Here is a 144,179-nt window from a genome sequence, read left to right on the forward strand (position 1 = left end):
GGAACATTAAGGAGCATTAAGGAGTTGAAGTTGGTTTTCAGTGCTGTTTTGCTGCCTATTGCAATGTTCTGTCTGAACTTGAACTCCTCTGAACAATGAGTCTGCTTTTGAGGGAGCCACTCATAGCACATAAAGTTTTTGACTCACAGTGACACCAAGGCTATAATTCCATGGTATCCTCTTTTCATTAGCAGAGGCAGAAAAGGAAATGCCTTTCTGTTCTTTTATTCTTTCCATCTATGGCTTGTGCAAAAATTCAGGAGGCTGTAGTGTGAACCAGGTTAGTGAAATTATTTTAGCTTAAAAATAATGTTTGCTGTAAGAAAGAAGGGAAAGGATTTGAGAGGAAGCCTGGATTATTATAAACTGGATTACAAAATGAATAATTTCAATGGCCTCATGACTGCCAGTATAAGAGAGATGTAAAATATTATCAGGTGGAATATCCTTAAACCAGCTCTGCTACTAGAGACTGGATCTTGTGAAACTAGCACTATCTAAGATGCATGTATTATCAAACCTGCTTGGACAGAATACAAAATAAATTAATTGTCTAGTGTACATATAAAAATCAGTCACCCAGCTACTACCAAAACTCAGTTAAGGTAGTAAAATATTGATTTTTTTCAGTGGTGGGCTCTGTTAGAGGGAAGAAATAGCAGCTGCTATCAAAGCCAAAGGATACAGTATTTACCACTGTTGTCTGAAAAGGGAGGTGACGTTTCCTTATTCCTACTCTTACCATTCTTGTACTACATACTTCTCTTTCAGAATAGGGTATCACCACCAGAGTATGTTAAGGCTTGGCTGGAAGTCACTAAATTGCAGACTCCTGTGCTCCTTAAATTTTTTAAACTTTTCTAGACTTCACATGAGAACTGAAAAGACATCTCCAAAAAGGTGTTGAAAAAAAAAACCCCAACCCCAACAAACCTTAAACCAATTTAATACTTTTTCAGTATACCTTAAAAAATGCAAGAACTTGATAATATTTGTGAAATAATATTTCTGGTATGTCTCATTTTAAAGTATTCAAACCCTAGAATGATGAGATATGTTTTCCTCTGAAAGTAATCCCTAACATTTCCAACCAATAAAGTCAACAAAGCTTCTTAATTTAATGGCAAAGTTTATTCATTTTTTAACAATTAAATGACAAAACATTTAAAATTTGCAGTTCAAAACATGCACATTCACCAAATGCCAAATGACATTTAACACTGCATAGAACTGAATGTGTTACTAAAAGAACTATTTAAAAAACACAGTGCATTTAACATCCAGTTAAAACTAAACCTGAGAAACTACCATAAACACCAAGTCAAAAAATCTTCATTCATGCAGCTTCATAATTTCCACAAAGTTTCAGCAGTAATGGCTTAGTGGAGCTGTAAAACCTTACTTCATCTTGAATGCAAATTTTGCTGTTTCAGACTGACCGCTTTCTGCAGCGGTTAATACATATCAAACACTGAAAATTGTTATGAAAAATTATGTTGAAGTAGAAAAACAATATTAACGCATTTATGGCTTCTATGCTACATTAAAAAAACACCATAAAATATGACTTTAAAAAAACCCCAACAAAACAAACTTGTTCTGGTCACAGCTTTGCAATTACAAATCACACTCTACATGGAAATACTTTTATTTCAGTATCAACCCTCAAAAGTGCCCAACTTTGCACATCATTGCTCAGATGAGTAGTCCTTATACTCACAAGCAGTCCGGTTGAACCCTATAACAGTAGTGGTTTGCATAAGCAGGAACCAGGTTTGGAATGCTAAAATATTCCTTTGTTTAATAAAGATCTCTTGGTTAACAGCGAGGAAACTGGGGGAGCGAGGGCAGAGAGGGGGAAGGAGAAACTCATTTATGGAGTTTTGTAACCTGTGAAAACAGCCAGTACCAAGGAAGCTGAACTGACAAACTCATTTGCTTACACAGCACTAGCTTCTCAATATATTATGAGCAGACTTTTAACGAAGGCATTAAAAAACAGGGATCAACAACCACCATGCATCGCCTCAGAACACTTAGAAATAGTGCCTCATGCAGACAGAATGATAAATTTATCAGAACTACAACTGCTTTTACACAATACACAAGAAAAAAAGGGAAAAACTTTTCTCCTTAAATTTAACACATATTCCAAATTACTCATCATTCAAGATGGGTTCAAATGTCATGATACACATCTTAAGACACTTAATGCTCATCTTTGTAACAAGGTGAATTTTATGGATGCATGTGGACATATAAGAATCTTCAGCTATCTCTTAGCGTTTCAAAATATTTTATTTATCATTTTATACAAATAGAATGATGACTAAGTATAAATCTGTTGAAACTGCTTTGCAAAAATATGTGTAAAATTAGGAAATGGCAAGAAAAAATTCCAGATACAAATTGTCAATAGGTTTGTTAAAATTTTTTTCCAGTTACTCTTTTGAATAATTTCTATATATATGTATGTATATATTTAAAAATAATCAAGCAAAAGTATTTATATAAGATACCCGATTTTTTAGTGGCACAGGTTCATCTTTTAGATGGAAATTTTTAATACTAACTTGCAGTGCCCACGAAAGAGATGGGAAAGTCCACGTGAACTCTCTATTTAATACACTTCTGAATTTTGGAACAGTAAGAACAGAGGCATTATTACGAGCATTTCCGCCTCAACTGTTCTTTTTTCCTTTAAACAAACATCAGCAGAATCCCCTTATTTTAACAAAGGTATGACATACTAACAGGATGGAACTAGATTATATCACTGTGTACTTAAAGTGAAAATAAAGTGCATATTGTGTACTTGGCCTGATTTAAAAATGGGTACACACAGATAAGATAATCTTGTATTTTAAAATAGAATTGTATGAGCAATAAAACCTACTGTTTTTGCCAGATTGGTCTTTTTTGCTATTTTTAAGAAGTGGTATCTTTCAACCACTAATTATCAGAAAAAGTACAAGATGGGAAAAATACATCAGAAGTAGTAAAAAACTGCACTTTGTTAAATACTCCTTCAAATTCTGAAAAAATGTAAGCATGAAATGCTGTGATAAGATTATCTTAAAAACCTTTAAATCAGTCTGCATTTAGGATCTTAGAGTTGTTTCAGTCATTTTCTTCCTTTTTAAGGTAGTTAATTTGGGATCTACTGTGTGTTCTTTTCTTCAAACTGTATTACAATGGTAAAACAATTTTATTTCATAAGAAGAATAAGAGATCATGTAAATATCTCACTGCATGTATTTCACAGTCTATTCTAATCCGTATTTGCATAATTAGCAATTCAACCAATTAGAACAGAAAAAAAATTGCCCATTAAGAGACTATGTATAGATTAATTTTATATGAATTAACTACACAGAAAGTTTAAAAAGGAGCAACAGTGTCATGGTTAATTTCAGAAATGTTTTGAAGGTGGTCATTGTCCCTGGGATGACAGCAAATAGGGATCCCTGTTTTAGGAAAGGGGCATGCCCCCAAATTTTTTCTTGCCTTAGGTCAAGTGATTTGGCCCTCCCATATTGATCCATCTATTTATCTATGCCTGCAAAGGCTTTTCTGAAGGCAGTTCTTGTCTGCATGACTGACTGGCAGTACTGTTTCTAGCTCCCTTTCTCCTTGTGCCTGCTGTTTAGAGATCACTCCGGGCTAGGGAGAGGAAGACACTGCATAGCAGGCACAAGAAATGCAGACTGTCTTACCACTGATACACCTTCCTAAAGATGTACTTTCATATAGTGCCTTCTGTTGGGCTTTCTCTGTGTATTTTTAAGTTTCTCTCAGAATGGAGGATAAGAAACTTGGATAGTGAGATTAATTACAAGTTAAGCATTTAGCTAGATGAAAAGCAAGGAGATAAAGTCACCTTTCATAATGACAAATGAAGGAGGGCAGAGAAAAGATGGGACTGGATGACTTGGAGAGTTATGATTTGGAGAGCAAAGAGTAAAATACTTAATTTAACAGATCACTGGGGATATTGTTGTTCTGCTTTTCCATCTGGTTGATCTCCATTGAAAGGAAAAAAGAGATAATTCCTATGCAATTCACAAAAATTTACTTAACAGCATAACCAACTGCTACTATAGAAAATTGTATTTTTAATGCAATTGTGGTGGCCTTTAAACCCAGAATTAATGGACTAAAGAGAGGCAAGAATTAGCTAAATTTTAAAGTTCAAGTAGCCTTTCTTAGTTTGAAACCTGACGGTTGTTGGATGGTAAGTTGAGAAATACCAAGTATAACCAGTTAAAGCATGTATCACAATGTTCTCATTTAATACTGCCCTCTTTTTTTTCCCCTCATACCAGGTGTGTATCTTTTCCTGCAGTCACTTCCTCTCCATTTTAATTAAAGGTGAGAGTATATAAGTATTCTGCATGACCAATAAGTTGTAAAGAGACTGCTGCAATGTATTTCACACCTTTATAGGAAGTGACTTTAGTGCAAATAAACCAGTACATACCACAGACTAGCGAAGGGCATGCTTTGCTCTGTATTTCAATGTATGCATTTCAAATAATTCTAGTATAAAAATGTTGAAAATTTGATTAATTTTAAAAAATAAGTTTAAACAAACTTTCTTTTGAACCTACAGTATAAGCAGATACAACTAAGCATCACAAAAATAATTAAGTTTGCTAAAGGGAAGTAAGGCAGAGCAATTCTTAAAAATTGAATAAAGTATTACGTGTACTCCATTATACAAGTTGGCAGCCATATTCAACATACACAATACTAAATGAAAATAAGGGGAAAGCTTGTATAAGGCCAAAGGTGCAAAGACTTGCAGTTTTGAAAGCAAATGCCAAAAAGGCCACTCAAATTAGACTCACTATACCTTCTCCTCAAGTGTGGAGACTCAAGCATGCAGTTCTGAGATCAGGACTGGAGATAGTTTCCTTTCAAATTGTTTCTAACAGAAAACATTTATGGAACTTCTTTGGCAAATGTTTTTAGATTAGTTTGACACAAACATCTATGAGCATCTTGACTCAAAATCTTTCTTAAAGAAGGTGAATTAACACCATTAAGATACTGGGTTTTTTTCAGCACTTGTTGAAATCAAAGGCTTGTTATCAAATATATTTAAATATATTAACACTTAAAAACCTTCACAGATGCTAGTTGATCTGTCAATGTAAAGTACATTTAGCAATCTGACCACTGCCTTTCTAGTGTATGACCAGTATTGATCCAAATTCATTGTAAAATAAGCAAGCTGGCAAGATACAAGGTAAATTCCAATCTGTTTACAAAGGCTAAGCAAATACTCGTTAAAAATTTAGAGATGGTGTGTTACAGTATAGTTGCACAGTGCTTATGTCTACTGAATACACAAATCCAAACTTTATGGAACAAGGCCATCATAGATCTTTCAGTGTCTGATAACTGGACCATGGTCACAGCTCCCAGCAAAGATCTAGTAGCCTGTCTCACAAAAGTAACAACTAAGGCCTAGATGTCCAGCTGTGTTCCTTCACCACTCCTCAGGCCTTTGCTTTGTGGTATCGTAAGCTCTTATGACTTCAGACTGGGAAACAATCCCATTTTCATCTTGAGAGAAGGCGTAGCCATCTGCAGATACAAAGTGAAATAGAAACAAATTAAGTTTGATAATTTTAATTTTTTTAAAACTTTAATAAAAGCAACTTAACAAAGATGAACAGAAGGGAATAAACCTCTTTTCAACAGTAAGTAGAATACTGTGCCATTTCTTACAGAATTTTGCAGTTATAAAACAGCAGAAAGAGCTCTGCACAGTACCTTAGGTATGAAGGGCAACTTAACCACAAAGAATATGGTCTAATGGGTTTAGGATACTGCACTTTTGCTATAAATAAATGCAGTGAAAGGCAGAATTTTACTGCTGTTATTAATGTACATTAATTTCTGTCAGTGAACACTTACGAAGCAAGTTTTGTTGCAAAGAGTCAGAGCGATACAAGTTCACGTGGTTCTTCTTAAAAACATTCTTCAGTAGTTGGGCTCTTTCAGTTAAGCTAGAGAGAAAGTAGATACATGAAGAATATTTACTTACTAATTACCCTATCCCTTTATGTTTGAGTCTGCTCAATGGGAATTAATTGTTAAATGAGAAATGTCCACCCTCCTTTTTCTTTCTATATTGTGCCTAATGAATTATTAAGACGATGATTAAAAGCTTGCACGAGGACAGATTATTAAGTTCTGATCCCTGGTAATAATTTTACATGTTACAGTGCAGGCAAAATATATTTTTGAAACACTGCTGTGTGCTGACAACACAAATAAATGAATAATACTGTTAACCTTTGTGTGTGACTCCTTTAGAAACACACAATGTAAAGGGAAGGCACTGTCTTCCTTAATGTAGCACAGCTTGAATAGTGCCAGGCTGAATTAGTCCTTTTTATCTTACACAGAAAGTGTTCCCAGCCTCTATTGACACAGTACCCCAAAGGGGTGGGAAATGAGTGGAGGGAAAGCCAGGTTCATGGTTATCAGCTGTGTGTACAGAAACATTATTTCCATGAAAAGTGTTCTAGAAAGGAGCTTTCCCCAGGAAACTCTAGAATGTGTTTTTCTGGAGATCATACCCAAAAAACAGACTACTATCGCTGCTAAGGTTGGCAACCTCAGCCCATCTCCTTCCTTCCCAGCACAACTGAGTTTGTGTTGTTGTGTGCACACACTTGGGTACCTTTAGTGAGACTCAAGGTACTCCCTATTTCAGCCCAAGTGGAAAACAGGAGCATTAAACATTTTTTAAATTGAGACTCAGGAGTCAGCCAAATGCTGCTAACTGTAGTGAAACAAGTAGCAAAGCTATTGGGTTTCCTTTCTGTCTTTCTTGCACTAAAGTTCTCTCTAATAGGAACATACATTACTAAATAAATACCAGGCACATGAGCCATAGCTAAGAAAAATTTCAAAATCTGACAGTTTTACTAACATATTAAGTATGTGCAAGGGACTATATTTAAAAAAAATCCAAAAAAACCTCTTCAGTGTCCTCTTGATTTGATATTCACTGTAAATTACAGCCTGTGTTTCAAGAAATACCAACCTATCACTTAAACACTTCAAATGCTGAAAAATCCAGCCCACTCTCAATGTAAACTGGTCTAAAATTAGTTCAGTTAAAAAAGAGATGTATCTTATGTATAATGTTAGTACACAGTGATTTGATATTGCTACAGTTTTGCTAGATTAGCCAAGTTGTCTCTCATGCAATGATGTAGTAAGAAAAGCAGATTTCACACACCTTATGTTACCAAGTTTTGATTACCCAAATTACTTTTTAATATTATTGTCAATTAGCTCAACAGACTTAAGTTCTCAGGCTATTAACCAGACTACGTGGTGCAAGGAAGGGAACTAGACTGCTTTCCTTACTAGATCACCATTCAAGCCACTAAATTAGAAATGTTTATTCTTCCTTAAGTGACTCTACATTTATATATGAAGCTGAACCACTGTTTAGAGCTGGAGAGACTAATGGTTTATCTCATCTTTCTGTTCCCCTCTAGTCTGGTGGTTAAAGCATATGGTGAAAGCTTGGCTTTTCTAAGTTGGAAAAGGAAAATAAACCTACTATTTCCACACCCACAGAGGAATGCTAACTGGAAAATCTGCAGGGTAAGGTGATAGGCAGGGGAAACTGCTTCTGTGGCCATATTTTGAATGAAAAGATGGAATGAGATTCCCTTGTAAGAAAAAAAAATTAGGTACCAATTCCAGAAAGGTAGTTGGCATCTGCTGACTGAATCAAGAATGGAGAGGCTGAAGTACTGAAACACATCTTACTCTCAGCGCTTTCCTAAGCTAACTCTCTGGGGATTTTTTTCATCCTGCTTGCTCCTCTATGCTGTGTAGGAGCTTTCTTTTTCAGTTCAGAGCTGTAAACTGTTTAAGTGACAACATTAATAAAAAATTAGGGACTGAAATCTAAACTGTAAGAATACTGAGACTGAATAAATAAATCAGTATTTTCATGTAAAACTGGAAGCCAAGGAGGTGGAAGACTATGGATACACTTAGTTACAGTTATCAGCCACATCTCCTCTGCAATACATCTGTGAAATCCTTATTACTTTGAGTTGAAATCAGAAAATTTCTATGAAATGTCTGACATGAATAAAAATAATAATAAAAAACTTAAATAAAAATATTTTATTTAAAACATTAGCATGTCTATTGTACCATTCCTGGTACCATCATTCCTTGCTTGTATTCCTGAATGGAATGTTCAGATTGAATCACAGAATCACTGGGCTGGAAGAGACCTTCAAGATCATTGAGTCCATCCCATGCCTGAACACCTCAACTAAACCATGGCACCACATGGAGTGTCACATCCAGTCTTTGTTCAAACACATCCAGGGATGGTGACTCCACCACCACCCCAGGCAGACCATTCCAGTACTTGGTCACTCTTTCTGTAAAAATCTTTTTCCTAACATCCAACCTATATTTCCCTTGGTGCAGCTTGAGACTGTGTCTTCTGGTTCTGTCAGTTGTTGCCTGGAGAAAGAGACCAACCTCACCTGACCACAGCCACCTTTCAGGGAGTTGTAGAGAGTGATAAAGCCACTCCCGAGTCTCCTTTTCTCCAGGCTAAACATCTCCAGCTCCCTCAGGGGTTCCTCACAGGGTTTGTGTTCCAAGCCCCTCACCAGCCTCGTTGCCTCCTCTGGATGTGCTCAAGTGTCTCAAGGTCCTTCCCAAACTGAGGGGCCAGAACAGGACACAGCACTCAAGGTGTGGCCTCACCACTGCCAGTACAGGGGAAGGATGACCTCCCTGCTCCTGCTGGCCACACTGTTCCTGATCCAGGCCAGGATGCCCTTGGCCTTCTTGGCCCCCCAGGGCACACTGCTGGCTCATGTCAGCCAGCTGCTGTCAGTAGCCCCAGGTCCCTTTCTGCCTGGGCACTGTCCAGCCACTGTCCAGTCTGTAACGCTGCAGGGGGTTATTGTGGCCTAAATGCAGGACTGGGCACTTGGACTTATTAAACGTCATCTTACTGGACTCTGCCCACCCATCCAACCATTCCAGGTCTCTCTGCAGAGCCCTCCTACCTTCCAACAGATCAACACACACTCCCAGCTTAGTGTCATCTGCAGGCTTAGTGTCATCTGCAGATTTACTAATGAAAGACTCAACACCCTCATCCATGTCATCAATAAAGATATTGAACAGAGCTGGCCCCAGCACAGACCCCTGAGGACACCACTGGTGACTGGCCCCAGCTGGATGCAGCACCATTCACCACCACCCTCTGGGCCCAGCCATGCAGCCAGTTCCTAACCCAGCAAAGAGTGCTCCTGTCCAAGCCATGGGCTGCAGCTTCTCCAGGAGGGTGCTGTGGGAGACAGTGTCAAAGGCCTTGCTGAAGTCCAGGCACACAACATCCACAGCCTTTCCCGCATCCACCAGCTGGGTCACCTGGTCATAAAAGGAGACCAGGCAGGTCAAACATGACCTACTCCTCCTAAACCCATGCTGGCTGGGTCTGATACCCTGGCCACCATTGAGTGATGACACTCAATATAAACTGTTCCATAACCTTACCAGGTACTGAGGTCAGGCTGTAATTGGCCTATAATTACCAGGATCCTCCTTCCCACCCTTTTTGTGAATGGGTGTCACATTGGCCAGCTTCCAGCCCCTTGGAACCTCACCAGTGAGCCAGGACAGCTGGTAAATCTGGAGAGTGCTTCACAAGCTCATCTGCCAGCTTCCTCATTACCCTGGGATGGATCCCATTCGGTCCCATGGATTTATGAACATCCAAGTTGTTCAGCAGCTCTCTGACTGCCTCCTCCTGGATAACATGGGAACCATTCTGCTCCCTGATACCAACTACCAGCCCAGGACAGCTGTCCTGAGAACAAGCTGTCTTTCCACTAAAGACTGAGGAAAAGAAGGCATTAAGCACTTCTGTCTTCTCCTCATCTGCGGAGTTCCCTCCCTCATCCAATAGAGAAAAAAGGTTGTGAAAACATTTTTTATTCTCCTTTACAAAAGTTACCAAATTAAGTTAGAACTGAACTTTGGCCTGCCTAATTTTTTTCCTACATGCTCTAGCAATCCCCTGAAATACTTCCTGAGGGACCTGACTGACCCTCCTTCCGAAGATGATACATCCTCTTTTTATTCTTAAGTTCCTTCACAACCTTGTTGCCCATCCAGGCTGGATGTTTGCCTTGTCAACTCATTTTTTGGCACACAGGGACAGTCTGTTCCTGTGCCCTCAGGGTCTCTGTTTTGAAGCACACCCACCTTTCCTGGACTCCTTTGTTTCTAAGGGCTGCTTCCCAAGGAACTCTCTGAATAAGTCTCCTAAATAGGCCAAAGTCTGCCCTCTGGAAGTCCAGTGCAAAAGTCTTATTGATGTTCCTCCTCATTTCAACAAATTTAATTGCTTAACTGCTAAGCAGTGAAATGATTACCTTAAAATTTTACAATAACATGAAGTAGGCACATGTCTTAGTTAATGTATAATGAAGTTTCCACTGCACAGATCTGATTGCTGGTAAAGAAAATACAAAATACATAGGAAGTACACTTGAGATAAGTGCTTTCAGCTATTCAAGTACTAAATTCTGTTCTTTTTCTATACTTGAAATATTGTGGGCTCTCTATTATAAATCACCCTGGTGCCATTCAAAAGCATATTTAAATATCTACATGTGAAGCCAAGAAAACATAGTTTTATAATTAACCAATGTTAGATCACGGTAACTAAATGCTTGTGGTCATTATGTGTACCTATATGGACAAGCAGAATATTAACTATTTTTGAACATGAAATGTATACCTTTACAGGCAGTTGAACACAATTATACAAAAATTCATTATAATTTTATGAATTCCTGCAACCCTCACAGGAAAGAATTTCTTCCTAGTATCTAAACTAAACCTACCCTCTTTCAGTCCTATCACTACATGCCCTTATAAAATCTCCTGGCTTTCTTGTAGGTCCCATTCTCAGTAATGGGACTCAGTAAAACACACTGATTACAATAGCTATCCAATACAAGAATCCTGATCTGTTAACTGTGGAAGCTGAGACTTCTATTTTGTGTTGTAGTATTTCTAAGATGGGGGTGGACAGAGAGGAAAGGTTTCTGAATTATCTGTCTCACTATTTCTCAGTTATCTTTTAATCATGCATTGATTTATATATTCTTAGGGTTTTTTGGCATTTAATGAGATCAAATCCCTTTTTCTGCTGTAACAGATAAAGGTACTCTCACAGATATGCACACACTAGAATAAGATAGTATCATGTACATATCTTAAACGGATGTGGAGGATATTCCTCACCCATTTAACTACTTACTCTGTACTGGTAACTAATTAATCTGAGCTTTTGCAATTTAGGAGACTCAAGAGTGTTTAAAAAAGTTGAATCAAATTTTTGTAGATGCAAGTAAGTCAGTTCATCAGACCATTTCCTTAACAATGAATACTTTCTCCATAAAAGGTAAGGTTCTGGCTCTATTACCTGAATTTCAATAAATTTAAAAAAATAGAGGGAATAAAATCTTGAGAGATATTGACTTGTGTAACATCCAGTGATTTGCACACAAGGTTGCTTGTATCCTTCAGAAACACTGGTTTAAAAGTAACTTTGTGGAGAAGAATTAGATCTAAAAAAGATAATTACAAAAGCAGTGGTGAAAACAACAAATTCATTTTACCTATATAAGAAGGGCTTTGGAACACATGTTGTGTGTAGAATGAGGGAAAAGCATCCTGCCTAGACAAATGACGTTAAAGCAGCTGAATTGAGAGTACAAGGGAAGTTTTGCGAATGCAAGTACAAAATACTAAAAAGGTATGTTACCTTACTTTTTTCTATACCCACAAGATATTCCCCTTTTAGCACCATCCTAATACTAATACTTGCTTTCTTTCCTGAAACTCATACTTCTACAGTTTTTGCTCTTTGCAAAAGAGGACAGAGCACACATTGCTTCAAAGCTCAGCACACTGATAGTTGAGTGGGTTAATCTGGAGGAAGATATTTCCCTCAGTCTGCTTGAATGACCACTGCCACTGGAGAAAAGCATCTGAGGCAATCAATTTACATCACCTTTAAAAGCAAGAGAACTTACTCTTGCAAGCAGTGGTTAGGTCTTGCAGTGATGAAGGAAAAGGAAGCTTGAAGGAGGAATTGCCACCAGCTAGGGGATTCTACAGTACTTCCAGTGTAAAGCTGCTGCTACAAAGAGAAATATAGAGCCCGAGAGGAGACTGCATGCAGGTGTGTCCTCTTCTGTAACCCACCACACCAGACTAGGTGTTCCATGGCTGGCAGGAGGAGCTTCCATAACCCCACTTCCTTGTTACCAGGAAAGAAGAACCCAGCTAGAGACAAAACATTCTTGTGAAAGCGCTCGTACAAGCTGGATACTGCCCCATTAAAAATGACGGTTATCATCTTGGTATGTGATGTAACTTGATCTCAACCTGGTAAATCCTAGTAAACTGATTCCCGCTGAACTGGAACAGGGATACAGTAAGATTCCTAAAGTATCTTTATGAACAAAAGGTACCTTCTGAAAACTGAACCTACAGTAAAAGAAGTGGCTGTGTTTTTTCTAGTCTTTTTCTGTGCATAGTTTGGTAGGAAAAAAGCCTTCTTGGCTATGCTTTTTGCCATGAAGATACTAAAAGAACAGCAGTCCAAATAAAAGAAAGAACAGGAAAATCAAGTATCAGCAGTTTTGGCTTTTTTTTAGACTTCACAAAACTCATGAAAATGAAGACAAGAAAAGAAGGGTCTAGCTCAGCCAGATGGCACTAATGAATTGGAAGGGGGGGGGAGGGGGATTTTGTCATCTCATACATTCAGCGAGTGTTTGCCACAAGTTCAGCTTGGGGTTAAAAAGTCTGAAATATTTTAGTGAGTGCACACCTTTATGCTGAGTTTACATGCAGAAAATGTCCAATTGTTCAGTTTTACCTTCTCCTTTTCAAATTATCTGCCTGGTCCATGAAAGAGGACGTAACAAGGGAATTCTTGTGGAGTCGTAAGTTAAAAATTTTACTTACATCATATAGGTTAATTAAATTAGTTTGCTCTGGACTGGAATTAAATACAAAAACAGCTTGTTATATTCAATTTCAGAAAATACTAGATACATTTTTTGTTTTTTCCTATGCTACTGAGCAGCTTTTATAGAATTTAATTTTTGTTTTAGTGCTTAGGCCCTGTTTATGGCTATACTAGAAAATGATGCAGATTTAAACTCATTTGTTCTAACTCATTTTCTTCTTATTTTGTTTTTGAGTTATTTGTTAACTCAGGCAAAAGTCACAGAATTAAAATTGCACCTCAGGCTTGTTCTATACATAAGAACCAGAAACCAGTCAGCTACAAAGAAACATATCAGTTAAAGCTTTTGGTAAAACCTCTGTGTAAGCCTATGAAAAAACACATAGGCTCAGTAGACCTGAAGGTCCTTCACAGATGCTTTTCATTTGTACAGCTTTTGAAAAATAACCTTTTGTCTTTGATACATGTATACAGCTAAAAATATTTAGCTTTGTTTTTTAAGATAATGTTCTACATATTTTTACTGTACCTCTTGCCATGCACAACTGCCCCAGGATCCTCAGACTTCGCTTCCAACTCCTGAACTTCATCTACCAGTGTCTTGTAAGTAGCTCTCTTTACTCTGTAAGTACACACAAAATACTGCCAGACTTACTCTTCTTGAAAGTATAACAACAGATACTTTAAATGCTTTTATAAATATTCAATTTATAAATCCATTTTCCCTGACTTAAAACTAAGGAGAAATATCAAAAAACAAATTTAAAGAACATATTTTATCATCTGTTATTGCAAATTAGAAACAGAAAATATTTATTAATAAAACACTACAATTATTTGAACATTTAAAATAGTAATAACTCTTGTAATAAAGTTTTTAACAAACAAAGACGGTAAAAAAGAATTTTATAAAATCACCAGAATTGCTCTTAATTTGTTTTTTATTATATTAGTAATTAAAACACACATTTGAATGTCAGAACTCTCTTCTGTAAACACTGGTATTTCTGTACTCACACTTTGTATACTATATCAAGAAGTAAAGCTGTCATAGGAATACACAGAAGTCCCATCCAGAACACTCCAGAGCTGAACATCATAGCTGCCTGAAGAGAAAATGCATAAAACAGGATGTCATGACAAGAACTAGCAAAAAAAAAAATCTTAGAAATATCAAGTAGTTTGTGGAGGCTATCAAAAGCAAATTTAAATGAATCATTCTAGTCCGACTAATGTGAAATAGAACTTGAACTCCTTTCTAAAATCCCCTGAGTTGCAACATAAATCCAGTAAATAGTAAGCACTATTTCAGGTCAAGAAGCTGGTAGAAAGATACAGTGCTTAGCTCTTTGCATGGGGGAATCACCCTCCACAATGCTGCTCTATACCACTGTGATGATTACAGGCTTTTTCGTTAAAATCAGATTTATCAAAAATCCACCCTTTCCCAACTTTCTCAATACATTACGAGCATAGTTTTTCAACTTGCAATCTACTCTAACAGGATATAACAGTTTCTGACTCTCATTTGGATACTGGACACTGTTACAATTACCCTGCAATATAACTTTGATCAAAGTTTTCTCCCACAGAACTCGCTGTACCACAGTTCCCACACTGCCACAGACTCCTGTTAAACAGATTGATTAAAAATGAGAAATAAGGAAACAACTATTTATGTAATTATGCAACATATTGTTAAATGAAGATTTCACCATTAATACATGGTGAAATATTTGAAAACCATGTAATTGTTTTTATCTGTGTATTTGTTTTTTCTGTACACCACTATTTGTAATATATAGGAATTTCTTCTGTTCACAACTTCGTCTGTAGAAATACTAAAAACTAAAAACATATTGAATGGCCAAAACAAACATCACAATATATGGACATCAAAGAAAAAATGTCTTTACCCTTCTAATTCACACTGAAATGATTATATTGATAATATTATGGATGCAAAGAGTATGATAAATACTTACTGAAGCATGTTACTGCAGGTTTGAATCGCAGTCAGTATTAGAAATACTTTTATAATGTAATTCAATTGTAGAGAGGCTGAAAGTAACACCACTACACAACAGTAGTGTAGTGTAGTTTCAAATACTTTATTTAATTACTTGGAGACTAATTTCTTTCACAGGTTAAGCCTTGGTATATAAAATAAATAAGCCAAAATTTTACTAGTTTTAATTAACAGACAAATAGTAGGTAGTTTGCAGCAGCTGAATTCTAATTTCTCAACATGCATACATGAACATTTAGGAATTATACTCAAACATGTTAATATATGAAAATAGAAGTTAATTATTTTCAGGAAAAAACCTAATTCTCATATAAGCAAAAAGTTCAATTTACCTTGTTTTTGTATCCAAATTCCTAATGAAATTGATTCTTTGGAAAGCATTAGAATGTACTTACAAAATGTGGTAACCTTCCCATGACTATGTTAAAAGGACATAGATATTGCCCTGAGTTTCTACTATTTCTGTCAACAGCTGCCAGCAAAGGTGTAAACACTGAGCAGCGACAGGTTCAGAATAAAACAATTCATATTTTCAAAAGGGAAAAAAAAGGAGAAAATTTTGTATCAGGAGGAAATGTATTAGAGTAAAAAATCTATTAGCAGTCACTTTATATGCAAAACCTGACTTTTGACATATTTGATGAAATACTCATTTTCTAGAACAGGAGCTAATAGGAAATGTCTATCATAAATGCATTTTGCAAGAAATTTTATAATTAACTAGTAATAGATAGTTCCCTTAAAAACAAGAAAAAAGCATAATAATACAATTTGAACTAATTATGATTATTACTTCCTATTATTAACAACATTTTTTTATTTATAAGAACATAGCAAAGAGCTGTCCTTGTGTTAGCCACCCGGTATTAAATGTTTGCTGGTGAAACAGCAAAAGTGATAATGTAGGTCTTAGGATGTTAATTCTGACCATTGTAATGCTAACTATGAATGAAGGAACAACTGGCGCCTACTATTCACTCCATCCAGCCTTTGGCTTTACAAATGAACAACATGAATTGAGGTAAAAAAAAAAGTTTTTCTGCGTCATATTTGAAAGCCTGTCAGATTTTTTTTCTTTTACAGAGTTAATCCAAACCTAAAAGATTTAAAGCCGACATTCGCATTAAAGACAGAGGCCCTCTTTGTATTTTTTGGATGAAGAGGGGAAAAAATAAAATCCCACAGAGGTATTTCCTTCCTTTCTGTACAAGAAAGCTCCCCCCTCACTCTGTAGAAAACATTTTTGTCTCTAACTTTTCACATCTCTCTACACATAGGCAGGTCATCTGGGAAATGGCAAACCAATCCCTTTCAGACAATGGCACTAACAGGAGCAGCCTGTTCTGGGGACGGACTCTGGCTGCCTCTGTTTGTGGTTTACAAATTGTTCCTAATGTGAGAGATTTGTGCTCTATGCCAAGTCTTCCCCCTTTAGGCCTTGTGAAACCAAATGGAATCTGCCACAAAAGTGGCTCCCAGGGGAATTCAGAAGTAATCCAAAATGAGAGCTGGGAAGCCCAGTTTATTGAAGGACTTACAAATCCTGCAGGGTAGATAAATAATTTGTTGTGTGTGTAGCTCATGCTCAATATTAAGACTTTCTAAATTAAATTAACATTTTTTTTAGTTTAGATTTTTATATAGGTTCTCATTTTTCAAAAAAGAAAAAATTGCTGAGGAATGCTACTTTTCATGATTTAGTGGCAGACAAGAAATCCTGGCCGCAAAACATTTTTAAAGCACTGCTGAAGATGTAGTGTTAGGAAATTACATGTCAGAATGAACAGAGAATATTCGCTTTTTCCTCATTATGAAATGATCTGCCAAAACAGCTGGCTCAGATTTTAAAAAGCCTTTAAAAATAAGAAGAGAAAGATGAAAACAGTGGTAAACTTCTTGCTGCAGAAAAGTTCACCCTTTTCAGTTTATCTATTTCAAATATCATCGAGGGTACACATCTCCTTCCTTTAAACTAAAAAGCTATAAAATACCTCAACATCATCAAACCAGCAAAAGTTTCTCTTTTCAACCTACTGAAAAACTTCATTAGTAGTAGTTATGTGCATGTGTTTGTCTTCATATATGCCAAAGTACTTACTGTTATAGTACTAAAACAGATCTGCACTAACTTCCAGTGCAATGAAGTTCCTACAAGTAAGTTTGTGTATTGCCTCTAGTCTTTGCTAAGTACAGTTTAAAAAACATCTTTTAGCTCCTTCTAATTAGGAACTGTGTTACTTAGAATTGCAAAGAATTAAGTTCCTCTCTGTTAGGATCTCTGGTTATTAGGTACATTAACCAAGACAGACCACTGGAAGCAGAGAAGATAAATTGGGCAGTTCAAAGATCAGCTCTGCTGTTCCTGTTTGAGTGAATGAGAATGTAACTACTGAATATGGAGAAGGATCTTTGAAGTATATCTGGGAATAGCAAATTCTGGCTCACGAATAAATGTCTGCTACTAGACCAAGTACAATTAACGTGAAGGTCTGAGGAGTAAAAATGGAAGCTACCTATTGGGAATTAAATGGAAAAATAAAAACCCCTTAGACAACTCCTGAAGTGAAAGACAAAAAGAACCCTTTAAATATAAATTATTAAATAGTTAAAATATGTTAGTATCAGAATGGTAACATAATTTTAGGCTCCCAGGTGAAGACAGATGACTAAAATGGATATGTTTTATGTGATGAACTCTGATTAACTTAAAAAAAATCATCAATAAATCACTTTTTTTTAAAGTAATAATATTCTCCACAAATGTACACTGAAACTTTTTTTTCCCTAAACAAGATGCTCACATAGATATAGAAAGGAAGACATACAGATTACTGATTTTTGTTTTGTAAAGACTCACAGGTCTTAAAAAACAAGCTGGAAAAACTTGGAAGGGGGATGAAAATGTGCTAAAACTGTAGCATAATGCCTCTAAGGGCCTTCTGCTGAGGATGGGAAATATTTTAGACTATGAAGGAAAAGCCTAGCTTTTATTGTTGAATTATTTCAATGTTCTTGCAAATTTAGTACACCAGCTATTCCCTCTGAAATGAAGACAAAGAATTTGGATAATATTTTAATCCAGAACCACAACAAAACACCAACTACCCTAGATATTAGTGACTGAAGAACGACTATATTCCACAAGTTTTGTGACAATGAAGTGAGAATTGATAGACTTTGGTATTTGCTTACCACACAGAGCTCAAAGCACTTTTTTGAAATACAGATTGCCAACTCAGTTATCTGCCAGGTTCCCTTAAATGCATGGCACAGTAATTCTCTTGTCTGTAGGAATTTAGAGAAATCATTACTTCCCAAATTTTAGGGGCCTTATTTATAAATCTCCCTGGCTAACACTGAGGAAAAGCACCATAGCAATTTTTCTTAATATACAACCATTTAAATTTATTTATTATGCTGTATTCTGGAAAAGTTATTAAAAATATGCATCTGTTTTTTAAAAGCGCAAGGGACAAGTATCCATTAACAGCACCTTTTACAGCTGGAGGGACAACACAGCAGGGTGCAAAAGCTCCAAGATCCTCACAGAGAAGCTGCTGATGTATGGGCTGGATGGACTGTGAGATACACTGAAAATGGGCTGAATGGCAGCTGGTGATCAGTGTCAGGCTGGCTGGAGGCCAGTAACTGAAAGTATACCCCAGGGATCAATAGTGGGTCCAGTTTCATTTAACATCTTCATTAAAGATCTGGATGAGAGGCAAAGCGTACCATCAGGAAGTTTGCTACTGACACAAAATGGGGGGAGGAGTGGCAAATGCAGTAGAGGATTGTGTTGCCATCCAGAGTAACCTCAAAGGGCTGAAGAAATGGGCTGACAGGAACCTCATGCAGTTGAACAAGGAGGAATGCAAAATCCTGCACATGGGAAGGACCAACTCCAGGCAGCAGTATATCCTGGGGGCCACCCAGCTGGAAAGCAGCTGGGCAGAAAAGGACTTGGTCCCAATGGACACCAAGCTGAAAATGAGCCAGAAATGGGTCCTTGTGACAAAGGAAGTGAATGGTATCTTTTGGCTTCATTAGACAAAATATTGCCAGCAGAGGAGAAGGCAGGTCCCCTCTACTCAGCAGTGAAGAAGTCACACGTAGGGAAGTCTCCAGTTCTGGGCTCCCCAGCACAAGAAACACAGATATACTGAAATTAGTCCAATGTCCTGAAGTGTCTCTCATACAGGAGAGAAACCTGAGATAGCTGGGACTACAGCCTAAGAGAAGGCTTTGGGGGTTCTCTCACCCCGAGTGGAGGGTGCAAAGACAGAGCCAGGCTACTTCCAGTGAAGCCCTGTCATGGCACAAGAGGCAAGGACAGCAAACTAAAACTTGAATCTGAACATCAAGAGAACCTTTCACTGTGAGGGTGATTGAACAGGGACACAGGTTGTTCAGAAATGTTGTAGTGTCTCCATCCTTGGTAACACTCAAAAGCTGCCTGGACACAGTCCGGGACAGCCCGGGCAGTGTCGGAAGCTTTAGACCAGATAACTGCAGAGACCAGTTCAGCTGTTCTATGATTGTATTCTATCCTAAATACTTTGCTTTGTAGGCTTTGCTCTACATTAGACTAAAACCAATTCCCACTTTTGGATCAAACTTTAGACAAACATCTTACTAGAGAAGACCTTTTCATTAGAGACCAAAGTATCTACAGTTTATTTTTTTAATGTATTTTTGTGTAAAAAACCCCAATGTAGTAAAGGCATTAAAGGATGCATGTCTAATATTTCAATAAGCATGATTTCATATAAGCAGGATACTTGGCATAATATAGAGAGAAGCAATATTTAAGAAACCAATGCTGTCAGTACAGTATATTCTAAAACACCTTTTCTACACAGTGCAGCTAAATCTTCCCAAAAGAAATATTACTGTTTTTCACAAGACTTCTGAAAACCTCAATCAAATGATCTTAAATTCTGTAAAATACATGCTTGGACCTTAACTCCAATTTCCGCCAGTAGTTTTATAAATCCCCTGGGTCAGGCAGAGCAGAAACAGATGGTGCTCTGGAGAACTTTACAGTGCATTGTCTACAGTACAACCATAAATTAAAAAGTTCTGTGGATACTGAACTTTTGCTTTAGTATCCGTGTCATACTTCTTATTCAAGCAAAGTATTATTTTCTAAGCTATCTTATTAATCATATAGGTGTAAAAAAAAGAGGCCTAACAATTCAGAGCACAAAACAGTAACAAGGAGCATTACAGATTGATTTGTTTTTCACCCCTCCTCAATTACAGGTTTGCAACTCAGACCATAACCAGATTTTTTAAAGAAAGAGATAATCATATTAGTTTAGAAAAGTATCTATTTTTATAATTTAAAAAATTAGTCTGCTCTTTTAAGAGGACTTAAAGGAAAAGCAGACCTATTAACTGCAAAGATGGAAGCTTCTAATGGAAGGTTCTTGCAGCTTTACAGCCTACTGACAGATGAATGGAGGTTGCTGTTATTAGGTGATGTAAGTTACAGAAACTTCATTAGTTAAAGCAATTATTGCAAAAGGACTACACAGATATAAAAACATAGAAAATTTTGATCTCAGCTTCATTTATTTATGCAGTCATTATACAGATATGACAAAACATGGGCAGCAGGAAACTTCTGGCAATTCCCTGAAGATAAAAAATTCATTTTGTTTAGTATCACAGAATAGTTCTCTCTGTATTGAAGAGTTTAAAAGAAAAAAGAAAATACACCTGCAAAGCATTTATCAAATATGAACAGACTTGCCATTTACTTTAAAAAACTTATGCAAACTTCATCTGGCTTAAACAGAAAATACCATAAGTTGTTTAAAATATTTTGAAAGTAAATTTAAATTATCTATTTGTTAATATTATATATATAATTATCAACCTAATTAATATCAATGTAGTAGAAAGACAGATCCAGGCAGTTGATTTTTTTCAAGTGCACAATAAAAATTTTCTTCTATTCTGAAGTGACACCTTTCTTTTGAAATTAAATGCAACTTTTTAATGCAAGGGGTCAAAATATACTGTGTTAAACCTAGCCAAAAAATGCCTAAAAATAATTTTATGTTGTTTTTTCGCCTTTCTTTCCTGTGCATCTGTATTTAAGGGCACAGTCTTTATTAGTAAAATATTAAGAAAATAACCCACAAAGTTCCTTGTTCACATGCTTCCATACTAGACAGTACAGACAGAAAGTAAATGCATGAATAAACATTCCTGCAGATGTAATGCAAATTTTAATATAATAAAAATATCCTCGGTATGCTATTATAATATCTTAATGTAATAAAAATAATCTCTGTATGCTACAGAAGATACAAAGTTGTTATAAACTCAATGAAAGCTTTTGAAATGTTTTCAGTATTTCTCTCTCATAAGCTGTGCATCCCCATTTTTCTCACAGAAATAGTGTTTTGCTACTTCTACCAAAATCCTCCTTGCAGAAAAGGTATTTTAATATTTTGTTATAAGTAGAAAGAAGTTAAATTCCCAGTTTCTTAGGATCTGTGTCTAAGACTAGAAGAGTATAGTCCCAGAATAAACTCAAGGAAAGTAATTTTTGAACGGGTGATTTTAAAGTACAAGCAAAATAATAAGAAAGTAAACAGTAAGTTCTACTTAATTAATGATAAAACATTTATATCTTTTTTCTACTAAAAGACTCATGAAGTTGATTTGCTACAGTACCTGAACTAGCTACACATACTATACAACATAATTAATTACTTAGGTTATCACCCCTTTTTATCACATATCCTTCTTCAGTTTTATGGCCTATTTTTCCATTTTCTTCAGCTTCATAAAGCCCATTGCTTCTCTCATAGTTTTCATCCATTTTTCCTTCTAGCCTGTGTCTGCCAAAAGACAATGGTGAACTGACAGTTTTCATCTGAACATCATCAGTCAGGGAAAATGAATGAAGTTTTCTCCACTTGGAACTTTATTTCTTTAAGAAAAAAACCCCACAACTGGAATAGAAACTGTTTTCAGGTTGGCAAGATGTAACTGGTTTCAGAATATGGAAAGCTACTATAAGCCAGACATCTACTATCAATCTCTAACAGATATCAGCTACAGAACTACCAGTTACTCATATCAGGAAACCTGTGCCAGGATACCTTAATTATGTAAGAGTCAAACTGCAGTTCTCTTGGTGCACTTCCTGTTTGACAACAAGTTATCACTACTTACAGGACTTAGGACTACTGCACCATGGAGAGCCATGCAGCTCCCACTTTGTGAAAAATAGTACTGCATAGGTGGATGAGTTTGCCCAGTGCAGATCTACCAGCCTTGAAAAACCAGAAAACAAAAGTCTTGATGCCAGAATTGTCTCAGCATGCTAGACGAACTGGACATTTTGGATCAAGGGGGGCTCTGTGTGTTCTTGTTCTGGCAAAACTCAGAGCAGAAGAGAGAGACAGAAAAATACACTTGATTATACTATTAGGAACATGTCAAGGAAAGGAGTCTAGTGACCTAGACAACAGAGAAAAAAATGTTGTAACTTTCGTAATTTTTCACTTTACTGTATTTCCTTTTAGAGCATGGCATTCTGCAATCTTTCCTTCTGTGAAAACAACATACAGCAACCTATATGTAAAGCCAACTTTAATTATCTTCTGTATAATTGGAACAATAAAGTAAAAGCCAACTTTAATTATCTTCTGTATAATTGGAAAAATACACAAAATGATGGAAACAATTAGAGTAAAAAGTCAGAAAAACTTGCAAAAAAATGTGATATATTTGTTTCTTTGTTCAGTAAGTGACTGGATGATGCTTGGATAGCAAAAAATGAACACAAAACAACAACTCTTATGCTTTAACTTTGGGCCACTAGCTTTAGTGCTCAAATGTAAGAGTATTAGCAGCATGAACTGACTTTTCTTCTGTTATAACTCAATTTTTTCTCGAGTCAATACCTTGCAGTGTTCTCCATAGAAATAAATTTATTAGAGTTGAATATTTTATAAGAGTGGATACAAAAAAAGAGTTTCAAAATATTTAGATTAAAACCTTCCTCTGCATCCAATGAATGAATTTTCCATCACCTCCATATGCTTTTTCTCTCCCCCTCAAGAGCACTAGAATTTTATTTTCTTGGAACAGAACCAGAAATAAGCAGGAAGAATCTTACGATTTTCATTACATTAACATGAAGAAGAACCAATCCTTACCAGAATGTTTCATTAAGTGCTTTTCTATCTCAAAGAAGACATGAAAAATATGTTTGCAGAAGACACCATCTAGCTGGAACTTAATTGTTGGATGAATATTATGTTAAGAGTACAGACTGGAAAGACTATAAATCTACTATGACAGAATTGTTACCAGCTCTAAGAAGAAAAAAGAGAATACTTTAAAACATTCTATGTACTATAGTTTTGTAATCTGCAACAATATATCCTTGTAAATCTGAAGTTTATTAAAAAGGGGGAATTTTTAATGAACACATTTGGGGAAAAAACTGCATGAAAGTCCCCTTCAGCATAATTTCCCCTATCATACCAGCTAAAATGGACAAAAAGCTAAAAGCAGATGTCAGCTTTTGACACACACTAACTTTTGCCAATAGGTTGATGAAGTTTTCAAGTCTGACTCACACATTTGAAGAAATCAGGCAAGCAGTATTTGCACAGGCAAGTACAATTGCTTATATGGATTTGTTTCTGCCACGTCACATTTTTCTTGCACAGATAAATCCATGAATCTTTTAGTTTCAATACTTTTGGAAGGTCTGATTTGCTACAGAGAAACTCAGTGAATTCTGCCCTGCCAGAGACCACTCAGTCAGTAGAGGAGCTTCCAGGACAGCTTACGGAAATCCTGCTTCCAGTCTGAGCTGCAGGATGCATCAACAGGACTTTTAGCCACACAGAGTGCAGCACAAAAAGCTAGACCAGAGTTTCAAACATAAGCTTTACTGGCCTATGATACCTTCAGAAGAGTTTATTCTGACATCACAGACATTGAAATATATTCCTAGAAAGGAAACAAAACCAACCTCAGTCAACACCACCCCCCTTTGAACAACATCATGCACATACACACATCAAAACTATCATATACACATACATGCACAAACAAACACACTAACAAATTAAGACTACCCATTTCAAGTACAGATAAAGTTTTATCACAACAAATAAATGATTTTAGGTCCATAAGTCAGACTATTTTGGCACAATGTTGAATTCAAAGTCTAAGAGTATTATTTTTGTTGACAGCTAGATCTCTTTAATGAAGAACTGCTTCTAGGAGACCACAGGAATTACACTCCCTCAACACCAGGTGCTTTCACAGTAACTTCAGGCTCTGAAAATGTACCAACTATAACATTGTTATTTCAATAGTGAAGTATCCACCCTTATGCCATACAAGACATAACACCATTTTGTTTCCACTGCGCTTATCACCATGAAAGTTCTGATGTCTTAAAAGCTGTAAAGTTTTTACAAAATCTCTAAAACCACCAAATTCCAAAAACATTGCTTCTTCTATAAAATACAGTATATATGAAGAAAAATGCTGAAGTACGATAGCTTAGATTAATTTAAAATAATATACAGAATTAGTTTTAAGTACTGGAGGCAATGTGGTAATGTACAAAATCTACAAATATACATATGTTAGACACTATGATACAGAGGAAAACCAGCTAGAAATTGTGTAATTTCAAATTCTTTTCCTTAGGTGTCCAAGTATTTAAGGTAACACCTTGTGCTTTCCATTAAAATGTAATAGTTACAGAAATGCCTATAAAATATTTTTTTCTTTAACTGTTTAAATAAGAGGTTAACTGTTTAAATAAGAGGTTGGATTTATGAGTCTTAATTACTTTCAAGAGAGGGAGAGATATGCACCTACATTTTCCACATCCTACATAAATTTTTAAATTGCTGAATTATATCACAGTGGTGGTGGAGTTAAAGGGACTCACTCTTTTACTGGTGTAAGGCTTGAATTAGCTGATATGCTTTGAGAACCAGTAAAATAATATCCTTCTGACTCAAGCAAGTATTCTCAGTTTCTGATTCCCACTGAGAATGCACATCAAAATTCTCAGCTCAGGAAGTACTGGTCCTGCCCAGAAGCAGACATTAGTGTTTGGGAAATTAATTCTTCAGATGTTTCTGGAACTGAATGGTACTGAGAATTTGGGACTGCAGTTCCAATTAAATCTGATATGGTAGCAAATAAGCATCTTTTACAGATTCAATCCAATCTGGAATATTCAGATCAGGTTTACACAAATGCAATTAAAAATGAATGAGAAACCACTAATTACTGTCAAAAGGTTAAAGATACATTACAATAATGCATTCCAAGCAGCACATTAATCAAAAAGGAAGTGCTCATGACAAGCAGTTAATGCAATGTTACGGCACCTCAAATTTTTGAGGCATTTAACAGAAGTATTTGGAAAATTTGTAAAATTCAAGATTAAAAACAGCCTTAACCAGACTACTATTGGTTACTTTATTATAAAAAAATGCTCCAGAAAAATAAGCACTATAATTCTGAGAACTGCATTTAGTAAGACTTTTCTTCAGAAAATTAAAGCTTACCTAAGAACTGCAAAACAGCTTACCTGTCTATTCTTTCTTATTAGATCATATACTCACAGCCTGTTAGCTGAGCTCCATTTTCACAAGAGTAAAAATTTATTCTATTTTTAATAAACATGGTTGCCATATTGCAGGTATAAAAGACAGAATGACATATGCACCTCTAGTTAGCAGAAGGACTCAATAAAGATTAGGTCTGTACTACAGACTGAAACAGTAATTTTTTCACACATTTGGATGGTAGTTAAAATACATTTTTACCTCTCCTGACATATCCGGTGCCATAGGAATGACCGGCCACAAAGAAGAGTAGATTCCAAAAAACACTACCCAAAGTACAATGCTTCCCCAGATTGCTATGTGGCTGAACTGTTGAAACAAACCAAAAAAGAACAATTATCATAGATACATTATAACATAAGATCTTTGTTACCTAGTATTTACAATGCTATTTTGATATATTGGGTTAAATTTTCATGCCCTGTATTAATTTAACTCTACTATTAAAGTAGAGTTAAATTATTTTTTAAAGAAAAATGATATTTCTTAAAGGAAAATGATACTATCAGCAGCAATACTACTGCATTTTAAGCCAATTTAAATTCAGTTACAGTAAGCCCAGAGTAATTTGATTTTTCTAGTTTAAGTATTACATCTGTTGTAATTTTCAATATTGAGCATTATTTTTTGTATGTGGATATTGTGTCCTTCCACACAGTAACCACAGTTTGCTACTGACAAACTCTTAAAGGGTGTAATATAACAAGTAAGAAGAAAACAATACAATTATTCATCCATCACATTTCACAGAACATATGAGAATATGGTAAAGACCTTTGCTTACCAAAGTCCAATATGAGGTCTCTAATCCAGCCTTCAAACACACAGTCAGAACCACAAACTTCAGGAGAGAAAGACAGAGAGAGTATTCTTAATATGGGAATCTTAACACACAGAAATTATTGGTTTGGTTAAACTTTCAGAAGACAAGAAAAAGTAAATTGCTACTAGAAGATTTAAGGATACAACCCAGTAATAAACGAATAATAGAACATTAAGAATTTCTAGATTCCATTAATAATGGCCACTCTATTGATTTGGAAAACTCTTCTTTTGCATTAGAAATCTTATCCTTGCTTCTTAGAACTCTGTAAGTCTGGCTCTTACAAAGGTGTTGGCATCTTTATTGATGGTATTTAGGTTACACAGAAAGGTTTGTGAAAAATTGTAGTAGTCCTCTTCAGTAGAGACTGAAGGCACTCTAGCTACAGACAGGATGACTACAACTTTGTACACCAAGACAGATTTAGAAGAGACAGATGCTGGACTGAAGGAAGCTTGCAATTGTTCAAGTTTACATTAATCTAAACTTAAAAAACAACCAAAAGTTTTGTTCACTTCATCAGTAAATGAGTCATCTGCACCAAACCCTGAAAAGCCCGGGTTAAATGTTGGTAATATAAGACTTATGTTCTGCATACAAATAACATGTTGAGTAAGTTTGTTATGTCATTTTCATTATTCCCTCTGATCTTTACCCTTTTCTTCTCTTTATACTTTTTATACAGCAGCCTCTGAAAACATCACGTTTGTAGGACATGCTCCATTTTAGCTTACAGATGAGCAACAGGAAAAAGTTTATAATCCTAGAGCAAGGACTAGTTGATCCAGGAAAATTGTTTATCTCCTTCCTTTGAAATTCACTCAAGCAAGTTTTCTGTTTAGCACAGATATGGTTATGACATTTTGTAACTCACTCGTGGATGTGAATCACAAGTTTTGCTTTAATTGTATTCTGAAGAATATGAGGCTGATAAAAGAAGTCACAAAGACCAAGCTCCAACTCTAACAGCTATACTTTAAATTCCAGCTTGTTGGACAACTTGGCAGCACTGGCTGTCAGTGAGTCTGTTTGTATCAAATTTCAAGCAGCCTCAGAAATTCAAAAGAAATGTACTTCAATCAGAGGCTGAAGCAACTAGTTAAATATGTATGACAAATCTTTCACTCTGTCTGGTGCACAGAAGGATACAAACACTGCAAGAAAGCTTCCACCTATAAGCTTATACTTTCAATTCTGAAATCCTGAAATCTCCTATTTCAACTGTGCTATTAAGGCCCCCCCAAAAAAAAAAACCAAAACCAACCTCACACCACCACAATTTCATTATCTAAAACATGTGTGAAATCTAATTAGAAGAAAATTGAGGATGATTATGAGTATTATAATTTGCTTGGTCTATCCAATTTGGGTTCTGGATTTGGATGCATGAAAAAAAGTTATGGAAAAATAACCCAAACAAACTCCTTTGGTACACTTGGGTCAGTCATAAGAGAAGTAAACATCCTTCAGGATAAGATCAAACATTGCTGCTGCATAGACAAAATGTATACACAAAACAAACACTGCAGATCTCCATAAAAGGAAATACACATTGTGAGTATAGAGCCTTTACTGACCTGTGATGGGATCAGATCTGATATCCCTAACAAAATCACCAACTACACACAGCCACTCCCTCAAGAATATGGGGTTTAATGCTCCCTCCTCTGCTTCAATAGTGCTCTAAATCCTACCCAGGGAGCAAGAACTCAAACTGGTATTCTGTATAAAGACTGAGATTTTTTTTTAAATAAACGACTCTCCAAAATGGTCATACAGATATTTTCACAGCACTCGATTCCTATTTGAAATTTATGTTTAAAGAAATAATTCCAGGACATACTATGAATCATTGCATATTTCTGAATTTTATTTGTGGATCCAAAGAAATGAAACTATATCACCTCCTGAATTCCTTTCTTATTGACTTTTGCAAAACTGATGACTACAGACATCTGTAAACCACATTGTAAACAGTATGAGAAATGAGAATTACCTTAGCCTCAGAATTTTGATATGACTGACAACTGTTACTACTCATATACCTCACAAAAACAGATTAAAAAAAACCCAAAAAACTCTCCACCCTAATTTTGAAAACCTCTCCAAAAATCACGTTTGTTCCAGATTTCCTTGAATTCCTGTGCAAGAGCAGGAAAACACCAATTGCAACTTCTATATTTCCCCAGACTTTTAACCTGAAGTAAACAAAAATAGTTTTTTTTGGGAAATTCTTGAGCACTTTGCAGGTTAGTAGCAAGAAATTAACTACCTCTCAAGATTGTCAAGTTTTAGCTCTCCTAGTTGAGAAGCAGTTGCAGAATGTGACATATGAGCAGCATTGTGACCTCTGTTTTAGCATGTGTCTAGAATATTTTCCTTTTATTTCAGTTATGCTGTTTCCTTATTCCCCACAGAAGTGATTTTGATGTGAATTCATATTACAGCCCCTTACTTTAATGGAAGAATTCATTTCTTTTTTGTACCTGCCAACAGTGAGGAACTTGAAAAATTAATTAAACTTTTAACATTGAAGAACAGAGGAGCATTAATCTAATTTTGCTTCTAAGACAGATCTTGGAAAACCCACTATTGAGTAACATTCATATCTAATAAGTGAAAGGCACATATTTAGCTTCACTAATTTATTCTAGGAGATAAAAGGTTAAAAGGAAAACAACCAATTACGACTACTATCTATGAGAGCAACAGAAGTTTACTGTTAGGTAGGAGTCAGGTGTATTTCTGGTGGTTTGACTGCCTCTGAAAAGGGAGGCACAACCTTTATTCAATATGACTCATTACCTCTTTTAAGGCCTCATGATAAATTAAGAGAGAGAACAGGATTGTATCATCAGAAGCCCACAAACCACTTCTATAACCAACATCCTGAGATTTCTCCAATGCAAATGCTTAAACTAAATTAATAAGCATGCTAATTAGGGAATTAGAATTCCCATTATTTAAAAAACTAGACAGTTAAGAGTAAAGAACAAATGTATCTTCTGCAACTTTATGAAACTGCGTTGTTTTAAAAACTGGAATTAGAACACAAAGTGCACTCCAAACCTTCTTGAGGAGTCATTCAAGAGCCATTTCTTAAGGCACTTTTTAAGGCACTGCACTAAGTCTATTAATTTATTTCTATTACTATTTCTATTAATTTATTTCTATTACTATTTCTATCTATTTCTATTACTATTAATAGAATTAATAGTAATAGTAGCAGGATATCTTTAAAATAGTTAGAGCCAATGTAGACTTACAGTGTATACAGTGTTACCCAGGAGCAGGTAATCAGAAGTTTTGCCATTGCCGAATACAGTACCTGGAAAAGGAAACAGGGATAAAAATAAAAACATTCAAACATCCACAACAGGACTACATATGATCTTAATTTTGATACAAAATAGATGGCAGCACTTTCTACAGGGTACTGAGATATTTCATTTTGAACTGCACTGAACACTAGAGAACTATGACTTGTATCATGTTTAGTGCTCTAAAACTTTCAGGGACTTCAGGGATTATGCAGGAAACGGGAACTTTTTGTGACACCATATACCAATAAAACCAATTTTGTATTCAGTAGAGTGCAATTAGAGTTTTATCAGATATAAAATCTTATAATCAGAAAGATGTGAAATATAATGGTTAGAGTATATATTGCTTAACACACAAGTAAGCAGAAAGCTTAGAGTCAGACTTTCATAAATTCCGTTATTTTTGGTATGGAAACTTATCTTTGCTCTTATGCATATTTCTAAATTCAACTTCAGTAAAAATACAAAATATACTCAGTTTAAATTCTTGAGATGCTTGTCATTCATAAAATTTTCAAAATTTACCCAACTCAAATATGTGGATTCATATAAGTACACACACATTTGGCACATATGGAAACACACACACACATCAGTTATGCAGAGTCAGAGCTCTCAAGAGAGGCATTTTCATAAAAAATCATATTTTCATAAAAACCACATGTTTCCTAAGATGAAGACTCTAAAGCAGTGAATTTTCCATTATTTACCAGAAGTTCATGAGTATTTTTACAGCATAGGCTTTTCTGATCCCAGTTCTGTCAAATTTATTTTTAGACATGGGATGATCAACAGCTGAATTATTATGAGGAAATTCCTCATTCTCAATTAAAAGTGCTGAGGTGGCTGCATTTTCCCATGTTCAGTTTTGAAATGCTTCTAGCATTCAAGGCTGTTCAAATACTGCAACTAAACCAATAAAATTATAATGCTCTGCTGTAGAGGTTCTAACCACTGGGATATTGCTTTTTACTGCATTATACAGAGTGTTAAATGCTGTGTATGTAGTAAGTAAGGACAAAAGACAATAAAAAAAAAGAATAATAAAGAAGTATTTTTAAAAAAGTTGTATTGGGGAAAGAGAAAAATAAAGGTATTTCTCTGTGGGGGGAATTAAGGGATAGATTTCTAACTCCTCTGATTAGGCTGGACAGAAGAAGGTGACAAAAATGGTGATAAATGCTGATAAAAACAGGCTGTAGTTGGAAACACTTATTTTCTACTATCTCAGCTGGCACATGGTATATTAAACACTGCTAATTAAGTATGTTTTCATATTTGTGTTGAGTGTTTTTCCAGCCTTCATATCATCTTTATATATGCTTGAAATTAAATCCATTTTGGTTGTGGATGAAGAATGCTCCTCTCTAAAAAAGCTTTTCAGGACTTGTGAAGATAGTTTAACAAAGAAAAAAAAATGATGTATTTACTGATATTCTGGAAGAGACAGTAGGGGACAACTTCACAAAAAAATACTAGGACAGAAGTACTCCTTAACCTAGCTGTCTCCCATTCCATGATGAGGAGCTTACAATGGCTGCATCCTTAGCTCTAGTGTTAGTGGTTGCATTTCTGACACTTCCCCTATTTAACTTTCTCCCTGGGCAGACTGGCGCACCAAGAAGGACTATAGGAGCTGAAGCCTGAAAAAACCCCAACAAACTGAGACTGTAGCTTATTTTAAAGATTATACAAAAGAGGGAGCACCTAGTGAACTTACTAGTACATGAAATTTGGCTTCTCCCATTTATGTTGACAAAGTTGCATCTGAAGAAGCTTCTGTGAAGATTGATGTGTCACTTTTTGTATCCACATGACAGTACACAGAGTGTAAATTTTGTGTACTGTACAATGGTAAGGTCCCATGGAGCCAATTCTAACAAACAATTCTTGCAAATCCATACTTATTGTCTGATCATGTATTTCTTGATAGACTCTACTATGACATGCAGTTTGACATTTTCTGCTTACAGATAAGAAATAGGTGGACAAGCAAGACTATGACTAAACAGCAGAATTTGACCAAGAGAAGAGTGCCAAGAGATTTCAATCGTCTTCAACATTTGGTTTTCAACATTCTAATAAATACCTTCTCATATACCACTGCACTGCTTTACAATATATACCTAGCAGTAAAGAGCAAAGTGAGAATAAGATAGAGGAATGGGCAGGCAGCTAAGCCTATTTCCACCAGTGAGAGTGCTGGGACTCAGCACTCTGATGCACAAAGCTAAGCTATAACTTTCATATTTTAGGATCTACCTGCACCACTTCTTTGTTAAGAGAAGATGGAAGCAGGGACTTGTTCTCAGAAGTTCCTGTCTCTGGTACTCCTTAGGAAACTAATAATATTATTTCCCTTTTCTCACTACACATGCAGACACCAGAGATTTAGTTAATAGCATATCTCTTTTTTGCACTTGTATCTCCCTCATGTAAAACTCTGAGCACCACCAGACCCACCCTAGATACTGATTATATCACCTCACAATGTACCCAATTCCCCCAAATCCCAGTTCTGCTCCCTTACCCATCCTTTCTTTAGCAATGAAAGGGAAGGGCAGCAGGCAATTTGTTCAGACTCACAGAGGCCGCTGGCCAGCAAGGCAGTTCTAGCCCAGGGTTTGTGGGCTGAGGGGGCTGAGCTCTGCCAAGTGCTTGTACAGGTATCTCTGCCATTCACAAATGAACTCTGCATCACCACAGACACTCAGACAAGTGCTTGTACAGGTATCTCTGCCACTCACAAATGAACTCTGCATCACCACAGACACTCATTGAACACTTATCCATGATGTAATGCAAAAATCTCTCACATGGATTGGCTGCAGCTTTGAATGGGGATTTCAGTTTGAATTTGAGATTATGGTTTTAGAGTATGCACTGACATTTTGGGAATCTCATTCCTCCTGGGCTATCTAAACCTCTCCAATGCAAACTATTGCCACTGAACTTATATTCAATGTGATGTGAGTAGCCTTTCAGAGAAAACAGGCTGCCACATCCCTCCCTTTACCCATTAGGAGTCACAGAGTGTTTTTCCCTTAAGCTTTTAGGGCATAAGCAGCTGTTACTCAGCTGACCTGAGCTGCTAGTCTAAGCACTTTCAAAAGTCCATGAGAACATTTCTGTCCCCTATGCCAGGGCAGACTGCTTGGCTACATCACCAAAACTGAAAAGGGACTAATTTTCAGAAAAGCTGCAAAGTACACACTTGTTTTTTATCTCCTAACAAATTGGAAACAAAACAAAACCCCACCTTTATGAGAGCTCTTCCAGCCCCAAACATTCCCCAAAAATGGAACCAGTGCTTTCAAGTCTCCTTTAATTAGCACCACTTTCCTCTCAACCACCCCACTTCCTTCTGCAGCTCAAGCATATAGAACAGTTGAACTAGAGGATGGACAGGGGTGAGCAGTCCAAGATCACTGCTCCTCTGCCACAATCTCACTCATAGAAATATAAACTAGCAGATTAGTATGGCCTTGAACTAACAGGACAGAATATACACAGTAAAACTAAATGATGACAAAATGTAAGAGACAATACAAGGGATCATAGCATTTTAGAATCGTGCAGGTATTTACTGTGGTGGTGTATTTCATAAAAATTACCATAATTAAATAGCAATCTCTTTTTCTCCATCTTGTTTCAGCTTACATCAACACTATTGAAATAGCTAAATGTACATGTACATATTATTATTCCTGCTTTTACACAGATCTTAAATAAAACATTTTATGTATATGGCATCTGGTTTAGTTCTAGAAATGGTATCTTGAAATTTCACCACACTGAACTGTTATTATTTATAAAGCTTCCCTTAGAAATAAGACAATATGTAGAGCTTCTCAACATTTATATTTTTATTTTTCATAATACTTACCATGCTGAAGGGCTTTTAGTGGAAACCAAAACAGAATGAATGAATGGAAGAGGCCATTTAAACAATGAACCCAGAAAACCTAAGAAAGAGAAAACAGAAAATCCATGAGAACCATTTGCAATAAACTAGCTCTGTGAACCCTGACCTTTCTTTTTATCCGTGTGTTAGATTCACAAAATGTGTTTTTGTTAGGCCACCACTGTGAAGTAATATAACTGACAGGCACTTTCTGCCTCTTAGCTCTTCATGGGTCATTTGTTTATTTTTATGCTTTGAAAAAATGTGTGTATTATCTCCTCCTTTTAATTTCAATTCAGAAGGGAAATTAAAACATAAAAATATGGGAATATCATCAGAAAAATGAGACTAAACTAGACAGCTGGAACAATTCCTACATTCCAAGTGGGGAATTAAAAAGGACTCTAGCTTTTATAATTTGCATTTAGTATAAATTTAGATAATAGAAAAATTAAAACCTGAGTTACACATATGCCTAACCTACATATTCCCACACACAAAGGAATTAAAAAAGGACAAATATCAGTTTCTTCTTTAATTTCTCCTTATATACTCCATTCTTGAGGAGCACAATTTGATCATATTAAAATTCCTTTAGTGTATTTGCTGAACAACTGAAGCTTTACTTTCTAACTTATTTCCATTTGTAAAAGATGCCTTCTGCAAAGGATTGTATGAAGTTTAAGAAAAAACACTCTATTAACATTTTCCATAATATATTGCATAATGACATAAAAAGACTTAATAAAAAAAACGTAGCCCATTTCCTTCAGTATGGCAATATTGGTTTTTTCACTAACAATGCTTTTGACTGTTATGCCTTTTATTGTAACTGAATGATGTGTATCTTGAGTGTTAAGGTGTTCAAACAATTGAAATTAAGTTGCCTGTCTCACATTTTCCACAATGTCTCAACATCTTTTGTTAGATTATTCAGCTACACTTGGTTGCATGGTCCAATTTACACCCTAATACTTTGCACATTTAAACTTGTGCTACTCATTAACCTTTGTCTCTCCTTCTTGCTATGTCATTACCAGAAGTTTTTATTTGACAGAAAGCACAGGTGGGTGCAAGAAAAATTAGTTCTACTTTTCCATTTTCCTGACCAAGTCTTTTTGTCCCATGCTAATCCTTTAACCTCTGTCATGACCTCATAACCTTTGATCCCTTTTACCATAACAAATATCTGCATCAATATTCAAGGCAGTAATGTTTCCAAATCTTTAACACCAACTATTCAACTTATATAGGTGGGAATTTTGTAGCTGGTGAGTTTGTAGACATTTGCTCATAGCAAATGTTGTATGGGAACAGTCACAGAATTTCCAATTAAGTCAACAATACATCTGTGCAATAAAAAAAACCCCAAAAACTAAAGCTTATTTTAAAACAGAAACACAACTATTATAACTCATACTTACACTGTTTATTAAAACTATCACAACACAAAAAAGTGTCTGTATTTATGGGACCACGAAAAGCCTCATATTTGGAAAGCATTCACAGGGACACAAGAGACTGTTACAGTGTTCTTAAAAACTTTCAGGGTGGATTTTGAAAGGATGAAATGAGGAAGAAGGAGAAAAATCTCATCTGTTTCAGTGAACAAAGATAGTTTAGACAAATAATTATGTATATATTGGGGTAACTTGAGTTACATTGCACAAGTGGTGCAGATACAAGAGTTAAGTATGCTGTATCAGCTCTGCATATTTACTACAGACCATCACATGTAAGCATTGTTAATTCCAGGATATATTGAAAATGTCCCCAAGTTCAACATAAAATGACATTACTTGAAATGTCACAATTATATTTACGAGAAATAAAATCAGAAGAATCTTTTGCAAAAGTCAAATACTCATGAAATCACAGATTCAGGCACAAGTTTAACTTAGTTTTTTTCAAAAGACCTGTTTTATGGGCAATGCTGTACAAATTTTCTTTATTTTATGTATTAAAGAGTCCTACATTCTTTTACCATTACTTATACTAGTCTCTCTAAGATGAACATCACCCATTTCCCACCAAAAGTAGCTTCAGATTCCTTTTGATCCACACTGACGCATTCTTGACTCCCAAGTATTTTTTCCCAAAACTCAAAATTAAACCATAAAACCACAACTCCAAATTGACAAAGAATAGTACCATGTCCCTCCCTCTACAAATCTAGTGACAGTTCTCATTGTCTACTGCAACACTTCTCCACAGGCTTCAGTAATCCATTTCCATATAACAGTACAAATACATACAGCCCAGCAACAGTGAGGTCTAATCACTTCTGCCTACAGAAGACAGCTTTATTACCAGCAGGGGAAAAAAAAAAATGGGTTGAAAAAATGAAATCCTAGTTGTCCATTTCCATACTTGGTAAAAATGAATATATATATGTGTGTATATATATGTGTATGTATATATATATGATTTGTACCATTCACTGACAAGTGTACACCTGGAAACAATAGCAATAAAATCCCCCTCCATTTTTAATTATTAGCAGCATAGAATAAAAAGGGTAACTATACTGAATTCCTATGAATTTTTGCTTTATGTTTTGATTTTTACAAAGATCTACCTTAGTATTAAAGTCCAGTGCATTTTGGGAAGTCTTGTATAACTCAGGGTATTTCAGCATGTTTTCTTTTCGGCAGGATCTCTCAAATATTCCAAGAGTTAGAGGAGGCATTGCTGTAAACATCTAGGTGGTTTAAAAAGAAAAAAATTTCAACATTTTAGAGGTGAGGATTTGCTTAAAGATTGCTTACTCAAGAACCATTCATGGTTAAATGTACTTAAAGGCACACAAATTGTCTTACCACATTGTAAAGACCTATACACCATCTTTCAAAAAGAATTTGTCCAGAAAAGCCATTGACAAATGCAAACCAGACCTGCAAAAGATTAGAACTGTGTATTACTCAAATGTCTTGCAAGTTACAATAAACAGATTTTTCCTCAGCCTCTCAGAAAGGGATACCCCTACAACACATTTACAACACAACTGAAAATGTTGTGGTTTAAACCCATGTAAAAATTAATGATAAACCCAACTTTCAATCAAGAACAGACAACAAGCAATCTAGTCAGATACGTGAGCAATTCCACGTAAACAGGGAAACATTCAAAGGAGGTAGCTATTTTCAGAAGAAATGTCAGGTTCTTTAAGGTTTTAAGAGTGATTTAAGCTCACTTAATTCTTAATTATATAAAAATTCTGACAAATATGGGCTGCTGGAGGGGGAACCTACAAATCAGTAGTCATTGTCTTCCCATTGTTAGCAAATTTGACTAACAGAATTCATTGATTAACCTGCTGTTTAAAACTACCAATAATCCTTACTCATAAAAGGATTAGGCTTTACCAGAGCATTAAAGTAGAGCTACTTAGTTAAGAAGGACTAACTCAGCCACATAGGTACTGTAGAGAGGGAAGTGGACATCTCTTTAATTGCATAATTTTTATCATTTTTTGCTAAAAGGTTAAATGAAAGCAGATTTAATTTGAAACATGTGATAACATATTTTCTAATGTTTTACAGCACAGCATTCTGCACATCTACTTTCTCCCATTATTCTCATCCTTGAATTAGTGCAATGACAAAGTGGAGAAGCAGCACATCTGATGAATCTTTATGATCAAGTTACACTTAAACTATATGGCCTAGGAAAAACATAAGCTCTTAAGTAAGACAAGTCAAAGTAATTTGAACAGTCTACTCCATTTAACATTCAAGTTTTTCCAGTGAATTTTTAGATGCTGCTTTCTTACAGTTTACATTTCATTAAGGTTCATTAAGGAAGCATGAATTACTACAATCAATATGTATGTTTATCAGTATGTACCCAAGATGGCCTCCAGGTGACTGGATTCTATGACCAAACTCAGATTTTTTAAAAAAATCATGTGGTGCAATGTCTGAACATGTCTGTCACTGCTTTGAGATGGAAAACCTCCTGAATTTGGCAACTACTAACACTAAAAATGGGAGGTAAAATCCAGCCATAATTGCTATTTTTCAACAGATAAGAGTAATTTATTTTTTTTTTTGGTGGCCACTTATTAAAACAAGATTGGATACAAAGTCATGACTGTTCAAGGCTGCAATACAGAAAGAGCAAGAATATCCTGAATTTTCCAAAATCTCGCAATGCTAAAGTTGTTTACTTTGGTAGTTTTAAGTGCAACAAGCACAATTTTTTAACCTTTCAGACTATAAACTGAAAAGACAATGGAATTACTTTATTTTAGCTGAATCAGATTTTTAGTAGCTCTTTTTTATTTTGATTTTTGAATTTCAAAATATGAATTATGATTTAATTGTGATGAATTTGTTGGCAGCAGTTTCTCATTAGCTGACTGTAAAGGTTCAAGATGAGTACATAATCAATTGTGCATTACAGAATAATTAATTATGCAGTCAACATCAGTACAATTGATGCTTTTCCCCCTTGTTTGTATCAAATAATGGAGTAAATTTTAGAAATATTGATTTGAAAAGGTTAGGGTGGTGGAAGATATGTGACTCAGCAGCCGGTCATAAATATGTGTACATTTCATTGCTGGTAATTGCAAATAGAGTTAAGAAAAGTATCCCTCTCTAGGAAGAAAACAGAAGACCACAAATACACATAGGCTTGACCCTTCATAACCAAGGAGGGTATGGAAAAGACATTAAATTTCCACTATGATTTAACTAGCAGGCAAAGTGTTATAAAACACTAATTTAGAATGGAAGGCCTAAATACATCCACTGAATCTATTCCACATGTTGACTGCTCTTACAGGTAAATGATGTCAAGCAACACTTGGAAATGTTTTGGACTGACTTTTAAAAAGCAAGGCAAGTATTTAGAATAAAATTTTAGTTTGCAATGGAATGTTCCTTTCAGCTTATTTTGTACAGAATTTAAGTTAGAATTTTCAAGGTGTTTAAACTGAAAGTGGTTTTAGTAAAAAATTGTAAAGAAATCCTTTAAGGCATAGTATTGACTTCCTGAAATATTAGCATTTACTTTTTTCTAAAGAAAGCATTCCAGTTTTAGGCATTTTAGTTCATTTTAGTGCAATAAGGAACTGGCCTTGGTCAGAGGCCTAGATGCAAACTAAAGAGAGATGAAATCTGGTAGCATCTCTAAGTCCTGAAGTTCTTATGGAATATATCAATAAAAATTCATGAAGAAGAAATCTTTCAATGTGGCTAAAAGCAGTGGTCTCTAGCAGAAAACTACTGTTTAGTGGAATACCACATATTTAACTTCAAGAGACAAAACATCTCTAGTATCTAAGCAGAAACATTAGTTTTATATTAGTTACAAGATTAAGAACAACTGGCTTATGCCATAATGGCTCAAAATTAAAAGAGCTAAAAGGTGGAAAAAGAAAAAACAAAGGACAAATATAGTCCTTACCTCAAACTGTAAGAGAAGAAGAAAATAACCTACCTATCTGCTTCAACTTCTGAATCTTGGGCCCTAGAAAATTACACTCCTAACCCTCTATGAAGAAAGTAATATGGAGCTTACTACATTATTAATAGTGACAAGAAACACTTGCTCTGCACTGGGCAATTTATTCAGAGACAAGTGTGTTCCATCCTAGTTATGATGGACAATGAAGGAAGCTGTACCTGCAAAATAAGTTTTTAGAATGCTGGACATAACACTAATTTAGGAGCAGACTCAAACACTTCTCTGTTAGGGTATAGGCCCTACTCTAACAACTCAAATTATGAATCCAGCTCCCTTTTACAGAAGAACAGGTGATTGGTGCTTTTAAAAATAGTATTTTAGTCAATATATGTGAACAGGCAGTAAAAATTAGACTATTCTGTAGTTCAACAGCTATGAAATTTTCTACTGAAAAGGAAAGAATTAAGTCCCCAGCCTGTCTAAAATGAGATGAACCTCAACAAAGATCCTTGTATTTCTAATTTTTCCAGCCAAGTAATGCAAAAATGTGGGCATGAGCCCAATCACTCTCTGCTGCGTGTGTTTCAAACTGAACTTGGTGCAGTTTGCACCCCTCAAGTAAGCCATGGCACAGTGAACCACAGCAGCTGAACTGTGCAGCTCAGACCCAGTGTGAGTATGCCCAGAAGCCTGCTCATGTTTGGGGTTATGCATTATATGGGTTATGCATTATATGATCATGGCTATTCATCTGATATGTCAGGCAAAGGAAATAGGAACACAGTGGTCAATTCCAGTTATGGACATGAACTGCTTGGGGGAAGGGGGAAAATAACCCCCCCACCATCCAAAGTTTATGGAATAAAAAAGTCATTATAGTTTGAATTACTTAATAAATTAATTATTTTCATGGTATCACTCAAATTGTTAAAAATAGCCATGTTTAAACATCTGTGACTGAAATTTAAATCTCAACTCCACACATCTGTTTCTTCTGCTTGTCTTGGTCTTTTATCACTCTTACTCTGATTCTTACTATTATTCTTACTCTTTCATTTTATGTTTCATGTTGGGTAAAAATCAAATATTCTTATTTTTTAAAACTGTAAATCTTTTTTATTTAATATGAACCAGTTATTTTACATTATTGCTAGTTGTTACTAGATAGCAAAATGAGAAGTAGGAATAGGAAAATTCTGTTCCTCTGATGTCAAAGAGTGATTTTCACAGCTTCATAAAATGAATAGTTTAATGACAGATGCATACAGTAATGGTAATTATAAAAATAAAACCAATCCACAAAGGAGTTCTCAGTCATGAGATCAATCTCAACATCAACCACCTTTGTAAAATAAAGTCAGCTCCTCCAAAATAAGTATGAGACTTTGCATAGGCTTATCCTACATGAGTGTGATGATCTGTACAGGCTCAATGAAGCACATTAGTGGTCTACTAGAGATTAAAAGTTTTCACTTGCAATTTAGACTGATACATCAGAATATAGCCTCTCAAGTCATTGTGACTAGTCCCATACAAAAGATGAGGCCCATATTTAAATAGCTATTGCATCAAGACACACAGTAGAAAAACATTATAACAGACCACTTCTAGTTTCTTGTGAATAGGAGTTTAAATGTCAGTAAGCACTGATCACTGTGCTTCAGTATTACTATAGACCTTTGCCATTTTCTGAATTAAGAAACCAATTGACATCAATTTCGTATCAGCCCATGAATGCCTAGGATAAAGGCTATACTTTAGATTAAATGGAATATTTTCCATTATTTTTACTGAGTAGACATTTAAAATCAGGATACAGATCTATTAAGTAAGGGTAGGTATTTTTATTATTGTCAGAATAAAAGGAAACTTGTTTAAAGTAACTTCCAGACGTGCCTTTCACAGTACTATTTTCTAAACTCCAAGACAGAGGAGGTGTGGCCACAAAAGCCTCACTGAAGTTTTCCTGATGTAGCATTTCTGCATATTAAGCAGCAGCTTACAAATACTCATTGAGCTCCCTGCTCCCACGCCTGATCTGTACAAAAAAACTGAAAAGAGAGACTCAAGACTGGCAGTTGTCCTTTCTGGAGACATTCAATGATGAATTTCTGCCCATTCACTCACAGTATTGACATGAGCTATTAACATCTCTGAAAAGTTTTCTGAGCTGACAAATGTGGGGTATACAGGAATTCAAGCAGAATTTATTTTGTCTTCCAGAGAAGGTGTATATGGCAAAATGATTGCATGCATTATATATAAAGGGTCATAACAACCCATATCAAAATTCTCTCTTTGCCCTTCAATTTGCTCAGGAAGAAGAGACTATCTGTTCATAAAATCAAAGTTTTTATCTTTAGGCTATGATCTCTGTACCCTGCATTTAACTTTCTTTCTCAAAAAATACAAATAGTGGGATACTTATATCTGATTTATTAAAGTTCACGACATGTCTGCAGGTGACAATGACAGAAATTTAAGACAAATAAGTTGATATATTCTAAAGCCAACCTTTATATGCTTTCCATAAGCAAAGTATACATTATTACATTTTTTTCAAATACTTCTAGAGCTACTGCTAATCAGTACTCGTGGAAGTCTGATCATGTAAGTAGATGTACAGCCTTTGAAATACAGGCTCTAAAGTCTGCCACTTCTAGACAATAAAGGATCTTTAGTGGACTTACTTTTTCTATAGCTTCCTACTTTATATTTTTCTTAAGAGGCTACAAACTTGTTGCTATTTACATAGAAATCTATTTGCAGTTATAACACAATAAGGAGAGAAAAAAGAGGAAATTTAGAAAACGTAAAACTATGGTAAGAAAAGTACACTCCTTTGGCTACAACATTGTACATAAAAAATGTAAAGTATTTTCAAATATTACAACAATTAAGGTCACATAAGTAAGTATCCAAATCGAAATATTAATCTAATGTTTACATCAGGTTTAACAGAAATAAAGCATTTTTTCTTCCAGTAAAGCTGAACAGTTACTTTGCAAGTTTAAGGTACTAATTTGAAAATATATTTAAAGAAATAACGAAAATTTAAAGAGTATCTGTTAACCCCATAAACATACAAAATACGTAAGACTTTCAATAAAATTTATTTTATGGCTAAGATTTTCAGAAATTAAATATTTTTTCCACATTTTTAACCCAAAGTTTCACTGTGAATATAAAGTTTGAATCAATTATAAATGCTATATATATATATATATTTATATATGTGTGTGTGTGTATTTTTGATGATAGAAGATGCAGCAGCTGTCAGAAGAAAAGGATGGGAAGAACGAGAGGAGCTTTAAAAAATTATTTAAAAATATGTTTAAAACATTTCATGGTTGCTGTGTGGTGATGAAGGGAGTGAAAACTACAATTACACATTCTGTTCTAACCATACCTACCAATAAATGTAGATTAATTACAACACAATCCTCTCATACCACTGTATTTTTTGCAAGATTTCACTCCTTAAAATCCCAGGTGAAAAAACGAGGTCAGCTACTTTCAGGAAAGTATCCCTGTTCTTGAACAGGAGCCTGAGGATGCAGGATCACCCCATTCAGCAAGTGAAAGGTGCCCAAGAGTGGAACTGAGCCTGTCTGTACCAGCCCTGGGCACAGCAGTGCAACAGAGACCTCTGACAGGGCTGCACACTCTGAACCCACAGGCCCTGACTCCAGCACAAGGAGCTGAAGCACGCACATCTCTGGGTAAACTTAAGGCAAACTTGTAACTGGACTCCTAAATTACTGCAATGATGTTACATGTACAGCATTTCAATAAGCTAGCAGTATTAGAAACACGTTTAGTACTAATATTTACCATGCATTTTTAAACAACTGCGGTTTTTGAAAGTAAAAAAAAAAAACAGATTAATCAGATTATTAAAATTTCAAGATTCAGTACTAGTAGGTATTTATTTACAGTTAAAATATTTTAAAAAATATCATAACCAAAAGCTCAAAATTAAGGTTTTACTTTCAAGAAGTAACATTTCACCTGCTGTAAAATTACCTCAATAATATAAAGGACTATATTCTTGTAGAAACAATATAAGATGCATTTAGCTACTCTGTTATAATTCCAGGCTCCATGGACCAACAGCAAGTTCTTCAAATACTTGAACTGCAAAAAAAAAAAAAAAAGAACGAACGTACAATTAAAACATACATACACTAATATTAATAAAATTTTAAAATATTTTATTGTAGTATTTTGCAGTGTAATGACTTACCTGAGCAATTGAGTAGTCTGAAGAATTAGCAGCTTGTAGACCTTCATTCCCACTGATACCAACACCAACATGTGCTGTTTGTATCATACTAACATCATTTGCTCCATCACCAATTGCTAGAGTTACTACCTTAACTTGTTTTTTAACCATTTCTACAACTTCAGATTTTTGAAGTGGTGATACCCTAAGGGATAAAAAAACCAAACAGGTTTATTAATACAAGACTTTCAAATGAATGTAATTTCAAAATACACTTTATATTCTGTGGAAAGCTAATAAACCCAGGCCAATTAACATCCTAGTGAGCGACGCTGTCTTGTTATTGCCCTTCAAGGGTATATGTTAAAAGCACATTCACAGCAAAATTAATAAAAACCAGCATTTATGAACTTTGGACTACTTAAAAGCTAAAAGAGGATTCTATGTTGAGGAAGTCACCTTACCAAGTGTGTTAGAGAGAACTGTTTGAAAGTGCATTTTAAAAAATAAAGGAATGAAAAATAATACAGCCTTCAAATTGAAGGTGGCTATGTAATCACATTATTCAGTAGCCAGCACAACACATACACAACTACTGGACTTCTAAAAAAGCTGTGTTAGACGAGTCCACAGCCTTGTGGAAAACCTGGCTTGAAAGTTTCTGGGCAACAGCCCTTCTGAAACATTCTGTAGGTCCACCTATATGAAAAAAAAAAATCTTTCTATGATCTTTTGGTATGTGTTTTATTTGAACTCTGCTTTTGAGAACTGTACCAAGACTTGCTACAGCCAGCTTCTACAGAAGATTCCTGCCCCAAGTACTTCTTTTTCATCTTTCTAACTTCTCAGGAACAGTGCCTTAATTCTTTTTTAGACAATGTTACAGGGGCAGCTGAAAGATGGCACTATCACTGCCTCAAGTTCATGGTGAAACCAGTAAAAAATATTTTTCATTCATTTTCTCACTCTTAGCTGTACATTTTTACTCCAGAATAACCCATTTAACATTCTTCTTGCATATATTACTCTGAAGCCAACACAGAGTTGGAATTCAGCTTGCTGAAGTCTTTAAGCCAAACATCTGCTTAGAATTAATAATATATACAGATTTTTTTTTTTTAAGAGAAATGTCTACTGAATATTTGTCAGCATCATCTGTGCTAGTCTTAGGAAGAATCCATTGGTAATAAATGTTTCTGCAGAAGTCAATGCAGCCTGCAAACTTAAAAGAAAATGGTGTAATTTGTACTTTTAGAACAAACGAGAATTTCGGATGTTTACTGTCATTATATGGATGAAGAAAGAGCTTACATTCTTGTTAAGTCTGGATTATTTTTTTTACCTTAATTAAAAATTACCATTTAAAACTTTTTATTTTTAAGCTCATAAACAAGGAAATGAACTTTTTTGGTACTAAAGACAAAGCATTTAACAGAAACAAATATTTTGGCAGAATTTTGACTTTTGGGAAACATGGAATATTAAATATGTTCACATTAAAACAGTGAGTGTTACAAGCAAGTATTTTAGTTTTAAACCTGTAGCCAATTTTTAAGCAACCACAAAATATGTCAGACATATATCTAGATATGCATTGAAACCAACTGACCTAGGTAAATTATGGTAGTGTAAAATGAAGAAATTACAGACAGAATACTACTAGAACAGAAATTTTCATTTTGCACTTTATTGTTTCTTTACAAGAATGCCAACAATAAAAGACAGATTTATGTACACAATACCCATCAATGGTTCCCCAGTTCAACAAAACCAGAAAAATTATCTCTTCAAATGGCATAAAATGTATTTTGTAATCAAGGAAAGAGAAGAAAAAGAAATATAGCTTGAAAAGACCAGTTCTACATGTATCTCCTGCTTGTTACTGAATTGAGCAAACTCAAACTAGTGGAACAAGCACAATACTCCAACTTATCTGTCAGAAAGACTACTGCCATTAGGAAGGTGTTTATGCACAGTATAAACTGTTCATCAGAGAAACTTCTCAGTTTAGAAGACAGTAAAACCTTAGTTTGAAATTCAAACTGTTTCAGGCTGAAGCATGGCTACAAAGTTTAACCACAAAAACATTAGTTAAAAAATCCCTTGGCAGCATGACATTGTTTTTCAGAAGGGATGGAAAGACTAGAAATCCAGTGATTATTTGGATATTGTAATATTACTTCTTTTTCTGTATCCTTTTGCAAAGTAGAAAAATAGTTCCATTTTGAACAGATTTTTCAGATGAATCTCACTTATTTTCATGGAACAATGGAAGTTTCTAGCTGTAATAGTTATTATTTACAGGAAAGGATGAAAGGGTTCATAGTATAAACAAAGCCTATAACAATCAGGCATAATAATGCTTAGAAAGGCATTTCCACCATCTTCAGGCAGTAGTACCTTTAACATTTATGGGCACTTCTTATGCAGTGTAATCCACATCTTACAGAAAAGCAGCCTGTGGAGAAAGATCTACAGGTGACTCTAGATATGCTAAAACCTGTGGTTAACTGTAATATCAATTCAAGGTCAAGATTAATGTCTCAACCTTACTGAGACTACCCTCAATGGATTACAAATCATGTTCCTGGAAATATGCAATCTGAGTGACTCTGACAAGTACACTTTGTTGCAGACTGCTCTACAGTGATATTTCACTTGAATGACTGTATTTCAGAACTCCAGTTTCTTTATTTTTATATGTCAATAAAAATAGCATGAAGAGAGAATAATGTAAACCTTACCTGCAACAAATAACAGCTTTACATGACAAAGCCAAATCCAGGAAATACTGTCTTACTCCAAATGTCAAAGCATACTTCAGAGATTTACCATCAATGATGAGAGCAAAATCATTTTCCTTCCTTAAAGCATCACCAAGAGTACTGCAATGATGGCTAAGTGTCTCTCTTGTTCCCTGTTGCACAAAAAAAATTGGGGTCCATTATTTTGGCTTCTTAATATTCTTAAATCAAAATTTTTCAGTGATAATAAACACTAGCACTTTGGTTTTTGAGGAAGTTGCCTTTTGATTCTGCTACCGAATATTATAAAGCAAAAAGCATATTTGCAATATTGCACTATTATGTTGTGTAGGACTGCTCTTTCACTCTGCCAAAAAAGAAGCGTATAAGTTGAGGTGGAACCTTCAATGTTCTTTGAACAGTAACAGTAGTTGCATACATATTTGCCAGAAGACACAGGTATACAGAAAACTGATATAATAATACAAAAGATGAGTCACATATATAGAGATACTAGAATTTGCTATTATACCAAATGTTCCTAAATGTTTAGAAAAAAGGAAATACAGATAATTAATGATAAAAATACAGGCATTATAATTGATAGTTCTATTACATTAAATTCATATTTTTACATAATTTAACAATTATAACACAAAGTATATGTTCCTGTTATATAAAGGAACATATTTTGTATTTTTCAATTGCTAATGACAGTTTGAATCATACCTAGAGAAGTCACTATTTTGTGATCTAGTAGTGAGAACTTCAGATTACATTCAGTAGACAATACATTCATATATATTTATTTATGCAGTAGCCTGCTTTGGGAAGGTCAGTGACATCTCGTTAGCTAAAGTGCAGTTCTACCATGGAGCGTCATAAGGGACAAAAAATATTGCTTGTTGCCCTTCTTTCTTTTTGAAAGATCTTCACAGAGCTACAACACACTTTTCTTCTGTTTCCTGCTTCACAGCCCAAAAGTAAAAAGTATTTTAGAGGAGAAAGGAGATGAAAAAACCTCTTTTGCTTGTAAAATATTAACTTTGGAAGCTAGTGGCATCCTATGACAACATCTTCCCATATTTTTTTACAAGTTTACCAATGAAATAATTGTGCTACTTCAGTGATGTCAGGCATACATAAACCAAATTTTGTGTAATCACCTAAAAACAGAACACTGAACTAACTAAAAATTTCAAACCCCTCTGAAATTAAATTAAAAGATACTGCTTTGCCTTTTCAACTCAACTTACTCCTTCCAGTTCCACACATTGCTGTTAATGGTTTTTGACTATTTTGCTTCTACTGGACTTCTAAAGATTCATTGGTTTATCTAAAATGAGATTAGCCTGTAGGGGAATTCTGCACTTGTCCTGGCTCTCACCTGCTAGAAACTGTGACAGAAATGAAGTTCCACTGTTTAAAATTATATGCTACAAAGTCTTTAAAATGACAACAGTTTCTGTTACTATTTTCTAGAGCATCTTCTCTAATTAAGAAATATTGCAACATAAAGGAAGTATCAATTATTCTCATCTCTCTGGACTGTTTAAATCAAAGTTTAAACAACACATGAAAAGTCATATTCCTCTCCTCTGCTGTTTCTTCTATGTAGTGAAATTCTCATAATCCAGGAGTAAATGATCTGCCATTTAGATTTCGCCTCAAGACAAATACCATTCCAAAGAGTTGAGATACCTAAATACTTTTAGTTCTATACCAGCTAATGTCTACTGAGGACTGGAGAGGTGTGTGGGGTTGAGATATTTTTCTTATAATTTCATGAACAAGGGTATTTGTTCAAACTAAAGAGGATCTTTTATTTCAGCATATTCTTTGTAAGCTCAGTTCACAGAGCTGGGATACAGTCTGAACAAATACATTTAGTTCTAACTTCCTCTGTCTTGCATGCTTAAGTCGTAGCAATGACCAAATTGATGAGCTATTTGTTTTGTTACATCTTTTTTTTTCATGTCTTTGAGACAGGGGATTCGGCATGTCCATAAAGGGGTTAGATTTGCAAGCTCTGTTTTAGCAAAAGCCACTGGTATGCAATGGACATATACTACTATTTTAACAGCAAGGAGAAGAAACATTCACTTAATGCCACTGTTCTCAGTGCAAGGTTTCAGTGTTTTTCAGAAGAGTATGCAGATCAAGAAAAGCCAACCTCCCTGACTCCACTGCACCTATCAACATCTTTACATAGCCAAGAGGCTGTACTTTACAGACGAGGAGGAGAGGACTGCCACAGAGCAACTCCCATCAAAGATCCCAAATACACAAGTGCCACGACACTGGGATTATCTTCTCCAAGTTTTTCTGGATGCTCAGTTCCTCTCACAATGAGGAAACTGGGTTGTCCAGCCACCCTCATGGGTGCACAGAGTCCCAGTACAAGAGGTGGACCTGGCTCAAAAGCCAAAGTGTCATTCTATGTGATTTCCTTAACAGACAATATTGCAACAAAGTACTACAGTCTCTTGCCAACTGTTACTGGTATGCAGAAAGGAAAGAGGAATTGATCCACCTTTGCAGCTGCAATGACTCAGCATTCTGCAATCACAGCAATCCATCCCTCTCTTCATTTCCTGAGACCTGACCCACTCCTCTATTAGAGCTTTCAAGGTAATTTACTCAAGGTAACGAATCACTCCAGAAATAGAGACTGACTTGTCATTCCAACCACAAGGAAAGGGTAGGACACAAGATATACATTCATCAAACAGTAAAAATGCACACCATCACGTGAGGCAGAAAACTTCATAAATAGTCTCTTAAAATATTTTCATAGAGCTAGTTTACTCTGTTTCTTGAACTGCCTCTCAGACTACATTCACCTGCTGCTGAAAAAAACTTTATGCATGTTATCACCAAAACCAGATTTGCAAGTGACCAGTTTGCATGTACAAATCCAGCTGGCCTAAGATATTGCATCTCCATGTACTCTGTACTTTGGCCATGTAAGGAAAGGATCTCTCAACCTCTATACAATATAGACACTCCAGTCTGAAATAGAGAGTACACTGCAGTTATCACTGCAGCTACTATCATTTATTCTTATTCTATACTTATATAAATTTACTATAAAAATAGATTGCTTGATAGATATTTATTGAACTTTTGAATCACCACACTAGAAGTGGTTAATCTGTAATGATTGTATAATGTGAAACTCCTGGCTTTGAGCTGCATGGATGAAGTCTACTACATGGGATTTATCTGCTGATAGTCGTGAAGTTCCTTTGTGTAGTAGCTGCACTGTGATTTCAGAAGGTGTAGACTGTTTTCCAGTTATTCAGTAACATTCTGTCACAAAGATCATACAGTCTTCCAAGCATGGAATACTAAAATAAGGAAAGCAATGCCCCAAGACAAACATAAACAACATCCCCCCAAATCATGGTTTTGGCAGAATTTTCTATGTCTGTCCAGATAAACAGACACTCCAACTTATTTTTTGTTGTTACACCAACCTCACCATGATGTCTGGATATTTTAAGCAATAAAATAATGTTTCATTAACTGAGAACTTTAAAGATTTTACTTACATCAAGAGAGCCTTCATTTATAACAATTAGTCCCATGTTCTTTCTCAAAAGTTTACAAGAATGACCTGTTCGAAAAGATTTTGTTTTTAAAAATCAGTTTCACAAAATCTGTTATAACAAAGCATTTTTTTCCTGTAATAAATCTACAGACATAATTAAAAATAAGATTTACCTAGCTGAAATAAATGATAAAGAAAGAAATTCTACTACATTTTATATAAGTACATACATATATAAGTCAGAACAGCTAGAATTTCCCTTGCTGCAACTTGCAGCTGTTCTGCCTTATTCAGAGGTGCTTCAAAGAGAGTTACAAAAAACAACAAACAGATCTCTCTAAGCCTTGTAAATTCTTAGAATGCAACTTGCATTTCCTTCAAAACTTGCACATATACACCTTTTCATTCTTTCTTCATTCTTTGATACATAAACAGGATGCATTTTCTGAGCAGATGATGTAGACTGCCTATTCAAAAATATGTATCACCATTCTTAATAAAGTGGAAATATTGGTATTATGTGTATTGCCTCAAACCTGAAGGTACTAAGGAAAATAACCTTAGATCAACTATATTTTGTGCATATGGAGAGTTCTTTAAGATTAGAAATAATAGCATCCAATAAAGATTAGAAATAAGCATCCAATAAAAAGGATTTATATGACTAAAGTAAGGCTTTATTCCGGACATGCATCTACACCACAGCAGTAAGTGCTGATGTGGTCACATGCAAAGAATATTAAATGGTAAAAACAGCTTTCATGTCTAACTTTTTAAAGATACAGATTTATCATTGTTGAAATCAGTCTTTTTTACCATCCTTCATAATAAAAAGAAAGAAAAAAACCCCCATTGTTAAAACGTTATAGTACTCTAGTTCACCTTTCTTGGAAAGAAGCAAAAATAGAGAAGGGAAACTAAAAATTCTCACATTATCTTAATATTATTCCCTCTCATTGTCAAAAGTCAATATATTCTTTTAAATTGATTTCATATGCTATAAAAAAGTACAATTTTCTATTTTTTTGCCTCCTCTCTAACATAAACTTTTCTTGCTCTTAGTATTTTAACAGAGGCAGAATCCAGCATTTCCTATCCTCCTCCTATCACTGACTAAGTTCACATTCAAATTCTGGAGTGACATATAACATTATTTTTTACAAGACAACTTTCCACTCTGAAAGAAATTTTACTGCATCAACTGCTATTATTTTTAAACCTGTAACAAAGAAATCAAATAAATACAAATATAGTACCAATATTAATGGCAGTCTCTTGTTTGTCCCCAGTAAGTATCCAGATTTTTATGTCTGCTTTCATGAGTGTCTCTATGGTTTCAGGCACTTTGTCTTGTAGTTTATCTTCAATTGCTGTTGCTCCGAGCAGCTGAAGATTCTGTGAAAATAAAATACTTCATACATACAGGGTTTTTTGACTTAAATTCAATTTCAATGTTCCATTTATTTTATTTAACTCTCTGTATTTACAACAAGATAAATGCACTCTAAACTCATTAACCAGATTTGGTATCAACAAATAAAGAACTTACACTTTATTCCATGAGCTTTAACTTAGATATCTCTGACTTAGATATCTCTGGCTTGACAAAACTGCACAGCATGACCGCTCATATTTCAATCAATTATTCTCTTAGCAGCTCAGTAGCTTGTTCAGCAACAGCTACCTTTTCCTGAGGAGTACCTCTCTGATTTGAAGGCTTCAGGAATGCTAAAGCATGCCTTCTCTCTTTTAATGATTTCTCTTCCCTTTGTAAAAAAAAATCCAAAACACCTGTACATTTATCTTAGTATTTTATGCTTGATTTAGCTTCCTATGGAGCAAATCCACACAGTTTTTGTGAATACAGCCATTTTTATATTTCCTATTACTATACCTTTAAAACTAGTTAAATGTTAAAGACACCATTATACACCTAATAGTGTGCAATCCTGCCAGCAGCATGGCCTGCATACCACATCCTGAGGAAGTACTTGTGCAGCTTACACACACATTTGTAAAGGTAGCAGGGTTGTCATGGCATTAAAAAGTAATGTCATTTCAAGACTGTTTTGTCACATCCAGATAAACTGCTCCAGAAATGTTTATTAGTGACTGAAGCTATATACCTTCACCTTTCTTTTTCATGAATTAAACACTACAGATTCGTGAGGCTCTGAATTTTAACCAGTTTTGTCAATCAATCTGTGTTACACTTTCTGAGGAAGAAAACCTAAAAATAACCCCCCCAAAATTTAAGCATCAAAACTTCAAGCACCACTGGTCTCATGCACTTCTTTTTCTTATAAATTTAATAGTCATGGGACCTTTTTATTGTTGGGGTAGGGAAGTCCTAACTTCATGCTTGGCTACTCCAGAAGGAGTGATGTCAGAAACTTAAGGCTCTGCTCTTGTGATGCTGTTTCTGGGTACAACCTTGCTTTACAGGCTTCAGTAAAACAGAGCCTGACAAAGTAGAACAAGTGCACCAGAAGGACACAAAAATAGCTGAGGGCCCAGAGCACACCATATTAAGAGCACCTGAAGAAGTAGGATGAGTTTAACATGGGAAAAAAGAAGACTAAGGGAGGGATTCCTTCTGCTAACTGAAGCTTGCAGAGCAGCCATTCTTCTCCAAAATGTATACTGCACAGCGAAAGAGCAAGAAGCACCAGACACATTCTGCAGCAATAAAAATTTTAATTCTGAAGAAGGAAAAAAGACTAAGTTGAACATCAAAAAAAATTACCTGCTGCAGCTGGGAAAACTCCCTCCTTATGGCTACTCTAAACTTCATCAAAGTGTTGGGCAAGCAAAACTAGCCCTGCTTTAAACAGGGATTTGTGTCTATATGACATCCTGAAGTCCCTTCCAATCTTGACTACTCCACTGTTCCAAGATCATTATATAATGAGGCAGATGTTGTTTATCTGTTCTTACAGTTTTTTACACACTAGGAGAACTCTGGAAAAAAAGCTTTCCAGTACTTCAACCCATAATCGACACTTTCCAGCAAGGTAGCTACTTGCAGGAAAAACTTTGTCAGATTAATGGTTCCTTCATTTTGATTGTTTAAACTGCAAGGACTACCTGACACAGCTGTCAGCATAACACTAGATTTTGTTTTTCTACCTAAGTGTTATTCCTCAAAACTGATTCACTTTTCATGGTATAGAAAATAAGAACGATAATTAAGAACTCACTTTTCTGCTCATCCCTCTGCCCACCCCATCCTCCCCCCAACCAGCCCAAAGCCCAGAAAGCTACAACAAGCTGCACATACCTTTTCAATTAGTTCATAGCTCTCCTCAAGTTTGAGCACTCTGTTTTGTATAGCTGTAGAAGCACGGTGATAGACATCCAACCATTCTTGATAATCACTTTCTGAAATCTCAGCCACAGCAAAACACAGAGTTCTTAAGCCTAGAGAGAAAGCAGATAATGATTCAGTATTTGTTAGACCCTTGCCTGATATGCCTGCAGTGAGTAGCTTTTGAAAGTTGAAATTATTCTGTATTTTATGTATGCTTACGCCTGATTTCAAATTACTGCTGCACATCTTGAGGAACTCTTTAAATATACATAAAGTAAAAATGAACTATAAATAGAAATTTATTCAACAGAGTAACAGTTTCTAAGAAGCTGAACGTAACAGAGGTGATGTATTTCACTGGAAAAAAGAGTAAATTTTTATGCAAGATTTGACTTAGTTTAAATGGTAAAAAAACATGAAGAAATCCCAACACTTGCTGAACAAGTATGCACACTGAAACATTTAAAGTGTAAGATTAAATCTCATTTCTGATAAAAAGATTTATAAACTTAAAAGTTGCTATGCTGGAAGGAAGTAAAGTTAAAATATATCAGCACAATGTTACAACTGCCCTTTTCACCCCTCCTCAATATTCTTAGGGAATTCTAGTTTGAAATTTATCATCTAGAAGCCAACTTTGAATCCCCTCATTTAACTTTCCCATCTCACGGATTGTTTCAGCTTTCCAAATTCTTAAAATAAAATCATCATATACCATTTGGCAATTTTACTTACCAACCTTTGAGCTGGTTGATATTATTAACAGACTTTTTTCCTTCAGCAAAAATCTGAATTTAGCATTACAGCAAGAATTTGAGACGGCATGATTTTAAGAAATATCTATTTTTTGACAACACACATTTAACACTCAATTTAGGTGTTAATTTAGTTAGGTGTGAATTTTCTAACAGCTCATTTTCACATATTACCAGATTTCTAGAGAATGAAGGTGACATAACTCTTTATATACTAGTTTGCAGTATATACTACACAGTTTGCAGGCCAGTAGATTTAGAAGGGGGCAGGCAGGATTAATGTAGTTACCCTTTGGTCACTTGCCCACTCTGCTCTAGGAGACAAACAGCACCACAACCAGGGATGGTTAAATGTAACCTTTATTTGGTCACAGGCTTCTGCAGCATACAGATCAGCACCAGTGGCAATTTTGAAATTATAACAGGTTGGGCATGAAATAATGCATGTGTCTTAGATGTAAGAGTAATTTAGTATCTTTTTTAGTAATTTTTAGTATCTTATCATTTTATCTTCAGGATAAAAACCATGTGTAATGTGGGTATTCTGACAACTAAACAACATCAGGAACACAGTGTCTCACCATTTAGACTTAGAAGAATAAACTCAAGGCTGACAACTCAACTGATTTTTTTTCTCTGCATAATAAGGATATGCTTACAAGGTCCAAAGCAATGAATATAGGTGAAGGGGAGGAAAGGAATCAATGTCTGACTAACAGTGATACTATTTCCACAATGCTTCCAACATATTTTCTGCAGACAATAAAATGAAGAAGAGAAATCCAAGTGTATGGAATGTCAGCAAATAGTTTTTTCAGGTATTTGCTTTCTCTTTTTAAATCACTGCCTAATTATACTTTTTTAAAAATTTTTAATATGTTTCTTTTCATTGTGACTTAAAAGAATCTTCCAAATAAAACGTGGAAAACAAAATATCATTAAGCCCGGTTGTTAACAGACTGGAACAACACAGGAAAATTACAGAGGACTTTTCTATTTATCCAAGCAGGCATTAACACTCCAGCTTAATAAATGCTTACATACAAATGCTAGCCATGCTAACCACTTCATTTTTGAGCAACACACCAAGAGCAGGCAGCAAATGCCAAGGACATACTGTCCTGCCACATGAAAGGATACTCATGAGAAACTTTGCAACATAGTTGGCTGCCATTTAAATCTGAAGTAAAAATAAATACCAAATTTTTAATCAATTCCAGAGATATGTGATTTTTTAAAGATTGAATTTTATGCTTTTTAAAAGTTAGAAATTCACTCTTCTTAACAGTAAATCTTTCAATCTTTTGCAAAGAAGGATACAAAACAAACTGAATAAACTTCTTAATTCTATCATATGTACCATGGTTCTAAAGGCAGATGGATTTTTTCACTTTTTATATTGATTTATTTAGTTCAACTTGACTGCTAAGGACTTGTACTACTGATGTAATGAGAATGGTAATTAAGAACTGGGTTGAAATTTTCACATCAATTCACATAGGATAGAAGACAGTGATCTAATTTGGTCTTTTCTGTAACCAAATATATACCTTATGACCCAAACTAACTTCACACCTAAGTAACTTTTTCTTGGCTAATTCTGGTTAAGCCTTTCTAGAACCCCAGAGTGTGTCTGAGGCTTTGGGCTATACCCTCAGTCAATTTTTTTTGGGGTATAGTTCTGCTTTCAACTTTATTGTAAAATTTATTCTACCTTTTTTACCTTAAGATTCCTTAAGACTAACCAAATACTTCCTGCAGAGATGTTGATATGAAAAACTAACAAAAGAAACAGATCTGTGACTTGTTTCTGCTGTCACTGGTAGAACCAAGAGACTGAAGCTGCTTAATACACTAGCCAAAACTCTAAATTCCATGATAAACCAGAAGACAAAACCTAGAGAAGTCAAATGCATGACAAAAAAATGACCTTTCATGATAACAAGAATATCTGGCCAGAGATCAGTTAACAAAACATAAGCACTGCTTTTTAGTTTCCTTCCCAGTGTAAATTTATTTTTAAGACACATTAAAGATAACTTTAATGTTCTAGCAGTGTATTAGAAAAACAAAGAGGTAGCAACTCTGCAGTTCAGATTCCCATAACTCATATAATTCTGCTTCCAACTTCTCTCTACCTCATTGATAAATTGTAACAGTATGATACTGCACAGTACAACACTATAATCCTCTTGAGATACTAAGGGGGAACGGCATGGAACATCTAGGAGCTATGCAGAAACGTTTCTACATTCTGCTTTTCTCATCACATCTGTACTGTGAAATCCAATATAATTAAATAACTAACTGGCTGCTTGTATCAATCATCTTAATTTCACAGTCTTTTAAATTTTACTTACTATTCCTACTTCACAAACCCTCACAGAGAGGTTCCACACCTCTGGCAACTGTTTTGTAAAAGCGATTATTAAAACTGCAGACACCAAAACAAATCATATGGACACTGGCAATCCCCCTTATTTGGACTGGTGACAGAAACAATAAAGCTGAAAGCTACCTTAAAAGCACTACACTCATAATTTCCAACCATCTTTACTTTGGCTACTTCTTCCTGTGTGCCCATCCCTACAGCATCACTGGGTATGGACATGAAAGCAGCCATGGGAAATGAGATCTTCACAGAAACAATGTGCTATGTGTTTGCTCTCTGGAAAAATATGTTTTGGTTAAAAGATTCTACTGTATACTCTGTGGGTGTGTGGCTTGTTTTTTAGGGTTTTTTAAAGCATGAACTTATTAATAAAATTGCTTAAGAAGAAGACTTTTCTTAAGGAGACATTGCTAAAACAGAATTTTCAAACATAACATGAGTAAAACACTACAGCAAGACAAAATTTAAAAAATAGGAATTTGAGCAGTAACTGAATTTAATATTTATTTTTATACTGAATAATATCACCCACCTTCTGTAGCAAACTGCTCTAGATGTTTTAAGGTAATTTCTTTGTATTTTGAACTTTCAGCAAGACGGTCATAAATTACAGTATCCTACAAAAGAAATAAATATAGCTCAGAACACTTTAATCGAAAAACTATTTCTGTTATGGGTAGACAATACAAATCATGCAGGAAAAAGGCTGAAAAATGGAAATGTATTATTTGAGCATCAAAAATTAATAGACATAATCTTATTTCAAAAGTTAAAGGACTTCTTAATCCTCAGATTTTCTAAATCTACAAAGTCTGCTATAATGCAGTCTTTTTCTTCTACATCTTTGGATGTTATTTCCCCTTATTTTGAAACATGCCATAATGCTGCTCTCCTCTTTTAATATTATGCCCACAAAGTAAAATTAGTGCTTCATAACTGTCATTCTCAGATTTTTTGTAGCCAGCTTAATAAATGGAATATTAACAACAGGTTCGGGTTTTTTTTTCCCCTAGAGAAGACAAAAAATGGACATTTATATTTAAAATCTTCCTTTCCCTAAACCATTCTGGAACCGGATTTCAACTCCTTCCTCCTCAAACTTGACTCAATATACAGGCTGAGAACTAATGAGCAACTCTCCATTCCCCTATGCATTATGATAAGGATACCTTCTACAGGTCCTGCTTTGGGAAAATTGACTTCTGTGTAATATCAGTGGCTGGCTAACACTCCCATCTGGCCAGTTCTGCTAGATTACTATCTCTATCTAGTGATCCATGCCCAGCTACTCCAGCAAGTAGTTAATACATGTTCATCCATTTTCTAGGGAGTACAGAAGGAAGCAATTATTATTAGGAAACATAAAGGTATTAGTCCAGTAGAAAGAGTAGGATGAACAGAGCTGTCATACCTTCATAGGCAGTTAGTAAGAAAGGATATTAACCAGTTCATCACACTGAACAGCTACATAGCAAAACAATGTAAATTGAAAGAGGAACATCAACATTCCTTCCCTTACATTTTCAATGTTTTGACTGCAGTTATTACAATCTTTTGCTTTTGTATTTTTATTGGTAGGATGTATTCTTTGTTACAGTGAAAAAAGAATAAAACTCACAGCTCCTTTGCAGTAGAGTCTTAATTTCCCTGATGGTGTGCGAACTATCACGGACATTCTCTTCCTAGTGCTGAAAGAGAAATAAATTCTCTATATAAGGCGGTTCATAAATATAAGCATTTACCAATATTTTACCTAATAATATTAATATATATCTTACATTATACAAAGAATAAAAGTCAGTACTATCAATTCTGAATTATGCTTTCAGCTGACTGGGATGGAAAACATTTTTGTGCCTACCAATTAAAATGAATACTATTTTTCTGTGCATACTTCTGTAGGCCTTTTTCCATTAAAATGATATTAAGAATTTTCACCTTCATCTAGATACTGTATGACAAAAAAGCACCTTAAAGCATGAAGCACTTATCGTGAATATCATAAATAGATAGTGTATCATGGACTGTTTCAGTTTTTTCTTCCTTCCCAGCCAGCCAGAATCACTCATACACTGTACTGTGCTGCAATCCTATTACTGTTATCCCAGAGTTTCATTTATCATGCAAAGTTTTCAGTATGCTAAGAGCTGGAAACGAGCTGGACTAATTTTAACTACTCTCTGGCTCTCAGTTGTTAATAAAATCCAAGTAATTTTTTCTTTTTGTTCTCATAACTGAGGTAGAAATTGGAAGAAAACATGGAGAAGACTGTTACAGTCTGCTTTCTGTCTTCTTCCCTTTGAGGTTTGCCAACAAGCATTCTTTAGGTGCAAGATCATGTCCTGTCAAGATGTGTATTTATATAATAAGTTTTTAAAATTTCAACTTTATAAATAAATCTACAGAAACTATTCAGGGAGCAAAACACTTCTCATAGAACAATTCACAGTAAAACAGAGATGGAAATAAATGGTCCTTTAACAATTTTGGTTCCAGCTGAAACTGAATCCCATTTATACATCATCAAGGAGCATTATTGTATAAATGGTTCCTGAAGTTCAGACTCCCATGGAAAACATCCTGTAATTGGAATGTGGACATAGGTTAAGGAGAGAAATTTATAATTATAGATGAAGTAACAGGCTGAAGAGTATCTTCAGGAAAACATTTTCTAATTTCTCCTGGGTGTGCACTCTGTTTCAAGTAAAAATTTCTGAAAGGTAATATTAAATGACATTGTTGCTGTGAATACTGCACAAAAGCCCATACAAAGCCATTAGCTACTGCAACTTCTTTTCCATTTCACCTCTAAACCTCAGATAAGTAGAATTCCAAAAAGCCTTAGACAGTGTCCAGTTGTGAATCTACTTAGACAACACTGGAGAAATAAGGATCATCTAAACTACAGTTAAGCTGCCTAAAATAAAAGCATGTCTCAGATCCACAGTGATTCCAGCCAAGACTATCTAGCTTCTGCTACTTGAATTCATTACACTTGCCAGAATGTTCAATTCAGAAATAGTGAAGGAATTACAGTAGGTGAGGGGTGTATAAAACAATAATTTGATCTATTTATCCTTGACAGGTAAAAACTCAGCAGTTTTGTACTTGTCTTGCAATACCAGAAGATTGCAACCTTGAAGTCCTGTATGGAGTTGCATATTATTCTACTGAAGATGTATCAAAGAATCACCAATGACTTCCTGTAGCATTCTGAATTTTAGCTATACAGACAGATATTGACTGACATAAACTTTCTTAGTAAAACTGCAATAAAGCTAATGACCAAGAGCTACTGTCAAGGACTTCTAACTTCTTAAAAACCTTTTTATGGCAGTGACAGTTTTATTTCCTTTTCCTGGTGAACTACAGTAAGCCACTAAATTGCACTACTGCAAATAATTGTAATTGTGAGACCACTGTTTTGTTCTGCTTGTTCTCTATAGACTCAACATGAGCAGCCATAAAGATGACCTGGTTACAATGGGAAAAATATTGAACAGAAAATGTTTGCTGAAATAGTGACAGAGAAAAAGCCTGGAAGCCTAGAAATTGGAGGCATCCTGAGATACCATCAATATGCACAAAACTTACCTAGAATTTTTTGTCTGGAAAAGGGAGAAATTAGGAATTGACAAAAATCTGGAATAATAAAAATTTGTCTTGGAGAAAAGAACCCACCATCATCTACTGGCAGTCCCAAGTGAAATACAGAAATTAGAAGCATCTACTGATTGCTAAATGTGGTTGTGTCCTGCATTTCCTTATGTCTGTGCCCCACACAAATGACTTACCAGAGAGTCAGCCCCAACACAGAGCCTGTCTAAGAGTCAGCCCCAAGCAAATCATCCTCATCCTCATCCCCAAGCACACCCTCAAGGGGTGTGCTTGTATACATTTCTCTGCTAACAGTAATTTTTAATAATCTGCAATTAAAAAGTAGGTAAAAGAGCCCCCATGTCCTTGAGTGCTATGGAATCCTGCAAACCCACTGTTGGGATCGCTATGGACCTGCAGGCTGGGTAACCTAACTAAGATGCAGAAGAGCTGGTAATTCCCAAGGAGTTGCAGTGGAATTATAAATAGACAGAAGCATCTTAAAGAGACAGAAATACTTCCCTAAGTCACAAGATTTGCCAAGCAGCTCTTGGTAGGTCCAGTTACTCTATCACCTGACTTTACTTAGTATTAAACAACCACAGAAAACAAACACTGCTACAGAGGTTTTGGTATCTCCTCTGTCAGCCACTCACTTTTTTTACTTTTAGAAGTAAAGTCACAAAATCAGTGTGTTCTGGAGCTTTCTGAATAGATGAGAGGAGGTAAGGCCCCAAATGCTCTAGGATGCCTTCTGTCTGCCCAGCAGAACAGCTAAGACAATGTGGATTACTCATGAAACCAACTACACAGAAGAGACTAATCAAGGTATGAATTACAGGTAAATACTGTAAATACAGGTAAATACTTCTCTTTTCACAGGCAAAAGTGTAATCACTGAAAAAAGAGAGTATCAGAATTGACAAGTCTACCAAGTATTCCTACAAATTCTACTTCTGCAACATGCTTCTCTGTAAGACTGTTCTATCAAATCTTGATGCTGTTGCACTCTACTTGCAGAAGAGTCTTAATCGGTGAGGAATTTATTGGCATTTTTTCTGGGAAAAACTTGGAACACCTGCAAACTCTTAACTCAACAGTTTATTCAAAACAGATTACTTCTCTGAAGGTACATGCTCCTACCCATACAAATAGTACTGTTATGGAGCCAAAATTTCTCTTGCTGTGCAACACGGGTGACCTCTAGTGCTTCCAACAAGTCAATTCCAAGCACAGCTAAATACTGCAGAATATCAAAAACACCTATAAAAACTGAATACCTAACAAAATTCTGGGACCAGTATCCACCAAAAAACTTGTACCTCCAAAGGTTGAGATTTAAAAGCAATTCTCGCACCTCCATAAAGTATCACAGTTTAAATTACAATTTTAGACTTATGCAGAAGTTTTTAAAAAATCTATGAAATCAAGACAAAGATCAAAACCAGAAACAAAGTAGCAATCCTTCACTGCTACTCCAGAAACACAATATGAACTTTCACAGAAGTCAAATTAACAGCAATGCACTTTGCACTACATATTTGGTAACTTACAAGAAAAATAAAATGCAAGTAATGCCTGCAAAAAAAGTGAAATCATGACATAAATCTAAAAAATTCACCTATGTCCTCTACAATATAAAAAACCCCATTAATTGCAAACAGATGTTAAAATACATTCAAAACTATAAATATTACTTTCTGTTGAATCTTTCATTGTTTCATACTATTATTGCTATTACTATAACTATAGGCAACTAACTCTGATTTCACACAACTTATCTTCAGTCTGTCTCTCATGCATTGGATTGTTTTATTTTTCTCCTTTTTTTTTTTTGTTTTGTTTTTAGCTAAGCTTAAGGGAAATATAATATGACAGGAAGGAAAGCAACAATCACTTCCCACAGGTACAATTATGAGTAATCATTTTAAGAAGAAAAGGAACTTCCTCTACATGCAAATGTCTTCCTTATCCTGTGCCAAAGTAAGCAATAGGCCTACACAAACATTTAGAACACAGGAGCATGCAGAGATACAATATAAACAGCTCTGTATAAGAATTGAAACTGCATCCATATTTCTTATGGGTACATTTATAACTCCAAGAATTTTACCATAAAATTTTTACTGAAAGCAAAAGATGTGATAAATCCATATCCCAAGTAAGCCAACTGGTCAACTACTGCAGTGATGCTGCTCAGAAGATATTGAATCTCAGTCTAGAGTATTTAAACAAGCCATAATTATACAAGTATATTTAAGGTCAAATGCAAAATTTAATTTAGCAGTAATGATAAATACACTTATTTTTTGATAAATCATATGGTGTCAGGGTTTTCAGAAATACATTTAGAAGTTTGAACACTTTCTTATATTATTTTCCACAGATTTTTTTAAGTTTTGATATCAAAGTTTTTTTTTAATCTTTGCACAAAGGCAAAAGTGAAAAATATAAGTCATAATGTAGACAACAAGAAAAAAAAGAGCCTCCTAAAATTTTTTACAGTAAATCAGGCAGTGTAATCTTAATCATGTACTCTGGTCTGTCTATAGTGCCTTTACATATTACACAGACAGAAGCTACACAACCTGCATACTTTACCTGTAAAAATATAAAAAATGTAAGCATTTTTATCCATGAGAGAAGTGTCTAAGTATTTTCACAAAAAGACACCAAGTACAAATTTACCTTGTAAATTCCAGGACATTTAGCAGTTCATATCTCTCTTCCTGTCCCAACTGAAGAATAAAAAAAAACAAACCAGAGGGTAAGAATTCAGAAAAAAAAAGTCAAGCAAAAGAACCAAAACCAATCAAACAATATATCAATACTAATGTATCACAATGCAGTTATTCAAATTATTTAAACTAAAACATAAGCAAATGCAGTAAATTATAATGTTATTCCAAAGTACTTACAGATTCAATGATTACTGAGTCAGGTGTCCTTCCAGTGAATACAAAACGAAGATTCCTGGCTGCTCTGACCAATGCTCCTTCATCTGCAGCAAGTTCAATAGTTATTTTACAGATGTACCAGAAAACTGTTAATCATGATTTAATCAACACAGTCCAGGCTTTTCTACTTTTCACTTCCTTTTTCCTTTATGGATTTTAAGATTAAATGTGGTGCTGGAAAGAACTCTGTTTCTGCTGTGAAAACTGATGAAATGAATTAACAGTTTAGAAAAAATAACCCCTGAAAGGAACACACCTCTCAGCTCAGTAATGAGAGCACCCTCTCTAAAGCACCTAGGCTAGCACCTTCCCCAGGTTACTGGACAATGTTCAATGCTTTTTGTTTAAGTTCTGTTGGAATAGTGGTAAGTCATTGCTGTAAATAACAGATAACTTCAATGTCTACACTCAAGAAATCAGCAACCACATCTCCAACAGTCATCAGCTGTCTCCAAGTGGCTCAGGATGTCAGAATGGAGTCTGCTTGTGAAACAGTGAAACCGTGCCATGACCCAGTGAACTTTATTTATGGCCACTACTCTGCCCTTTTCTTTCAGTTGTTGAAGGCCAGGATTCACAGAGCCAGCCACCTAGAAGCTGGGGAGCCCAGGAAGAACTTCTACATTTGAGGTAATTTTTCCCATCATAAATTGTAACACATTAGCTCATAGCACATTAGCACATATTTTAATCATTCTGCCTTGCTTAATCATTTCCTGAATTCAAAAATTTTCTATGAATCACAATAGGCTTGAAACAGACCTTTTGCACAATAATCTTTTCTCAGTCCTTAATAGAATTTATCACAATTTCTATCCTATTAAAAACATTTCTGTTTTGATTACACAGTCTCTGTTTTAAATCAGTATCATGGTTACCAAGTATAGAATAGGCTTATAGAATGAGCAAGGACATCAATTTGTGTCCTGATTTGATTTTATTTACTTCTGAGCACTTCCTTTAGAACTCCACAGCAATCTGACAACACCATAGCAGTGCTGTATAGTTACTGATTCTTTGCCCTTACATAATTCACATAACATTCAAATGTATTTTCTAATGAAAATTAAAAAAGTCTACATCCTTTTTAAAATAACTGATTTTAGCTGATACCAATTACTTTTTGAGGGATAAGTTCGGGGTTTTTTTAATTTTGGAAGATTCTTCAAAAACAATAAACTGAGTAAAATTTGCTTGTTGAGTTGACAGAATATGTTCACTGAATTATTTGAGTCTCACCTGGAGATGCTGCTTGATATATAATTTTATCACCTTCTCTTTCTGGAACTGCTGTATGACACACTGCCATCATTGTCAAGAACTCACATATTATAGGTGCAGTTGGCTAAGAAAAAAAAAATAGGTCACAGTGTGATTCATAATTTAAGCAATAAACAACCAAAATGTCATAATAGATACAGAAAAATAATAGCCCAGAAAAATTTAATGAAAGGTACCTCTCTTCTTTAAATACTATCTGTAAACTAATTTCAGCATGCACATACTTACTTGCATACTGCTCTACTTACATACTGGTTATATAAATAGAATTTACTGGCATTTGCTACCATAACAATCAAAATTAGATAACCAGAAACATGGAACAGTTCAAATAATTACTTTTTAGGGAAGGTAAGTATGAATGATGTATTGAAAGAATTTTACTTTATTCACAGAAGTCTCTTTGGATGTTGTAATTTTTACTAAAAAATAGTCTCTTCTACTTTTGTCTAGTACTGTATTTGACAACACTTTTTGAGAACTTTTAGAAAGATGTAGAAAACAAAAATCACATGGAAAATGTTGCAAGATCAGACTGCTTTAAAGATGAATATATCAGGCACTTCAAAATGTTAAAAGTGGAAATGATTTAAAATTATTTAGCCAAAAGAGGGGTAAAGAGACATACAAGTAGAATACTTGATTGGACTGGACAAATCCAGCTAAGAACCTTACTACTGCAGCTGGCCTTTACAACATGAATGAACTGACTGGTTTGAAAGAAACTCCAGCATTCCCTGTATGTGAGCTCAAAGCAGCTGCCACCTTGGCTGAGGGTTTCTTGTAGCATACTTACGGTATTTCAGTTTTGTATTTCAGACTAAGAATAACATTACAATTACTTTATAAAATACAATAATCTCTGAAAACCTAATTTAATTCTGTAGTGCAGAAAACTAATGGGAGCAAGTTCTGTTTCTCTTCCACTGATGGGTCCCAGATCCTCTAAGATGTATTCACAAAGCTGAATTACAAATTCTTTTCCAAAGAAAATACATTTAAAATACAGGGTTGAAAGCTCTCTTTGAGTGTGTACCTGAATTTTTAAGATGCATAAAGACGCATTTTTATAGCATGCTTGTATTATATATATTTAATAATACATATCTACCAGAAAATGTTGAAGATTCAATAATTGCACACCAAAGCACTTCAACAAGAGCAGTAATAGCTGATTCCTCTTTCCAACTCTGCCACTCTCCCTGTTACTAGCACTGCAAATATAAATGTACAGGCCTGTGCAGGTAAGTGTAAGAGTCCCCTTTGATTTAGATACACTTGAGAATTGTTCTCAGACTTCTACCATTAAAGACTGCCCCACTGGTAGGAAAAAGATGCTTCACTGTCAGTTAAACTGGAACTAGCCTCTTGCAAGGACAACATTTAAGAAAGGAAAAGAGCAATTTACTTTAACTCTTCAAAGAGAACAAACAGTTACACTGTTTAAAGTAGGTGTGGTTATGACTAGGTAAAAAAATCCCTCGCGCAAACAAAAAGCAGAAATTGATAATGACAGTACTGTTTCTTAATCAGATAATAAATAACTTATTTTCCTGAGAAATGTATTGTCTCTTTGGGGCAAAGATAAGTCTCCAAAATGCCTCCTTCATTTCATGATCTGAAGATCTAACCTTATGGAAGCATGTACACAAACCAAATGCATATGGTAAACTCCTGACTCCTGTCCAAGCCCAGGTAAGTCATGTCAGGATGTTAAGTTAGCTCAGTTTATCCTGAAAGCTTCAATGGATGTCAAGACATCATCTGAACAGCAGGAGTACCAGTAAAACACCCAGAGAAGGAAGAACATAAGACTACTTCAAACTTATACCATCTGAACCATGACATCAAAACAAAAAACATGGGGAGAAAATAAGGGGTGGATCTAATTAACTTATATCAGCAACAATTATTCATGAGCTCATGCTGATTTTGTATAAATACACAATTTATTTGTTTTCCCTCAAAGGACATGATCTTTTGAATTACTGGAAGCAATGGCTTCATGTCACAAAACAATGACAATTGATTCTATTTAACTTACATGGTTGTTCTGAAGATTGTCCAGTAATGACACATCACTAAATGTTTTTTCTTCTCCATTTTGTGGGCCTTGCCTAGAAATAATTGAGTAAAAAAGAGGTCACTCTTAGCATGATTTTAACAGTTTATATACAAATCATCCAAACACAAGTTTTGGGCTATAATAAAGGCTGCAATCATGTATTGTGAGAAAAAGAATTGAAAAGATACTTGTCTCACATTTCCAAAGTTTATTTAATTTAAAGAAACCTTGGTTTATACAAATACGCTTAAATCCAGCAAAGTTTTTCTGCTGAATTTAGGTAATGAAGGATGAAGTAAAAATAAATCCACAATGTAAAACTGAGGCTTCTTGTCTTCTGGTCTCTAGAATGAGATTATAAAAGGGGCACAAAAAATATACAGGCCCAAAGAGACCACAGCTCATCAAGAAATTAGCATTTTTAGGGTAAGTTTCTAAATGTCTGTAGAAAAGCAAGTCTGGAATCTGAAAGAGGTAAACAAATGAGTTCAGACATCAGAAAAGTCTGCATGCAGAGAATTTGCTTTTTATTGCGTATGATCAAAAAGGAACATATGAAATGGAAAGATAAGGAAGACATAACAACAGTGGTTAATATGGACTTAAGAGACGCAAGGAGGAGATGGTTCTGGAGAAGACATACACTAGCATCCCCCAAATTGCACAAATATTCTGGCTGAATGTGAGAGCTCAAATATGTAGATACCTCTAGGAACATTTGTTACTGCAGCTGACTACAGCTACAGTCTTAATACTACAGCCTAAGTATTAAGACCATCTAGATGACTTTGAATTTTAGTAAAACAAAACTGCTGAAATGTGAATCCAGTTGAAGGAATTTTTTTCTCATTTACTTTAGATTACATAATCTTACAAAGAATAAATATATTTGGTGATTTAAGTTGAAGAATAACCATATACATCAAAGGCAGTCTAAAGATTCTCTATGAAAACCAAAAGTGAGCTGTTTTAGTCCTGCAGTAAGTACCATGGAGGAATACAAAGTGCAGAATCTCCTCTGTACTGCCATGCAAGGAGTACTTTTTCTAACTTTGTAATTATAGCAAAACATCTGAAGTATGCTTCTTCACCAAGACTTCTTTTCTGAATGCAAAACAAATAGATCTTGAGGTGCCAAATACTAACATCTTCAGACACATTATATTTGTTCAGAGCCTAAGCTTTAAGCTTTGTTTGCTTAAAGCTTTCTGATATAAATTTTCTGGATTCGCAGTGTTAAAACACAGGAAAATATTTGCAGGTGTAAGTTTTAACGAAGCAGAGAACAACTCTTTCTAATACAAAAAAAAGATACAGAAGATTTGGGATTTAGTATATTAGTCATGTTAGGGCTAGAAATGTTACTGGCACAAAGAGATTTTATTAATTGCAATAGATTTACACACTAAGAAATTTCAAATATAATTTTTTTAAGTATTTCTAATATATTCTTTGCCTATAAGGTTTGGATTCATTTTTTTTAAAAACTACTGTTGGAATATCAGTTTATCCATTTCAGATGTCTTCATAAAGATATTTATGTGAATAAATATTTACTCAAAACCAGTCTTTTTTCATTAATGGTTTATAAGCAAGCATGCTTCATTTCATGTAAGCACTGCCTTGTTTTAATGAAATTCCTTGTATGCAGTTAAGCAAACTTATGTATCTTTAGGAAACATTTTCCTTCTATATCAAATGATATTCAGGTCAGGTAAGATTCTGGGTTATGGCTGTGAACTACATTTTATGTGTTGCAGGAGGAAATTTTCTGCCTTTTTTTTTTCTATCTAAACAAAGAATTATTAATTCTAATTTAGTCATTATTTTTTTCCTTCAAATGTTTTCAACAAAAGATGACAACATGTTCCAATTTTGTGTTCCAAGTCTTGTTGTCACTTTCAACAAATAAAATAATGGTAATTTAAAGACTGTAAACAACTTTTCTTTCTGTGATGTATCTGAGCTTATTTTGAATGGTATTGCAAATATTTAGTGTAAGAAAGTATGATGAAGAAGCACAAGGCTTCATGCAGATGACAGCAGAAAGGAAGCCAGGACTTTTCTTTCCTGAAGTCCTCATTAAGACATTAATGTTAGTCCCAGGTGTATTTGGGTGCTGTAATCTCAGTTCCAGTTAAGAACTATGTAGTGCTAATATTCTAAAACTATCTGGAGGAAGTAAAATAGCAACAATAACATCACATATTTTTCACTCTCAAATATGGATTTTTTTTCTAAACATAGTATTGATTATTACTAACATACTACTGACTACCAGTAGAAAAGTGTGATTAAAGTTAACATAGTACCAGATATATAATAAAAGACAAAACTTTCTCTCCAATAAGTAGTTCTGAATTGCACCAGGACTGTCAGTATAGCGACTGCACTATATTTCAGGGATCCACTTAGAGATTCTATTCCAGAGTATGCAACCTAATGCCACAGAATTTGAACGGCATAACTTTGTGTAAGATGGTCAGTCTGTGTGAATTCAATGCTGAATTAACTTCTGAGCAGTAACATATCTCACATTCAGCTCCATCTCTAAATATACTGCTCAGTATTTTTAAACCTGAATCTTCAAGAAACAGCAGAAGCTAAATGATTTTTAGAGCTTACCAATCATCTGAAGGAACACTATAATCCTCAGGCTCAGGGCAATGGCTGCACAAGAAGCAAGGAAAAAACAGAACAGGGACAGGAGAAAGAATCACAAATGCTAAAAAATTGGATCATGTGTTAAAAAGAAGTAGTTAGTTAATAAAACAAAATTACCAAAAAGCCCTGCTTTGTAGCTATTTTGCTAGTGCCTAGATTGCAATGAAAATTGCAAAAATATGGTCTTTCTATTGAGACTTCATAAACTCTAACAAACCAAGTTTTTGCAAGTCTCCTTCAGGCTTTTCTTGGTTACAACATTAAACAGGGTAAACAATGGCAAAACCATGCATATTGAAGATATTGAGGCTGCCTTACAGCAGAAAGCCTGTGATATCTCAACTTTATTTTTTTCCTCTTTGCAAAAAGAGACTTCGTGACAGACGTGATCCTGTCTCTTATGAGTAATATTTTATAGTCACAAAAAGCTGACTGAGTTGTAGATATTTTCAGATGTAAGTTTATTTTAACTACAGTATTAATGCATGAGTACATATGGACAGGCAGAGGCACACAGATGAAGGAATATATAAAAATACCTACCCATATGCAATTCCTGCTACTGTACACTTCTTAAATTGCATGACATTGCATGTCAGGGTACCCGTTTTGTCAGAAAATATATATTTGACCTAAATGAATGATAAAATCCATTATACATCAACATTCAGCAGTTAGTGACATATCTAGTACAATTCATGACTATCAACATATGAAATATTTTTACCTGTTCTGCAATTTTAACAGTTTATAGGAAAAAATCCAACAACAAAATCAATACATAAACATGGCAGATACACAGCCTTCATACCCACTTCCAAAGAAATCAATCAACTGAGATGTCAGGAAACTTAAGATTTCTTCAGTGCACAGTGGTGTAATTAACCATCCCTCACTCTACATTTTGCTGAAGTGCAAGAAACTTGTGAAGACCACTGAATTTGCCAGTAAAACAGTAAACTTCGGACAGAAAGCAATATGCTAAGTAAAGTATCTATATATGCAAATCTTTTTGACATAGATGTATCTTCTTAAAGGCCACATCTTAGTAAAAGCACAACAGCTCAGAAATGCCAAATTACAGGAAAAGGAGAAATATATTCCTTTCTACCTACTCTACATCTTCTATACCCCTGGCATTATAAATCCTTCCGTTCCAGAAACTACTAGGTAGAGCATTTTAAAATTCAAAGCTGAAGTACATGAACCTGTGATATTTTTATGTTTTGTTTAAACCTGATCTTATGAAAAAAAGTTAATATATGAAGAAATGAGGTTGTCTGTGATGAACCAAAAGTTCTATGAGTCACAGGTAAACTTCAATTCATTAAATTTTACTTCTAATTTAAAAAAAATCCAAGAATTCTTAATTAGGAGTTAACTACATTATATCTGGGACTAATAAAACTATGTATTAGTAAAAATGTTTCTGAGGAACTATGCCTTAGTAAAATCAGCAGTAATAAGAATCTTTCTGTGTCAGGTTTATGCAGCAAATAGTATATTTTATATTTTTGTGTGTGTGGGCACAATGGAAAGTGGGAATTGCAGCTAAAAAAAGTCAACCTTTTTTCCCAACACCAAAGTTTTGCCTTTCTTAAAACCTGAAGATCTCTTGGGGCAAATCTCTTCATTACATGTGCAACCCTCATGTACTTCAAAGAAGAAACCTGCTCTTTTTAGTAGAGTCCCTCGGTCTCCTTACAAAAATCTGCTCAAATTAAGAATCTGCCGAAAAAATGACAGTGGAGATCCCAAGAAGCCTGACTAGCTCTTAATGGTGAAGGAGAATTTGATGAGAATCCTAAGAAATGAAGACAAAACTACTGAAGTCAAAAGGAAGGAATGTGTTGGAATGTGAATAACAAACTAGCTGCAGAGATAGAAAAAACAGATTGTGTAAAATGTAACAGAAGGAAAGCTAAGATTCAACAAAGACTCTTCCCTACTAGAGAAGCTTGTACTCCCCTTCAAAGCCAGCAAAAGAACAAAATTTTCTGCACATACATATTAAACCCAACAGGGAAAGGCTCTGTACTCCTCTATGTAGACCAGTCATAAAACATGCTAACCTTCAAGCAGTTTTTCCAAATGACACATATTAGTCCCTAGGACTGCTTTACTATATGGCTAAATCTGAGCTATTGGTTTTGGAAAGCTAGAGAAAACTTTTACAAGCCCATGCAATAAAGTAAAGATTTAGTTATGAGAACTTCTAGATTAGGAAATGCAAGAACATGCATACTTGTGTTCATAATACAATTCAATTAAATGAGCATGTAATTTATTTCCCACAGCAAGAGCTGCTCACCACCAGTGTTCCAGAAAGCTCAGCACGTTTTTAAAGCCAGACTGCAAATACAACTGACTGAAAGAGCAAATACCATGTGTAGTTCTTCTAGAAGCACACCCTCTGCCCCAGGCACACTTGCTCTAAGTCATACTTCTCAAATATGAACATATAACAAGTGATGTCTTGTGAAAAGTCAAACTGATTTTACAGTATTAAAAGATAACTCCAAAGCACAAAGAATTAAGCCCAAATTTCCAGGGTTTAATTCAGGCCCCATTCCATTCACGGCTTCCAGTCTTTAGTGGCAAGAAAAGAGGACATGCATAGAACTGATTCAACCCTGAGATACTCGCTGTCACTTCTGAGGAATGCAGACAATGTGAGAAAAAAACTGACATACTGAAGACACACTTTATCATAAATGTATATACTGAGACTAAATTTTATGCCACAGACAGCCTTAATGCTCAAAATTCCTTTGATTTTGCAACTTTATTGATACACTTCAATCTTCTGTGATTACCACATGCACATTGATACAGAAGAGATTGTTCATTTAATACTGGCTTTAATTCACTGATACTGCAAAGTAGTTTTAAAAATATCTGACAAAACAAAGAGAATAGAAATAAGCAAATACCAAGTCAAGAGTGTATTTTTTTAAAAATAAATCCTCACAAGAATAATTTCAATACAAAGTTAGAATCAGTAATTCTTTTATCTACCTGTCCAAGTTCTTCATTGAGATTGGAAGTACGAGCCATTGCAGCAGTGTCTGTAGGTTCATAGTGCATATCTATGTCCTAGAGATAAAAAGTACATGTAATTAAAAATCTGTCCTTCAGAATTTTCACAAAAAGTCTAGCACGTAAATAGAGCAGTTAAGTGTAGAAGAAGAGATCACACATGAATGGATCGATCTAAGATTGTTTCAACATGAGAAGCCACAGACACTATCAGATAATTTCCAAGAGTCCCCAGTAGAAATAAGATTTTCTCACGGGTAATTTTGCTCAGATTATTTCTAGTGATCAGTATATTGAAAAACAGTTGACCCACACATTTAAAATGACATTAGCAACAAGCAGAAATGACTCATAGGGAGAAGTCAGTATTACCTATTTCTATTGTATGCACAACCAGTCATTTCTAAATAGCAAGATAAATATATCTTGAGATAAAAACATGAAGATAAGTTTGAGAGTACACAATAAATGTAAGATACAATTCATATGGTGTGAATTCCTTTCCTCTTACTTGTTAAATAAACATCAGAGTTTGTTATCAAATACAGTAAAAGATTAAAACATTGTCAAACATGGTAATGTAGTGCAACAGATTGCAGATGACCAACTTCTCCATACAAATATAATCTACACACAAAGAGAAATATTACTTAACATAAATGTCCAGAGTCCCAGATTAGGATAAATAAAAGGCAACTAATCCCTTATAATGAGAAACTGGGGCAAGAAAGGAAGTTAAAGCAGCCTTTCTGATTTCTTGTATAAACAGTGGTAATCTACACATTCAAGATGGGTCTTTGTTGAATATTTATTTTAAAATACAGAAAATTAAGGAAGAATTACACTGCATTCTCCAATTTGTGAACATTTTGTTTTACAGCACAAAAAAAAACCCTCAAAAAATCGAAACTAGCTGACTGCTCACGAGAGTATTTAACTTTTAAAATAAAGCATATGTTTCACCTGCTACTTCACATGCATTCTTATTTATATCTCCATAATATATCTTACACATACAAATCTATTTCACACATTTGATCAAGGAATCAGATTAAAGTGTTCAGAATGCTATGATAAATTTACATTCGGAAAAAAATGGAAAAATTGAAGGCATGTTTACATGGCTTTAAGGAAAACAGCTCACTCCCACTCAGAGTAAACCTTTCATTTTCCCCACTAATTCATTAAGAAAAAAAAAAGAGAGAATGTCAAAATGATTTTTAAATATTTCATAAGGGATAATACTAGCAGACACTGATACTGCCTTTGTACAATGACCCCCACTCCATTAAACTAGGGTTGTGCTCAGAAAAAGTAACAACCAAAAGCAAAATGCCAAAGCAAAATGCCAAACTCTCCAGCATTGCAAAACACATTCTTCTGATCATTCTGAATGAAACTGGTATCTGAATACCAAAAATGAGAAAGTAAAAAGCAGAAAAACACTGTCAAGAGACTGAAATGTTATAGTTCATGGCTTAAACATTGATGTGAAAAGCTGCATCACCAAAGCCCACCTTGAATGGGCCCCATGAATGAAACCCTGGACTGTGAGTTAGTAAGAGAACTTGAGATAAGATAAAAGGATACTTTTGTTCAATCATCTCAGCTCTGGGAAGAAACAGATAGGGCTGGGAAAGCATCCACTGGAGAGCCAAGCCCAGCAGCTGCCCTGAAAATCATCCCTCCCTAGCTTTGGGCTGGGGAAGGCCACAACTCCCAACCTTATCTCCTGCTGCCAGGTTTGAACAGACTCTCCACCCACCAAGGGTGGAGGAGGAGGAGGGCCTTGGCTGTGTGGTGCAACCTCTGGTCAGAGGCAGTGAACACCCATCCTCCATCCCACAAACTGGCTCAGCTGTGAAACAACCCCCCACCACCCCAGGAAAGCCACATCCACAGGACATTCATGTGAGGTGAGGAGCAAGCCAGGGGGTGTCACAATCACCAAAGACCCCCAAAGTGCTCCCCAGACTCATTCCTGAAGCCATGCCTCAGAGCACCACACATGATGCAAAATGATGCAACCAATCCAGAGTCTTGCCAGAGCCAGTCTCAAACTTGCCCTGGACATCTCCACATGGCCCAAATCAGGCTGGTTAATTAAATATTGAATTCTATGCCTTTCAGAGGGGGACACTCACCACCAAGAAGACCAGATGGAGAGGACCAATGACACATTGCTGGGACCCACAGAGGGATGATATATTTCTACCTAATCTGATATATTTCTATTTAATCTCTCTCACTCTTACTATCCCCTCCACCCTCTTTTTCTATTCCCTTCTTTCTAATTTACGGTTAGATAAAATGTATCAATTCTTTGGTATCAACATTTAAACTCGTTTGGCTTTAATCATGTTTTGGGGAACATCTGAACCTTAAGTTTCTCTCTGCAATCCACAGAAGGCTCAGTTTGCTCCTCTACAATTACTGAGTGGATCACAACAAACATGCTCCAAAAATCAATCCGGTGCTGCTATAAGTGCACTAAAAGAAATTATCTCCTCAGATTCCACTAATAATAAAAAAACAGCATTCAGAAAAAGTCTGAAAAAAAATGTATACATAAAAAAGCAATCCATCATTTCACTTACTTGTGAACCACTTGATTTTAGAAATCAGTATTACAAAAATAATATTTACCCAATTTATGAAATATGCCTGGATAAATTTAACGACTTCAAGTGTAACCAACAAGCTGATTGGAATAAGATTATTGAAGAGAATGATAAAAGTCAAGAAATTCAATCCAAAGTTGCTTGCTCCACCATCTGCCAAAAAACAAAGTAATCAAATAAATATTTGAGACTGTAATTAGAAGTATATATGTGTACTGTATTCAAAATACTGCATAAACAGCTGATTTTTATTAAAATATTCTAAGAAGTATCTTTGGAATTAATTACAGTATCACTTGCCTATGGATAAGACCTTCCTCAGAGTTAAGGATCTCAGTTATAATATCAGAGTTCAAATTCAGCAATCTTTGCATTCATCTCCAATTTCTGAAGAGCAAACTTACCAGCCATTCCCTCTTTTTCTACATTTTAAGATCAAAATCTGGGAATATCTATATAAGCAACCAAGTTCTAAACTCAAAATATTATAGTTTAACATTTTGAAAGAGGAAATATAAAGTGGAATGAATTTTTTCTCCATCCACCTTAACACAATCATATGGTCTCCCTCAACAGAGCAAAATGTTTTGAAAGAGGTAAATTCACACCCCATGAAAGGGAGATATAAAATCAGAGAGTTTCATGAAAGTTCTAAACAACTGGAAATGTGAATATTAAAATATAAAACAAGTAGTTTTATACTCCTTTTTCCTTTCAAGTTTTAAGCTTTTTTTACAAAGATAACTCTAGCAGTAGCACCTCTGAGATGATGAGAATGGGAAAGTCTGCTGTGCAGTACAGCAAAAGGGCAAAAGATGAAGCCTGCCTAGCTCAATTTAAGGTATCTCAAAGAAAATTGGCCTCAGATAGGTTTCCACTGCCTGTCCAATGTGGATTTGGTTGTTACTTTAAGATCCAAGAAAGAAGGTTTTGGAGACTTTCATTAATATCAATTCCTGCATTAAATGATGTACTTGCCTAGAAGATCAGGGAGCTAAAAAATTAAATAACTAAGGGGAAAGGGGGATAAAATACACTTAAATATAAATTATAATGCTTCTTACACATCTGGTATCAGAACAACTATATGCTGAATACAGCCTTAAAGGACATCCTTACAAAACCCAAAATAATTTCATTTAATCATGGGACATAGATCAGAAAAGAAACTGACATGGATACTCGGTTTACAACACACAAACCAAAATGTCAATGGCCACTATTTCATGTTTCTTTTTTCAGGAATAACTGAGCAACTTATGTACTGCTTCACTACTGTGCTAACCACATATAAGTCACCATATTCTTAAAACTTTTATATTTCCCAGAAAGAAAAAAAATGCACAGATGAAGCGCATCTGATGTCCTTCTTTGATATTACCTAAAATTGTCAATATTGTATGAACTAGTTCACTTTTTCTTACCTCACTAGGAAAACACAAAAGCTAAGTTTCTTAATTAATAAAAAATAAAGTTTCTTTCTCAGCTTCGAAAAGAAGGAAAGCAAAGCTCATCATAAATGCAGACATAGAAACTTTAGGAGTGCCCTCAAATCAGGACTTCAATATTTTTCTTTAAGAACTTACCAAACTCCAAAAGACCCCTCTTTGTTGACTACATTCAAAAGCCTTGTACTCAGGAGCTTTGTTTTAGTTCTGGTTCTGCCTAAGTAAAAAGGGTCCTAAGAAATTCTGAAAACATGAATAATTGACTGCAAAGTATATTCATGAAAACTTCTTTTAAATCCCTTTTGCTCACAGAGGATCAGACTCTGTCAGTGTGTTCCACGCCGCTGTGAAGGCCTGTGCAACATCACACTGCCCTACAGCCACCTTACCTACAGCTGCCCAGTATAATATGCTAAAAGAGACCTGGGGTTTCTCTTTTACCTTCTTTAGGAGGAGTCTATTGATTAGTTAAAGCCCTGTAAAAATTACAAAGCCACAGCATCACTTCCTAAGACAAATATAAAAATTCAGAAAAGTCACTGCAGTTTTAAATGTAATCTATAAGCAAGAGCTCAAAGAGGCTTCAGACTGATGTCTAGGAAGCTGACTGTTTATGCCAGTGGAACACTGATGCAGGCCTCGCTGAGCTGCAGAGATGGAATGCCTGAAAAAAGTAGAGACAAACAAACCATCTTGCCCTTCCTGAATTTAGCAAGAGCTCAGATGGCACAGCAAGGCAAATTTTATACTTGCTGTGATGTACCTAGCCTAAGGACTTTAGTCAACAAATAAAGAAGAGAGATTGACAAAAAAACCACACTGTGCAAGGTAATTATCCTTCTTTCCAAATATGAAAGGCAACCAAATACTAACATATTACTACAATATTTTGGATCTTACAATTTAGATCAAGATACCAGTCTCTTCCAGTATGCCTTCGGTTCCATATAGCTGAACCAATGGAGCAGATCAAAGACATGGCAATAAGGATGCAGAACAAAATCAAAATCTGAATATTTGTAATTCGTTCCACATTAGACATTTTAAGAGGTGGACTTGTTGAGTTCTGCAAAAGACAAAAACGAACAGTGGTTATTAAATATTAGATGATGTAACATGGCTCTTGCTTTTTAAGTTACTGCATCCTTTTCTAAATGTCTCCCAAATACATCATCACCAAAAATGCCCTAATGCTTTTACTTAAAAAAACCCCAAAACCAGCAGCTTATAAATCTATGAATTGTGCTTTAGAATTGTGACATAAGAAGTTTAAACAATGACACAGAACACTGGTAGCACCAACAGTAAACATTAAAAATGAATGTGAATACACCTTGTCAGTGCAACAGAAGACAGCTGCCAATACAGACACTCTTTTTCAAGTAACTATTTTATAAATTAGAAAAGCAATAAATAATGCATGAATGACCAATCTGAAATTATTTTTTCTCAACAGGTGCATCTCAATTGTGATACTTCAAAACACATTAGGCAAAATAATTTCAGTCTCTTCCCTCCTCATTTTGTTTTCTGTCAAGAATGAAAGAAAGCCCCACAACAAGGCAGTTTAAAGAGCAGTCAAACATAAAAATGACAAACTGCGATAACAGAACTTGCTAATGAAGAGTTTTCAAAGCACAAGTTACTAGATAAAATCAATTAATATGCTTACAATTGGAAAAACTACTTTGGGACTAAGTGACTAAAACAACAAGAAATTGCTTTATTTTTCTTACCTTTAATTGATATGAAAGATGCTCTACTACTGACATTTTAGTACTGTATTGAACCAAGCCATGCTTCTGTACCATGGAATGGTAAATTAAGGTAATAAAACAGACATGTTGGACAAAATCCAAGGGACAAACCTGCATAAGTTTTGTGTCATGTCCAGTGTAGACAACTATCCCATGAACCCACTGAGTATTTCTCAACTGAGCTCCTCGTAGCAGAATCTGATCAGATCCCAATGGAACAGTACTAGAAGTAAGAAATTTTACATTTTAACACTAAACCAGTCAATGTCAATGTTTAAATGTGATCAACTTTTGTTAAAACTAATTTCTCAACATTTACATGATTATTGTTAATGGTTTGGGAATCTAATTTTCAGTTAACTTTTTGGGAGTTTTGACAAAGAAAACTTGAGAGATAAAAACCAGGCCAAAAATCGAAGGTTTCAAAAATATTACTTACCACCTAATTTTTATTATGGATTACTAATTTTGATATGGCACTACTAACCAAACATACTGCAAGTAAAAATATCTAATTCTCCTCTGATTTATGATTATCAATTTTTTTCCCAAATTATCTCTTAAAAATTTATTTTCAAAGCAATTTTCAAATGAAATAATTTTGTGAACTCTTAACTTAGTCTATTCTTCCAATGTAATAACCATCCTTTATGAACACAGTTATTTAACATTCACAATAATATTTCATGCGCCTTCTTTTAACTGCAAAATCAGGTATATTTTGTTCTGTTATTCTTTTAAAACTATGTATAGCTAAGGAGCAACACACTCTCAAAAGACACAGGAAACATTTAGTTGTCTTGAATTAGGATGGTGTCTTTACATATATAATGTATGTCAAGTTTTTCTTAAAATACAGACATTTTAGATAATTATTACTCTTTTCCATAGATAAACATGCCCTGTTCTAGTACTTTTCTTTCTATAATTAACAGCTGGCAGTTCACACTTGTCAAAAGTGCCCTAGTGTTTGGAATTCTTACCTGAAACAGTTACTATCTCTACTTGTTTGAAAGCAATGCATTATTAAGATCACAAATTAACTGATTAAGGACAGCAGCTGTATCTCTGATATACAAAATATAAAGCATCTGAAAAAGTCATTACATTAGTAACATTTTGGGTAGCTCAAAGAGTATAGTCAGGGTATGGAAAGTCCACATCTGTCAGGTGTCATGTGACAAATACTCAACATTGATGACAAATACATCACACTCTGCTCTAATAAAGTGATGGCTTGACAGACATCTCAAGTGTCTTATTTCCCAGACTCAGACTTCTTAAAACTGGTTCAATACATCTCATTCCTCTTGCATTTTACATAACTACTGACTGTCACCAACATGCCTGCATTGGATTCAGTAAAGCATGTTTTCAGTGGGGGAAGGTGATTTTAGAATGTTTTCGTGGCAGAGGGAATATTAAGACTAGTAATTTCTGAGACACACGTGAAAACTTACAAAACAAAATGTTTTTGTTAACAAGTATACTTCACTCTTACTCAAAATTTTGAGAATGTATTCAGGAAAACATATACTTTAGCCCTGGATAACCAGAATTTGACCTTGTTTTGCACAATCCCCTCACCACTCACCAAGTCACTGTCTAATCGTAGGTTCATATAAACCAGGCTACAGAACTTTTCTCCTTTCTCTACCTAATTGTCTTCATGAACTAAAACCAAGCTGACATCCATCTTAGACTCATAATAAAGAGCTGCACACTTTGGTGATAAGGGTTAGTTCACCCTACTCAAAGGCTGAGGATAGCCAGAAAACTTTTGCCTCTCCTAGTTCACAGATTTAGCCAGAAGGCAAAATACCTGTAATGGTCTTCTGTCTCCTTGACTACTGGATATTCAAAAGAAAAGAAAGAAAACCTTTTTTTTTTTTTTTGAGTTCCTCTCCCACGAAGGGCAAAAGAAAAGACTGAAAAGGTCAACAAGATAAAACATTTATGGCACTCCAGTGACTTATATTACATGAAAGAAGAGGGAGACATATTTTCAGAATCCTCTACCTCTATTGTTTTTGCCAATATGTTAAGATGGTAATGAATAAAGTGTAAATCACAACTGCTGGACCCACAGTGGTAGGAAGGTCTAAAGATCTGGACAAATAAATATCAATTAGATGAATTTGCACTCCCTCTATAACAGGCAGAAAAAGAACAGATCCCTGATTTTTCAGGTTGAAGTAGGGCCAAGATCCAAAAAGAGTCACTTACCTGTAATTCTTTTTCACTGAAGGTAAAGATTATATTAGAACCACACTTCTGGAACTATCCTACTGCACAGGAACTACAGGCAAAATATTCCCAAATATAATTTCTCAAATGAAAAAAATCTTGACCAGCAGATGGCAGCCTCTTACAAATTCTTGAGGCATAACAGCCATCAGCACATTCAATATTGATTTTTTAAATCAAATTTTTAAAATTAAATTATTAGATTAAAAAAGAAAGTATGTTTTTACTTCTAGCCAGAGAGAAGGAATTAATGTGTGGATCTGTTATAACTATTACCTTCAGAGAAGAATTACAGGTAAATGTTTTTCTCTTCTTAATGACAAGTACAGTGGAATTATAATAGATCCACACCCTTGCGACTGAAAATCCCTGAATGCATCTGTAAGAAATCAGTAAATAAAAAATGGAATATTAAGGGGGAAAAAAAGAGATATTTAGTAACTAGTACTATATATATCAGTCTAAAACTACAAACATGAACAATACTGGATATGGAAAAATAAATACCTACCAAATAAATAAGAAATACTGTAAATCTTTGGGAATGAAGGATTCAGCAATTTTGGATCTAGCAATAAATCTTCTGTGAATTCACAGAGGACCCTGACTATCAGTATTTGGTCAGCATTTCAGTATTTTAGGAATTTTTTAAGCAGTTGTACAATCATGTGTGTTCTAAGTGCATATTTTCTATTTTTAAAGGAACATACTTCCAGTAAACTAAGGTATTAAACATTTTTCAGCTACTAAATTAGAAGAATTTCAGGTGTATAGCAATGAGCTCTGTACTTAGACAAACAGAAGAAAGAACAATTAAAAAAAATAAAAAAGACAAATTATTTCTATTCAGCTTCTGTAACAAATGACATGCCTAAGAAGTGAGTTTCTAGGCACATATTCCAGAGCTGCCAGAATCTGATTAGCAGTCTCTCCTATTATTAATACTTAATGCTTTCTGAAGGACAACTTGTAAAACAACTCAAGTTGTAGACAGTAGAAGGTTTTATGCTTCTAGTTTTACAAAAGAGTAAACTTTAGCAGACAATACATAAAAGAAAATCTACTATTCATATTTTTACTTCAGTAGTTTAAGAACACACAGCTGTCTACTGTTAGACTGAATCTCCCAAGGTCTTCTCCCTTGTATTTACGTACCCATGCCCATCCAGTCTGATGTTTCCAACAAAGTCATAGAGATGTCGGTTTGGGCTCTCACACTCAATTCTGCCAGAGAGTTGCATCAAGCTTTCTGTGTCCTTGATGTCTGAGGTTAGTGGCAAACCCTGTAAACAAAATTCATTTGTCATTACATTAAAAAACACTACCCAATATCAAATCTATATATTATAAATCTAACAGCAAGACCAGAAAACAATCATCCCTATGGGAGCAAAATGGATCAGCTACACTTTGCTGTTGCAATTGGGTGCTACAGTGAAAAAGTCACCTTGGCATCTGAAAATACCATGACCAAGACAGGGTCATAATCCATCAGAGAGCTCAGCAAGAATGCCCCTGCACAGCGACAGCACACTCAGTCAAAATCTGCTATTCCCTACCAGTCCCTGAAGGACAACACTGGCCCCACCAGCTGCTTTCTGTAGGGCTTCTGCCCCGTCATCTGCTCTCTGGAAAAAAGCCAATACCCAAACCACTTCTGTTTCTACCTATTCTCCCAAAGAAAAACCCTGAAACAAAGCACAAAGAATGACTTAGAAGTAACCACTCATTCCTCCACTTTTATGATGCCAATAATCTATAGTTTTTTATTCAAACCACTAAAACTTCAGTCTTCCAGAACATCTATCAATGTAATAAAATGTTTTTATAAGCATTAATAGACAGAAATAATATTAGCAATATTCCCAGAAATGAAATTCCTACCTGTCGAATTTTTAAGTTAGTCTCACCATCTAAGTTAGATGTTTCAATGTAGCACATGGCTTGTGGTTCACTATTAAGAGAAAAAAAGTCCTGAATTCAAAATTATAATGAGGGCAGAATCCATTAACTTCCTGTAATCTTGTAATACTTATTTATTGTAATACAGGTTTGTCTTATCAAATCTTCAAAACCAGAGTAACTTACAGCCAAAGCTATAAAAAACTAACAGTACTTTACATTTTCAGAGAAGTTTGCCAAAGCCCATTTTCTTAAAGGAAACAATAATAAAATCACTGTACACAGCAGAAGTGTTCTGTCTTTACACATGAGATTATGATATGGCACAGTGCAGTGCATTTGTAGTGCTTACTAGAGCAGACAGCAAGAGTTTAAGACAGAAACAAGACAGAAAGAGAGCTTTGATTATGAAAAGGATCAAATAAATCATAAAACCACTGCAATACTTAAAAGAAAAAAGGTTTAGTCTCTACACCACTTTAATGCTTCTAGAGTTTTCCTTCATTCTAGCATGGAATTCGAGCATCTATTTTTTTTTAAATTTCTTTTATTAATGGAAAAGTGGCTACACATAAGTGACATAATTTTAAATTATTTGGATATGTTAAAGATAATGTTAAGTAGGTTATTTTAACAGAATTTTGCAAAGTACAAGCATTAAAATGTCAAGAATTATATAATAAGGTACATTCAGGCTAGTGTTTTATTCTTGGCAAACTTCTCTAAAAATATAAACAACTTTTATTTAGCCTGCTTGGATGGAACCACCTGTGTAAGACATTTTCACAATTCTAATATTTTTACTAGTTAACAATAAAAACCAAACAGTGTTTTTGTAAAGCACTTTTAAAACAAACTAAGGCAGCAAAGACATTTCCAGTGAGACACATGCTTAATTGCAAAAAGTGCAGCAGATTACAGTGACCTCCAAAGTAAGTTACTGTTAGATCAAGGCAGGCCCATTGATTGGTTAGGGAAAAAACAAAGTGTGGTAAGAGTGCAGACAATAGCATAAAGCTGACATGTCTAAGAAACATGCATTTTGTCACAGTACACAAGGGCAATGCTGCTTTTGCCACCACATGCAGCAGAGATTGTGCAACATCCAAGTTTGTGCAGAGGGTCCTCTACCAGTTCTACCAATGTTAAACTATATTCTTTGCTGAAAACAGCAAGTTGGTAGCAACATGTATATTCCTCTTAAACATATATTTAACCTGGTGTTTAACTGTGTTTATTCCATGACAACTTGTTTAATAAAATTCCATGGGGGTAGTGCAAAAACCAAGAGGAGTGAAACAATTTTAACTTCTTAATGTGTTATTGCATATTTTCACTTTAATTATCTATATTTGAAAAAAGTACCCTTTCTAATTTTATAAATATGTAGATTTTATTGGAGAAAGGTGAATAGCAAAGCAAAGATTATCAACATGGCAGTGTTATTCATATTTGGTATATGAGGACCCACATACACATATCCTGTGCAACTACTTTATTCTAACCTTGATGACAGACTGATGAGATCAGCTGGGAGATGTTCCCCATTGGTCACTTTCACTACTTCCCCTACTGCCACCTACACATCCCAGTTTGAAATGATTAGAACAGAAAAATAAGTGACAGGGGAAAAAAACCAACAAAACAAAACAAATGAACAAAGACAAAAAGACAGAGTTTGAAATTATTATTCAAACAATACATGTTAATTAAAATGTCTGATGACAATTTTTTCAAAATCTATTTTAATCAGGTCAAAAAGAAAAGAGCTACACTTTCATTTTTACTCAAGTGGTTTATTTTACTGTAAGGCACAAACTTTAAGCCGCAGAACACACTGACATTGTAGGTAAACAAAAAAAAGTGTTATGCTTATTTCTCAACTCACCAAGTTTCCAGCCACTCCATACATCAATTAAGAAAATAAAAGCCACAACAACCAATTTTTCACCAGCTTTTCTGAAGAGCCAGGTAACAACTACCTTTTCTATGTAGACATGCTGAAAATTATTTTGTATTTTTTCCAGTTTCGCAAGTTTCAGTGTACACTGAACTAGAAAGAACCATACAGATTTAAATCTCAGAGGTTTATGTCCTTCACTGTAAGAGATTATAGTTTCCTAAAATAATTAAGATCTTCTTTTTATCCAGAAACTGCTATTGCTGGTAAAAAAAAAAATCCAGTATTATTAGTGTGAATTAAAACCAGGCCCACAGACTCACATTGCTTTTGGAACCTAAAATGTAGCTGGGCATCAATAAAGACCTGAAAGCAAAATTGATGAGAGTCTTCCAGAAGAAACATGGCCACATGAAGATAAGAGATGGAGGAGAGCACGTGCCAGTACGCAGGGAGAATTAGAGGTCATGTAGTAGTACAGGGCTCTCTCCTGGAAACAAGGCAAGAACAGGATCTTAGTAATTTAACTAGGGAAGATGTTTTAGCTGGAAGAAATGCCTGAACTGGGCCTAGAAAAGCAATTGTGATTCAAAGAGTCCCCACTGCAAACTGGATCCTGGAAGAAAAGCTGACAGGAAAATTCAATGTGAGTAATAGTTGGACACACATAGTGTGTTCCAACAAGGGCACTAAAGAGGGGTTTAACAAAGTGGAAACAGTCCTGAACAAGTCCTGTAGCAGCTAACTATTATTTTCACTGTCAACTCATGATACAGGCTTCCTTTAGGGGTACAAGGATTGCAAAGTAGGCTTTTCAGGCAGTTGGTATTTTCCTGTGTAAACCACAACTGTGATGCAATGTCCTCCAAATCTGAAAGGGCAAAACCGTGAAGACATCTAGGAACAGACTAAAATTTAAGGGATTAGTCAGGAAGATTATGAAGAAGCTGCTCAGAGAGGATGTAATTTCTTCCACCTGCAAGACACTATGGTTAGCATGACAGAAGCTATTATCAGGCCAATAGAAAAAGTGTCCTTGCTGCTTGGTGTATTGCCTGCAAAGTTCTTGCTGGAGAAGGAAAGATCTTGGTGGAGAATTTGTAAATGCTTCTCAATGTACAGAAGTAAAAGGTTTACAGAGGACACTCAATACAAGCTAAGTTATGAATAACACTTGCACTGAAGATAGACTATGAGGGAAATTTACAGTATTTTCTGGGATCTACTTTACACTTGATAATAATTTATAAGAAGTGTTTTAGAAACAGCTGCACTTAATTTTGAGATATAATGGAAGACAATGTACATCACAGTCTGTCAACAGAAATGCATAAGATCATAACTTCATTAATTGTAGGCATAAGTAGATTAATTAACTTCAGTGGGGTCACACAGGGTTCATACCTAAATCATAGTCATACACATAACACTTCTGCTTGTGCCAGAAAAAAAAAAAAATTACAATACATTCACATTTAGGTAAAATCCATTAAAATGGATTCTTAGAATATGTTGTCTGTTGACCTGATCAAATAGATGTTGAAAAACGTGCATCTCCCACTTAAGATGTGGATTTCTTAAATAAAACTGTCCAAGGAAATGATGATAAACAATCTGTGATTGTCCATGTAAAAAGGGTCACAGCATGACATACTAAAAATTAAGTCTTGCTTCCAACTGATGAAATTATCCATAATATATATATATTAGATAATAAAGTGAGTGTTCAGATAAGTACTAATTTGATGATTCACATATCATGTTCACTTTTTTCCATGATTCAATTATCAAACTGAAGACTATATAATTTAGAAACCATTTCTGTTCCCTTCAATACATCAATTTCAATTTACTTATGGGATGAAATTTGTTGGGTACATATGAAAAAGCCAACATGGCTAAATATGGCAGTTGAGGTCCAATTTTTAGACAGAGAACCAGCCTTTTTTGTATTATATTCAGCAACAAAATTAACATACTACATTTTTCTTAGGAGTAAATTGAATGCCTGTGTAATTTCAAAACTGCAATTTTCACAGTTGAAAAAAAAAACCCCATTGCTTTAAATGACAAATGACCAAATGAACACAAGACTACACTTCAGAACAGCAGCTCTTTTGTTTATTCTTTATTTCCTTGGAGCAATCACAAATAAATAAATAAATGCAGGGTAGAGAAACCAGCCTCTACACTATAAGTATCAGTGGGCATCTCTACCTTGATGAGAGCAGTACAGTGTCAGCAGGTATATACTCTTTGCCTTTTATTATAACTATATCTCCAACATCTACCTGAAAGAAAACTGGGAATTGGTTAATGGTCTCAAACAAAATGTATTATACCCTTGTTTTAAGCACAGTAAATATTTACCTGCTGAATTTGCTAGCAAGACTGTTAGAAACTCACACACTTAGAGAAGTTAGATTGTACAGCTGGAGTTCTGCCAAAAGCTACTGCAACTCTTTGGAAATCTAATCTTTAGTAAGCCTAATTAGCTAAATAAGCCTAATCTTTAATAGCCTTCTCTATGCACGTCATTAATTTTACTGGTTTTGTAAAATACTTTACTGAAAGACTGAATTTGAATTAAAGAAGAAATTATTCTGACCCAAGACCACAGCTTTGTTGCATCACACTATATCCTTGCTTCTTCAAAGGTATAAGCCAATTTCATCTGAACCTTGCCTCCAAATTATGGTGGATCAAATTTTCTTCAAGTTTTCACATATGGAAACCATTAAAACGAAGTGACTAGATGATAGCATAACTCTTAGTTCTTGAAAGATACCTTTAGGAGTCCCTTGCTTGAGGTATCACTGCACATATGCCTTTAAAGTTCTCATGATTTAAGCCAATGAAGTTCAACAAATACAGGAAGTAACTAGTTTCCATACAGAAGTTTCTGCCTTGGCAAACCACATTATACTAAGGAAGTGAGTGATTTTGCCTCAGCCATCATATTATTCAGCTTAGTCCCACTGACCTTGACCAGCTTGAACTCATGCCATCAAAACTGACTTGACTTCAAAGTACGTTTTGAGAGACAAATATCAAAAAAGAAAAAATAAAATGCAGGAGATTATACATTTCCCATAATATCAGTTATTTTTATCATTAAAAATTACATGGAGAAATAAAACAAATATTAAATATGCATTATGCTCTAAAAGTGACCAATACAGACACACACCTTTTCCCAGTGGACAATCTCCCATGCACCATTTCGTAGTACTAAAAGAAAAGGAAAAAAATAAAGAATTTTCCAGTCGTACAATCTAACTGCAGTTTACAGGTATATGCTATATTCCTTATGAAAAGCCATGCAGACACATCTGATTTACATAATATTTTAAAGCGTGCCTTGTTTCTATGAATTCAGATCAAGCATTTCAAATATACAGCACGTATCCTTGATAATAGTTTTTGTGCCATTGAATCTTATTACAAAGTCAATGAGAAGATTTTACAGGACTTGAGAATCAAATAAATCTGATATAGATTTTATGATAATGTGTTTTCCAAAATAAATCAGTAACTGGAATAAAAAGTTCTGAAGTTAAAGAGTTTTGAAATTATGGGGGACAGGGGTTGTGAGAGGAATATATTCAGTTTTCATTAGAAGTGCCAGGAGGCTCACTACAGTTTATCTTCTCTGTTGTTTTTGGGATATCAGAGAACTCAAGGATCCCTACAGTCACCTCCTCCACAAATATCCTGAAAATACCCCATGCTATTTAGAGTAGTATTTAGTATAGTTTTTCCCTGGTAGTAACAATTAATATTTTAACCACATTCCACTATCCTAGTTTTACGTGTTACTATTATGATACAAAACCCATGCCTTGTTGCCAGTTAATTGCCAAGATTGTATTTTCAGAGAATAACAAAGATAATGGTTTTTTAGCCCCAGTTACTGAAAAAGGACGTGCAAAAAGAAAAAGAAACATTGCTACGTATCAGTACTCAGATAACTTTGATTGCACCCTTTCACTGTGTTTTCCGGCTTTCAAACCATCAGGAAGCTTCAGTTCCCAATCACGACCAAATTCTTACACAAGAGTATGCTGACTTCAAAACAGTGGATCAAAATCTGGGACTACACATGGCCTTTACATTTAAGTCTTCTTGGAGGCTCTGTCCAGACTGACTCCTCTTCTTGTGAATCTTAATGATATCTGCAATCATTACTTAACCTGCTTAGTAAGTCTTCCCCTTCCTTCCCCAAATTTATTAGTGTTGATATGCTCAGGGCAATGGTAGATGGGGCAGTCTCCCTTTCTGACAGCAAGCAAGATATTTTAAAGACTGCCTCACCAACCAGCTGATCATTATACAAAGTTTTATTTTGACAAACAATTTCTCTCCACTGGTAAAACTATAGATTCAGCATGATGACTGGTTGTAACACTGTCCTAAGGAATCCAAGACCTTTGATAATTGTGATGCCAATTACCTACTTCCATCCCCTTGTGTCAGCAACACAGCTTACAATACAGCAATACTGATGGGGCCATGGCACCATTTAGATGAAAGAATTGACAAGAATTAAAAATATACCTTGCAGCAGTCCAGACAACTACTTTTCACAAACAGTTGCAGTTTAATAACTGCCACTGGAGCTCTGCAGGTCTGAAATATAAGTATGTCACCAGCTGTGGCCAGGGGCTCTGTAAGAGGGGGATTCTGCCTGCAGAGGGAAGGTCCTGTCCTGCCATCACCCCATGCCAAGGTGCTTGCTCTCACTGCTTTGTGCATGCAGCCTCCAGGGTTTGCTGGGCCCTTTGATGAGCCAGTTTAATCCACCCCATGGAAGGACACCATTTTTTCTTTCTGGATTTGTTTCTTGCTGGTTTAACTGGTTAAAATCAGCTCAAAAACAGGTGAGTCAGACTCATGAAAACATGCTGAGCCACCTGAAATCTCAAGAGTACTGCAACCCTAACCTTTGATCGGGTGAGCTTTTAAGGACAATTAACACACACTAACATTCAGTTAAATCCATTTTCTTATGAGAACAAAAAGAGAAGTGATGTTGTTATGCACCTTTTATATAATGGTTAGAGAACTAGCACCATAAAGTCTTCTGCAGCCTTTTTCATTTGCATCTCCCACTTTTCAGCTTTCTCAAACAACTAATTTTCAAAAGCATTTTCCATCTGCCCTACAGAAGGCTGCTTCACCAAACTACAGAAATGCAGATTTCATCCTGTCAGAATATCTGATGGTGTCCTCCTGTATCACACATGTACGCAGCCTGAGGCAACAAAAAATGATCCCCAATGCAGCCTAATACATTCAAATCTTTTGCAAAAGGTTTTTTTATAGTAAACTTTTAGAAAGTTAATTACTAATAGCTGACTGAGATACAGATCATTATTAAGGAACAGAAAGTTGGATGGGGACCCATATACAGAATCTACACATGCTCACGTCATTTCACTAACAATTCTCTGTGTTTAAAAGGCAACCAAAGGTGGAGCTGCACATACAATGTACTATGCACATGGCTGCTTTCCAGGGGCACAGAACTGCTGAATACACGAAAACAAAGTAAGAGAGTACCATACTGATTAACTTTTTAATTATTGCTATGACAATAGATTGTACTTGACAATATATTTAAAAATTGATTTGTCAGGATGCGTGAATCCTGCATGAGCTTAAGAAATGTGTTTCTCAGTGTGAGCAGTATTTCATTTATCCTTATCACACATTTAACTCCCCAGATACTCTTCTGCACACATGGAACACTCAGGAATTCTAGGAACAGTTACCAAAGACCCTGATGAGAGGTAACCAAGAAGAAGAGTCAGAAAATAGAGTAAAACAAGCCTTTTATTAAAACTTTGTATACTGTGGACAAAAAGAAAAATTAAAAAGGCATTTTAAGATTTCACTGCAACCAAAACTGTTTGTAATCTCAAAAGCTATGAGTGGTTGATGAAAGAATTTTGGATGTCAATATTAAGTCTTCCTTTGCTTTTTATGTATTGCTTATAGATTATCTGTTTCTCCAGGCCTCTGGAGATTTCTGTTTCTGTGATTTCAGTCAACAGTTTTGTTTCCTCACCCTAATCTCTCCATACCTGCTATTGAGCTCAGTAATTTCTACATGCTCAGTAATTTCCTAAGCTATCCTGCCATCCAAGCCTCCCTAAATTTTACATACAATTTAAGTAGGCTTTAAGATTTATGTTTCCAGTATTAAGCAGTGCTACACAAATTTTTAAGTGATGACTACATTTCTCCCTAAAAAAAATAATCGTTATTTTTATTATATATTTAAAAGGATTCCATGTAAGATTTTTCTCTTTGTGGTATTTTTTGTATACTCTGGAATCAAATTCACATGACACTCATTCCTCCTCCTGTTTATAAAAACAGGATTGATTCCATCAAGAGAGATCTACCTCAGAACAAGTAACATGAAAAATTGAAGAGCAGTAAAGCAGGAACTAAATTTTGACATACTACCTGACAAACATGTTTAGGATATACTAATAGCTCCCTCAATTTCTGAGCTAAAATAATCCCAGTTTTATATTTTACCAAAATCTATTAAAAAAACTACATGCCAATATTTTGGTTAGGGATTGATTTAATAAAAAACCCCAACAAATCAAATCCAAAATAACTCCATTAGTGTTTATCCACAGTTTTGAAGCAGCATAGAAAGACAGTTCTATTCTTTTGATGCTTCCTTCCTATTGCTGGCTGAAAAAAAATTATAATTAAAAGTCTGCATTTCTGAGTACAAATATAATGTAGGTCCATTAAATAGACAGGTGATTACAATCTTCTAATAGTGATATCATCACCTGTGCTAAATGAATAAATGCTCAACTTTCTTAGCAACCTCACAACCTTAATCTAGAACATATTCTATTTTGTAGGGATAACATCACTGCAAATTATTAGTTCAACTGTTTACCTTAGAAATTTTGAAGTAATCTGCACATGTGATTTCCCACTCAATTATGTCAGCAGTTTGAGTTGTATTACTACCATGTGCAAAAATTCAACAACCCCCCTAAAAAGATTAAAAGATTTCTTACCTTGAGTTTGTTTCTTGTTCACCGCATTATCAGCTTTATGTCTTTTCTAAATTAAAAAAAGCAGAGTGGTTAAAGACTTTTGTTGATAAGATAAAGCTTTCATACTTCTAACAAAAAACCCATCTATTAGCCCCTCCTACTCATCTATTCACTAAACCACACAAGTATTTAAACAGGACTATTAATTACTTGCATAGTTATGCAGGAAAGTCACATCCAGTTCCAGGCTAATTGTACTGTACTAAAATATCCTTTCATGTGGGCAATCTCTATCTGGACAAGTTCCTTACATAAGGAACTGGTGCATTTCAATGCTGTAACTTTGTCCTTTCCTGGAACTGGGAGATGACTCCACCACAGCAAAAATCATTGAACAATTCTTCATCTGAGGGTCTCATACAGACACCTGAAGTCAGGCAATGACTGTGTAAACATAATGACTCCACTTCTACAAAGCTGCCTGCAGACTTCAACAACAGTAACAGACAAACAAATAAAAAATCAACAGCACACCCCCGACAAAGAGGCTCCTCAGTTTTAATATAGCTGTGAGACATCTTTTGACAGTAATCTTTTGATACAGCTACTAACAGCCAGCATTTTCAAGGTATGACCAAACTCACAAACAAAAAGCTTAGGAGAGTACTAGTTTAAACACACTATTTAGGATTCACGAACTCAGTTTTTCCTGAGCAGGAACACATTTTATAAAATTAAGTAGAATTAACTGGTTTAGGTACACTTTTCAAACAGATGTTCAGAATTCATGCCTTTGTGATACAAACAAAATCAGAAGCAATCTTGTAAAATGGAAGAAAAATAGGTCAAGATACTTGAGTGATTTATTGCCAATAAAATGTTGATTTGACTCTGAGCTAGCAGCTCTTAAAAGGTCACCTCGAAACTTTGCAAAATTGAAATATTATTTTTCCTAGATTTTCATAGATAACCAGCAGATTCTCCTTTCAAAAAGATGTCTGACTGTACAGATAAATAACCTTTGATCAAAGGGAAAGCCTAACTTGACCATAGCAGATGTCTATTTGCCCACAGGGTGAATCTCCTCCATTTTGAAAAGGTGAATATTCAGTGCTTTCTGAGGTGTGACAGGTGAAAATTATTGGAACCAGCTGACAATCTAACACTGCATGTCACAAATCCTGCTAGCACCTTTGAAGAATATATGGAAAACACATGCTGTGTATGAATAGTATCTTCTGCTAACATCTTTTTCTACTTGGTATTTCATTCCAGAAAGAGAAACATTTGGTTGTTGAGCTAAAAGTATTATTTTGACAAGCGTATTTGTTATTATCAGTATACAAGGTTCCCATCCAAAAGCTTTAATATTAGATGAAGATCACCATTTATGGAGCTCCTAGCTATTTCACTGTGTAAAAAAACTGAGACATAATGAAAATTAATGGTTAAGGGAAAACACTTTGAATATTTTACTACGCAAAAAGTGGTCAGCTTTCTCAGCAAGAAAATGGTACAGCTGTGTTGGTTTTAGTATCTCTGTAGCATTTGGTAATGAGAACTTTATTTAGCTGGTATATGCAAAACCCACCATACCTGATCCCTGTCTTTCTCCCCTGCCACACCAAACTGTACACTTCAAGTTACAAAGAGCAAATGGTAGAAATAAATAACAAAAGAAAAGCGACTGGATGAGGTAATTTTAAAAAGGACACTTTGTACAGTAGCAGCAGCTTCAGTTTTATATTTGCCTAGACACTGACAGATGGTGTAAGTCTGTAAGCATTATCAGCAGAATGGTTAAAAATATCTAGAAGAACATGAATTGATTTTATGGCTTTTTTTTACAAGGGGTTTTGTTTATGTAAAGAGAAAGCAACAAAGGCATTTAAGGAGAACCTGACTGTAAGGCAGAAAAAGCTAGAAATGCCAAATAGAAGAAAAATATTTAACATAAACCTCATTGTGTCTTGCAGGACCCCTTAACTCTGTGATCCAGGAGCTTCATACAACCTAGGGAGCCAATATCTTGCCTATCATCCATTCACAGAGGTAACTGAGGAGAAAACCAATCAATAAAGGCCACATGGGACCAAGCACTCTCCATCCCAAACCTCCTTTGCAGCTCAACACTCTTCCCCTTGGTCATGTTTCTGCATATGCATTGTAATTCTGCTCAAACACAATAAATCTGGAGCTCCCAGGCAGCTTACTATTTGTGTGCAAGGAAAGACTACACTACCTGCAACCCTTTCCAAAACTCAAAGAGAAGAGCCCACAAACAGGAACACTACTCCTCTAGTGGACAAGACACTGCGGTATCATGACATATCTAATGTCTTGTCCCCCTAACATACCTGCAGAACTAAAATAAAACAACAGCAGATAAATAAATTCTTACTATATAGAGTGATTTGGTAAATAATTAAGATTACTTTAATTCCTTAGATACAAAAGGCATCAATTAAAAGACTAAATTATTTTAAGCAAGTTAGAGAGACAGGTTTCTATCATACAGTTTTAGTGAAGAGAGTGCAAAAAGGTACTCAGAAAACCCCAACATCTTTTGTATGAAGTGAAACAGAGACTGAAATTCCTTTCTTTCCCTCAAAATAAAATAAATCAGAATATATGCCTCTGTGTTGACAATGTCCCACCTCTTTTAAAATTTTCTTTCAATGCCAGAAGAAAGCAAAACAACCACTACCACAGACAGGGACTAGAAAGAGCCTAGGAAAGCCTAGCATAGGTGCCTAACAAGGACCTATGTCTGTTCCTGGCCATCAGGAGTCAGCAGATCACATTTACCACCAGGAAAATCATAACATTTAGGAAATGCAAACAGTTAATTGTACTGGACTGGAGCAACAGGAAAAAAACTGAAATGGCCTATTCCCCATTTGTTTAAAAAAACCATGAAAAGTCACAACAGTGAAACTAAAGTTTTTATGCAAGTGACATTAGAAATAAAGAGGTGCATCAAATGCTTGGATCTGGATTTGACAACCAAGAAACATTTTTGTAATATTATAAATGAAAAATATGATAGCTATTTACAAACTATTGCTATTAAATACTTACAATATCCTCTATTATCTCCTTCACTGCAGCTACAGCTAAAATAAATAAGAGAGGGACCAATGTTGTGTAGCGTCCTGTTGGTGATACATCAGGTATTTGCTATTAAAAAAAAGGAGAAAAAATATTTTGCATTGCTGGTTGAAAAAATTTTTAATGCAAGAAGCAGTACTTTCTGTGCAAATAAAGACATGTGAATTCACTTCTTAGACTCAGTGTTAATTATTTCCAAGAAAGCTTTATAGTCTTCAATTCAGAAGCAGCTGATACAATAAAAGAACATCTGCACTTTAAGCAGTACAGTGTTCAATGGTACTATTTCCAAAGGTTTCAGTGTTTGCAGAATATTCACCTTCCTTTTCTGTTTCAAACTGAATTAAAATAGGCATTTATAAAATATAACTAAACTTTCCAATTTAGATTTTTGTTCATATAGCTCAGTATGTTTTTAGACATTACCCTCTAGAAGAAATGCACTACAAGTAACAGTTTTCTGTATATGCCAGATATTTTTAAATGGAATTTTCTTCTCACAAGTCTTTTTAACAGCATTTCAGCTATACTTAACCTGTTTTACAGAAAAATATTTCTGTGCATTTTGTTATCTTCAGGGAGCAAGAAAGCCACAAACCCAAGCATTTTATTAAAGATATGTCTACATGATACAGCTGTTCTGATAGGCCAGCTAGCTTGGAAAGAACAGTAGAGCAATCTCAAGTATCTCAGTATCTCTGTCTATAATATTAATGGTCTCTTAACAAGTTTAAAACATTAGGATCCTATTGTTGATCTTACCTGAAGCAATGCAATAAAAAGAAAAAATGCATTAGCAGCTCTTCTGAACTGGGAATAAAGGAACCTTGGCAGGAATGTGATTATGTTGTACTTTGCAGTGCTGAGAGGAAGAGACAAAAACACATGCTATTATTACAGAACAAAAACTTCTTCAAATGTATTCTTTCCCTTTTAGTTATAGAGGCTTTCAAACAAAACAGTTTGCTTTTTGATTCTAAACTGATAAATACTGGATATTAAGTGTGCTTTTGCTAGCCTGGAAGAAGATAATCAAATTTATCCTAGCAATCCTAGCAAAACAATCTCTGCTAAGCAGTCCTCAAAAAATGTTTGAGCTCCCATCTCTCTGTCAGCCTTTTACATCTATTTAAGAACAGACCACCACCCTCTATGGTTCTAAAACAATATATGTAAAAACAATCATGGAAAAAAAAAATTAAAGCAAAAGGCCTGTAAGAATATTTTAACTTATTTTGAAGTCAGTCATATTTACTTTGACCTTGCATAAAACTGTCAAGGGGGGAATGAATGTATCCTGCAAAAGCCCTCTACTCTGTAACCAAGCACAAGACAGGAGGAGAAGTTCTATACACCAAGAAACAGCATCTAAAGTTTCTCAAGGCCATGGAAATCCGCCCCCCCTCCATTATTCTCAATGTCTACAAAATTTCTGCACATTTTCAAAGCTACCTTCAGAAAATACACCTACTTGGGACAGAGGTATCTCTGCTGTTCATTTCCTTTGAATTTTAACAACAGAAGTGAGGCTGTTATCAAATCTAAACACACATTACTTATGAGTGTTTACTGTATGACTTAAAATTCATCAAAAGCAAACAAAAAACCGTCAACAAAGTCCCTAAAGCCTGAAACTGAAAACTAGTCTCACAGGCAACCACAGCATCTTTGTAACTGGCTGACTGAAAAAGCCAAGTGTTTCCAAAGCACAAACAATGCTGTGCTCAGGTACAGCATTCAGCTGCCAGGAATAGGTTCAAAGATGAACTCAACTGAAACCTGAAGAACAAATCCATCCTCTAGGGACACATTGATGGTACAGCTGTAAACCAGCTGTATCTTCCCCATTCAATTCTTAAAAATTCAGGAGGTCAGGTTTGTAACTGAAACAGCTTATTTGTCTCCTCAGCTCACTTCATTCCTCCCTCCAGTGTCTAAGACTGTCATTGGTGGCCAGGAGAAATGACAGAAGTAGAATTAATGAAACCTTTTCAATTTTGCTATTCAGCATGCAATGCTCTGGTATTTTTGTTAATACCTGACATGATTATTGCAGAATTTGGTTAGCTGGGGCTGATTGATGAATATAGTTCTCACTTCCTCTTGATCAGCTAGGGAAGTTTTCTCTGAAACATCCTCTGTCTTCTCATAGCCTGTAAAAACACAGCATGATTTTCCATATAAATAGATTTACTTACACAAAATTCAAAGCACTTCATGAGACAAAAAGGACATTTATTGTGGATGTGAACACAGTGTATTTGCATTTCTCAGAGGTAATGACCCCTGAAAAAACAAAAAAGTCATTTTTATATATTCAGGATGCTCATTAAAAACCTACACTCCCCACAGACCATCCTTACCTTGCAAAGATCACTGAGAGTGGCATAACTGTGAGACCTGCCAGCTCCCTCTGCATTCGTGATTGCATCTTATTAGGTTCATGGACTCTTGTATTGCCAGTTTGTTTCACTGTTCCCTAAACTGATCATTCTCCACCAAGGTAAGTCTTTTTTGTTTTGGACTTTCCAACTGGCATCAGGAACCTGGAGTTCCTGAAAGCTGATCTTACCAGTAGAGACCAAAGGGGAGAAGACACTGTTTACTGCATCCTATTCTGTCTTTTGTTTCCAGGTTCCCTGTGGCATGTAGCCTAGAGGCACCACCCTTCTCTGTCATCATCTTCCTGCTGTTACATCTCAAGGAGAACAAGAATGGCATCTATAAGGCACTCACCAGGTTAAACCCCAGGTAGGCCGTGACTTTGCCACCTAAATCTCTCTCTCTACTCCTCTACAGCCACCTGCTGCTGCTTTGACCTCTTGTAGGTTCACCTTTTTAAATGCGAGCTTTGTCAGGGACTCCTTGCTAATTCACAGAATGGTTTGGTTTGGAAGGAACCTTAGAGATCATGTAGTTCCAACCCTCCTGTCATTGGCAGAGAACCTTCCAGTCAATCAGGTTTCTCAGAACACCATCCAGCCTGGTCTTGAACACTTCCAGGGATGGGGAGTCTGCAACCTCTCCAGGCAACTTGTTCAATGCCTTACCATGTTTATAGTAAAGACCTTCTTCCTAATACCTAATCTAAACCTACCCTCCTTAATGTCATTCTCCTTGTCCTATCAATAAATGCCCTTGTTAAAAGTTCCTCTATAACCTTCTTGCAGGCCTCCTTTAGACACTGCAAGGCTGCTAGAAGGTCTCCTCTGGGCCTTCTCTCCTTCAGGCTGAACTCCCTCAGCCTGTCTTCACACACGTGTTCCAGCCCTGTGATTAACTTAGTGGCCCTCCTCTGGACTTGCTTCAATAGGTCCATGTCTTTCTTATGCTGGGGGCCCCAGAACTGGATTCAGTACTCCAGGTGGGGTCTCACAAGAGCAGAGAAGATGGGCAGAAGCACCCATCTGCCCATCGAGGTGCTGACACCTGCACCAGCTGGTCACACCTCTTCCCATGCAGCCCAGGATGTGGCTGGCTGTCAGGGTTCCAAATGCACATTGTCAAATCCTGTGAAGCCTCTTGTCCACCAATACCATCAAGTCCTTCTCCTCAGGGCTACTGTCAGTCCATACACAGCCTGTATTTGTGCTTGAGATTGCCCTGCCCCAGGTGCAGGACCTTGCACTTGGCCTTGTTGAACTTCATGAGGTTCACACAGGCCACCTCTAAAGACTGTCAAGGTCCCTCTGGATGACATCCCTTCCCTCCAGCATGTCAGCCACATCACACAGCCTGGCATTGTTAGCACACTTGCTGAGGGGTCACTCAATCTCACTGTTAAATCACTGACAAAATGTGAAAAAAGTCAGCTCCCATACTGACCCCTAAGGAATGCCAACTGTCACTGCTTTCCACTGAGCTGTTGACTGCAATTCTTGGAATGCAACCATTCAGCCATTTCTTTATCCAGTGGGTGGTCCATTCATCAAATCCATGTGTCTCTAGAGACAAGGATATTGTGTGGGACAGCAAAGCAAATTCTTTGCTTCACCCAGTCCTTCTGTCACCTTGGCTTGATTTTGTGCTCATTGTGATGGACCAATCTTGAGCTGGAAGGATGTGATCATTGGAAACCAAGGCCATTAAGCTAGTTAATCTTAACTGGTTGGTCTCACTGGTTAATGAGATTCCTTCACTTGGTCCAGATTTTCTTGGTGACACTAGCCAGAGAAGTGGCATCAGTATATTCTTCATTCTGTGTGTGCTTAACTTGAAATAGTTTTATTAGACTCATTGACATCCTAGCACTGCCTCCACTAGCCAGTGAAAGTTGAGCTTTCTGTATATTCTTCTGTGAAGAATCTTGTGCCAGCCTGCATCCCAACTTTCATCTGGAAAAAGGGACACCAATGTATTCTTCCCTCCAAAGGCTTTTCACCAATGTTTTGTCAACCAGTCAGCCACTACACTGCTGACAACAGGCCCAAGCAGTCTTCAGGCTGGAGCTTGTAAAGTACCAACAGGTACAGGATAAATCACTCACCATAAGTCTTAATGATGATTGCTACCAATACTGTGTGTATACAGTTTCTTGTTAAATATACACTGTTCATTCTGTATGAGAACAAGAAAATGACACTTAAAATATATTATAATGCAACTGAATACATCAGAATGTATAGTATGTCAAGGATAATTAGGGCTGTACATGAAAACTTAATGCTTATTTCTAGCACGTTTCATAAATGCTTGCAAAGGTGTTAGGCAAAACCCAAGCCATTATCCAGTCCACTGGGCCAGTACACTGCCTCTTACCAATTCAAAATACATTTCAGACACTACTTTGCAAGGTCAAGTCTCCACACATTGAGAAAAGGCTCAGCAGAAGCTTTTTATTTCATCCCATTTCCTATTCAAAATTCACAGACTCTGTTATGATACAGGAACCCCCCACTACTACATTCACCTCTGCAATTTTTCTATTTCCTTCCTTACCCAATGAAAGGCACACACATTCAATCATCAGTATTTGTCTCAAGAAGTCTCTTCAGAGGAAGGACAGCCAGCCTAACAGACTTTACAGGTGCCAACAAAACACTCCAGGAGTGTTTGGCAGCCTAACCCAGCAAAAAAACCCATAACATCTTCAATAACAACAAATTGCTAATAAATAAGTAACCAATGAAACAAACAAACACTTGTCAAACCAATTAGAGCTTCTTTCAACAAGAGCACCCGTTGAAGTCCATATTTTGATTCCAATAATAAATTTGGAAGAAGCATCTCTCTTGAAATACTCAATATTTGCAGGGACTCCTCCTAATCCAGTCTTGATTAAAAAGTTTCTATATTAGTTAAACAACAACAGTAAATTCCATACCCCTAATTTTTCCTCTAGGTAGGGCAGTTTAAGACTTTCAGCTTTCATTCCTTCAAACAGTCTCATTTTCACTACAAGTTTGTAATGTTACATACACATATACTACAATATGGAAATAAAGGGAAGGAAAGAAAACCCTCAACCAAATTGCCAAAAGGCTTTTAATACACCCTTCTTCATTGTAAAAAAAAAATAAATCTTTTTTATTCTCTAAGTAGAGCTTTCAAAACCTTTGAAAGCTGATGCTGTAGCCAAGAACCTCTTACACAACTAAGTGCTGTGGTTTAACCTGGGAGCCAGGTAAACACCACACAGTCACTCACTTGCCTACCCCAAGTGCTGAGGCAGAGAATCAGAAAAAAAGGTAAAACTCATGAGCTGAGATAAAAACAGCATAATAGGAGAGAAAAATAAGGGAAAATAATGATAAAAAACCATACAAAACAAGTAATGCACAATTGCTCACCAACCACTGACCAATGTCCATCCAGTCCCTGAGCAGCAGGCTGCCAGCCCCCGGCCAGCTCTCCCTGGTTTTGCTGTTCAGCATAAAACCAAAAGGTCTGGGATATCCCTTTGGTCATGGCAGGCAGCTGCTCTGGCTGTGTCCCCTCCTTTACCTTCTGAACTCCCAGCCTCCTCCCTAGCAGGGCAGCATGAGATGATGACAAGTCCTTGATTTAGTGTAAGTGCTGCTCAGAAACAGCTGAAACATCAGTGTGTTATCAGCATTATTCTCAGCCTAAATCCAAAATACAGCATTGTATCTGCTGCTAGGAGGAAAACGAAGTCTATCCCAGCCAATGCCAGAATAGTCTGTTTGCTAGCTCATATTTCTGAAGCACGTGGTACAGTTCAAAGATGGAATCACTATGAAAAAGAAAGTGCCTTCAGAATTATTTGTTGCAAAGCCATGACAGAGTTTCAGTGACAGGATAGGCACTGGGAACCTGACCCATCAGTCTGTTCTCCTGAGGATTCAGAGCACACAAGGAAATTTAAATTACCTGCTTGAACCTGCCGGTACCACTGAGATGGCCAAGCCTGTCTAGAACTAAACCAAGATTTTTCCCTGTTGTGAAACACTGGGATCAAAACACACTCGGCACAAATAACCCCCAGACACAAGTGACTATAATGATCGCTACATCTGGTAAAATGTTATATAGTCCTAAAGACCATAAGAAGAAATACCTAAGCTTACATCTGGCACTACAAAAACTGACAGTCTGCTGAAGACAATCTGATGACCACTACAGAATTTCAAAATATATTCTTCATGTGAAAGATGTCTCATTTTACCCCAGTTCAGCTTCACCTAGATTTTGTACAAGAACACTAACAACAACTAGTTATTACCTACTAGTTTTGGTAGGCAGCATCATGGCATCTCAACTCTCTGTCCTTTCTCAATGACCTATTTCAGTTCACTGAACTTCACCAACACACAGAAGAAAGGGATTAATGCTTCAATCTTCAGAGAACCCTAATAAGACTTGAGAAGAACAATTCCACTTTCCCAGAACCTCTCAAAAGAAACAGAATTACTTGAATGATCCAATTTCATATTATTTAATAGATGCATATATTAACTGTGAAGCTATATATAGCTAAAATAACCACAGTTAGTTACTGTATTTAATAAAGCTTTATGTAGGCCACACTACTAAAAAATTCCCCTTGTGTTTTGCAATTGCAGAATACATGACACCAATTTCCTGTATTTGTTTAAGAGGGCCAGATCTTCTGTGCCTTGAGAGAGAATTGATACACATCCCACTTCAGAATGGTAAGCAACACCTACTTCTTGCAACAGGACAAAACAGACACAAAAACCTATTAAAACATGGTTAAACCTATTAAACCTATTAAAACATGTTTCGTTATCCTTCATCAGCCAGGAAGAATTTTCAGAGGTTTGGAAGAATGGCACAAAATCAGTAGTTCCTTTTTGCTCAAATTCTTTTCTCTATGCAGGTAGCATGTTGGCTGACAGACCTTAAAACACCTATAATTTTTATTTTGCAATCATTTACAGACTGTAGTGTCAATTCTTCTGTGCAACTGTGGACCACTTCTTGGGAATGCTACATGTGCACATTCTTCTGACAGTTCTGATTCAGTTTGTTTCATCTGAGCAAAACATTTGATTTTTTCTAATAACATTATCACTATCTCTTCGTGTGAGAGAGAGAGAGCTTAGTTCTTTCTGAGATGGTGTTCAAGGCAGGCCAGCCTGGTAAGGTAGTTCATGATCCATGGAAAAGGTCTCTGAAGTAGGAATTAGTTGCTGCAGTGACAGGAGAGAAAAGTCAGATTTTAAGCCCAAAGATACAATACAAAAATTCTAGAATAAGGCAAGTAATCCTGTCTGTCAGACCCCCACAAGTCTTAGGCTAAGGAATGGTCCACACTATGACAGAAGTCATGGAAGCTGTTGTTTGTGATTACAGCATTTCCAGTGTTCCAAGAACACAGAGGGACCCTGCCAGTAACAACTCTGCACTGGGGTAAGACTTTGGCAGAGTTCTCTGAAAGAAGCTTTATCATCACTTGGCATAGTGCTTATCTAAGCGACTTGGGCTGGTGCCAGAACTAGGGTTTGACGGTTCCTTTATGTCCCTGTCAAATACACAGCAGAGTGTTTTAGAAAACACTCTGTTTTAGAAAAAAAAAAGAAAAAAGTTCTCTGTTTTAGAAAACAGTAGCATTTATAAAGAGCTATTTAGAAATGGCAACTATGTAGTCTAAATGCATGGCGTAACTGGACTTGGAATCACTCATCCCAAAAAGAAAAAAAAGAGACTAATTGATGTTGGTTTCACTGTGAATTATATCTAAGCAAAGACTAACTATAGATCAAATTAATTACTAAGTGTTACATTAATATAAGAATAAGAAAACAGATTTCAAAATTTTTTGAGTAGTACTATATATATGGTAAAGTACAGTATGAGTCATATAGAATCAACTCAACTGGTATAATGAAAAAACTATCATGGCATTTTGCAAAAGTTTCTTAAAAGATGGTTTATACCTACTGTCAGTCCTAAAGAAAGTAGTTTTGGTAAGCTTCTTAAACCCAGTATTTAACTGCTTTACAGTCATTCAACCTTGAAAAATAAACCAGACTTTTTCTTTTTTTCCTTTTATTGCAATTGTAAATCTTAGATAGCCAGTTACCTTTAGGAAACACCACATTTATTCCATTAATAACCATTAAGAGTTCTGGAATTAGATAATTTTAAAGAGAGCATCCATCTTCCCAATTTATTTATGCAATCCTCAGCTTGCAGTGAAACCAATTGTCTGGAACAAGGGTAAGTGAAAAGGAATTGAAATTAAGCACTGAAAAATTGGACGTTTAACTAGTCTCATTATGTGCAACTACTAATCACTGAGTATACAGGACTGCTGCTCTGGCTGTAAACACATTTCAGAAGTGTTCCTGAAAGGATGTACTTTCTCCCTTTCTTCTTAGAAAGATGCATCCTTCTATTTCTTTGCCACTAACATTTCCTAGGCAGAGGCAGAACTCCTACAAACCTACTTTTGATGGAGGAAGGCATAAACATGGTAAAACTGCAAAAGAACATCCATCTAACAGCCCACTTCTAATCTATGATTCTTTGTGCTCTTCCTTGCACAAAAGTTAAATAAAATATTCTTTGTTTGGAAGAAGGCAGAAAGAGACAGGGAGGAAGTTTCTGCCTACCTATACCAAACAAAGCACAACAAAACAAGCAAACAAACAAAAAAATCAACTGGATATACGGTTTAAGCAAGGAAGCTTTCAGACAAGGGGATAAATCCAGCAGAACTGCCTCAATACTTCTTATGCCATTACCGGGACATTGTTATTGTTACCTACAGCAACCAAAAATCACAGGCAGCCCCAACATACCGCTGCTTCGGGGTCCACGATTTCAAATGTTACTTTTGCATAAAATACACCTTATAGTAATGTAATTCCACAGGAACGATTCTTTTCACAAAGCAGCTGCTGTCACGTTACCTGGGGTTAAATAAATCCACTTAGGCACGAGACTTCAGCGCTGTCCGAAGCCTCCTGGCACGAGCCGTGTATCAGAAACGCTTGTTTCTGATGGTCAGCGCACACGTACATGTCACACACAAAAGAGGGATTCCGGATTATTCCCGGGCCGAGGACCCCAGGCCCTGTGCCCCCGCTGCCGCCTGGGGCCGGCGGGCCGAGCAGCCACACACCCCGGGGAAAACGAAACCACCGCTGCCATCGCTGAGGGGCAAAACGCTGCGCGGGGCTGACCGGATGTAGACAACCATAAATACGAGGCCTCCCGAGAGCACCGGCAGCGCTCCCGCCCCAGGCTGGGGTCGCTGCCGCCGCAGCCCCACCGGGGGCGCACGGCACGACCGGAGACGGGGGTGAGGAGCGCGGCGGCGGCGCGACACCGGCTCCCACCGCCCCCTCCCGGCCAGGCGGCGCAGACCCCGCCGCGGCTCCGCGCCGGAACGCCGGCCGGGCTCCCCCGTCGCTCCCTGCCGGCGGGGAGAGGCGGGCGGCTCTTACCCTCTGCGCGGGAGCGGATCTCGGACACCGTTTTCTGCACCGTCGGCATCGCCAGGGCGGTGGCGCGGCCGCCTCCCTCCGGCGGCGCGCCCTGCACCTGCCGCCCGCCGGAGCGCGCCCTGCGCCGCTGCGAGGCCCGGGGTGAGGGCGGCGGGTCCCGACGGCGGCGGCTCCTCCAGCAGCCCGAGGCGGCGGCTCTCTCCGGCTGCGCCCGTCCCTGCTGGCGCCGCCGCTGCTCACTGACAGCCGCGGCGCCCGCGCTCCGCACTCGCCGGCCCCCTCCGGAACCTACCAACTCCGCCCTCCCCCCGCGCCTCCCTGTCCCGAGGCGTCCCGCCGCTATCTCCCTGTCCCCCGGGCTGAGGCTTGTCGGGTCACCGCGCCTAACCGGGCAGCGGCACTATGGCGGTGTGTGTCCGGCCTCTGGAGCGAGAGAAGGGCTTCCGATGCGCCCCCCACCCCGTGACGCGGGGGGAATGGAACGCGCCGAGCCCTGGGCCGCTGCCCGGCGCTGGGGGCGGGCGGGGGAAGCCCCGGGCAAGGTCGCCCGGTGTCTCCGGCAGCCGCGGCGGGCGGGACCCGTGACGGGGCGGGCAGTGCCAGGGCCGGGGCCGGGCGGGGTGAGCGGGGCCCTGCCAGGAGTGCGCAGCCCGGTGGCCTTGCTGAGGGGCAGAGATGAGGGGCAGCGGTTCCGGCGGCGAGCCGGCAGAGCTGCTCAGCCGTGGTTATGTGCAGAGCGGACTCCCCGACTCCCGCCCTCCCTCTCGTACGCAGCTGAGCGAGGTGGATGTGGAGCGAGGGGCGCGGCGGGGGTCGGGGGGCGTTCATCCGGAGAGGGAATTGAAACGGCGTTCCATAGCCCTCATTCAGGCGAGGAGAGTGTTTGTGCCACGCTCTGTTTGACAGGCAGCCTTCAAACTCGCGCTCGACTTTTTATTTTTAGTCTCAGTCAGGGTGCCGCAGCTTGACAGCCGTGAGTCTGTGACTCCGAGCGCTGCTCCCGAGCGGGCTGCTGGAAGGAGGTCCCCGCGGCAGATGCCTCGGGCGGAAGCACCAGCAGCAGCAGCAGCAGCAGCAGCAGCGGCACTGTCACTTCGGCACTCACTGTGAGCGTGACTCTGGGGTGACGGCAACAGGCTGAGCAGTGCGCCTGCCGCATGCTGCCCCCCTGCCTCCCGAAAAACTGCCACAGCCAAAACAGCATGCGGGAGAAAATAGGAAAGGGGATGGTGGAGGCAGGTCTGCTTGGCATAGCTATGTCTTGCATCTGTTTCAGTCGGGCATAAAGCATACTGGCTGGCTAGAGAATGATGGAATGGAATAAAGCTACTGTTGTCTCATGAATCTTGAGAGGATTTGAGGCTGACGTGTCCCCTAAAGGCCACCATTGTGTCCTCAAGAAAGTACATAACACAGATTACAGATGTAGAATTGCTGCTGTTTTCACTATAGAGGATATACACCCGCTATTAGAAAATTATATATATATATAGTCTTTCTTGACAGCAACAGAGTGAACATTTGATAAAATTGTATAAAATTTAATCTTGGTAAATGGATCAAGCAAAACATGTCGATGTTGTTGGTGCTTAGGGTTTAATGAGGGACCTGGCAGTATTATGTTAATGGTTGGACTCAGTAGTCTAGGAGGTCTTTCTCAGCATTAATGATTTTATGATTCTATGAAGCAGTGCTTCATTCATGGAGGAAAGTGAACCAAGAATTTGTTTTTCTTCAATGCTAGCTCAGATATCAAGGAAGAGGAATACTTTGCTTCAGAGAAGACTGCATTAGCGAATAAATACTGTGGGTTTCTTTCAAGTCACAGGTCAGAAAACCTGCTCAAGAGTGTCCTTCAAAAGACAGTGCTCTTCTGCATCACCCTGTGCAGCAATCTGTGTGGGTTGTCTGTGTTTTTGTGGGTTTTGAGTTTTTTTCTTTCTTTTCTGAACCAGAAACAAGGATTGTAGAAAGATGCCTCTTCATGCATTCTTCTGGTAAAACAAAATGCCTGGAAACAACATGCATTGCTCATCCAGTTTTAAGAAATACTCAGTGTGGGTCAGTCAGCCATGGGCAGTCTTGGCTGGTGCAAATTACTTTCAGCAAGAAACAGCTTCTAGTTTTGTGTGACATTCCATTGAAGCCTGACTGAAGCAGTCATTTAGGGGACTCATATATATATATATATAAACCTCCCAGCATCAATAGGGCCCTTTTGTGAAAGAGAATCTTGAGGAGGGTGGGAGTGGCGGTTTGCAATTTCTGGCAGCTCCACTATTGTTAAAAGGCTGCAAGAAAATTGTGAAATTCACTATAAATCAATATACATGCCAGTCAACATGCATTTGGCCCAAATTACTGCAGTGCTGGTGACAAATAGGATTGTCACTTAAATCCACATTTGGATGCTGGTTTATGTCTAAACTGGGTTTTTTGGCTGCAATATCCCTGGCAAGTGGTACTTATTACTGATACCTTTGGGCAGCTGGAAGTGTACCCTCTTGAGAACAGAAGATACTTTAACAATGCTGCCAAATGTTATTTAAAATTGTGAATAGTTATTTTACAAATAAGGCACTATCCACCTCAAAATAGCACAACAAAAAAATTACTAGCCTTAATCTTGGTATACTTTTGTGTACTCTGAGTTACTGTGAAACCTTAAAAGTCTTTTAAAAAAACACCAACCAAACCTTTTTTGAAGTTATAGCATGAGTAATATTTGAAAGAATGAGTAAGAATTTCTTATCAGTTAAGAAATTCTCAATTTTTTCAGGTTTTATTCTACAAAGTCTCAATGGTAAGATAAACATGTGTAACCATTTAGTTTCACAACAGACAGTTAAACCAGATGTCATCCAAATGAATGAAACTCAGCTACTATATTTCCTAACAGTTCCCATCCACTTGCAATGTTACTCCAAAAGCACAGTAGTGTCTGTTTCTTCTGCATTTCCCCTACATGGTCTGCCAGCAAAACCAGCTGGCCCTTGTGTTTATTTCTTTCCTTTGGAAGACAACTGTATGAACTCCATCCTTTCACCTCTTCTATGTAAATGGAACCTGTGTCACTCAGATTTCCATCTCCGCATTCCACCCTTCCTGTTTTGATACAAACAGGTCAGAAAAGGCTTCTGCAGCTTTTTAAGCTGAGAGTATGCTTAGTTTATGCACTTGAAAATGTGCTCTATATTTAAGGAATCCAATATTTAGCTTTGGATCATCACTTGTTTGGAATGTACATGACAGGATTGCAAAACAGAAACAAGTCAGTCTGCTTTCCAACACAGCTATAAATTAAACAATATGCCTATATTCTGCTTTAAAGATTAGATGACACTCTTAATTGAATTTTCTCTTCAATTTCAATGTGTATTTTGAAATATGTGGAAGCTCTGATGAAGCAGATAGAAATTTATTAGCATTAATTTATTAGCACACCCTACCTTTTGGAACAAAAGATGACAGAAACCTCGTTTTTAAAATATATGCAGAAAAATTGCATATTCATTGAGAAGAATAAGTTATTTCAGACATAAAATGTCTTGCAATGACAGCTGAAATGTTGAGCTAGTAAAAGAAAATTGTGAAAGGATACACGTTTATACATATGTCAAAAATATCACCTCCACTACTCCATAGTTTGATGATTTGACTGAGCTGTGATGATCCAGTCTTACATCACCATTTCATCTGTAATGGCTTTCAGGAGTGACTACTACACCCAAATCAGATCTGTTCTTGAAAATGGTATAAACACTTACTTTATTAGAAAATATAGGCATTTCCATTCTTTCTGATATACTAACTGTGCACTGTAGTAGCCTCCCGGAGTAGGAAATACTCCATATAAAATAACTGCATATATAAAGCAGGATAAATTAGTTCTGCAGGCTTGAAGTTTTCACAAACTTGACACACATAAAATTTTAGTCTAGATTTTTCCAGTAATGCTAATAATTCATATGAATTTTCAGGGTGCAGTTTCCCTTTGTGATATATTGATAAGTGGCCAGGTTTCATACAGTAGTGGAAGGGAAAATTAATACTGTAACTTTTTGCTGCTTTTCCAGAGCTTTGTGGAAAGGATTTCTGGTATATGTCTTTTTCTGCTTCATAGTGCAGGAACCGATGGCTGTGCTATTAATCTCAAACTCTCATAATTCTGAACCATTACTTTTGTAATTGAATATACAGGATACTCCCATAGCATGGAAAATGTCTAATGAAATTTTATAAATAACTAGATTTAAAATTCAACAAGGTATGGGGAAGCAACCATTTTAGATCAGATGAGTCTGTAATTGACTAGAAGGCTATGTATGATATTGCTGAAGGCAACTAGTTCTGTGCTCAATGGAGCAGTAGCTTTCTTTTTTTTTTTTTTTTGCTTTCTTTGACCCTCTGAAAGGTTAATGATTACAGATTTTGTGTACTGATTTTTAAATCCATTCTACATATGTTTAAGCATAAGCTTCTGCTAACTATTCTATAAGAGATCAGATTAAGTGCTTTAAAATTCTTCTTGAAACCATTAAAATGTTAATTAGTTTATTTACAAAATTACATGTAAACTCATTATTTTCTAAACTTTGGAATTTCTCATGTTATGTTTTATCTTCTCAGGTAAATGTATCTCCAAGTTTTTAAAAAATATTTGACTTTGTGGATATTTCAAATATTTCTAGTGAAATTCTTGACAGTTATTTTGGTGGTTTAACAAGAAACATCAAATCTTCTGTTTGCCCACATGTTCCATCTGTGAAATTTTCATTATAGAATGTGCTTTTTTCATACAAGCCAGTGTAAATTTATGTTGATCGTATCCTTTACGATTATGAAGTACAAAACTTCTCCTTTTCTGAGGCAAAACATGTTAATAAAAGAAACCTCAACCCCCTGAAGTGGATATTTAGACATAGAACATGCCACAAATCACATTAAATAATTCAATCTCTAGGCTGATTTATAGAAACCTGTGAAGGCATTCCTGTTAGTTTCTCCCTCAGCTGCTGTAGCAGTACCTGACTGCATAAACAAATCATAGGAAAGCAAGAAAACCCCAGACAAACAGAAACAAAGCAGATCCAGAGTGTAACAGATGCTACATCTGTATATCCTGTTCTTTGTAGATCAACCTCCATACCTGAGACTAAAGATCCTTTACTCAAATTTTCTTTATACTCCTATAGATTCATGTTCACAGCAGTGAAGGAAAAAAATACTTATTCATATATAATTACATGGGATAAAACCAAACTCATGCTTGCTTGTAATGGAAGTGTGCAAGAACATCTTCTCTGGTGTGCATCCTGTAACACTGTGCGGCAGCATCATTTGCTGCAAGCACATCAGACTTGCAAGTTCCTGGAAAGTTATGATCTCACATGCTAATTGAAATTGTGGTAGTTGGAAGCAGTCAGCCTAGATGTCCACAATGGTGCAATACATTTATGGCCAGTTCTTAGTCTGTTTTGTAGCTTGGCCTTGAAAAACAGTACAGATACTATTAAATGTGCCATCAGGAGCATTCCTTTTGGTCAATAAAGTTAGTGTATCAGTACTTCTTTAAATCTACCTCATTATCCTTTCCTTTCATAACTTCATTTTTACACATGGAGGGAAGGGAAGTTACTCTTTATCTTTTCCCACAACAGGATTTGCTAGAACTCAATTTGCAAGAATGAGGGATGGATATAGACAGAGAGGCTATGTAGGAAGAGATCTCTGGAGACCTCTGCTGTCTTCTGTCTATTGTGCCATATACTTTAGGAGTTGTCACACATGACTTCCACATTTTCAACTTTGAAAGTTTTTATTTATCTTTTGAACAGATTTTTGGGTTTTTTTGCAAAGGCATGTGGTAATAGGACAAGGGGAAGTGGCCTTAATCAAGAGGGGAGGTTTAGATTAGATATGAGGAAGAAATTCTTTTCTGTAAGGGTGGTAAGGCACTGGAATAGGTTGCCCAGGGAGGGAGATTGTGGACTCCTCATCTCTGGAGGTGGTCAAGACCAGACTTGATTAGGTTCTGAGCAACCTGGTTTAGTGGAAGGTTCCCTGTCCATGCCAGGGGGTTTGGAACAACAATATCCTTAAGGCCCCTTACTATTTTCTTTTGATATTAACATGAATAATGCCAAGCCTATCATAATGAGGCCCTGGCCTTAATATTGCTAAGAATAGTGCTTAGCCCTTCAGAAGAAGTCACAGAATCAAAGAATCAGATAATAAATTGAGCTGGAAGAATCATTGAGTCCCATTTCTGATCCTCCCCCCGCCCCAAGAGTGACACCATGGGTCTGAGAGCATTGTCCAAATTCTTCTTGGACTCTGTCAGGCTTGGTGCTGTGACCACGTTTCTGGGTAGCTCATTTCAGTGCCCAGTCGAAAAACCTTTTTCTAAATCCAAACTAAATCCCCCCTAACACAATTCCAGGCCATTCCCTTGGGTTCTGTCCCTGGACAACACAAGGAAAAGATCAATGTCTGCCCTTCCCTTCAGAAGGAAGGGACTGCAATGAGGTTACATCAGTCCCTCTTCTCCAGGCTGAACAGACCAAGTGACCTCAGCTGCTCTTCATGTGGCTTCTGCTCAAGGCCCTTCACCATTTTTCTTGCCCTCCTTTGAATACTCCCTAATATTTTAATATCTTTCTGATATTGACCAAAACTGCACACAGGACTTGAGGTGAGGCCACCCTGGTGCAGAGCAGAGCAGGACAATCCCCTCCCTTGCCTGGCTGGCCATGCTGTGCCTGATGCCCCCCAGGACAGGGTTGTCCCTCCTGGCTGCCAGGGCACTGCTGGCTCATATTCAACTTTCTGTTGACTAGGACTGCCATGTCCCTTTCTGTAGCACTGCTTTCCAGCCTGTCATTCCCCAGTCTGTCTGTACATCCAGGGTTTCCCCATTCCAGTTGCAGAGTCTGGTTCTTTCCATGTTGAATTTCATTTGGCTGGTGATAGCCCAGTTAATATTTCAGAACTTCATATGGTAGGTGACTGCTCAGTTTGTCAAGACCTCTCTGCAGGTGTTCAAGACCATGCAAGGCTGGGCTGAAATGATCATCATCTTGGGTTTCCACGGTCTTAAGTCATAAATATAGGGCCACAGTAGAGGCAGTTTCTTACAGGCCTGCCAGTGCCTACCTGCTGGACCTCACAGGACCATGTCATGATATAACTGGTAAACTGGGTAAACAGGAAGAGCAGTCATGCAAGAGCAGGCAGTTAAAGGGGAACATGAAAGGGAAGGTCTGCATGTGACTCTCTTGATAGTCAGTCACAGCTGAAGAAAATAAGAGGAAATTCATTATGCCTGAAAAAAAAAAAACAACAAAGATTTGAACTCTTTTCAGGCTACTTGGCCTTCACAGTGAGTTCAAGGCTATTGTAGCATTCTGCAGGCATTCCTTGAAGCTGTGGCAAACACACAAGTATACTTATTGCTCAGCAGAAAGAAACAGTCATGCTGATAGTTTGGGTATAGTGTTGTGGTGAGCGGATTTATCCACAAGAAAGATGGCACAGGAGCAAGGACTGTTGGCACATAAAGAAAATGGATCAGGGAGAGTGTGGCCAGCCAGATGGCCTCTTTGTGGCTGATCACATGCTTATGCAAATACTAGATTAAAACCACAGAAGAGAAACAAAATGCAGATGTTTATACTAAATTGGTTTCTTCTATGAAGGCAAATCTTACAAGAAAATGCTAAGAAGGTAATGACTGGTAGCACACACAGGTCTTAATTACACAGCATGACCATTTAATTCTGCTGTTCAGTGATTACTTTCACTTTAAGAAATCAGTGGAAATTAAAGTTATATAATTTTACATTGATAAAAATAGTAGAATTCATTGCTATTTTCCTCCATTTCATGCTGGCTTTAACACTTACAATTTTAAAGATGTTAAGACACTGCGTATGGAATAACTGGGTCATGAGGAAGGCTGCTGAAGTTTAAATTGAAAACAGCTGGGATACTTTCCCAAAAACCACTGTTAAAATACTTGTATCGAATTAGATACATGTTTTTGGGAGAACAAGGAGGGGGAATAAAGAGAAGGTATACCACAATAAATGCTTTCAGTTTTATAGGCAGTCAGTTACAGAAAGCACTGATAAAAGATCTAAGTATCTATCCTATTATCAAGGTAGAGATAGCTAAGAGCTCTGATAGCAGGCATATTCAAATATGAATAAAGAGAAGGAAATAATAAACCAGAAACTCATTATCAGTCTAAAATCCACTAATAAAATATCTGTTAAACAAAGCAATGTAGTGCATGAGTCAGCTGTGTGTTTTGAGGAGAGTGAGCAGGTGTCACTCTCTGTAGTAGCAGGGCAGTAAAGTGGGCACTGCCTGTAGTGCCCTCCTGCAGTGTAACAGATTTGAGGTTGGAAACTGCTCTCTGTGCCTTCTTGTCGCTTCCTGATTTCACTGCATCTAAATATGAGCAGCCAGCCTTTGGGAGAGAGAAAATGGTGTGGTGAGGGATTCCTATTTTAAATATTTTCAGATTGTTTAGTTGAGAAACTGCAAAACCTTTGCAGACGTGCAGCTGATCTGCCTAATTGTCAGAGGAATGTTTTATGACATTGCTCAAAAAAAGCTGAGAATAAAGTCAACTTGAAATTGGGCGAGTCATGACTCCAAACATCTGAGCTTGCAGATTCTCAGTGCAGGCAATATTTGACAGCCGAATCTCTGAAGGTTACACCATTTGCTGGGATTTGAAGGGCAGAGCAGGATTCCCCTCTGTGCTACCTTTTCCCAGTGTCTTTTCCAGATCAGGAGGGAATGTACTAGATTAACACTGAATGACTAAAAAAATTAAACTTCCTATGTTTTTCAATGTCACTTTTGGAAAAAAATTGCATGCAAGGAGGATAAGGTGTGATTGCAGCACTGAGGACTGGAGTCAGGAAATAGTTGTAGATAGGGAAGGTAGGAGTAGTGAAACATTGTACAAGGCAAAGGAAGACAGAGGAGATAAAATAATGGACAAAGTGCCTTAAGCTAACCAAGTACACCTCTTTTAGGACACCAAGAAACTCATGCTTTCTACACACTCATGGGCAAATGTCTGGTATTTGATGTTGGGGTTTGTACTTGTCCTACTCCTTGGTTAAGAGCTTCAGTTCTTGAGCTGTGAGTAATAACCAAATTTCCAACTCTTATGACAAATCAGATTTGAAACTCAGGAGTGTGAGAATACTAATGATGTTCATGGCACACTTCATCAAACCATTCCAGGAGAATGTTAGTCTGCCTGTTAAAGAATAACTTTGACATTAAAGTTGTCAGATGGTTTAGATTGAAATCTAATGATTTTAATGAAAACTGAAAATAACCTGCATGACGATTTTATCTTTGGCTCTAGAATGCCTGTAAAAACCTGGGAAGTTTTACTGTAAGAGTTACAGAATCAGTTTGTCCTGACTTGAAAGTCACAGTATCCTGGCTGCCTGTTGAACCTTACAGGCTTTAAACTTTGGTCAAAACCACTTTTCCCAACTTCCCAAAGTTTTGTTTCCCTGTGCTTTTATAAAAATTTTCTATTGATATATTCCTTGTCCTTCAGTAAAAAGAAAACCTCATAATTAAATCTTGGACATGCTAAACTTGACAGTCCTTGCTAAAACTTGACAGTTCTTTTTGCTATTAAACTTAGATGTGCAAGGATACTGCCCAGATTTTTTTTCAGTAATTTTAAACCCATTGTGTTATTCTGTAGTCAGTAGAACAAATGAAAAACCTGCTTCTGCCTAAAAAGCATAGTGCCAAATAATACTAGGCCATATATCAGTATTATTCCTCAATGATGTGACCTATTGCACTACCCATTTCCTTTCTGTCTCCTCTAGAGTAAGGTAATGTGGCACAATTAAAAAAAAAAGATGAAGAGCAGAAGGGCATTCTCATGTAATCTTTAGAAGAATGGCACTCTTAAATGAAGAATATAATTATGCCTATTTCTATGTTTGATGCTGATGACATGGTGCTTTACTTTCTAATAAAGTCTGTCTTCAGCATTCATTTAGCTTTGCAATATCACAATAAAGAGAGATATAAAGCTACCTAGATAGAAGAGCAGCGCAATATGTTTAAAAAAAAGAACATTCTGTCATAACTTGTTTCAGGAACTTTAGAACAGCCAATGTCAGGAACTAAAACATCCAACTTTCAGTTGAACAGTACCTTATTGTTCACACACACTATATCTAGCCTATACTTAGTTGCCCAGAGGTAATATTTACCATTATAGGACAAGATTATTTTGATCTGTGTTAGTGTATTTGTAAGTATTCACAATGTCTATTCCCTTTTATGCAGGTGATAAATGCAGACTAATCTGGGGAATAAGGTCATTGCTCACATATCGAAACCTTGTAACACTGGGCCCTTATGAAATATTCTAACCATGTGTATTTATGAAATAGTTTTGTTTAAGAGTGTACTCAGCCAACGTTTGCATGACCTTTAAACAAAATAATGTTGTTGTGCTGGTTTCATTGCAAAATGAAAACATGCAGCATGATAGGAGTCTCTGAAAAGCTTTGAAGGAGGTTCTGATACAGAGCAAGTGAATGTGTAACATGACAGATGCCCCTTCCTTTGTATTGGCAGTGAGAATTCATGTTTTATCTTTGAGATGTTTGACTTGTCAAAAAATATCCATCTTTTTTGGGTAATCAGCAGTGTAAAAAAATTTTTTAGCTCATTCTTCTGCCCCCTTTTATTTATGTATCTCGCACCATAGCAATTTTGCACCATTCTATTTCTGATTTTCAGAAATAGAACTTGCTACTATTAAATCTCTATATGCATGTCCTCTATTACTTTATTTATATCTTCACAAACCATATTTGATATATACTCAAATAAAGGCAGTGGAGTGAAATCAAATAAAAAGAGCATTGACTAGCAAGTGTAATGTTACACTTGAAATGTGTACAAGAAGCCAGGTGTATATCCTCCATTAGTCCAATGCAGTGCTGTTACCTGACTGGATGACTTGACAGAAAAAAGTGATCACAGCTGTTATTTACTGAGATCTTAGGACACATGGCTGTACTTTATGTACCTGTCCTCAGGTATAGCAGGTTATCTGCTCTAAATCTGAATTTAGCTGAGAGTGACAATTTTAACATAAGAGACCTTGGAGGTAAATATGGGATTAATATTCCTGTGCAGATGGCATCACTCAAGGGTGGCAGCTAAGCAGAGTTCTTGGGATTGAAGCTTAAAATGTCAAGCATTATCTGGGTCTGTGCTTATGATAACTCTTCCCCAGAACTCAGAATTTCACAATGGTGTTGGGAATGTATAAAATGCTTTCTAATCTTCTGCAGAAATTCAGCTAAATTCCTGACCAAATTTCTTGTATCAAATTAGATCTATTTCCTTCTGTAGTACAAGTGTGTACTTTTTCAGCAGGACCTCTAAAAGCTCTTATAGACATTAATGGTCTTTAGTGAGGCTGCAGAGGTGTTTTACCATGAGCAAGAAAATAGGACTTTTAAAAATCATCAGCAAAGAGGTATTTATTTTACTTTTTTGTTTTGTGGATTTTTTTTCCTTCATACTATGAGCAAGGAAGCATTTTGTTTGGTTATTTTTTGTCGTTGGGTTTGTGAGGTTTTTTTTCCCTTGTTTGTTTCACTCTCTAGTTGGGAGTTTTGGGTTTCAGTTTTTCTTTTGCTGAGTTGGGAAATGTTTTGTTTTGTTTTTTTACTGTTCAGGAAGTGAATCTTTTTTGACAGGTCACAGCAAGAAACTTCTGCAAGTACATGTTCCTCATCTTCTGCAGTGTTTTTCCATGTAATGTCTGAAAAGGTCACAAAAGTGCATGTTGTGTGCATTGTGCCTGCAGCATATGCTCTACACCAAAATTTCTTTGATAGTGTCCCATCATCTACATTGGAGGGCTTCTGTGTTGTAGAAATCACTAAGAGGGTAGCCACAGAACCTGAGTGCAACATCTCTCTCAGAGTCAGGGCATAATGGCATTACAAGGTCTGCAACAGCTGCTGCAGAGATATATCCGTGACTCATCTGAAATCCTACTATGAATAAAGCACTAATCCAGCATCATAACCTCTTCTGCTAGCCAAAGAAAAATGCTAAATATAAATAAATCTCTTACAGAATGCAAATGTAGGGGAAGGTTGGTAAGATTGCAAAAAAGTCAAAAAGCTCTATTATCCCAAAAAAGGGAAATTGAAGGAGAAATTAAAAGAAAGTTTTCTCCAAGTCTCCTATTTCCATTTGTCTTCTAGATCTTTGGAAATACTAGCATTTATTTAGACACCAGGAGACTAATCTAATGTTTATCTGAGAGAAAAGGATTGTAAAAGGTAGACTACCAAGTGAAATCAGTATTACATCAGATGTCTGGACACTAAAACAGATGACTATTCAGGTTTTGAAACACAAAACAGTATTTACCATGGTGGGAGTTTAACTAGTTCATCTAGTTGCTAAACCTCCACCAGCACCAGCAATACCTGTTGTACATTTCATCTCTCTTACCAAGCTGAATTTGATACAAGGATATAAAGACAAGCTTCCTCTAAGCAAAACAAACAAAAAAAAATTTGCTTTATACATTCTTTTAATTCTTAAATATCAGCCTGATGAAAAGTAGCTGTTCCTACTCAGAGAAATATGTACCGTAAACTTAGATCCAGAGACATCACTTTGACTGTCACCCTTCTGTGCAATGCTATGGAGTAACTGAATTCAGTGTTCCTGAAGGGAAGGATAATCATTAATAGAGCTGAATGCAGTTTGTGCAATGTCTCAATTTTAATAAGCTTATTTGAAGCTTTAAAACCTGCTGAGATGGTGATCTATTTATATCTCAGCAGTACTGCACACAGCTGCAGTGTACTTGGGACCCAAAGAACTGAGTGGTCTTGAACCCAAATGGAACTCTATGCAGAGCTGATTTAAGGGGAAAATATAGTTTGCCAAAGCAAAATACAAGAAAAACAGGGGAAAAAACTGTGGTTTTGCTAAAGCAGATGCTTTTCTGGGAAAGGGAGAAAAGTAAAGGTGCTCCATTGTGGAAGAGCAGCATGTGTCCAATTGATAGGATCCCTGTTTCATTAATTGTTTCCTTCAGTGAGCTAGAAGGAAAATATAAATATAGCTCCACATAGCACCTCTTGTTTCCTGCAGTGATTTCCACAATTGTCTCTTTACCAGTAAACTATAGCTGAAAATAGCTTTTGGAAACAATTATAAAATACTTAGTTTAGAAAAAAAGTGAATAGTATTGCTTACTTTTCATTCTCGTCTTGTAAAGGATCAAATATAGAAAACTAAATAGAACAACTTTTAAAAATAAAAGTCCATAAAATTATGTATTATTTTACAGTCATGTTAAGCATTTCCTGTATATTTATGGAGAATTATTTTAATTGTGGAGATAAGTTGACTGTAATAGTTGACAATGTCACATGATTACTCAACATGCAGGGATAAAATACAAACTGCAATGGATGCATAAATCAAAGCAGTGACTCAGCATGCAGCACATGACCTTTGCCTTAGTTTCCTAAAGGAAATGTGGCAATGAAAATAAATTTATCCCTTTCTTTCACAGGGAAGGGGAAAAGAGGAACAGAAACCTGTTCAGGTTTCTGCAGGTGTTCTACCCAGTTCTCAGTTCTTGTGTGAGTGGCCAGCAGTTTCACTCCCAGAACTTTTGCTCTTATTGCCTTCCTCTTCCACAAGGGAACTGCCTCTTACCACCTGGAAAGAAAACTGGAGCTTCTACTAGCAGTGGCCACAGAGGGTGTCAGATATATTTGGGTAGTATGATCACAGCCAAGATAGAAGCAGGACCCATCTGAAGGGGAAGCAGAAGTGGGCAAAAGCACTGCATGTCACAAGTGTGTTGGCCACTACAAAGCTCCTCTGCTCCAAGAAATGTTTTCTTGCACAAGGCTGAGAGAGGCTGCAAGAGCTGGATCCCCATAGTAATGCCTGAAGAGTGGAGATAAAGCCAAGGAGACACATGCACTAACTGGATTCTTGTTGATTGCACAGGAACATAATCTTTACTGGGCTTTGAGATTAAATCATTCTGGGGATGGGGATGCTGTCACCGAAGAAGCACCTGCTATAAACTACATTTGACAGGTAATAAAATTGATATTATCAGCTGAAGTCCCTGCTTTGTACACACAGTTGAGAGTAAAAGAAGCAGTCCTGAGTTTAAATACAATCTCTAACCCAATCAACAGCTTTAGCATGCTCTTTTTTCTGTAAAATGAGAACTTGGTTTTAATCCTATGCATGAAAATCTTCTGCTTCCATGGAAGACAAATGCCCAATTGTAATGTTGCACTATTTTTGAAAATAATACAAATTGCAAGACCAAAAGAAAAAAAAAAAAGTAGCTGACAACAGCATATGTTCCATACATAATGATGGAACAGAAGGAAAAAAGTCCTTCTGAGTGGTCATTTATAAAAATTGAAGGAAAACATCCATTCATAGTGTAAAAGTGAGTACTGGGAACCCCATGCAATGCTGGTAATCACTTTCACAAAGATTAGTATAGCAAACTCATTCATTCCCCATCTGCAGCACTTATGAATTATTCAGTTAATCCTGTTTGAGAAGATAAATGTTGGATGTTATAGGAGCATATGCTATGATATTTTAAAATTTATTTTGATATTTGTCAGACTTCAAATTTGCTTTTCCAGAATGCCAAATATTATTGCTTTAGTTCCTGTATTTTGCTTCTTACCACTGAGTTTCCAAGAACCCCCATATGTGTTTCTACTTGACAAGACTTCTGAAATCAATAAATTAAAAAAGGTTTGATACTTTAAAAAGCTACTGTAGACATGTTGTCTCAAATATTAAGAGTATTTGTCAATCACCAAATAAACATAGTTTATTTGGACTTTTTTTCCAGGCCTTGAAACACTTTCATTAGGTTTTAAACATTTTTAATCTATGTGTTTTGTCAAGAGCGTAGTTAAGTTCAAACTGAGATATGTTTATGAACTGATAAAAATCAATACAATTTGATGAGCAGCCTGCCAAAATACCAAATAAATACTCATTATTTGTTTGGGTAAAGAAAATTTGGCTGATTTTAAGGTGCTTGCTGGATTATCATGCAGTGATTTATGGCACAGGTTACTGCTACCTTGTGCTTTGTCTCAGGGCTGCAGTCCTAAGGCTTCAATGCATTGAAGATCCTTTTAAAACAGTCCAATTATTTTACAGAATACTCATTTCAGTTCTTATTCCACCATGAAATGTGTAGTGTATTGGTTCAAAACCACTATTTATATGGTTAAAGTGAAGGTGTCACTGCTCTGCTGAGTGCCTTAATTACAGTGGGGACAAAAGGGTTGCAGTGAGGAACTTTTATTACACAACTGAAATGAGAGATGCCCTTCACCTGATGCCATTTTTTTCCTTTGCTGCCCCGCACTCTGCAGCAGACAGTTGGGTGGCTGAAGAGCAGTGCTGCCATGCTGGGCGCCCCTGTGCTCCACCGCAGCGCCGCGACTGCGCTGCCTCCGCAGCCACAGCCGGCCAAGCAAGCACAGCTGCCAGCTGCCTGCTGGGACCAAGAGCCAGCCTGCTGACAACAAGCCCAGTAGTTTTCCTAAGCACTCTTGCCTTCCAAGAAGAAAGCTGGCCTTTACTCCCCCCTAGAAACATCTCTCCTTCTCAGTGCTCTTTTTCAGTGTGTGCTTAATCTGTCATCGTCCTCTTGTCAAAGGAAAAGTGAGGGTTGCTTGACCTGACACAAATCCTGTCTCTGGAACAGCAACGTGAACTGGCTGAAAGAATCCCTGTCAAGATGAGTTTTTTGATATCATCCCAATGTGAATGCACCTGATTATTCTGAAAATATAAGGGAGAGCATGCATATCAGGAAAGTGCTTGACAATTCTGCCACAGATTTACTCCTCTGAGTATTCAGTATCTAACTGAAAATCCACCTGAAAATCACATAAGTGGAAAAATAAGATATGTGTATGAATGAATTTTAGCAATCACACTACTGTATTAATAGCAGACCAACACAGTTTCTCCACAAGCCTTTGCTTGGTGCACACACAGGGCAGCTAAGCTTCCACCCTGGGAATACACCCCAGCAATCCCTGCCCTGCCAGGCCTCCCCAGCCCCTTTTCCAAAATCACATCATTTTTCTCAAGAGCTCCTCTGCAGGAGAGAAAGGGCAAAGCCTGAATGCTCAAAGTGGGGTATAAACTGGCTTTTGTGTGTATGCATACGTGCATATGTATGGAGGACACATGGGAAAAACAGGACCATATCTTTTCATGATAACAAAGAAGGAAATAACTTCAGATGATTTTGTGTGCCCAGGTCCCAGATATGTTAATTATTAGAGGTAAAAACCAAGAAATACATCTTCAAGTAAAGTACTGTTATCCAAGATATATTTTGTAGGAATTGCTGTAGCTACATCTGTGATGCTATATTTATATGCTATGCTCTGGAAATTCTCATTTCTGTGGAGAAGAGGAAGAGAATGATGGATGCTTTAATATAGTGATAGTTTTCCCTTTTGTATTCATGAGTAGGCCTTGAATTCTACTTCTGAGGTTTACATCATTAGAATTCTACTTGACCTGAATCTCCCTTGCATAGTTTGATTTTATGACACCATTAAGTTTATTTAGCAATGGAATTACTTTCATCCTAATTACTTTTGCAGTCTGTGTTGTTTTCACAAAATGAGACATGGACTAGAAAGCAAAAAATGTAACCATAGAAGTCCTAATAGTTTCCTAATGTATTATTTCATTAATTCATCAACTCTCCAGTGTGAGGCACGCTGGTGAACAGTGTAGGACCTGGCTGGAAAAAAATCTGAGTTACAAGTTATGGGACACATTAACAAAGTTGGTTTAAGAATGCAAGAATGCAAAAACTGCCCAGCATCCATGTAGGTTAAACTATACTTTTTATAGAAGAACTGAAATATTTTTAGGCTTTTTCCTACTTGTTTAATTTTTCCCCATCAGAACATCATCTTGATGACTGTGTGATTTTTGCAAAAATGCATTGCTTCAGTTACCTTTCTTTGTATTTTCCTGACATCCCTGAGCAATATTGGATACTTCCCTTGTGTTCAATATTTTAGTATGATGTTGACCCTGTGTTTTCTAACCTTGCCAAATTTTCATTTGTCTGTGTTTTCTTTTCTTACAATTTTTTTTCCCTTCTTCTAGAACACAGGGAAAATCTGGTCAAATGAGCCAGTTGTTTTGCTTGGGCTATTGACTCTGCTTCCTTTAGAGGACACATTTAAAATTTATATAATATTGGATAAATTTTTTCCTCATTTCCTATATTTTATGTGGGAACTTTTCTTTGGTCTGAAAAAGTATTTTATTGTTTTTAAATTTCTGCTTCCTTGAAACATATTATACACTATATCAAAAGGGAAAGCAAAAAAAAAAAAAAGACAGCAGTAAGTGAAAAATGTAAGCCTCAGTCTAGAAAGAGAACCTGAATTCAAGTAGTGATTTTGCCTTATCTCCTGGCTTTGCCAGTTTTGCTCTTTTATGACCGAAGAAGCTAAGATAGTAGAACAGCATGTGTTTGTCTCTCAAACATAATGGAATAGCCATAGCAATGGAATTCCCTTCTAATTTAAACTTTTTCTTTTAAACTGGCTACTAAATGACCTTGGAAAAGCAATATCCAGGGAGCACTGGGAATCTGGCTGTGCCAAATTAACTGACCAAATTAACTGCACTCAAGAGTTCCACTCTGAAACATTTGATTCTTCTTCCTACCTCCTTCACTCCTCCTGCCCCTGATTTACCCTCTCTTAAACTTATTTTAGCAATTCAAGACCATAGAGCATCTGACATAAACAATTATGCACAGAGATGACAGGAATTGTATCTGAGATTTTCTCCTCCCCTTTCTTTTTTAAAATTTTTTTTGCACTCCTGCTGTTTTAAGTGTCTAGCAAATGATTATTTCACTTTCTTGAATTTCAAAAGGGAATAGGATATAATCTGAATTCTATTGTATATTGTTCTATCAAGAAAAATTCCAATTTATAGTTAAATTTGGTGAATGGCAGTATAAAATAAGAAAAAAAAATAGATAAGTTTAGAAATTCTGATTAAACTGGTTTTGTAATGGCTTGCATGTCGAGAGAGCAGAGTAATATTAGACTTACTCTTCTATTTTTGGCTGTCTAGTTTCTAAAAATAAAGAAAACTCTCTTGACAATATGACAAAGAATTGCTGTTACATTTAAATATCACCCTTGAAAATATGTGGATTGATTTTGTGGTGACTTTAAATTTTTTTTTTTAACTTTCTTGCATTAGGAAAGGTCTTGCTACAAGGCACTGCTTTAATAGATACATGGTAAGCATGTAAGATACAGAAGGTGGTCTGGTGGGATTGTTGATGCCCAGAAGAACAGCAAGAAAGCAGAAGCAGACAATGTAAATTGCACAGGCTCCCCTGGGAATAGAAGAGAAACATTCACTGAATGTCACAGCAGCAGATTCCTATGGCTTAATTATAGAAGTTTTGAGCCTTCTTTATTCTTTTGGACTTATTTTGTTTTCAGGGAGAGTGGTAGAATTTGGCTTTGGTGTCCAAACTTCCTCCAGAGTCTGTGTATCACATGCAATGCTGGACATCTCTGCTGTGGAGATAATTGGAATAATTTGGCTTTCTTAAAAGAAGCAGCACCAGATGGGTGAAACTATCCACAGAGAAAATTATATTTAACCCTTTGTATCCATATTCTAGATGAAGGGAGTAGACAGATGTACAATCTCTAGTGCCCAGCCCATCACTCCTCTCACTGCAGTCTGTTTCTCAGATGGGTCTTGCATAGGGAACAGGGTAAAAACTGGTACAAGCTCTTGTACTTCCTTTCAGATCTTTACATTATAAGTCTGTACTTCCTTTCAGATCTTTCTCTTCAGTATCCCTGCAGCAATATGGTTACAGATTTACTTTCAGAATAATTTAATGCTGCTGGTTCATTTTAGTAGTTCTTTACATCTGGAAGATGCCAATCTGTTTCAATTAGTTCTCAAGGAGACAATAAATCTGTTACAAAAATAACTAGAATAACTGGAAGAATTTTTGGGTTTGTGCCCCTCTTTTTTCCTTTTTTTTAGAATAGCCTTTTCTCTGCTGTTTGCCTCCTGGTTTTGCTACAGGCTCTAGTAAGAACAGAGACATGATGTTCTAGGAGCAGGATCTCAATAGCTAAGAAATTCAGGATTATACAACTTGGGTGCAGAATGATACCTCTCTATCTTCTGAGCCAGCAATAAGGTTTATGACATTCAATTCAAAAATTGTATTTCAAAACAGTAGAATCATCTGTGTAATTTTTCCACTTGAGCCAGTAAGAACAGTTGCTTTAAATCTGTCTTTTATATTGCTTTGACTTTCTAGATTAGCTGTTTCATTCTAACCACCCAGTCATTGGCATCACAGTCACAATTCTTCCCTCTCCCCTTCCCTGAGGAGACTTATATCTAAATATTAAATTAGTGTTAAGTGAAGAATAATTTGAAATGTCTAGGAAATTAAATTTTAAACACTGATCTAAGCTATTCCCTCCATGTCAGACATTACCCACATTACTTGAAGCAATTCTGTGCCACCTCACATCATGCACCACCACAGATTACTGGTTTGAATGTGTGATCATTAAAGACAGGATGATGGGAGAGACAATTATGCCCCTTAGTGCTTTTCTCATCTGTCAACTCCCCAGCCAATATGAGACAGGGACTGTACTCCACACTGCAGAAAGACAAACCAAAATGAGTCTGTGGTCAGCCTTCTGTCACTGTCTGTGGTATTCCAGCCACGTCTTTTCTCCCCAGTCACAGTCAGCATGCAATCTTAGGGCTAATATTGTTTGGTTTTATGTAGTTTTTTTTATTCAGACACTGTGAACTTCATACCTGTAGACCTGATTTGTGGGGAAAAGATCAAAAATGAAAGAAAGCTTCCCATAACAGGAGAAAGGAGGGATAGAATCTAGCAAGCCTTGTGTTAGTGCAAAGGTTGTGCTTTATGTTATTGTATTATAGCAATGTCATCACCCTACTAACCTTAATTTGATTATTCACATATAACTTTTCCTTCCTGGAGATCTGCTGCACCATTTCATGTAAATATGTGTGTACTTTTTCATAGTGGCTGCTGTTAAAACCTCACTTCGTTTTACCTTTGTGTATCAAAAAAGTAACAGTGAAGTAAAGATTTAGGGTACTCTGATGTTTCTCCTCCTGTTATTTGTCTGGAAGGAGAATTTATGATTTATTATTAACAAAGCACTGTTACGGCTTTGAGTATGGGGAGAGGGCTTGATCGAGGCAAAGGACAGGGCACAAAGAACCACCAATGACCTGACCCAGATGTAAAATGTGGCCCTTCATGCAACTTGGCAGGAACACCTGGGCAGAAGAGGTGGCATGCTTTCCTTCAATTAGACTGTTTGTCTATTTTAGCTGTTTAGGATAGCAATTCTTCATTTGTGTTTGGCAGCACAGAGCTACCACTAGTTTTTCCCAGAGGAAAATGGAGTACCCTGCATGCCAAGTGCAAAGAAATTGTACCAGACAATGAGTGTCACTGTGAAAGAACTTTGATAAGGTCATGTGCAATAATATGAACCACTATAAACTGATAAGAATTTTATTTGCAGGTTAATTGTCTGGTTTTAGACTAAAGGTTATTCCAGACAGTCAAACACTTAATTTTAGACCTTTAAACACAGCTGTATGTTTAAGTGTACTGTTTAACTTATATGGAAATAAACTGAGGCATTTCCACTTTTGCCTCAGTTTATTTCCATACTTCTAATCACACTGAGACAACTTGTGTTTTCAGGGGTCTACAAAAAAACCATGTCTGGGAATTTTTGCATCTTCAGAATGTAAACTCCTTTAGATGTCTAAATAGATGAATCAACGACAGAAGGCTGACTGCTTTAAATCATCATGCTTTTTCTTTTTCCTATGTTTACTAGATCAACAGAAGGAATCAGAAAATACTACAAGATGTAACCAATTCCAAGACTTTCTGAAGAGACAGGTCTACAGGTCTGCATTTGCTGTGTACTCTGGAAACCTGACTTCAGTCAAATATTCTGTTAGTCTGCAGCAGATCGAACAACTGCATTGCTGTAAGCTGAGTTTGCTTCTTGACAAATCAGCTTCTGCAATTTCTAGCCATGCTTGTTTAAAGTGGAGGCTGTCCAAGGCAGGGTCCTTCTGCTCTGCCGGTGTTGAGAAACATGCACATGGGGTAGCTTAGAGAAAGATTTAACTCTTCAGTTTCAGTTATGACTGTCTTTCGAGAAGCTAGTCATAAATTTTGGTGGTTTTTCTTCCCAAAATCCTTTGAAGAGCAAGAACTTCTCAGAATGTATCCTTAAGAACTGAGCTTCAGCATTGGGCACAAACCTCCTGGCACAGCTCAGAGCAAAAAGCACACTGGGAATTGTGCAAACCCAGGATCCTGGAGCACTGAGGGTTGTGAACTCCTTGAAGGACAAAATAAAAGAGTACTGTGATGTAGTTGGTAAAAGCTGTATACCAAACAGAGGCAAGGAGGAGAATATCACATTGTAATGCTACTTAAGTGTCTGCAAAAGTTGCAAACAGACCTGTTATGTGGTGTGCACTACTTTGGAGATGGGGAAAATGTTGAAGGAGCTTTTATTTCTCCTCTAAAATTATCTGTAATAGATATATATGTATGCTAAAAAAAGGAGTGGGAGAAGAAAAAAATGCTTTTTGATATTCATATTCAGTAGCTGCACAGAAAAAATCTGATCACTGACTTTCAAAATGAATTTATGGTGTCAACCCATATTAATATGGATAAAATTAATTCAGTACTGACAAAGATTATTCACATAGAAAGAAGTTTTGCAATTTCAAAGAGTGGACTATATTCAAAGAAATTTCAAATCTCTTCTATTTCCAGACTCAAGCGAATGACTTTTCTTTTATTTGCAATTGAGTGCATTCCTCCGATAACCATAACATAGAATTAGGTGCAATAGCATTAGAAAAAAAAAATACATGTGTTTACTTTAATTTTTTTTGGGAGGGGGAAATTGAAATTGCTCAGTTTACTTACACTGATACACACTTAATAATTTCCATCTCTCTTTTCCTCTGGTGTATCCCATTATGTTAGCTAAAAGAAAAGGGAATCAATATCTCACTAGACAGTTCACTGCAGCTTGAAAATCTCTGTGGTAAGGAACTTCAAGAATAAAATAATGTTTTGACTTTGCCTGTTTATCCATGTACTGATTGAGATTAGGAAAAAATTAATGACTGTTTTTGAAAGATTAACATAGGTAGTTTCATTATTGATTCAAGTCATTAATTAAATTCTGCTCAAATTTCCCTGGGTTCATTTGGGCTGCTAAGCCTATTTGTCACTTACATGGCTAATTCAAATGAGAGCTTTATGTTCTGCATTACATGATAAACCACTTCTCTGCTTCTGTTAAGCATGCAGTAACACTTCAAAGCAGCACCTTCTGCTGTGTGTTGCTTCAGAGAGGACTGTCTTTTTCTGTGGGTTTTCAGTGCCTGGAAGACACTCACACACATCATGAAAAGAAAGAAGATGGATTAGACCATTTTCTACAAAAAAATACCTTTCCCAATTCACTTCCCCATTCTTTTCTGAGATGTTTTCAGGTCAGATATTGTTTTCAGGTCAGAAATGCCTCTCTCACCCATGGCTCAAGGAAATGAGCTGTTTGCAGGGAATCTGCTGGAAATTGCATTAGAGGAAGAAATGTTCCTATAAAACTAGAAAACAACTGCAGCCCCAGAATAGCAATGAGCTCCATGAAGCCCTTTCTTAGTTACCAGAATTGCTCACCTTCCTACACTAGTCTACTGCAAAACCTGTGTATGCCATTTGCTGTCTCACACCCAAGAGACGCTCCCTGTGTGGTTAAAAAGAGCCCTTCCTGGACAGGGATGGCTAATCTTCACCACCACAAGTTTTTAATTCAGCTATATTCTATTCCTTAACTATCCATCATAAGGAAAGAGTTGCAGAATTCTAACATCAGCTTATCATGGCTCTGTGGTTTCTGATGGGAAAACAAATATATCACGTAAAGGGAATAAAGTGCTTTTCTCTGGTTATCATTCCACTCCAGGCTTTTGTGTCACAGATTGTCTGGCAGACTCACAATTATTTCCTCCTGCAGCTTCTGGAAATGATCTCTGCACTAAAGAAAAATATGCCCACAGCAGAGATGGCTTTTATTTGTGATATTCTTTTATATTTTTCCATTTTACCATTAACTGATTTTTAGCTCTCAATCTTTTTCATGTGTAGGAAAATAATTTCTGTCAAGACTTGTACTGTGCTCTGGGTAATTGTTGATATACGTGAAATCTGTGTCCTGTTAATGTATTCATATTGTTTTTGATGAGCACACTGGACCTGAGTCACCTCACAGGCTGCGCTGAGCCAATGACACTGCACTTCAGCAGAGCAGATCTGGCTGCCATGAGGAGCTGCACCAAGGGGTGGAGCGGCTCCCAAAGATGCTCTGTTGTAAAGGTGCATACACAGCTGAAACTAATACTAATGCCTAAATGGACATTCCTGTTTAATTTGTTAAATTTCATCTCTTCAGGCTGTCATGAAATCTACAATTTGGGGCGGGTTACAAAATAAAAATGTCCAACACAACTGCTTTTTACTTCGAATCTGATTATCTTTCTAATGAAAGGGAACAGCAGGCGCTTGAATAGGAGCAGGCTGGCTGGTCCATGCCCCGAGAGTGCTCTTCCCCCTCCCGCAGTCCTCGCCCTTGGTACTGCAGCTGGGGCCGCTGCTCCCTGAGGCGACTCCCCCAGGGCCGGGCTTTGAGGCGGCTCCCCCAGGGCCGGGCTCCGAGGCGGCTCCACTAGAGCCGGGCTTTGAAGCGGCTCCCCCAGGGCCGGGCGCCGAGGCAGCTCCCCTAGAGCCGGGCTCTCAGGCGGCTCCCCCAGAGCCAGGCTCCGAGGCGGCTTCCCTAGAGCCGGGCTTTGAAGCGGCTCCCCCAGGGCCGGGCTCCGAGGCGGCTCCCCTAGAGCCGGGCTTTGAGGCGGCTCCCCTAGAGCCGGGCTTTGAGGCGGCCATCTGGCTCCTTCCTGCTGCCCAGCGCTGCAGCACCTCCCAAACACACCAATCCCCACCTGCTATGCTCGGCCTCAGGGCTGGCGGCTGGCCAGAATTGCAGGAATCTGATTGATTCAAATGTCTATCACTAAAAACAAGCCTTTTTTCCCCCTCCCCCTTAACAATTGTGACTGCAGAGCACATTTCCTTGAGAGCTGGGGAAGAACACATTGAGCCTGACACCTGATGAAGTGGTTAGTCTCTGGCTAGCATCCTTCATTTGATGAAAAACATCACATGGAAGGTGTACAATTGCTAGCTGTTTTCCTTGCAATTCCTCAAGTAACTCAGAGAGAACAGGTTCAGAAATGAGCATTTTCTGCCTCTCCATCACTTCCAACACCACCACAGAACGTGTTTATTTTTTCGGTTACTTTTTTGAGTGATTTCAGTAGCTTCCTGTGTATGTATTATGTCTGTGCTTGTGATTCATTGCATTGCTTATGGTTGTTTAGAGTCTGGAAGTCTCCTGTAAAACATGATTTGTAAATACATCCTCCATGTGAGGGAAGGTGGAAAAAAGGGAAGGAGGAGAGAGAATTCTAGCATTCACTGTCTGCTGCTCTGATAACTAGGGAAGTAGAAATAAAAAAAAAAAGTCTGTTGAAAGAAATTTGTTCTTTATTGAAAGAGCTTAAAATGGAGGTTTGAAATTAAGACAAATGGTAAATTATATATACACACGCATTTAACAGTAATTTTACCAACTGTTTGGTTTTAAATCATAGATGCAAAAACAATACTGAGCAAGATGGGAGGGAGCAAGAGCCTGGTAAACTGAGAAATGCCCAGGCTCTTCCCCTCAGCCCATTGTAGACCATTGGTCCTGATTGTCTCTGCTCCAAGCATGTAAGCAGAATTTGGCAGCTAACTGCTGTGAGAAATTAAATGGATCAGTCCCATGTGGCATGTGATGAGAAATACAGAGTCTGTCTTTAATCTAGTTTTATATACCTGACTTTGCAATTTATCTTTATGGTTTTTTCCTACATATGTTTTAGATCTAACCACTCCAAGAACTGAGGAAACCAATGCTGCTATAGAGGAATCATATTGGCTATATTAACATGGCAGGGTCACAATCAACAGTATTGAGTATTTCAGTTCCAACACACAAATCTCCATCACTGGGTGAGATAACAACTCATTCTGTTCTCAGAGCAGCCATATGATGAGGACAATATAAGCTTCTGCTAGCAGTGAAAGGGTGGGGAACCTGGTGATCTCTGTCTCCATGAGGGTCTGAAGCAGGGACTGCTGTCTGGTGCAAGCCCAAGGCTGTTTTGCTCACTTCCCCTTTCCCTTTTCCTTCCCTTTCTTCTTTCCTCCCTCAAGTGCATATTCTTTCTGTCTCATCCCAATACTGTGTCCTCCTTCTCCACTGTGAGATACCAATTTCTCTCTAAATGGTTTGAGATAGCCTCTTTTTCTAGCTGGGAATAGCTCCACTGAAACAAAAATGGAGATCTGAAACCTGTTTTACTCAAACGTATCTGTCCCACAGCAATTTTCATCATCCAGGTGTTTTTTTCCAGTCACACAGACCCAGCCACTTGATCAGCTGCAGCACCTTTGCAAGGGCTGAGAAGAACAGCGGTATAGCAGGTTCCAGTTTGGTTAATTAAACTGTTTTGGTAATGTGGAAAAAGCAATGCATTCCCCTCCTCCAGCTCTTTCTGACACAGCAGAATATTTTTTCCTTGCAATTCTTCCAATAAAACTCAGCCTCAGGCAGAGAACCTGGCATAGAACATTTTAGTCCAAATAGTTAGGCAGAGACACCCAAAACAAGATCTTTCAATGGAAATGTCAGGAGACTGATAATAGGTGATATGACCAGCTTTGTCCACTGCTGTACATCCAGCTCTCCAGTGCACACTGTGCTCACAGGGCAAACTCCAGGGACAGGAAGATTTGAACAAGGGGGTTGAAGTTTTTCTCTGCAAGTTGCCTACAGCTATTCATCTGTGTTCCATTTTATCAGCATCTGTGGCAGGATGCAGCATAATAAATTCATGAGTATTATTAAACAATTAGCCAGGTGACATTTTTGGATTTTTTATTTTCTTCTAGTAAATCTGTAACACTCGTACGTTAGGAAGTGATTGAGTATTCTGCTGGGTCTTAGACCTTAAATAAATAATGTGCCATTTTAAACAGCCAAAGAAACAATGTAAAATGCTTAAATGAAATGGGAGAAAGTAGCCAAAGACAGAAAATTCCCAAGAAGACAAGAAAAACCTCATACCAATGACCTGCACAAGCTTAGTCTTAGAAAATATTGATGTAACATAACCTAAAATTCATCAGTATCCTATGTGAAAAAAATTACTATTCTTTTAGTTTAAACTAAAAAGAAAATTCTAATGTTTGAGGGGTACACAAATTCTTCCAAATGTCTTCCACAAGTATTTCAGAGTTTAATCACATAAAATGTCATGGCCAAACCTTAAGTGAAACTGCCCTTCTTTACAGACCAAGTGGCAAATAATCTCTCCCACAATTTAGTCAAACAAATACAAATTTTAATCTACTCCATGGTACCAGCTCAGCCTTTTTCCTTTTTTAGAGGGGACTTTTATCCCAGAACACTTGTTTTCTTCCTACAAAGTACTCAGGAACATGATACTTGTTGACTTGAGAATGAAGCAGAACTGCCATCTTGCCCTCTACCAGCCATTTGAGTCTTTGCCCTGTCAGAGTAAGTAGATTAAATGTACTAGGTTTGCATAAGAATGGAAAACTAAGTAGTGCATTGCTGTAAGAATGAGTGCTTTTTCCCCTTCACTGTTTGATAGTGGTGAACAGAGATAGAAGCCAGTTCTATCACAAAATCCACATGCAGTTAAAGGATGTGATAATAGCAGCAATAATGAGAACTGCAGCTGGTCCACCTCTGTTCTTCACGTAGGTTGCATATTCATAAGAACATCCTGAAAGATGATTGGGACTATCTAGAAATGACCTGCGACTCCATAAACCTTTCCCAGTGACATAAGGCTGGCAGTCCCAAAACCAGCTCTCAGAGAGGCCAGGTAGCAACAGAAGTTTCAGGAGCTTACCAATTTCATACAACAGCTGGACTGCTGCAGAGTCCTAAAGGGAGAATAAGAGCGGGGCTTCACTGCCTGGTGGGGACTGTGGGAGATTCTCTTCTGCAGCTGTGTCTCTTCACCTTTCCCGGGCTGCCTGGCCTCTGATCAATCTTCCTTGCATACCAGTACACAGGGGATGAAAGGTCCCATGCCACTTTCAGCAAACACAGAGCAGGCTTAGCTAAAAGAGTCTCAGATCAATTTCAAGGTGGATTCTTTATAACGTTGACTGGAGGAGGCTCTGTGTATTGATCTGTATAATAAAATGAGTCCTGAGAACATTTCAATTTTAAGATTATATTTAGCTGGCAATCTAATGTTAATGCCTCAGTGCTGCTGGTTGGCTGCATTTGCCTTGCTCTTCTTGCTCTATATGTCCATTCCCACCTGTGGACTGCTTAAAGTAATTTTTCAAGCAACACTAAGCCAGACTCCTGGAAGCTAATCCTTGATGGATGATGTAATTTGAATGATGGATTCTCATATCTCCTCGAGTAGAGGTACTTTAGCTGTTGTTCCTTCAGATATTTTACAACCAGCAATAACAATAAAAGAAAGAAAGCAAAGGCCTTGAAAACTAGTCACAGTTTTCCTATTGCTATGGAAACTAAATGTTTTGGGTTTTTTTCCCACCCATCAGTACATGCTATTATGCTTTATTACAAAACTCTGGTAAGGCTTATCTTCTTATAGTGAAGAGCTTTATGTAGCTTATGTAACCTTGATTAAATTGTTGCAGAAGTGATAAGTCTAGACTATGAAGTAATGTTCTACAGCACAATTTTAACTTGAGATATTTTGCATACCAGCCTCTGTGGTCACGATTACAGGGGTTTCTCTGCCTGTCTGAGAGAAACTGTGTGGGTTATTTGAAGGCACAAGAAAAACAGCTGTAAGTGATGTCTCCAGGCAACCGCTGGAGGTACAAGACAAAGATCTACAAGACACCTCACTATATTCAGGGAGGACAGTGTTATAGGTATCTCCTTAGATTCAGGCATCCCACTGGAGATCCTGTTACATCCTAATAATCTTATTTCTCTGATCTGCTATGCAGACTTCTATGCAGTGCTGAGAGTTCTCTTAGTTTGTTTCCTAAGACTGTCTGCCTCTGCTCTTTTCAATATCCATACATTGACTGTATGTGGAAGCAAAAAAACTTTTGCCCTATAGTATTAGGTAGGTGTTATGTCCTGTCAGGTATTGCATGAATAGATATTTTGGAAAAATCTTTTAAATTAATTAATCCTTGTTTTTTCCATGCTTCAAGTACTGACTTGTCTGAAGTCCTACATAGAACATAATTTTGACAAATTCTTGCCATATGAGGCAGCTCTGTCTGGTGCCATTCTTAGAGCTGGTAAAGCCCAAGTGTATTGGGTGTTTATGGAAAGGTGTTCATAGTGGGTGGGATGCAGAGTGGCCTCTGAGGAGGAGCTGAGCCTGCCATCCAGGCTGGTGATGCCTTTTTGAAAACATATCTAAGAAAACACATCTAAGAAAAGCCTTATTTTCTGCAGGACAGAAAAATACAAACTGAACAGAGGTGCCTCCTTTTTATACTCATCAGAAGAAACACACATCTACCATTAACACCAGCACCTCCCAGGAATGTTTAGGATTATACCTTGAGAGCCTTAGTGTGCCAAATCCCGACTACTGCAGGATGCTCAGCTGAATCCTGCTCACTCACCTGGCCTAGAGGAGTTTCCAATGTAATTCAGGCTCTCCCTTGGAACATCAGAGGTGACAGATTTGCCAGAGAGGTCATTCCAGCCCCACTTTCCCCTGAGACAGCTAAGTTTGTCCAAAGTTTATGTCATTTAGCTTTCACTGTAAATGGTAAAAGTAAGGGAAGGCTCAGGCTCAGACCAAATGCTCCTGACAAATAGCTCTCACAGCTGCTCTCCATTCAGCTCTCCCTGGGGGCTCATAAACCAGAAACTACTGTTGTAGGGTTGCTGCTGAGAAAGAACTATTTCCCACTTCTGGCTCTAGATTAATCTAATCTCTCTGTTACTGGTGCCAGGCCTGCTGAGTCAGCTCCCTTCTCTGCTGGACCAGTGTCTGTATTTCCTGACTTTGCAACTCCTGCATTGTAGGTTTATCAATTTTCCAGCACCTTTAAGTGCATAGTGAGTGGGGTCAAAACTAGAGGCAATATCTTTGGCTGGCATATCTGGAAGTCTTTTGCAAAGCTGTATAGGTGAGAAAATAAAACAATCAGCACATCACAGCTTGCTGGACTCCATGCAGAAACTGCCATGCAGCCCAGCCATCTCCTGTCACCAGATGCAGGTGTAAGCTGATGGCTGGGCTTTTTCTTAGATGGTGAATACTTGCTGGACTGGTGTTTACTGATTGTATCAGCTGTCACTGAAGTCTTTTATTCACAAGCCTCTTGGAATTCATATGGAAACATGCATCCGGGAGGTTGCACTCCTTTTTCTGATGTGGCAGAGTCAGGGTCTGCAAAACCTGTCTGCCAGAAGGCTCAGCTTGCTCACAAATAGAGAGTTTGCTGACATGTCTCTGTCACCCCCCACTTCTTACTGTCGTGGAAATAAACTGTCTTGGAAATCAGTATCTGCAATCCTACTTGGGGGTGGGGGTGGACTGTCTGTGGGTTTTTAGATACTGGGAATAAACCGAAGCTCTGTGCCATAACTATGTGTGTCATCCCAGGACGGTAATCTAGCGTAATATGGGTATTAGGACTATGATTTTGGCTTGGAGACTGCATTACAGGAGAGAAAAATTATACAGCAGATCTGCTTATATCCATATTATCATTAGAATAAACACCTCAGATAGTTCATGTTTGGGGTAGAATTGCCAAATGTTTGCCAGTTCTGAGAGAGAGCGAGAAAGAGAGAGACATAGTGCTATGGAAATGTAGGTGTGGCTGGAAGATCTACTGTGGAGAGTTCAGTCCAGGTAATCAGTCTGCATTTTTCGAGAAGTTGATTGAAGATGAAACATACAGTAAGAGTTTTAGAGAGTTGCCTATTTGATGTAAATTTCTGTTCAAATTTGTCTCTTTTTTTAATGGGGAAAAGACCAGTTAATTAAAAGCACTGAATAATTTCTAATAAACCTTGGTGACTAATTTAAGCATATTAGAAATCTATGGTGCTATTGAAGTAGAAAACTTTGAACACTAAGCATTTTGATTTGTCAAAATATTGTAATTTCACAGTCTTTAACTTAAATGTAGATCCTTAAATCTCAGCTACACATAAGAAATGAGTCACGAATTTAAATGGAACAGATTAAAGTCTAACCAAAAATGTGCACACATTACACAGGAGATATTGATCTTATATATCCTTTCTACTGAAGCTGTGTGTAATACAACATGGCCATAACTCTCAGCAGGGTGTGCTCACATGAAAGAGGAGATTCCCATAAAAATACTGTGTATCGTGGTGAAAGCCCATGCACCTGCAGAGCATGTATTCTTTTTATATTATCTGTGGTTCCAATTCCCATGTTTTTTGTGTCATTTGTAGGAGGGAGTCCCTTTGCATTCTTTGCCCAGTATACATAGCCTGGCCATTTCTGAAAGATGCATTAAAGTAAGACATATTAGGTACATGCTAGGTAGGACCACAGAAGCAAACAAAAGGGTATTGTTTCAAGGGAGAAAATGTCCCTAAACTTAAGTAATTGAAATTGCATAGTTACCTGGACACACCTAGCTCCTACAAATCTTTCTCTTCCATCTCTGTTACTGTAAATACCTCTTTGTACAGACCTCCCACTGATTTCAGATTTGTCAAGATCTCCACTACTTGGGGAACTCCAGGCTCCAAGTTTTGTTTGATAATGGCAATATTTTGCAATATAATTAAATATATGTATGCTCTTGGTGTGTGTAAATATATATATATGTAAGTTCCAAAATCCTGCCTTTTGAAGATTTCAGTAATGCACTGCCAAGTTATGGGCTATGGGGAAGAAAAAGGGGCATGTTTCAGGGATCCTTCCAAGCAATCTCCTACTTGCATTTACTCTTCCATCGTGCAGCATGTCTCTTCCTAAGAGCTGGTCTCCATTCTCTGCACACACCCTGGGGACATGGATAAGCAACAGGCAGGGTTTCAGTTACACCAGGCTGTTAAGTAGACCTTGCCACACAGAAAGAAGCTGCTTGCACATTCATTCCTATCCTTACTTTTTAAAAATGCTTATAATATTGCAGAAATGCTTATGTATAATTCATTATCTTCTTTCCTCAGGTCTGCTTTTCCATTTGTTTGCATAGTACTTACAGATAGATGATTTAATGTTGAGCTCTGACCCATTGGTTTTACATTTCATAAAGTGAATCATAGACTTTATTTCCCTGAATAAGAAGGGATTATCTCACTTGTTTTTCTAGGACTTCTCACCCTCTGAGCAAATTATCATTGTGGTTTTGCCACTGACCTGCTGTCATCCTGAGATCTTTATATGGTAAAATATTTTTCTCACACAACTCCCATGCTGTTCCCAGAGGAGTCATGTTAGCATATGTGTATGAGCTTTTGGGGATGTAAGTTGATTCTCATAGTCTATTTTAACTTTGGTGCTGAGTTTTCTTTTTTTAGGTTATTTAGTTTTTTTACTCTCTATACTTTTTTTTTTTTGCCTATTTCACTTAATCTGAACCATTTTCTCCTTAATGTGCCTTATTTTGACTAATAATTTTTGTAGTCTTAGTTGATCCTCTTCTCTTTTCCCCACCCATTTCACCTTTGACTAGTCTTTTCTATTAGGCAGTTTCTCTTTTGTTGGCCTGAGATGAAATCTGCTGATGTGAGAGTCTAAGAAAAGAAAGAATATTTATCATAAAATGGCAGAGCTGATGCTGGTTGGAAAAAGCCACAGGGATAAGGAAAGACAAGATATGGATCTGTATACATGGCAAGACTGAGAAGATCTACTGATCATGAAACCACGAAAACAATGCTGTAACTGGGGATGAAATCATATGGAGAATGACTTTACTTCCCACTCTAAGCAATCTCCTGCTAGGTAAAGATATAAAGATGAGCAACTGAAAAACATATGAGAGAAACCTGCTGTGCTTTTCACTTCAAGACACAAAACACATTCTTGCAGAATATCCAACTGTTTTGTTTTGTTTTTAAAGTATTGTTTCTGTTTGCTGGTGCTCTTTTACAGCTTGTATCTCATGTGCAATAGTTAGACTTGTACAGTTTTCTTCCAGTATGTTTGTAGACACTGAAGAAGGGCAAGTGATGATATCAAAATCAGCCTTGAGGTCCAACAGAAGGTGATATTGGATTATCCCAGCTGAGCTGCAGGAGACAGTCAGGAAGGCACTGAAGTGATGTAGTTAGCAAAGTGCTCTAAGAAGGTGGTAGTAGGGAAAGTAGGGCTAGAGACAGGCATGATGCTTATTTAGCCTGAAGCAAAATTGGTATTTTATGGTGGTGACCTTTTACTGCTTTTATAAAACAATGGGGAGTGTGGAACATCAGCTGCAGAAGCTGAGCTGGGTAGCGCTGCTGACCTCTTGGCCCTGGTACCGTGGAAGCCATGGGAGAGTGTCATGGTTTGAGCCTGGCACAGAGCCAGTGCCCCCCATGAAAATGCCTCACCCTGGTGTCTGCTGTGAGATGTGACCAGGAATAAGCAAAACAGGCTCTAACTTAAACATAAAGACCACTTTATTACTTAAACTACAGGAAAAATAGGGAGAGACTATAAGGAAAAAAAAAAGAAAAGAATTGAAAACCTTACAAAAAAAACCATTTTCCTCCTCCCCCACCACCTGACTTTCCCAATCCAATACATTCTCCCAAAACAACTGCCCAGCCCGGCACGACACTTTAGTATACTCAAACATCAGTTCATGAAGAGGAAAGGAGTCTTTCTCGTTCCATAGGCTTCTCCTGGAAACACACTGAGAACTTCGTGTGCTTCTCTGTTACTTCGGCACCGCCCGGAAGAAAAAAAGTCCTTCTGCCGCTTGTAACATCGTCCTTCCATGCCCAGTGCTCTCACCACTGACGGCATGGACCAGAGCTGCTTTTAGGGTTGTCTTTCAAGGATGCCTTGTCTCACTCCAAAAAGGCACAGTCTCTGCTTTTGGGACCTCTGTCCCCCCCATATTTTTCCAACCCCCTGGGGCCGGGGGGTCCTCACGAAGAACCTTCCTGGTTTTGAGGCACTGCCTCCCCCTAAATGCAGTCTGTGTCACAGGAACAACTGAGTCCATAGCCACGAGAAAAGTCCAGCCAAAAGGCCACTCCAAATCATCTCTCCCCATCCAATCATCTCCACATCTCATCTCTTATCTCCCTTCTTATTCAGCTTCGAGGAGGATTAGCATTTTTGCAAGGCTCTAATCATGAAAGGAAAGGGTTAAAAGTTTCAGTCTCTGTCTATCTTAGAACGATGATACTCCCACACCTGCTGCTGCTGCGGCCGGGCAGTCTCCCTCCTTCTCCTCCCGGCTGGCTGCTCTCCGGGGGGGGGGGGGGGGGGGGGGGGGGGGGGGCTGGCTGCCCGAGGGCTGACTCTCTGGGATCTTCCACCCTTCCATCCTCGAAGCCCCCCCGAAGCCCCCTCAACCCCATCTCTGTCCAGGCCCCGGGCCTACCGCTACCGCATGGCCGGCCCCTCCCCCGCCCAGCAGCAGCGGTCTGGACGGGGAGAGATCTGACCTCTTCGCCCGACGATGTCCAAAAGAGGAAGTGCCAGGGCAGTGCCTTGCTTTTAACCCCTGTGTATTCTCGGAGGTGTGTCCAAACCCACTGGCTACACCAGGTGTCAGTATGAAACCCAAAACCTTCATTGGTTTGACCACAGCTTCCCAGAATTCCCACTCCTTCCTGGTCAAACCATGACAGAGAGATAAACTCAAGGCAAGGACAAAAGTGAAGACATCGTGTCTGGTCACTCTGACCACTCTGATGAGAGAAGATGTAACAAGGACATTGCTGCCACAGGAATGTAACCCAAAAAGATTGTGTTGCTATGGAAACAGGGGCAAAGGGGTCTAAGTGGAAAATTTTGTATGGAAATTAGAGAACTATAAATACTGGTGACTAGTGTAATAAACTGACCTTGCTTGCCTAGTGTGGTTTGTGTCTCTCAGTCCCTGGAAATGGTGCCCTGTGTGAGGAATGACAAACTAGCATCCTAGCGGGGAGCCCCATGGAACTGAAGGGCTGCTGAGAGGAAGCGAGAGCTGGATGGCAACAATCCCTCCAGGCTTTGGAGCAGCAGCTTTCAGTGACACAGGTAATTCAGTGAAGGACATCTACCTGACTTGTAGTGCTGAGACATGCCCTGTGAAATGAATGTAAAGTGGAAACTGGAACTGGAAAGGGATCTAGTGAAGTTGGTAATTTAGTTAAAACATCAGCTTAATACTTTTTTAACAGAGAACAGATCTGGTGAACTAGTGAATGATTATTTATGGCAACAGCAGATCTAAGTTTAAGGTCCTGACAGGCACCTGTCCTCTGGTATGTTTAGTAAGTTATTGTCTTATTCTCCATGTAACATTAAAGTCCAAATGACTGCCCATAAAAAATAAGAAGCAGTATTTTCATACCACCTATCCTGGTACATGAATTTATTTACTGTGGCTTTTAAATCTGAAGGAGGATAGAGATTACTCAATTAGGGCTGATAGACTTTTAGTCTTTGCATAATCTTTAGAAGAATGCAACAAATCCTTGCCATTTTCAGGTTTCATAAGAGACATATTAATGAACCTTCATAAGGTGCAAGTCCTGCATTATGTGACCTTAAAAAGCCTGCCTTATCCTAAGCATGTCTTTGTCCATTGCTATGTTGTTCCTGCTACTTGCTACACTTTCTTTTTCCCTTGTGTATGCGCATTTTTAGTACAAATAGGGAGCCTTCATGGACAATATTTCCTGGCACGCCTATAAGCAGAACAACCATGCTTTAAAAGAAAAGTTATAAGCAGCACTGCTGGCATTATTCACTGCTGTAGAACACTTACCTTAGTGAGTAAAAGTTAGCTGAAATTCTTTCTAGGGTAGCCAACGTGTTCATGTAGTATCATGTCTTTCATGAGACCTCTGCTTGTGCAGGTCTTTTACTTTGGTAGCCTGAAAGGCAGGGTCCTGAAGCCATGAGGCAACTGACAACCCAAGGATAGGCTTTCATTTTGTTCAGGTAGGACCTCAGCCCTGGCTTAGCAGGTGTCTGTCATGCCAAAGATGTGTGAAGGACAGGGTGGACAAGAGTACACAAACCTTGTGTGTCTCCTTGCAAAAGTATGGCATGGAAACAACTAAGGCATATATGGAAAAATTCATCATCGATGAAGGTGCAACTGGGGTGGATGGAGGAGCATCACTGAGCCTGAGGAACTGGCAGAAAGCTGTGTGATCCTACCAAAATGCAATATATACACAACTTATGGCCAGTTCTGGTGTCTAGATAGATCATCATGTCTGAACAAGCTGATCTTTAATAAGGCAGTTCCCTTCCCTTGAACTTCCAATAGGAGGTTGAATACAGTGTTTAAGTGAAAAATGAGCAATAAAGCTGTTGGTAAAGAAAACAGAGCCAGTCTCAAAGCACTATTAATCTTTCATGGACTACCTGATATAAAAAAGAGATTAAATATATACATAAGCTGCAAGAGGCTGTTGTTGCAGTGTTGCAATGTGCCCCACTCTAAATTTAAGGACTTAGATTAACTCTTTGAAAACAAATTTTTGTAGTTCAATGACTAGAGGAAGAGCAGCTGTAGGGACAATAAGCTGAATGACTAGAAAGTCCTGACTAGGAGGACTTCCTCCCATACTTGGAGAAAACTCTGTAGATCCCTCTCTATAGTGCTCACTGGGGGAAGCAATGGTTAAGGACCTGATGAGTTATTACTGTGAGAAGTAATCTTTTGTCTAAATTTGGGACTTTGAGTTGTCCTTGCTTACTTTGATTATTACCATAAAAATTTGTAATTAATTTGGTGGCAAGCAGAAGCTTTACATCAAGAGCTTGAAAAAATGATCTTTGTCCCAATTAATTTCAAACTCAATATTCATCTCCAGAATACCCTCCAAACAGTAACCGGAGAAAATGATCAAATAAGCTTTCCAGATGGAGAGCTGCTTTTTACTTTGAGCTTCCATGTGGAAGATCCTCTTTTTCTTGAACAGTTCCTTGCAAATTTCTTGTAGTTCAACAGGCATGCATCATTTCCCTCTTCACCTTGTTTATTTTCACTCCAGTAGAGGGAATATATGCAGTGATTTCAGTCAGTAGGGTCTCACTACAAGAACAAAAGCAGATCAGACACTACAGATATCACACATTTAAAATCAAATCAAAATCGTGTTCTGTTTGAGGTCACAGTGCAAGTATTTTTGCAAGTACTCTTTTGTAACTACATTTCTGTTTAGCTACTTTTCAGACTTAAATTATACACCAAGAAATGGTATAGCAGCCACTGAATCTATGTGGATATGACCAAGTGACCCTTGTACAAAACTTTCCTTCAAATCATTGTTGTTGTGCTTTCATTTTTATTGTGGCTAAATCAACAACTTTAGGAAAAGCACTCAGCTGGGAGATGTACAGCATGTCTTAATGCTCTCATCTCCAGGCAGCTGCTGTTTCTTATATTCTCATCTTATTTTCAGTAGAAGCCAAATATGTTCATTTTTAAGAATTCAAACGACTTTCCTTAGAACTCTACTTTGAATTAAAAAAAACCCCAAAAACTCCCCCCCCCCAAAAAAACCCCAAAACTAAAAAGAACCCCCACCCTGAAAGATGTTCCTTTGTCACTTTTCTAGAAACAGTCTAGGATTGTTTGCTGTCCTGTTGGGCAAACTTATGGTATTCCCTTATTGTCAGGTGTCAATTTTGTACTGAAGTTTTAGTTGGAGGTATGGTAGAAATAGATTTGTGTTGGACATATACAGAAATCCCATGGTATATATGAGAAGCAGGTGTCTGCATTGTGTTAAAATTCTCATAAATAGAAATCTGCAATTTCTGGGGATTCTTTTAAGGGTGAGTAAATGACACAGAGCACTTTGGATTGACAGGCAGAATTTTTCCATATATACACCCCACATAATCTGGTCTGATAGGTTTTTTTCATAAGTATGAAAAAAGGTAATGTAGTAAGAGACTAACACAGCTAGCTTTACATTCATTGTATTCAAAACATTTTGTGGTTTTGGATAACAATTAATGGGGGATATTTACTGTAAATGGATGATTTGCAGAAAAAACAAATTCATAAGTATAGTCTAAAGCTAGATGCATTTAGTCATAGCACTTAGGAATGCAATTAAATAAATTCTTAAACCCTAAATAATTATCTTTTTAAAGATTTGTAGGAATTTGAAAGGTAAATAGGGACATCCCTAAGCTTCCATTATGGGTCACTGCTTGAGCCTGAATATCAGGTGAGAAGGGTTTTTGGTCCCTTGACTTGATTCATACCTTTATAAGGTTTTGAAAAGCAGTTTAAAAAAAAATTGATTTTTTTCCTCTTTTATGAAATACTAAATCAATTTCACTTTGTAAGGAAGTAGTTACTCTTTCAGTATAGAAACACTTGGGAGGTATAATAATGCTCTAGTATAAAGAAGAGTGAGTTATAAATTTATGTTGTAAATACCTGGACTCATTGTATAGAATGTCTTTTGCTCTTATACAATAAAGATAATCTAGCTGGTATTATACAATAAAGATAACGGAGCCTCTATTCTCTGGGCACCTGAAATGCATTCATTTTCGAGCTTGCATGTTCAAAATTTACTGTACTATTATGCTGTAAATTTGACTGCAGAAGGAATGAAACATTTCCTCATGTGTGTCAGCACTGTATTTCTTTTTCCTGATTGCAAGAATCCTAAAATATTATTTTAATCTTTGGAGGACTTCAAAGATTAAGGTAAAGAAATCATGCATGATGTGCTTGAAAACTTGGTTAAGTAAAAGTAGCATTGAGTTATTTATTTTTTTCAGTGGTGTTAATGTATTTGCCATACTGGGATTTACAAGAAATAGCTTGCTTCTGCAGTTCTAATTAAATGTGACTGGCTTAAAATGTGAAATTGGTAAACAGGAATTACAAATTGTTGTTTGCCTGAGGATTGGATTTAGAACTTGCCACTTAGAGACAGATTTTTAACTTTAGATTGGCTGTTTCAATATATAGAATATGAAATAAACCCAGAAAAGATACTCAGTCACTTGTGGACTCATGGAGCTGAATAAATACTAAATGCATAGTAAAAAATTTTTACAAGCATTACAACCTTTGTAGCCTTCAAAGGTCTTGCTTATAAAACCAGAGGTGGCCTCTGTACACCAGTTTCCATTATGCCAGCTCTGTCAGTGGAGCATTGAATATCACATTAACATTGCCAGAGAGCTTTGCATTAGAAATGGTTCACAAACTCTGTGGTAATAGGGTTTGCTTGCCAGAAGTGAGGGTCCATCTTACTGTTAAAAAAGAGGAGACTGTGCCATGGGTGACTGCTGCTCAGCATTGTGTCTTCATTAGTTCATCTGTTAAGCACCTTATTTTTGCAACTGCAGATACAGAGAAATTTTTAATAATTTGTCTGCTAGACCTTCCTCTGTGTCTCTTTCAGCAGTGAGATCTGTAGTCTCATGTGGGTCTCAGCCTCATATCCTGTGAGAAAGATCTCAGTCTCATATCCAGTGTTCCACCCTGAGCTATGCCCAAGCATTGCAGATGACTGATAGCTTCAGGGATGTGTGAATATATTTGAAACGTAAAAACCTGTCTCCAAGTTTGTGGTTGTATATAACTACAGATGGCAAAGATACTCAAGGAAAAGGAAGGAAAAAAATGTGCAATATTTATTGCAATCTCACGCCTGAGAGCTGTGTACAATTTATCATTTCTTCCATCTGCCATATTAGTATTTTTTTCTTCTACATCAATGGCAACTTGCAGCCTTTATTCTACAAAGACAGATACAATTCTGATTTGCTTTCTTAGAGTTGGAGGGACTCCCCACAATGACCAATATTGTGCTTGTACTACGTGTCTGAGCAAGTAGGCACTTGCATGCTGTTGAGGTGTTTGGTTTCTGCTTCAGATTAACAGCTATGGTTCTGTCAATTCATAGGAGGGAAAAAATAATGTGGGGTGTTCAGTATCTCCTATGGCAGTGGCTACTGGAATGCTGTGAAAGTACAAAATAGGCAGATATACTGTTGGAGGAATATTGTCATAAAATCTGAGAATTTTGTTTACCGGTTTGCTCTATCTTCTTGGTTTTGTTTGGGTTTTTGTTTTTATTTTTGTTTTTGCTTTGCCTCTCTTCCCTTTTTTAAGTTCTGATTTCTTGGTAGGCGTCTTCTCAAAACCCTTTATTTATAATTGGTGTCCTCATAAAATTTTAAAACCGCGTAAAAAATAGGAACTTTTTTCAGGAAATACTGCTATGGTTGCATTGCCACTTTTTTGTTTGTTTGTTTGTTTTTGTTTCTGGGCAAAGAGTTGATTTTTATGTGTTTCTTCTTCACAAAGTTGTGAACTTAAATTCTTTTGAATGATCCTTAATATTGTTGATGCATTTTAAAAATTACTTCTTATATTTGCCGCTATTGCCTTTTCTAATAATGATTTTTCTCTAAGGAGTATGGTATGTAAATATGCTTACATTTTTTCCATTTTACTCACTGTGGATGTAGCAGTGAAAACCTGCTCTTATTATCTCATATTCCAAGCATATTAAGGCCTGGATTCTTAATTGAATTCTAAATATCTTAGCTACCACAGAAGTTTTTGTCTCTCATGGCTTTATACGGCATCTCAACATGGATTTGGATAGTCTCAACAAAGATTTCTTTCTTGGGTTATTCCATATACAACTTTCTGGTATTATTAATAAGATCAAAATTCTCTTTCTGGGAAAAAATAAAAGTAAATTTTGAAAACCCAGCCACTGCTTCTCCATGCATTTTCAAGCCTATAATGTTGCCAGAATCCTTTGTATGTTCTGGTTCTCTTTTTTGTGCAGTGTGTGAACACTTGGGTCCAAGAAGAACTTTGTCTATTTATATATGAATATTCAATCTTTGAGTTACTATGTATTCTATGCTAATATTTATTGCTTCTTGTATTATTGTTCTACATGTAATCACAACTCTATTTGTTACAATGATTTTGCCATCAGATACCCCCTAAACAGTTC

At 36.9% G+C, this 144,179-nt stretch overlaps 2 protein-coding genes across 4 annotated transcripts in view; one reads left to right on the top strand and one right to left on the bottom strand.

Moving 5' to 3' along the window:
- The window catches only part of SHISA3 (shisa family member 3), a 5,470-nt gene extending 5,304 nt beyond the window's left edge, over positions 1-166 (top strand). The window contains exon 2 of the mRNA XM_064710326.1: positions 1-166. This exon is cut by the window's left edge and continues 4,156 nt beyond it. The gene's annotated coding sequence lies outside the window, so the exon portion shown is untranslated.
- A 943-nt stretch (positions 167-1,109) lies between these two features.
- On the bottom strand, positions 1,110-103,900 carry ATP8A1 (ATPase phospholipid transporting 8A1). 3 transcript variants are annotated; one of them, XM_064710328.1, is made up of 37 exons: positions 103,666-103,899; positions 95,829-95,943; positions 94,553-94,652; positions 93,761-93,859; positions 90,701-90,746; positions 86,836-86,876; positions 85,863-85,936; positions 81,728-81,797; positions 80,999-81,126; positions 77,708-77,819; positions 76,740-76,905; positions 74,417-74,544; positions 71,750-71,827; positions 69,275-69,363; positions 68,693-68,737; positions 66,047-66,119; positions 63,961-64,066; positions 62,683-62,765; positions 62,453-62,502; positions 57,786-57,855; positions 56,700-56,784; positions 52,991-53,130; positions 50,967-51,105; positions 49,712-49,776; positions 46,158-46,330; positions 43,435-43,618; positions 43,215-43,325; positions 36,596-36,670; positions 36,355-36,477; positions 33,759-33,837; positions 29,816-29,877; positions 26,511-26,567; positions 25,928-26,035; positions 14,084-14,172; positions 13,596-13,688; positions 5,926-6,017; positions 1,110-5,592 (listed from the first exon to the last, which is right to left on the bottom strand). In XM_064710328.1, exons 1-37 carry the CDS (start codon positions 103,712-103,714, stop codon positions 5,495-5,497), a joined length of 3,495 nt encoding a protein of 1,164 aa, XP_064566398.1. In that variant the 5' UTR covers positions 103,715-103,899; the 3' UTR covers positions 1,110-5,494. The 3 variants fall into 3 exon arrangements, with proteins under 3 accessions (XP_064566398.1, XP_064566397.1, XP_064566399.1); XM_064710327.1 differs by lacking the exon at positions 85,863-85,936 and adding an exon at positions 83,251-83,324 and having other exon boundaries at positions 103,666-103,897; XM_064710329.1 differs by lacking the exon at positions 68,693-68,737 and having other exon boundaries at positions 103,666-103,900.
- Between the last annotated feature and the right edge of the window lie 40,279 nt (positions 103,901-144,179).

This window comes from Zonotrichia leucophrys, chromosome 4 (genome assembly GCF_028769735.1).
Source record: "Zonotrichia leucophrys gambelii isolate GWCS_2022_RI chromosome 4, RI_Zleu_2.0, whole genome shotgun sequence".
NCBI classification, from domain to species: domain Eukaryota; kingdom Metazoa; phylum Chordata; class Aves; order Passeriformes; family Passerellidae; genus Zonotrichia; species Zonotrichia leucophrys.

Bases quoted from the DNA above. Each gene is read 5' to 3' on its own strand.
- ATP8A1 (XM_064710328.1), bottom strand. From the start codon at position 103,714: ATGCCGACGGTGCAGAAAACGGTGTCCGAGATCCGCTCCCGCGCAGAG. The intron at 86,877-90,700 runs GTAAGAAATCTT...CTTTTCTTTTAG, and splicing joins GAACAAGAAACAAACTCAAG to TACTACGAAATGGTGCATGG. The intron at 71,828-74,416 runs GTAAATATTATT...TTTTATCTCTAG, and splicing joins AGGCATATTTCATAAATTGG to GACATAGATATGCACTATGA.